Source organism: Kogia breviceps, chromosome 2 (assembly GCF_026419965.1).
Source record: "Kogia breviceps isolate mKogBre1 chromosome 2, mKogBre1 haplotype 1, whole genome shotgun sequence".
NCBI classification, from domain to species: Eukaryota; Metazoa; Chordata; class Mammalia; order Artiodactyla; family Physeteridae; genus Kogia; species Kogia breviceps.
In genome coordinates, this window is record NC_081311.1 from 168,640,938 (window position 1) to 168,761,495 (window position 120,558).

General features: G+C 43.4%; 1 protein-coding gene across 1 annotated transcript; it reads left to right on the forward strand.

The window, feature by feature from the left end:
- Positions 1-1,153: 1,153 nt before the first annotated feature.
- On the forward strand, positions 1,154-119,477 carry KIAA2012 (KIAA2012 ortholog). Its single transcript, XM_059053372.2, has 23 exons — positions 1,154-1,237; positions 2,438-2,722; positions 15,697-15,856; positions 17,922-18,077; positions 21,846-21,988; positions 23,434-23,617; positions 24,224-24,366; positions 27,160-27,328; positions 30,947-31,096; positions 34,988-35,155; positions 37,903-38,013; positions 49,457-49,525; positions 61,363-61,439; positions 74,777-74,914; positions 84,218-84,290; positions 102,723-102,813; positions 105,471-105,633; positions 110,892-111,006; positions 112,965-113,302; positions 115,210-115,403; positions 116,039-116,211; positions 117,017-117,236; positions 119,102-119,477. The coding sequence occupies exons 1-23, from the start codon at positions 1,154-1,156 to the stop codon at positions 119,238-119,240; spliced, it is 3,543 nt and encodes a 1,180-aa protein (XP_058909355.1). The 3' UTR covers positions 119,241-119,477.
- The last annotated feature ends 1,081 nt before the right edge of the window (positions 119,478-120,558 follow it).

A 120,558-nucleotide genomic window follows, 5' to 3' on the forward strand; every position in this document is an offset into this window, starting at 1 on the left:
GTCAGCAGGGGGCGCCCCCATGGGACTGCCCTGAAGGCTCTGATGACAGATGACAAGGCAGGTCGCTTTTCCAGACCAAAGCAGAGTCCTAGATAAGCAAAAAGGTCTCTGTTCCCTGACCCTCTTCCCCCAGTTCTGTCCTCACAGTGTCGGTATCAAGGAGAACCAAGCAGCCTAGGCCATAGCAGTGGTTCTCAAAGAGGATGCCATTGACATTCGGAGTGAGACTATTCTTCATTATGCAGGACAGCGGACAGTCATTGTGACAACAAAAATGTCCCCACCCGCATCTCCCAAGTACCCCCTCCCTCTAGAGATGGAAGGTGCTCAAGTGAGATCCAGGTATGCAAAGGAATCTGGAGATTCCCAGTGTCCTGCACTCACTCCTGCAAAGCAGCGACCACCAGAAAGAGGACTCCTGTCCAGCTGAGGAGACCCTGGAACTCAGCCAAGGAAAACGTCACAGGTCGCTTTAGGTGACCTAGACGACTCCTCTGAATCTGTTAATCATCACTTGACAGTGAAAGGCTCGCATATCAGGAGAAGGGGGAGACGCTCTCTAAAAGCGAGACAAATACTATAACAGAAAAAATATCCCACCCTCCCAATCCCGAAATCAGGACTTGAAATCTGAGCCTGGTCTCTTCGATGTCCATTTTACACCTCCCTCCCCGCAGGGTGTGAACCCTGTCCTCCACAATCCCTGCCTTGCCTAGTCCAGCTTAAGGGACTTCACGTCCCTGTGCTGCCATAGCAACAAGGACACAACCTCCGCTCACAACGAGAAGGATGGTGCTGTGGCCCAGAACTGCCGAGGCGCACGGCCGGTAACAGAGCAACAGGACCAGGGGACAACAAGGGTACAGGCAAAGGGGAGAGAGAGGTTGCCCAGAGAGTAGACAATCCAGGGCTTGAGGAGTCTGGGTTTGCAGTTTATTTTTTCTCCCGACAAAGACACACACTGTCTAAACTGTGTGACTGGTTGTTATTAAGAAGCTGCTTGCTGTATGAGGGGAAAATGTATTTGACAAAAGGCCCAGTGTTTGTGGTCTTCTTGGGCTCACTGCTGAGATCAGGAAATCTTGAGGTGTGACCAGTTTTCAGCCTTCAAAACCAAGATGAACTGCCCTTGAGAAGTGATCAGAGGGAAAATATGTTCAGCCTCTCTCTCCTGAGCCGGGGACATGGGAAGTTGGTCCAGAACAAACAGAAGTCAGAAGTCTATTTTGAACCAGAGGTGAGTCTTACAGCGAATAAAAGCTTATTTTGGGGGTAGAGGAGGAATGTTCTAGTTTTTCATTTGGGGCTGAGCCCCGTGTGTTTTGGTTTGTTTTGTTGGTCCAGTGGCGGAGGTCACTGGGAGATTGTCCCTCCTCCCTTTCTTAAATTCGAGAAAAATAAGATAGTTTGCTTGACACACAGAGATTGCCACTGGGGCCCTCTTCCTCCCCCTCACAAACTGACTTACAGCCTCATTTGCTTTAGACTGGAGGAGATTCCAGATTGTCTAGAATTTGGGCGGTTTGGTACAAGACCAGAATTTCCACCTGTGTTCTAGGCAAGCTGATGGCTGTTCGGTTTTTAGACATCATGCTCTGTGGTTGAAATGCTGAAATGTTCGTGCCAATTCAATGGCTTCCTTGAACCTTCTGGAATTCAACCCCCAGCACTCACATTTAATATAAGTAAACAATTTTTGCAGTTTAGAAGATTTTAAAGAGGTAGCAAAATTCCCTTGTTGTACTGGAATTTTATTTCACTGAATCCTGCCAGGAATAAGAAATCTACTGGGGGTACTTTGAAAATTTTTGGATCACACAGAGATTTCCTTTGTTGTTGTAGTTTGTCATGATATTTGACTTTCACTGTATTAAAAGACATATAAATTTTCAAAGGACCTCTGTGGCCAATGGCACTTACTTACTTACAAGATATGTAACTACTTTATAGGCTCTTAAACAGCCAAATTAGGTAATGTTACATAGCATCTAGAATGTATGGAAATTCTCCCTGTGTGCAGCTGAAGTGATGGGCTGGAATGGTTTTCTCCTATTTAAACTGCCAGCTGGTCCAGGTCTGATTTCAAAGTTATCTGCTGCCCTTGGTAATTCTGACTACTTACTTGCATACCAGGAAATTTTAACTGGCCTGGAAGCTACACTCTACCCTATTTAAGCCTCCAGGCATAAATGGCTCTCCTGAAAGTTATACAGGGTAAAATAGAATCGTGCCCTAGGTTCTACTAACTCTGAGAGGCAGAGAACAAAAACAGTTAAGAACAAAAACAGCTAAGAAGCATGAATGTATTCTGTGACACCATGTGAGCAATTCAGAGAAAACCAGTCACTAAAAACACGTCAAACACCTGCCTAAGCAGTATTTCCTATAATAGGGCCTTCCACTGTGGACCAGTCAAGGAGGTTTCTTTCCATTGCAGGATTACTTGAACTGGAAGTCCCCAGAAAAATATATCCTGGTCAGCAAACTGCAGGATGAGGGCAATGCCGACCAGCACATGTGGAGCCTCCTTCTTCCTAAAACATTCAGCACTAGAAAGGGCGCCCTGATCCTCTACTCGGAAGGCTTAGCCATATCAGCATGGACCCCCAAAGAGAGGAGTAAAGGCCCCTACTGCCCCAAAGTTCACGAGAAGAGACTGGATCTTGAACTGCGCACACTTCAGGACCTCAAAGAAGCCGTCCTGGCGTACGGAAGGAGACAGGTAGGCAGAGCACTGTCCAGGGTTCAGGGAAGGCCCTGGTCTGTGTCTCTAGAAATCCAGTTGCAGCTTTGGATATAACTTCTTTGCAGACCCTAGGAAGGTATGAAACCCTCAGACTTCCATTTCTTCATCTCTAAAATGGGATTGTACTCATGGTACACAATTGTCATGAGACTTAAATGAAATAATCTACGTGAAAGGGCTCTGAAAAGCATAAAGGGCTATATTATTATCATTTTGTGTTTTCCTTTCCATTAGAATGACACAAAGTCCTTTTCAGCACTCAGACAGATCTGGGCTAGCACATGTTTCATCAGAATCCTTGAAGTTCTGTCTCATAGCCACAAGCATCATCATCACACCTCTGATGTTCTTGGCTTTTTGGAAATGCGGAGAACATTTAAAATATTTACCTTGAGCCCTTCAGCCTCTGCAGGATAAGTTAATGACTTTTTCCACTCTGAAGGGAAACCCTTTTTTTCTCTGAAGGGGAAACCCCTGGGCTCATTTTTCTGATTCATACTCTCTAATGTCTTATGAGATGTGGACATGGCCCCTGCTTTATATAATGACATGCATCAGGCCTATGGTTGAGGACATGAGAGAAGCTGGGACAATGTGTCACTTCGTGAAATTCTAGCTTATAGATGGTGGGTGACTCCCTAGTTTAAAAGTCTCTGCTGGCTTCTCATTCCCCACAGGATAAAGTCGTTAACTTCTTGTACCAAGTGCTTCAAGCACTGGCTTTCTCTTCCACTTCTAGCCATATCTGCAACTTGTTCTAACCACCGCCATGACCATGGACCCCTCAAGTCCCCACCCATGTGAAGAGCTCACCGTTCCACTAACATCCCATGCCCTTTTGTGACTCTACACTTTTGCACATGCTTCTACATCTGGAACACTCCTATTCATCCTTCAAAACACAACTCCAATGTCATCGCCCACTGAAGCTTCTCCCACTTCCCTAGACAGAGCTACCCCATCCTTCCCTCCTCTGTGAGCATTCCCATACCATCACACATTGCAATTCATCTCTTTGTCCAACGGTTACCATCTCCTTGAGGGCAGGGACCACATCTAAATCTTAGTTTCCAGAAAAGAGTGAGTACCCATAAATGTTTGTGAAATGAATGAATCAATCATGCATGATACTGTCAATGTTTTTTAGTTCATCCCCCAGTATCATTATTGAGCAATTTATCACCTACCCCACCAAGGCAGAGTTTCCAAAAGGAAAGTTCCTCTGCTCCTTTTCCTTCTTTCAAAATACAAAGAAGCTTAATGACCTTGACCAATTGCCCAATTGCCCTTTGTATTAAAAATCATAAATTCTTGGATGAAAGGAAACCAATTGTTGTTGAATGCTTAGTATTCTATTACAGCTATTATTTCATTAAATCTTCACAATGACCTGTGAGATATGTTTTTTCTTGCCCCCTTTTATAGATGAGGAAAATGAGGCTCGGAGGAGTTAAGTGACTTGGCCAAGGTCTCAGAGCTAGTTAATGACAGAGCCAGGATTCAAACCCAAGACTGCCTACTCTCCAGGGCCAGCATACTTTGCACTTCACCCTGTTGTCCATGGACGTGGAAGGCCTCCAGGAGTCTCTGTGCCAGGCCTTGGCGTGTTAGCCCTCACATCCACTCCTCACCCTTACCTTACTCTACTCTGCCTCACAGTGGGGTTAACCACAGGCTGCATATAATTCCACAAACCTCTGTGTCAACTGGCTTCTAATTGAATTTGCCATTGGAAGACATTGGAAGGAGATTGGAGAGGGAGAAGAAAAAAGCCCGGGTATTTCTCCCCTCCCATTCTACCTGTAGTGGTGAGAAGCACCCACATCACCTCTGTGGCCCAGCTCCCAACAGACAAGCAGGGCCGTTGTAGCTCTAGGTTCCTCCAGGTGACCCTGCCAGCTCCTCCCTCTGTCCTTTCACCTAGGGGTCAGACTGGCCTCCTGATGTTACTAATCTCAGTGTTGCCTCAACATCTTTTTGGCTTCTGAACTCTCTATTCACTTGTGTAACCGACTACCTGAATTAAATTCCTTCTATGCTTAAATATTTAGAGTGGTTTCTGTTTTCCTGGCTGGACACTGATATATAGGCTGACTTACTGCCCAGAGGAAGAATACCCTCCACAGCTTTCAGATGCTTGTCTAGAGGGCTTACATATTCCAGGCAACAGTGATCTTATTACTTTATAAAGTAGATGAGTCTGTTTGGGGATGGCTTCAATTGTAGTTAGACTTGGGCTCCATGAAAAAAACAGTTTCTGTCTTCCTGAGGTATCCATCTACCAGATTTACAACATATAACTGTACAGACAGAACACTGTAGTCTCACTCCAAATGAATAGAAGGGAAATGGTGTGAGGAAATCAGAAAGGAAAGAAGTTTAAAATAGTAATAAGGCAGGAATTTAAGATTAGAGGACATGGTACATTAAAATAGGAGGAAATGGGCTTCCCTGGTGGCGCAGTGGTTGAGAATCCGCCTGCCGATGCAGGGGACACGGGTTCGTGCCCCGGTCTGGGAAGATCCCACATGCCGCGGAGCGGCTGGGCACATGAACCATGGCCACTGAGCCTGTGCGTCCAGAGCCTGTGCTCCGCAACGGGAGAGACCACAACAGTGAGAGGCCCGCATACCGCAAAAAAAAAAAAAAAAAAAAAAAATAGGAGGAAAAACACTCAAGAGGGATTTGGAATTAAATACAATGAACACGGGCTTCGCTGGTGGCACAGTGGTTAAGAATCTGCCTGCCAATGCAGGAGACACAGGTTCTAGCCCCGGTCTGGGAAGATCCCACATGCCACCGAGCAGCTAAGCCCATGAGCCACAACTACTGAGCCTGCGTGCCACAACTACTGAAGCCCACGCGCCTAGAGCTCATGCTCCACAAAAAGAGAAGCCACTGCAATGAGAAGCCTGCACACCACAACAGAGTAGCCGCCGCTCGCCACAACTAGAAAAAGCCCGTGCGCAGCAACAGAGACCCAACACAGCCAAAAATAATAAAAAAATAAATAAATTTATTTTTAAAAGATAATGAACACCTCAGAAGAGGAGAGCTTTGGAAACTACAGAGCACCATCTGATTATGGAAACTATAGCCTGGCAAGAAACTTTTAAAATCATAATATCCAGTGCTGGGACGGCTATGGGGAAATGAGATGTCTCATACCTCAGGAGTACAAATTCACATGACATTTCTGGAGGGCATTTTGGCAAAAACCTAAAAAGGGCTAATACTCTTTGATTTAGCATTCTACTTTTAGGAAGTTGCCTAAATAATCAGAGATGTGGCCAAAGATTTACACACAAGAATGTTTACTACAGGGTTATTTATTACCATACAAAACATTGAAAATAATAAATGTCCAACAATGGGACAGTGATTAAATAAAGTATAGTCATACAATGGATTTGGGGTCAGGCAATAAAATCATGTATTACTCATGAATAACATGAGAAAATACAGTGTATTTTTTAAAAGCAGGTTATAAAATAGTATTCATATTAAAAATAGCAAAGTTCATTAACATTTTTTGAGTATTTACTATGTTCCTGCCACTGTTCTAAGTGCTTTCCATTGCATAACTCAATATGCTTTCTGTCAATTGTAGGGATAGGTACTATTATTATTCCTTTTTTTTTTTTTTTTTTTTTTTTTTTTTTTTGCGGGCCTCTCACCGTTGCGGCCTCTCCCGCTGCAGAGCACAGGCTCCGGACGGACGCACAGGCTCAGCGGCCATGGCTCATGGGCCCAGCCGCTCCGCGGCATGTGGGATCTTCCCGGACCAGGGCACGAACCCGTGTCCCCTGCATTGGCAGGCGGACTCTCAACCACAGCGCCACCAGGGAAGCCCTATTATTCCATTTTAAACGTAAGGAAATTAAAGCACAGAGAGTTCAAGTAATTCACTCAAGATTTATACAGCCACATAGATAATTACATCAGCATTTGAAACTAGACAGTGTACAAAACATCTCCTCTCAAATATAATCCCAATTTTTAAAAATTAATTATACAAGAAGGAGGATACACATCAAAATTTAACCATGGGTGATGGGACTATAAGTCATATTTTTATTCATACATATCCTTTCACCAAACATTATTTTTTTTAAGTCATGGAATTTTTAAAATAAAAAGTTTGTCTAAGTGACATACCCACCAGCACCATGACAGTTCTGAGGCCGACAATCAAAGATCAAAAAGTGGGTGGTGGCCCCATTCCTAGAAATCTCCACCCCTTCCCCAAAATATTGATAGTTGAAGTAATCCTTCCCCTCATTAGCCTATGAAATTACCCAGCCCATGAAAACTAACCATGCCATATCTCCGTGCCTCTCGCTTTCTGAGATGGCCCACGCTCTGTCTATGGAGTGTTTCTCTCTAAGTAAATACACTTCTTACCTATCAAAAAAAACCCCAAAACAAAACAAAACTATGACTTTGAAGGAGGTAGACAATGAAAGGGAAGGCCAGGTTAACCCTAGAGAGCCAGGTGGGAAACAGAATAGAAACAGTGCTGTAAACTGAGCCCTGCAATAACCACACCATCTGTTCCTCGGGATCAGTATTTCTTTGTCCAAATAGTATAATCCAAGAGTTAAAAACACCACACTCAAAGTAAAAGAGCCAAAGTGGGGAGGGGAATAAAAGGGAGGTTGGGTAACCAATAGAGTAGCGCTGCTCACAGAAGGATCTCTCCTGGCTAAACCGTGAATCAGGAAACCTACACAACGCAGGCTCCACTCAGACCTGTGACAATCAAGGCTGTCCCAGGAAGGTGAATTAAATTTTTAAAACATCTCACACCATCTCCAGTTCTACATATGGACCTAATGACATGCATGTGGCAATCCATCTGGGTTTCATTTTATAGCTCAACACACACCTACTCTTTAACTTTCTTGATGGCCCAACTTCCTAATGAGGAAAGATAAATGCGCTAATCGAGAGATTAGATGTCAGAGTTCTTACACTTCTAGATACACACAGATGTGTTGCTTGTTTGGTTTTTTTTAAAACAGAAGGAAATATGGTACAAACATTCCCAAAATTAAAACCATTCTTCTTGAGTTCTCTAATTCGTCCAGCTTCCCATCACATATTTAAATATCAAATAGCTATGAAATCTAAATAACCATAATTTGGGGTAGTATCTAAATGATACTCATAATGATGCTTTTGAAGCATAGCAGAAATCTCAAGTACCTCTCAAATCATTGGAAATTTTAAACAATTCTCACATTGTTTTCGTATTTCTTATTCTTATATTTTTAAAATTTTGCAAATCCCGTGATATTTTTTACATGTCCAACATGGTACATTGATTAAATAATGTATTAGAAATAATATGTTTAAAAAGTTCAGTTCACAGAGCATCCCATTTCTTTATCCCATTGAAGCATGAACAGGATTCAGTTTACTGTATCTGGTTTCAACCGAGATTGTATTGCATCTGCCATCTCCCTTATAAGCATGATTACATTTAAGAGTATTGTCAACCTTGTTCCACTGATTCCATACTGCCTAATCTCTCCCCACATCTCAGTACTCAAGGTGCTTAGCTCTTTAGTTGGTGTTTTCAGTCAATATACAACCCATGAAGGCACTTTCAGACTACTATTTTATCAAGTAATACTGTGATAAGTTATGTTTTTTGAATAAAGTTTCTTTTTCCACTCTAATCATAACATCAGTTCATTATACAAAATAGAAAGATATAGAAAAATAGGAAGCATAATAAATTATCCTTTCAACCAAAGATCAGGAAGACAAAGTTCCCTTTGCAAGTCCTAATCGATTACCTGCTACTGGTTTGATGGTGTCCCTAAGAAGTGCTCTGATGGTTGTCAGCAAGGTTCTAGGAGGTACCAAAGCAGCAAGGGGAGAAAGAGTGGCTTGACTGCACTCATTCTGCCAAGTGTGCTCCATTTGAGCAGCTCCTGAGCAGAGTTGTACTTAGAGCCTTTAATAAACCTAGAAGTAGGAAAGATAGGAGAGAATCATGGGTCATCCATAATGATGAGGTCAAAGGTATTGTCAGTAATAGCTAACACTTGTTGAGTGCTTGGTGTAGGCCAGGCATTTAATCTCTATAACCACACCCAATCTGCACAAGCTAATGAGCTGGGTGCCACCATTACTTCCATTTTGTAGTAGGAAAAATGGGGGTTTGAAATTAATTAACTTCCCCCAAATTATACATCTAAGTGGTGGAGCTAGAATTGGAGCCTGGACAATTGAGTCCAAATCCCCACTTTTAGTCCCTAGAGGGCCTAATTTTGAAGATTCCACATGCACCAGGGAAAAGAAACATCTCTCCTGCTTTAACAGTATTTTTTTAAAGGGATCTTGGTCTTCCAACACATCCCTTAAAATCCTTTATTACACAAACCAGAACACAAATCAGATTTTCATTAAAACCAATCTGGGTTGTTAGGTAACATGCTCAAGTAAGCCATATATATGATCCAGTCGGCTTGGCTTTATGTATTTCATCCATTGGTTCCCTTGTATAACCACTAGATAGAGAATATTTATAATAACAGCTAACACTTAAGTAATAGGCTAACACTTAAGTAATACTATTGTACCCATCACCATTCTAAGCACTTTATACTTATTATCTCACTTAATCCTCACAACTTTATGTGTACTTTTTATTGTTGTAAAATATACATAAAATTTACCATTTTAATCAATTTTAACTATACAGTTAAGTGGCAGTAAGTACATTCACATTGTTATACACCCATTACCACCATCCATCTCCAAAACTTTTTTATCTAGCAAAACTGAAACTCTCTACAAATTAAACAGTAATTCCATATTTTCCATCATTCTACTTTTTGTGTCTATGAATTTGACCACTGTAAGTACCTCATATGAGTGAAATAATACATAGTTAACCTTTTAGTATTTTGTGATTGGTTTATTTCATTTAACATAATGTCTTCAAGTTTTGTTCATATTGTAGCATGTATCAGAATTTCCTTTCTTTTTAAAGCTGAATAATGATTCACTACGTGTATATACCACATTTTGTTTATTCATTCATCAGTTGATGTACACAAATTGCTTCCACGTTTTGACTATTGTGAATAATGCTGCTATAAACCTAGAGTACAAGTACCTGTCAATGTCCCTGCTTTTAATTCTTTTGAGTATATACCCAGAAGTAGAATCGCTGGATCATATGTAATTGTATTTTTTGTTTTTTGAGGAAGCGCCATACTGTTTTCCATAGTCGCTGCATCATTTTACATTCCCATTAGCAATGCCCAAGGGTTTCAATTTCTACAAATCTTCAACAACGCTTGTTATTTTCTGTGGTTTTTTAAAAATAATAGCTATCTTAATGGGTGTGAAACGGTATCTCATTGTGGTTTTGATTTGCATACCTTAGTAACGAGTAATATTTAGCATCTTTTCATGTGCTTATTGGCCATTTGTGTCTCTTCTTTGGAAAATTGTCTATCTGAGTCCTTTTCCCATTTTAAAATCAGGTTGTTTGTTTTTTTGGTTTTGAGTTGTAAGAGTTCTTTATACATTCTGCATATTAATCCCTTATCAGATATATATGATTTGCAAATAATTTCTCCCATTCTGTGGGTTGCCTTTTCACTCCTGCTAGTGTCCTTTGATGCACAAAAGTTTTACATTTTCTTTCTTTCTTTCTTTCTTTTTTTTTTTGGCCACCTGGCATGCAGGATCTTACTTCCCCCACCAGGGACTGAATCCAGGCCCCCTGCAGTGGAAGCACGGAGTCTTAACCACTGACTGCCAGGGAAGTCCCAAGCTTTACATTTTCATGAAGTCCAACTTATCTATTTTATCTTCTGTTGCCTATTGTTTTGATGTCATATCCAAGAATTCATCACCAAATTCAATGTTGTGAAGCTTTTCCCCTACGTTTTCTTCTAAGAGTTTTATAGTTTTAGATCTTAAGTCTATTCTACTTTGAGTTAATTTTTGTATATGATGCAGGGTAAGGATCCAACTTCATTTAGTTTTGCATTCAGGGTATGTACTTTTATCATCCTTATTTGACAGATAAAGAAACTGAGGCACAGATGGGTCAAGTAATTTCCCCAAAGCCACACAGCTAGTAAGTCATGGAGCCAGGATTCAGACTGAAGCAGACTGAGCTCTTAAAGAAACTGAAACTTAATTTTTTCTGTTTTCATTTCTAGCTGTTGTATCTTCTTTGCTTTTGTGACATATGGCTGGTCAAATCTTTGATGCTAAACGGTTTGGTTGAGAATCAAACCCTGTTACAGCATGGCAACTATGGGAAAATTCAGACCACTTTATGATTCTCTTCTTAATGGCTTGATACTCAGGAACATATGGCCACCAAAGATATGTGGGAGAGATAGTATCATTTGCACAGACTCTCAGAAATTAAACCTGCAGAGGAAAGAGCTAGCTGAAAGTGGCAGTGTTTACACGAGGCTGATTAAAGTCAGGCTGGGGCTAAGAAGACTTTTCATGCACAGCTGCAAGTGGACACACATCTCTCCCCTCCCACCTCACCCTCACCTCAACTCTGGTTGCACTCACCTGGCAGCCCCAAGTCCAGCTCCAGGCACACCTGCACAGGTGCAACAACAATGGTGGTTACCCTCTGTTCTAATAAGGCTTGGCCTTTGCCAGAGCACACTAACTCCGGCAAGCCTGACCAAGGGGCAGGAGACACAAGCTATGCTCCTCCGGAGAGAAGGACTTCTGACTGGAGTGGGCAGCTCGAGGTACAGGTGGTCAGCAGGAAAGTACAGACATTTCGGGGATTTCTATTCCATTGAGCTAACATCTTGAATAGTTATTAAATAGTCAGTGCCTTGAACATTGCCTGACACATGGCAAATTCTCAACAGATAGTTGTTAGATGAACATATTAGTTGCCAGGGTGTGGCGGTGGGAGATCATAACCTCTACCCAGCAGGGCTGGGTGTACAATGTGGTCAGGTAGACAGATTTGTGCCCCTGTGATACCTGATACAAGGCAGCCCATGAGAGGAGCTAGACTATAATTTATTAATATGCTGTCAAAGTATAAAGATGGTAGAGACTGAGATTGCTTCCTACTAGGAAAATCTAGAGTGGCGTCGTGGAGGAGGTAGAATCTGAGCTGAGTCTTGTGGTAAAAAATAAATGGAGAGCGACTCTCTAAGCATAGGTCAGTGAAAGCCCAGAGGGGAGAGTGGGCAAAGTCAGAGTAATTGGACAGGTGTGGCTCTTACCTGGAGAAGTGGGTGGGGTCAAACTACAGAGGGCTTTGCCTGCCAGCCCTGGGACAGCTGGATTTCTCTCTTTACCTCTCTGTTGACTCCTGCACACAAAGGGTGCCACCCTCTGTGGTACGATGACAGCTGGCGATCTGGGCATTTCTTGTCTTCCTGGGGACACTGGCACCCTGCCACCGCGTATCTGCTGGGCGGGAGCACTGCACACATGGGTTCCTTCCAGCTTCTGAAAACCCTTGCCTGCCAGGACCAAGGTGAGGTGGCCATGACAGCCAGTGTGGGGCTGCGGACAGATGCAAGGGCGCCCCTTTGCCCCTCTGCACATGGAAGCCGGGGGAGCACCAGGAAGTTGGCGGGCCAGAGCAAGTCCCTCGTTAGAGGAAGCACTCCTGGTGGAGTGAGGATAAGAGACCCCTCTGTGCACACTAATTACTCATTTCAGAAGAACCAAAAGCTGAGGTTGATTAGCAAAGCCAAGGCAGGCCTGAGAAGTCTGGAACCATCGGCAGCCAACCTCCTGCTATCGTTTATTTCCCTGTTCCAGAAACTCCCTTCCTGGCTCCCTTCTGCCTCCTTTTATGTTTTAGAGTAATTTTGGTAGTTAGAGGTTCAGGATAATGTTGGAGAAGGAATAGAAAAATATGGAGAATGTATGCAAGGGCGGTGGGTGCAATAAAATACATTAATTTTTAACATGTTTTCCATTTATAATATAATCTATTTTACTGAAATTTTGATTCCATAAAAAAAGAGAGAAGAAAAAACTATCTGTAATCTTATGCCCAACACCCTAATACTGTTGTTATTAGAATTTTAATGTATTTTCTTCCAGTCTTTCCACCATGATTATACATTTATAAAATAAACTTTAATGCGACTGTAGTTGCACTATACATTCTCTCTAATACCTTGCTTTTTCCCACTAAACTCCTTATTCTACAGGTTGGAAATGAGTGAATAGATCTAACCCTGAGTGAGCGTTTCGGTAACCTAAGCAGGCCTGTGGCCTCCCACAGTACTTCAGTTAATACAATGAGATGTGAAATTTATGAACCAACTTCACAGGCATAATTTGAGAAATTACGAACAGGAACCAGAAAACTAGAAAAAAAACTTAAAGAAGCTGTGGTAGGCAGAATAATGGCCCCCCAAAGATGTCTACAACCTAATTGCTGGAACTTATGAATATACTAGGTTATATGGCAAAGGGAAATTAAGGTTGCAGATGGAATTAAGATTATTAAGCAGATGGCCTTAAAACAAGGCGGTTATCCTGGATTATCAGGGCAGGCCCAGTATAATCACAGGGATCCTTAAAAGGGGAAGAAGAAACCAAGAGAACCAGAGAGATGGCAGCATGAGAAGGACTCAGCCCAATGTTGCTGGCTTTGAAGATGGAGGAAGGGGTCACAGGCCAAGGAATGCAGGAAGCCTCTAGAAACTGGAAAAAGTAAAGGAACAGATTCTTCCCTAGAGCCTCCAGAAAGCCCTGTAACACCTTGATTTTAGCCCCGTGAGACCCATTTCAAACTTCTGACCTCCAGCACTGTAAAATAACAAATTTGTATCATTTAAAGCCACTAAGGGCACTTCCCTGGTGGTGCAGTGGTTAAGAATCCACCTGCCAATGCAGGGGACATGGGTTCGAGCCCCAGTCTGGGAAGATCCCACATGCTGAGGAGCAACAAAACCCGTGCACCACAACTACTGAGCCTGCACTGTAGAGCCCAGAAGCCACAGCTACTGAAGCCCACGTGCCACAGCTACTGAAGCCCACGTGCCTGGAGTCTATACTCTGCAAAAAGAGAAGCCACCACAATGAGAAGCCCACACACTGCAACAAAGAGTAGCCCCTCCTGGCTGCAACTAGAGAAAGCCCGTGCACGGCAACGAAGACCCAACGCAGCCAAAAATAAATAAATAAATAAATAAATTTATTTTAAATAAAGAAAAATCCAATAAGGGGGGAATTCCCTGGTGGTCCAGTGGTGAGGACTCAGCGCTTTCACTCCAGGGGCCCAGGTTCAATCCCTGGTCGGGGAACTAATATCCTGCAAGCCACACAGTGTGGCCATAAAATAATAATAATAATAAAAAGCCACTAAGTGTATGGTAATCTGCTAAACAGCAATAAGAAACTAATACAGAGGCCAAGATCAGCTTTCAAACTCAAGGCAAAAATGTATCTAGATGTGCCAAATTCCAGTATAAGGGATTTCCTAATTTTTCTCGGCAACTCCCTGCCACGTTGAGCAAGTGGCCAAGTAAAGCTACAGAACCAAGTAGGTGCTTCAGAAATGCCCCCTACTGAAAAACAAGGGGCTCTTATTCAGATCAGACAGGGCATCATGCCATCTGCACCAGGGCCACAGCATCTCAGAGGAGGCTTGGTTTTATCACATTTAGAGGGAAGTCATTGGAAGCAAAGATTTACAGGAAGAGATGAAGTTCCATTTCATCCAGAAAAAGCCTTGGATCTAGTGGCTCCATAGACCAGGGCTTAACACAGTGCCTGGCACGTAGAAGGTGCTCAACAAATTTTTATTGCATGACCAAGTGAAAAAATGGAGTGAGTGAAATAACTTAAGTCATTTTGTGTCCACTGCCCTCCCTACAACTCCCTCTCTCATGTGCTCTGGAAAAACCTCAAGATTTATGTGGGGCTGAGTTTTTCAGGCTCTTTTTGTACTTGAAGTATTTGCCACATAAACTGTCCAGACATCAAGGACCAGGTGATGCTCTGTGCTTGGATTCCAAGCATTCATTTAATTAACAAATTCTGAGAGAGTAGAGCCAATTGAATAATAAGCCATGCTTTTTTTTTTTTTACCTTTAGTCAGTTTATATATTAGTTATCAATCTGCCTTATTTGTCGCTTTTTCTCCAGAGAAAAAGCAAAGACTCAGATCACAATCAGTTCTTCAGTCAAGAGTGCTGTGATTGATTGGTGATGTCTGCCATGGACAACAGGGATGAGGAGAGATGTCAACACAAGGACCACGTGTTTGCTATTCTTGTGCTTAACTAATTATCCTTAGAGAATTTCTGCCTCATTTAAGTGGTTATGATACTAACTTGTCCACCTTAAAGGATTATAATGAGGTGAAAATTATTTGTATAAGATAAAGCCCTAGCCAAGTGTAAGATGTTATTATTCACATTTCCCATGATGTCTTGCATAGTGACTTTGGCAGGTAGGTTCCCAGAAACTTCTCCCTGGCTGAAATGAAATGCAGCAGAGGCAGATGGTTTCAAAATGCCATGCTCTTCGTGAACACAGACAGAGTTTGTCTGTCCCATTATCCATATTGCAAACATTGAATGCTGATGCTGATTTGTCGACCTGGCTTTCTCATTGCCATATGGGGCCAGTTTTTAAGATACTAAAATGATTTCCACAGGCTGAACTAAATGATGTGTTTTCTTCTGAGGCTCTTTATCATTTTCTGGTGTTCTACCTCAAGATGGGATCTGGTATTTCTCATTTCTCCTTCTCCTTCCAACGGGAAATCCACTGGGGCCTTTCAGAGCTTTGCTTGGTGGGCTCTTGGTTTATGTCTGTTGGCCGAGGCATCTGTTTCTAGTGCCTTCCAGCAACTTCCGGGAGTCTCCCAGATTACCGATGAGGATTGTGCTAGCCAGCCTGTATCACTGGGAGGCTCCCAGCTCAGCAGCCATGCTGTTTCCTGACTGGTGTCCCCACAGACAGATCAGGACAGAGCCTGGCAGCCGTACCTCCACTTCCAAAGCCAACCAGAGAGCCAGGGCCCACGGCGGATCCAGCCTGGGTATTCAACCAAGAGATACTTCCGCGGCCTCCTGCGGACACGGCCCCCTGACACAATGTACAGGCTCCAATGTGCAGGTCAGTGGGGACGTGGGAGGAGGTGCACCTTGAGCTGCCCTGCCTCACATTCTGGTGTGAGAGTGTGTTTTCCATAAAGGTCTGAAACAGCAGAATTTCAGGCCCAATTCTGTGTTAATTGTGCCATTGCACCTTTCACCCGTCAGCTTCCCCCACGTGTGCGGAGGGAGTGCAGCCTCAAGTCTTGCCTTCCCTCTACTGCCTCTCAACGGTCTCACGCTCTGCATCCCAAGCAGAACGTGCTTCCCAAGCTTCCCCATGCAGAGACTTCAGATCCTCCAGTGCAATCCCAATCTTTTACAAGAGAAGGAAAAAGAGGCCCAGAGGGGCAAAGTAATTTGTCCAAGGTCATTCAGCCAAAAGCAAAGCTGAGACCAGGAGCCAGATCCTCTCCACACCCCAGGGGCCACCCTCTTCCCAACATCCCCTACCTCCCCTTCAGAGGGACCTCAGATCCCCCAGGATGTAGAAATGTTAGGCCTTCTCCTCAAAGAAGGCGGCTCTCCAGCACAACCCACCCAGGAGTGAGACGGACACCCTGCTGCTGAACAGAGACCCCAAACACACTCTGTAATGGCTTAAAAATAAAAACAGGCAATGGTTGGGAATTAGAGTTGCCAGATTTAGTGCCTGCACACGTGCACAGAGGAACGCACAAAAAAAGTTACACTTGTAATATTCGGTACATATTCCTACTAAAAAAGTATTCACTGTTTATCTGAAATTCAATTTTAACTGGACATCCCGTATTTTATTTGGCAACCCTATTGGGGAAGAGAGGGGTGAGCAGTAAGATTTGCCAATGCCTGCTCAGCTAGTTGCCATCTCTTCAGCACCAACAAACAGACGGGACCAGAGGAAAACTGACTTTCTTCTTGCTTTATAGGTTTGCTTCAGGAAAGGAGAGAAAACAACTCTCTCCCTAATAAGTGATGACTTGAAGGAAAATGAGAGATGTGGGTTTGTCCAGTAATTGGTTTACCCTTCACGGCGGACCCACAGTTCCAGGCATTTCCATTTATCTAACACTTGTGAGAAAGAGCCTCTTAACCAGAGATATGTTTATTGTTGGGTGGGGCAGAGGGCAGAGCAGGCCACTGCCCCACGGCCCAAGCCCAACATCTTCAAGGAGGAGAGCCCCTCTTAACATCAAAAAATGTCTCAGACCCTTCTATGAAAGTCATGTAGCTACAATGTGTGGTTTAGGGAAAGGTCCATGTGTACGTGCATTCTTGGGCCTCTTGCCATAATTCCTCACCAAAGGCCTTCTTGAGGGTGAGACTCTCAAGCTGGAGGAGCAAAGACAATACTGGGATATGAGATCATTGGCCCAATGGACTCTGCCACCCCCTTCCTTCACATCTCAGAGCTCACCACCTTTGTGATGCTGGTATGTTCTCTGGTCCCACCTTTCCACTCCTATGATAAATCCTCGCCACCCTTCAGGCACACATCTTCTACAAAGGCTTCTCTGACAAATCCAGCCAATGTTGAGCTCCTCATTTTCTGGCCTTATATAACACTGACACTTGGGACCACACACGTAGAGCACAGGAGAGCTTTGTCTCTCAAACAGACTATTAGTGCCTTTAAAAAGGACCCATGTCTGGTTTTACTGTATCCACCCTACTGCCCAGTAGAGAGGTGGGACCATTAATAAGCCCTCAATAAATACTTATAGAATAGATTGAAAATCATGGGCGTTGCAGAAGCAAGCAGGATATATCCAGGAGAAACCTTTAGATTTCGTCCTGAGGCAGGAGGTGCCTTTTACCCAACCCCAAAGAAGCAGCCATGTTTCTTCCACGAGGGGGACCCAATTCCTGGGAATAGTGGAGCAGAAGAAGTATATATGTGGCACAGGACCAGAGACACCCAAGACACTAAACAGAGAACCCGCTACAGCTTCTATCTGATTTTTTAATCTCTCGCATCTTCTAATTGTCTTCCTTAATGGGCAATGTCCAAAACTAGACTAATGCAAGTGGGGGACCTTGTAGTTATCACCAAGACCTCTAGACTGGCAACCATTATTTCTACCAATAACTCCTGACCTACTCTTCAGGATACATCAAGGATTCAGTGCTGCTCCAGGAAAGTCAACTTAATGTACCAAAGAATCTCAGGCCACAACCGGATCTTTCAAGTGTACCCCCCAAATACCATCTCCTGCCTGTCTTCCCTCCATTTTGGATTCAACCAGGAAAATCTTTTGAACAAGGTACATGTTGATTTTATCAAACCAGACCTCAAATACTTGCATTTTTAACAGCTTAAAATGAAGTTTTTCAAAATAAGGTCTAGGGATTCTGGGTTTCAGTGTCCTCATATGTAAAATGAGGGAGTTAGTTTAGACCAGCACCATCCAATAGTACTTTCTGCAATGATAGAATGTTTTATACATATATATATATTTTATGCATATATATGTGTATATATGTATGTATAAATACATGTATGTATATGTATATATACATGTATATATATATAATTTATATATATATGTTATCCAATTCCAATATAGTAGCCATCAGCTACATGTGGCTATTGAGCACTTGAAATGTAAGTAGAGTGATTGTGAAAATGACTTTTAAAATTTTATTTACTTTTAATTAATTTACATCTAAATAGCCACATGTGGCTAGTGGCTACTGTATTGGACAGCGCATATCTAGAGTCTAGTTTTTAGATGATTTCTTATGTCTTTTTCACTCTAACATTCTTTAACCTGTGGTTTTGTGGCAATATCATAAGAAAAAATACAGGCTTTGGAGCCAGAAATCTGGCTGTTCTGCAATGGCTATTCTTTCTCTTACTAGATGTAAGACCTTGAGCAAATCACTCAACCTCTTTGAGCTTGTTTGCTTATCTCTGTAATGGACATAATAAGGCCTACCTCGTTACTGCACAGAAAATTATTGTGAGCTGTCTGTAAGCTGTTCAGTACTATGGAGGTTCTACCTGTCAATGTTATTCTTGGGGACTCGAAGCATTAAAAGAGCCAGATTTGCTTTGCTAAGGGAGATGGGGAAAGATGACTGGATAAAGATGACTGGGCAAAGAATAGGGTCTTGACTAGTACCAGAGTTTTTGAGAAACGAGAAGGAAAGGACAAGAGCCTAACATAACATAAAGTTAGTTTTTCTGAAATGAAAAAGGAATTTTCCAGAAACAATAGTCGTGCCTAACCAAGCCCTGTACTTGCAAAAGGATCTAGTCAGGATAAGTAGAGAATTTGATCTATCAAATGGAGTGGAGAAGAACATGGCAGGTTCTCAGAGCCTGGTGCCATAAACATGCCTACCATATACCTCCCTTGAGTCTAGACTCCATTATCAAGGAATTTTGGTCGTAACCTTGTTCAATAGTTCATCTATGGGAAACATGCTGGTCAGGCAATTGTATTTCTCTTTGTAATTATACCCCGGTCTACACATCAGTCTCTATGCACTTTGCTAATGTGGGTCAACATCCCTGAGACCAGTTGATTCTGAGGCACTGATGAGATCAAGTTTCTGGGCCATCCATGTCCTAAGGGTAGTGAACTCACCCAGTAATCCTCCTGTGCTGGAACCTTCTGCCCTTCCCCAGGTGGCACCCCACCTTGCCATTGCCTAATGCCTTCTTGCTTCAAAAATTCTACTGTCTCCAGTTAATGTCCTTAGACTTTGATGCCCTAAGATCTAAATATACTGGACTGTGGACTACAGTACTTCCATTTGAGGGTAGATCAACACTGCACACCTAAGGAATCAAGTGACTTCCCTAACTGATGCCATATATGGAGGAGTTGTCACAATCAGGCAGAAACAGAGAGGCAATATTAAATAGTGATTAAACACGTGTCAATTAGCACCAGATTCTAATCCACGTGACCTCTCTGGGCCTCAGTTTCCTCATTTATAAAATGAAGATGACCATACCCACCTATACCTCACAAGATTGGATGTGGGACTTAAATGGGATAATGCAGTATCTGGCTCATAGCAAGTGCTCAATAAATGTTAGTAATAGACCTCCCTACCTTGTGTTTTTAAAGCATAATTGTAATGCGCAATTGCCCTTGATCACAGGGACCAAAAATCAACTTGTAAAGAAGGAAAAATAGCTCAGAGACTATAGCTTGAACCCTGACTGATGGTTTATTTGTTTTAACTTTACCTCCCCTTGGCCTCCCTCTCCTTGCCAGACACTGTATTGGAGAAAGTAGCAAAAGTCCTGGCTGCAAATCTCAGATCCCCCAACAATGTGATGTTGGCTAAGTCACTTATGCTTTGCGCATCCTTAGTTTGCTCATCTGTAAAATGGGAGTAGTGGTGTCTGCGTTCCACTCTCTCTGGGTTGTTGTAAAAAACCATAGGAGAAGACACAGGTTAAAAAGCTCTCTAAGAGCTCTAAATTACTACCCCTATGCACACTATTTGGGTAATCTGAACCCATATTTGAGATAGAGAGAGACCAAGTTGTGTGGTCTCCTTTCAACAACGGAAACTTCCAATACCTTGTTTGTAAACCTGTTTCTGTTAAGCATAGATAAATGAGCCAGAGATGATGTTTACTGAGAAGAATCTTAGTTTCCCTCACATAGATTGTGTCATACATTCAATATCACCTGGGATACAGCCAAAGGGAAGAATGCCTCTCTATATCCTCCCGCCCTAGAGCACCCTGCCCCAACTTAGCCAGTCTGCCATATAATACCGTTCAGCAGGTGAGTGGCCATTTGGCCAGAGTTTCACTTCCTCTACCCTCAGAAAGGCATTCGGCTCCCTGTTGAATCTGACCAGAAAGGATGGCCCTGAAGTCCAGCTTGACCCCAAAGGATCATTCTAGAACACACAGAAAGGTCTTTAGTGCTACATCCTATATGAAGTTGAGGCTTTCTTGGAAGCAGGCCTAACGTGGCCTTGGGCCACCCCAGATTCAGGGATTCCCTGGGTCACTAAAACCTAAGCAGTCCCCCTGAACCTACGCCTGAGTCTGCATCTGTCCCACCAACACTCTCAGCATCAGCGCAGACCCAAAGTAGCCTTCAGGAGCCAATGGGCAGAGGAAGGGGAGCTGCAGGGAGGGAGCAGTCCCACAGATAAGCACTTGGCTCTTGATCCAATGACACCAAGGATGAGAATGATGTAAGGAATGACAAGGGTTGGGGAATATGGGGGACAGTGAGGCTGGCTGGGAGCCTCCAGAAGCCCAGCGCTCCAACATACACAGAGCCCCTGTGGGCTTCCAGTGCCTCTGGTTGAAAGACAGCCCTGCATTGTTCCACAGAGCTGCAAGCAGAGAGTGGAGGTGTTGCTAAAGCGGCTCCAAACAAGGAAAGTTTGCCAAACTGTTTCAGCCATAAATCTACCTTGAGTAAGTGATGAAAATAGCTGCAGGACCCTTTAAACCATCGATGAAAGATTTGTTAACTATGCTGGAGTCATCTGTTGACTCAGATCCTTCCTGAGGGTTACACAGACAGGGTAAGTGCAGATTGCTAAGCAGTGCATTTGTCTGAGTTTTTCTACAAGTAAATGAATAGCAGACATCCCAGGAAATCAAGTGCTTCAGACTGAGCATCTCAGTGACAATAGAGCAGGTCTGCAGGTCACCCCACCATTATTACACCTCTTTTATCCCCTAGTCCCTCACAGTTTACAAAGGGCTGTCATATTCATGATCTTATTTGAGCCCCAGACAACTCTGCAAGAAAGCGAGAGCAAGAAATCAGTATCCCCATTTTACAGACGAGGAAACTGAGTCCATGAAACAAAGACTCAACCTTGAGCCTCCTGACTCTTAAAGCAGTTCTGTTCCACTGACCTGGCTGCCACTTCCATGGAGGCACTAGCAGAAATACAGTAATAAGGAGGGAGGAGGAACAAGGGCCTTGATCGACACTTTTGCTCAGAAAAGCAAGAAGGAAGGCAGTTTGGAAGCAGCTAACAGCATCATACCCATATCTGGGCTTGTGAAGTTGACTTACTGTTCACCTTTGCAGGTCACCAGGGCCTGGATGAAGGGGAAGCTGGGGCTGGTGGACACGTGAACCAGGGCTCTGTAGCCAAGAACCACGGCAGCCAGGGGACTCGCTTGCCACCACTCAGGAAGCAGCCCTGGCAGGAAGATGAAACCCAGGCAGAGGTACCATTTCTAATGGGGTCCCCTCTGTCACTGTTCTTCTTGACTTTAGAGGTAATGCTCCCTCCCTTCACCATTTCTTGGGGGCCTCCAGAGAAGAGAAGAGTACTTTGAGCCTACTGACCCCTGTTTCCCAAAGTGTCACCTGTGGAACCCTAGCACTGCCAGATGTTCTATGCAAAAAAAGGGTTTCTTGGCCAAATACATGTGGGAAATGCAGCACACTATGTCCTCCTCCCAGAGAGTCACAGTGCACATTTGACCATGGACCATAGGTAGTTCTATAGGTAAAGTGCCTGGTTTAGCTTTTTTTTTTTTTTTTTTTTTTTTTTTGGTGGTACGCGGGCCTCTCACTGTTGTGGCCTCTACCGTTGCGGAGCACAGGCTCCGGACACGCAGGCTCAGCGGCCATGGCTCACGGGCCCAGCCGCTCCGCGGCATGTGGGATCTTCCCGGACCGGGGCACGAACCAGTGTCCCCTGCATCAGCAGGCGGACTCTCAACCACTGCGCCACCAGGGAAGCCCTGGTTTAGCTTTAACTCAAGGTTTTCCAATCTTACTTACTTACCTCTCTACACTCTTCACCCCATCTAGGCAGCTCTAGTCTTCTCTAGAAAAAAGAGCTTTTTTGGCCTTAACGTTGGAAAAGCCTTATTTTGAGTCCTACATCTTGCTAGCTGTGGTGACTAACTTAACCAACTAACTTTGAACCTGAATTACCTCTTCTGTAAAATGGAGCTGTTATCATACACACCTCCCAAGGTTGCTATGAGGATTAAATAAGTTAAAATGTAAAAATGCTTTCTAAACTCTAAGGCCCATGCGTGTGTGTATGTGTGTGTGTGTGTGTGTGTGTGTGTGTGTGTGTGTACAAGGCGACAGTGGCTCAGAGAAACATAGACAACATGTGCTCCTATCTTGAATAAACATGTATGACTTACAAGCAGGTCATACGCCAATGAAACAGGAAAGGGGGAGAAGAGAAGTACCACCTAGTGGGAGAGAAGAGACATTTTATGATGGATAAAGACAATGATACTAGTGTGAATATACTTAATGCAGAACTATACACTTAAAAATGGTTAAAATGATAAATTTTATGTTATGTACATTTTACTACAATAAAAAAAGTTTGCCAAAGAGAAAAGACAGTGATACTAATGCTTGATTTTTAATTTTTTGATTTTGATTTTTAATTTTTTTGCAGGAAAGCACTATATGTCAGGCATAGTTAAATGTCATTCTCTCTATCACCAATAATAAAATGTTTTATTATAATAAACATCATGAAATATCTTGCCATTATAACCATGTTATTCTTCCCAGACTGCTAAGGAGATTTCATCCTTGGAACCACCAGTCTAGCCACAAGGTCTGACTGTTATAGGAACCTGCTCTGTTCCTTTACAAAACCTGTTTTCAGGAATGCGTATCTGTCGTTCCCTAGGACACGTCAAAAGGGAATCACCGTTGTATCCACGCTTCAAAGGAAAGCCACCATGAGAAAACACAGCAAACCTCCAGGAGGGCCCTTGGGCATGCGCGCATCGATCATTCTTGGCTCCTGTGTGACAAATCCCACACGACATTCTATGGAGGCGCCTTCCCCCACAGGAAGGCAGATCTCAGCGGTAAGAAGCTGAATGTCTTGCTTGTTGATCTCGGTAAACCTGATCCTGCAGAGAGCACTGAGGCAGGCTGAGTGTCACTTCCTCATGCCACTCACCTTAGAAAATAACTGCGAAAGTCCAGCTGGAGGTAGGAATGAGACCAGTCCTCAACCGCACACATTCCACAGTCAGACTGCCTGCGCTCAAATTACCCCCACTTACTAACTGTGACCTTGGGCAAGTTATTTAATCTTACCGAGGCTCCGTTTCCTCATCTGTAGTATGGGAATAATAATAATACCTCCATAAGGCTATTATGGGGATTCAGTTAATGCATATAAAATACTTTGAATGATTCTTGTCCCATAGTGAACACTTAAAACATAGTAACTATTAATATGATCGTTATTATTCTCCCTGTCACCTGACTCAACCAGCAAGAACCCAACCCAGATAATGAGATTAGGGCTCCCTGAAGCTGCCTCAGCCAAAGCCATGGCTGTCTGAGTACCTCAGCACTCCCTTTGCCTCTCTTCCCATTAACCCCAAAGTGATAAAAGTTGAAAGTCAACTGTCCATCCCCACACCGGCAACTAGTAAGTTCTTGTTCCTATCCTGTTTCTACAGACAAACAAGGGAATATGAAACTCCACCAGGGCAGAAGCAGTCACTTGTTCCGGGAGCCTCCTGCTGAAAGATGTCTTTTCCCTCCTGTAGCATCTGCCACTGGCTCAGAAAAAAACACATCTGGAGAAGTGAGGAGGAAAAAGGTTGTGTGTGTGTGCTTTTAAGCATGCGCGTGCTTGAAAGATTAATCTCAGTCTAGGAATGAGGTGACTCAAAGGGATGTCTCAGAGAACAGGCCTTACTTGCTTCTGAGCTCACCGGGTGGAGCTAGACTAAAGCTGTAGTAATTTACTAGATGTTGAAAATAGTGAAGCACAGGAAATTTCAGCTGCCCCCAATTAAAGCGTTATGGTGTTAACCAAACTTTCTGGTGCCAACAGAATCCTTTTTTCTGTTAAGGGGCTGAGGTTTATCTGTGAGCATGTAAGGACAGAATTTGAGTTTGTAAGCAGCTGACCCACTTCAAACTCAAAATGCTGGAACCCAGAAATGGTTTTGCTTAATTGAGGGTCTGTCACCTTTGAAAATGTAGGATAAATTTTGCAGGTTTATCAACCCCCTTCAGAAGTCAGGTACACCTTCCTTAAAGATGTCCTTCGCTGTCTCTGGCCTGGTCCTGCCTTGAAATTCTGTGTGGGTCTTCAGTTTGGTTGGGAGGCACCTGTGCTGAGTGGGAATGAGCAGGAACTCTGGAATGTTCTGCCCGTGGCAGCTGTGTTACTTGAGCCAGTGGCTCACCACTCTGAGCTATAGTGACCCCCTCTGTGCACACAGATAATAATGCCAGCCTCGGGCTTCCTTGGTGGCGCAGTGGTTAAGAATCCGCCTGCCAATGCAGGGGACACGGGTTCGAGCCCTGGTCCGGGAAGATCCCACATGCCAGAGAGCAACTGAGCCCGTGCGCCACAACTACTGAGCCTGTGCTCTAGAGCCCGCGTGCCACAACTACTGAGCCCACGTGCCACAACTACTGAAGCCCACGTGCCTAGAGCCTGTGCTCCACAACAAGAGAAACCACCGCAATGAGAAGCCCGTGCATCACAACAGAGAGTCGCTCCCGCTTGCCGCAACTAGAGAAAGCCCGCGCCCAGCAACGAAGACCCAACACAGCCAAAAATTTTAAATAAATAAATAAATAAATAAATAATACATCTAAAAAAAATAAATAAGTAAAAAAATAATGCCAGCCTCACAGGGCTGATGGAAGGATGAAAGGAGATGAAGCATTTATGTGAAAGTATCTTGTGTCCAACTGGAAACAACAGCAATGTTAGTTCACGGTGGGGATTTGTGCCATCTGAAGTGGCCCTGTGAGGAGCCATGGGCACACCAGGTGGTCCTGGTGCCAGTGAGGCAGGTCGTTTCCAGTCTGTTCAGGATTTTCTCAGATTTCCCATGTCTAAGCTGATCTAAACCTTTCCATTCATACCAGAATGGCGTCTGTCTTCCCAGGTTCCTCTGAGCCAGGAGTAAACAGCAGGCCTGACCTGCCAGGGTCACTCAGGCCTAAGGAAAGCCCTCAATTTCACACCCAGTTCAGCCCGGAACTGAGCCAGGCTCAGAGGACAGGAGTCCCTTCCCTCAACCCATGTATATGATTTAGCAGAGGGAAGCAATATTTTCTGCTATATTAAAACTCTGTAAATTTTTAATTACAATAGAGAAATTAAGGCTTGGCTTATCAGCCATACCTCACACAAACCATTTGAGTTTACACATAGATTTCCCAATGCAAACCTTATGCTATGTGCATGTGTTGGGTTAATCATTTTCTTAACGTCTCATAATTATACATATTACCCTGAATATACTTGGGTGAATTTCCTTCCTCATTCAACTCTAAACACGTTAGGATACTTGTGTGTGTTTCTGATCTTTTTTTCTTTTTGAACACTAAAAAAGTGAGAGACGGTTTTATTTTTCCTCCTGTGAAATTGAAGTCCCTGAAACCCAGCACACACATACATTTCATAGAGCCAAGTTCGTATGTTAAAAGCTGCAAACTAAAAGGAGAAATTTTCAGCAACTTCTGAATAATTGGAAACAGGAGACTCTAAGTACTACCCGTAGCTCCTCTCTCTCTCTCTCTCTCTCTCTCTCTCTCTCCATATACATATACACATACTCTACACACACACATATGTTTTGGGGTTTTCTGGACATAAAAAAACTGGGTTACAGTTGTGGCTGATTCTGACACACAGTTATTTTTTTCTAGCTATGCTCATATTACAGACGTGTGGAGACACCTAGGTGTTCTGCTAGTGGCAAGATTACGTATTAAACCCTAATGAAAGAAGAGTCTTCTCTCAAAGAAATATCATAGAAAAAAGACTAGTTCCAAACACTGTTGTAACTACATATAATTAGTTCATTTAATCCTAATGGCAACTTATGAGGTGGGCAGTATGATTACCCCATTTTACTGAGGAAGAAATTGAGGCTTAGAGAGATGACATGAGGAAAGCAAACACACATGTGTATTCCTATTTTCTACCTACAGGTTTGCACAGTCCCCAATCTGAGCCATACTTTTTTTCTCTTAACAACACAAGGCAAGATTTCTCCTTCTCCGGACATGGAAATCTCAGCTCTATCATTTTAATCTGGCTCAGTTTCCCGACTGCAAGAGAAAGACTGTATTTCCTCACAAAGGCTCTTGAATTTACCACGTTTATACTTCTCAGAGCAATCAGAGGCTGGGTTAACGGGTGCATAACCAAGTTCCCATGAAGCAAAGCAGCCCTACTCTAGTGAGTTGACTGGTTTCCAGGTCTGTCAGCTTTATCTCCCAGCCCTGGGTACAGAAGCGACATTACACTCAGAAGCTTCTGATGCTGGAGATTCAATATGATACAATGTCATTTATCCCTTGCAGGCAGCAGGATTTAGATACCTGCCAGATGGGGTTGTGTTTGTTTTTACATTTTCTCCAGGCACCAAAGGCTGTGAAATCACCTCCTATCTCAGAGGAATCACCCAGAGTCCTGGACCCCCTGAGGAGTCAACTTGAAGCCAATAAGCCCCCAGCAGAGCTCTTCATCTTCCCCGTGGAGATTCATTTCCATACCCAACACCCACCAAAAGGAAAGGCACGAAGAAGAGGTAGGTCCCTGTGACTGGGTCTCCTGAGGGAACCCGGCAGGCCAGGAAGGATTGGGGTGTGGGTCCCACTAACGCAGCTCTCTCCTAAATCATGGCTGACACTCTTCAGGGTCACCCCCTTGAGAGAATTTTTTTTTAAAGAAAGAAAAAGGATAAGTCTACAAGTAGTTCTCTTCTGGTCATACTCAACTCAATTTTTAAAATATTTATTGAGTCCTCATCAAGCAGAGCATTTTGCTAAACTGTGGAAGAAAATGGAAGTCAGCCATACACATAAATTAAGTCCAATGCACCGTAGATGTTATAAAGGTGCAAGAATTTTCAGGCAGCTTACAACAAATAAATGCAATATATTAAAAAGGACAACTAAAATTGAAATTGATGGGAATAAAACACAGACTTACTCGAGCATGGACTTGAGGATATGGGGAGGGGGAAGGGTGGGCTGTGACGAAGTGAGAGAGTGGCAGGGACATATATACACTATCAAATGTAAATTAGATAGCTAGTGGGAAGCTGCTGCATAGCACAGGGAGATCACCTCTGTGCTTTGTGACCACCTAGAGGGGTGGGATAGGGAGGGTGGGAGAGAGGGTGATGCAAGAGGGAAGAGATATGGGAACATATGTATATGTATAACTGATTCAGTTTGTTGTAAAGGAAAAACTAACACACTATTGTAAAACAATTATACTCCAATAAAGATGTTAAAAAAAATAAAAATAAAATTGAAATTGAAAAAATAAAACACCTGGTTAAAAAGAGTAGAGAAATAGATGTTATCAGACATCTGGGATGAATTCATTGCTTTTGGTAAGCACTGGATTTAGATGAGTTACCTGGCAGCCAAGATAAAGAGGATATTTGGATCTTTGGAACTTTGCTTTATAAAAGAAAGATAAAAGTTTGTCTGAAGAGCCATCTTCCTTATTTTTTGTAATTTATTTTATTGAGGTATAGTTGATTTACATTGTTGTGTTAATTTCTACTGTACAGCAAAGTGATTCAGTTATACATATATATATACATTCTTTTTCATATTCTTTTCCATTATGGTTTATCACAGGATATTGATTATAGTTCCCTGTGCTGTATAGTAGGATCTTGTTGTTTATCCATCCTATATATCATAGTTTACACCTGCTAATTCCAAACTCCCAGTCCTTCCTTTCCCCACTGCCCTCCCCCTTGGCAACCGCAAGTCTGTTCTCTATGTCTGTGAGTCTGTTCCATTTTACTGATTTTGAATTAGGTACCATTATTAAGTAACATTAGATGATTTTTACAATCCTTGTCAGGGAAGCAATTTTGAGCTTCTAAGCAAAGTGCTAAGAGAGTACAGGTAAGTGAGAGAGCAATTCCAACTGGGACTTAGAAAGGCTTTTTGAAAGAGGCTTCTGAGTGACCGCTCAGCTCACCCTGCACCCTGCACAAGGAGAAATTCTTTCTTACCTTCCCAAGCCATTCCACATTCTTGCCCCTGGGACTTTTTGGGCAAGCTGAGGCAAAAGGCAACTCTCTAAACAGCTGACTCCAATTTTGAAGAAGTCCTAGTTCTGAGCTTTCTAGAAACTTCAGCAAAAACGGCCACTGATTTCTCAGTTTTTGCTCTACGGCTGTTTGGAATTCTCACTATGAAGAAGAATGTCTGTTAATCTTAAAAGACCAGTCAATGGAAGGGGTCATAAGGGAACTTTCTGAAGTGATCAAAATGTTCTAAATCTTGGTTGGTTGCATGAATATATACATTTGTCAAAACTCATTGAACTGTACACTTAAGATCTGCACATTTCACTCCGTAGATTTTAACTTTCAAAAAAAATTACTTAGCTCCTTAAAAAAAACACATAGTATTACAGTATTTTTAAATGTAGGTTTTTCTTATTATTCAGGTATGATGAGGCCAATAGAGATCAGGAGATAACTGCCAGTGAAAAGATAGTCTGTTACTCACAGTTCGCAAGAGGAGAGGGTATGCCATGCCCCTCGAGGGTTCATGAAGAACCAGGGTCAGCTAGGAAGCAGAAGGGCTGGTGGGGCGTCGGGGGGGGGGGGCATGGGGGATGGGCAAGAGTCTTTATTGCATTTTTGGCAGGAAGGAATGGGCGAGGCAGGGCAAGCAGGCTAAGCCGGTTTGGGATTGGCTAGTTTGAAAAGTTTGGGCAGGCTCTGTGCATCAGGGCTGTCCCTGGTTGTCTGGTACCTGGCCCTGGGGTCATTAAGGCAGTGGGATAGTGGCCTGGAAGTGTAAAGGAGGTCATGGCTGGGGAGAGGGGGGAGGGGTCTAGATTGGTTGGTTTCCATAGGAAATGTGCACTTGCAGGTGGTCCTTTACGGTCTCTAGGAACTGGCTAGCCCTGGGGGGGACAGCCTCCCCAGGGTGAGTAAGGTCCAAGATGTCAAAACACTAGAATAAAAAGATATGCTTACTGATTCACTTTGCTGTACACCTGAAACTAACACAACATTGTAAATCAACTATACTCCAATTTAAAAAAAAAAAGACATGTTTAATATACACAAAGACAGGACTATTTGCAGGATTTGGTTAAATCCTGATTATCTCCCATGATGACCCTGGAAGGACGGTCACCAGGCCATAATGGACCAGATTCTTAAACCTATTAGGTCCATTGAGCTTGCCAACACACTGACAAATGAAAAATAGGAATAAAATATACAGAAAGTGAATCCATTGAGTTCTTCCTTCTTTTGTATGTCAGTGAGGACTCCTTCAGTAACAAGTGTTAGAAGACTAACTCAAACTCTCGTAAGCAAAAAAAAAAAAAAATGTATTCACTCATGTAATTGGATAGTGCAAGGACCAGCCAACTCCAGGCTCAGCTGGATCCAGGCCTCAGAAAATGTCCTCTGGGCACTATTTGTCTGAGTCTCTCAGCTCTGTTAGCCTTTCCTCTCAAGCACGTTGTCCCCATGTGGTGGTAAAGATGGCCTCCTGCAATTCCATGACAACTTGTTAACCCCGGTAGAAAGGATATTCCTCTTGGACTTCCCTGGTGGCGCAGTGGTTAAGAATCCACCTGCCAGTGCAGGGGACACAGGTTTGAGTCCTGGTCCGGGAAGATCCCACATGCTATGGAGCAACCAAGCCTGTGTGCCACAACTACTGAGCCTGCGCTCTAGAGCCCGCTAGCCACAACTACTGAGCCCACACCCCACAACTACTGAAGCCCCCGTACCTAGAGCCCGTGCTCCACAACAAGAGAAGCCACGGCAATAAGAAGCCCACACACCGCAAGGAAAGTAGCCCCCACTTGCTGCAACTAGAGAAAGCCTGTGCTCAGCGACAAAGACCCAATGCAGCCAAAACTAAATAAATACATTTATTTTAAAAAAGAAAGCATATGCCTCTTAAAAGCTCTTGCAAAAAGTACCAAAATTGCCTGTGATTGGCCAGGCTTGGGCTATGTGCCCACCCCAGACCCAGTCACCGTGGCTAAAGCAATGAAGTGCTCTCGTTAGCCAGGCTTCAGTCACTTGCCCATCCCTGGAGTCAGGGAACGGACCACCCAAACCACATGGTCTGAGTGAGAGAAAGATGGGTCCCCAAAAAGAAGAGACAGCTGGCTACAACTTGGCTTTCTCTTTGTCTCCTAGGTGCTCCACACCCTGAGTCAGCACCAGAAACAGAAGAAGAGTCCAGACCTTTATGGAGGCCTCCCCTGAAGCAGGTGCCCCTGAAAAGGCCAAGAGAATTAACAGTACATCTCCCAGTAGACACAGGGAGGGACACAGTCTCGCCTCAAGGTAGCTATTCCTTCCCTCCAGCATCCCACAGGGATCTCACTCCAAAGGAGAGCAAGGCAAGACACATCAGGGTCCTCAGCCATAAAAAGGAGGCTAGAAGGACTTCCCTGGTGAAGCAGTGGTTAAGAATCCGCCTGCCAATGCAGGGGACACGAGTTCGAGCCCTGATCTAGGAAGATCTCGCATGCCGTGGAGCAACTACGCCCGTGCACCACAACTACTGAGCCTGTGCTGTACAGCCCGCGAGCCACAACTGTGGAGCCTGCGCTCCTAGAGCCTGTGCTCCACAACAAGAGAAGCCCCTGCAATGAGAAGACCACACACCACAACTCACCACAACTAGAGAAAGCCTGCGCTCAGCAACGAAGACCCAACGCAGCCAAAAATAAATGAATAAATAAATAATTTTTTTTTTTTAAAAAGAGTCTAGGGCTTCCCTGGTGGCGCAGTGGTTGAGAATCCGCCTGCCGATGCAGGGGACACGGGTTCGTGTCCCGGTCTGGGAAGATCCCACATACTGCGGAGCGGCTGGGCCCGTAAGCCATGGCCACTGAGCCTGTGCATCCAGAGCCTGCGCTCTGCAAAGGGAGAGGCCACAACAGTGAGAGGCCCGTGTACCACAAAAAAAAAAAAAAAAAAAGAGTCTAGAAGGGAGGCCACTCTTCCCCGGCCACTTGAACATGGCTTCTGCTCAGGCAGCAGCTGCCTTAACCAAAGTGCTGCAGTGAAACCAACTTCCTGTCTAGCTCACAAGTTACGAACTCACTAAATCAAACCCCCTACTAATATTTCCTGGTTGCAGATGTAAAACAGCACCAAACTTACTACGTATTTGCTGCACGCTCTATAGTTTCTCCCATGTTTTTAACCAATGGAATTTCACCTCTAATTTATTTGGGACTATTCATGAGAAGTTCATAATATCAACAAAAGGCATCACTCCAATTTTTCAAAACATCATGTGGACATCTGAAATTATACATATGAGTGCATCAAAGTGTATATTTTTATGTGTTGATAGGTTGGAAACAGTGGGTCATATTTAGAAAGCTCTACATGTTCACAAAACTGAAGCTCCTTCCCCAAGGGCAAGATGACAGTATCACAAATGCTAGGTGATCTCTGAGCGGTGGTAATCGGAAGAAGTAGACGGATGAACATTCATATTTAAGGAGTTCTTCCTCAGTGACAGGCACTGGCCTCAGGTTTTAACACATCTTATCTCATTTACTTCTCACAACGGTCCTACCCTCATTTCACAGATCAGAAGATCTGGGAGATGAGTGATTTGTTTGAGGTCACACAATTATAAGTGGCCTCACTGGGCTTGGAGCTGAGGCCTTCCAGTGCCAGAATCTGTGCTCTTATGCATTATACTGCACTGCCTCTCAGAATAAAAAAAAAAAAAAAAAAAAATGAACCCAGGTCAGGATGTTCTTGAGACATTTCCATTTTGAGAAGATCCTTTGATTATTGAGGCAGGGGCTTGTTTACCATATCTCTTAAGTGAGAGTTAATCATCCTAAAGACTTCAAAGTTGTTTTAAAAAATCCACATATGAGGACTTCCCTGGTGGTCCATTGGTTAAGAGTCCGCCTTCCAATGTAGGGGATGCGGGTTAGATCCCTGGTCAGGGGACTAACATCCCACATGTCGCGGGGCAACTAAGCCTGCACGCTCTAAAGCCCGCGTGCCACAACTAGAGAGAAGCCCGTGCCGCAATGAAGATCCTGCGTGCTGCAACTAAGACCCAATGCAACCAAATAAATAATAAATAAATAGTTTTTGGTTTTTGTTTTTAAATCCTCATATGGCAAGGGTCACTCTGTGTGCAGACAGATAAGAAAGCAGCTTTGCCCCTGTGCACCACAACGTCAGGGGCACAGCCTGAGCCACCAGAAGGGATGGGTAACACCAGGGAATTTCATCTTTGGTGCTGCTCACCTCACACTGCCCTCCACTTGTTTTGAGCTGCCATGTCCACTGGGGACCCAGTATCTAGAGCTTGTCCATCCTCTGCTACCCTGCCAGGAGGAAGCTGGGCTAAGAAGTCCCTGGTACCTTGGTTAGTTCAGTATGTTAGTTCAGTGTGTGACTCAACTGGGTAGTAGATGCATTAAAAAAAAAAAAAAGTCTAAAGAGGCAAGATTTTCATGGCAATCTTTCTCACACAGGGGTCCCTGGAGCAAGGGTGTTTAGAACTAGTAAGTGGGACTCTCATTGCCCCAGAGGTTGCACAGTCCCATTTACGTGCTTAGCCCTGGATTGTTTCACTTCTCATATCATAAAAATGAAGCCAGATTTTTTATACGCACATACACACATACATATTTTATTTTATTGCTGAACCATCCGAGACTAAACTGCAGACTTTGTACATTTCATCCCTTATCAGCACGTATCTCCCAAGAGCAAGGATATTCTCCTTGTAAGCACAGTACAATTATCACATTCAAGAAAATTAACATTGATGTAATACTATTTTCTAATATATAGTCCACATTCAAATTTCTCTAATTACACTAGGAATATTCCTAACAGTTGTTTTTTTTCCCCAATCAATCCAGGATTCCACTCAGAATCATACATTGTATTTAATTGTCACATCTCTTTAGAATCTTCATCTAGAACACTTCCCCAGTCTCATTTTTCATGACACTGATATTTTTGAAGAGTTTAGGCTAGTTGCTTTACAGAATTATCCTCAATTTAGGTTTGTTTCCTCAAGATTGGATTCAGATCAAACATTTTTGGCAAGAATGGCATGTTGGTGATGTGTGCTTCTTGGTGCGTTACATCAAGGGACACAAAATATCCCTGTATATTAATTCCATTTGTTATAAGTTGTTCCATTATAAGTGATGTTAAATTTCATTATTTGGTTAAAGAGATGTCTTTCTCCATTGTAAAGACACCTCTTCCCTTTGTAAATAAGTAGCTTGTGATACTTGGAGACTGTGTGTGAAGCCAGCCTTTAAACACAAACACCAAGAGTGTGTTGAACATGAAATAAAGACCACTCTCTCTGAGATTAAGACAAGGTCCCAGTCACTTTTAGATTACTGGGTTTTGCCCTCCCCAGAGCAGAGCCAGTTCTGGGAAAGAGTGAGAGAAAGAACAGAGATGGAGGCCTAGACGTGCTTTGTGGAGTTTATCATCTATCCTGTTATCCTCTAACTACCATCTAGAAGGGGATACTTTGTACTTTATAACCTGGAGGAGCCATGAGATCACTGGCTCTGCTTAGAAAAATTGCTTTGCGGTTGGAACTCTGTAGCCAATAGTCCCATGAGCTTTAACGCTGGGGTCTCCCCAGTTAGGGAAGGGCCTTGCAGCCTCCCTAGTCTTTCTCCTATCTCAGGAGCCCATCAATAGGATGAGGATAATAACAACCACTGCTCAGTTCCTCCCAGTTCTTGGAGGCTCCCCAACAGGAGGGCTGCTATTCTAGCCAAGAGTAATCGCACCTTGGCTGTGGGAGACACCTGGCCTCTGCTCCTTAGCAGGGCTGGAAAAGAGAGACAAACTTGAGAATGAGGGGAATAAGTGATCCTAGACACTAGGAGCCAACAACAGAATTAGAAAAGAGGTTCCTGGGCTTCCCTGGGGGCGCAGTGGCTGAGAGTCCGCCTGTCGATGCAGGGGACACGGGTTCGTGCCCCGGTCCGGGAAGATCCCACGTGCCGCGGAGCGGCTGGGCCCGTGAGCCACGGCCTCTGAGCCTGCGCGTCCAGAGCCTGTGCTCCGCAACGGGAGAGGCTACAACAGAGAGAGGCCACAACAGAGAGAGGCCCGCGTACCGCAAAAAAAAAAAAGAAAAGAAAAGAGGTTCCTTCTCCTTCTTGCTGATCCAAATTCTCATTCATACTTTTTCTCCTTTTGATTTTGAAGAGGATGATGCTCCACCCCAGGATGGCACCCCACCACTGTCCCTGACGGAAGGAAAAAAAAGTCCGGAGAGCCAGAGGGGCCTGGACAGCCCCAGGACATCAGGCCACAGCAGCCCCATGGGCCTCCTACATGTGAGACGGGCCGGCGGGGCACTCCCAGCAGGACAAGGTAATCACTCCAGGGGTGCATGGATGCACCCTCTTGGCTTGTCTGTGGCTCTGGGCTCATTTTAATCATCTTCCAGGGCCACACATAAGCTGTCTGAAAGCCACCCCATTGAAAAAGGGAAATCAGCAGTGTTTCCAATGCTGTCAGTGGAATTAACAGTCACCATGCATACTCCTCAAGAGCCAGTACCTGTTTTAAGAGTTTTCTGCACCAACACGCACTGCCAAGCCATTCTGTGCTTTCCTCGCTCCTGGCAGCAGCGTGTGATGACACAGCTCCCTGCACTCATCAGGGGGACTCGCTACTGGGTCTACCAGGCATCCTCAACACCGAGCCATAACCCTGCACGGGGCAAGGGAGCCTGGGGACCCTGCCAACAGGAAGAGTCCCCAGGGAGGAATCACCCTCCGGCCCAGGGCAGAGCCTGAGGCCTGTGTACAGAGAGAAAAGGACTCTGGATTTTCTATTGAAGGATGAGGGAGGCAGGGCCACATCCTCTATGACTGAGCCCCACTTGGAGTTCTTATCCTTAAGAGCCAACAGTCCAGGAGGGAAACTAAGACAGTGCAATAACAGCTTCCATGGGGGCTTTGATCTAAATGCAGCACATAAAGCAAAAGTTGCTTAGGGTCCAAATTACTCCTGAAAATCCCTTAGGGAGGGGCCATGCTGGAGATCAACAAACCATTTTCTAGAAAGTGCAGCCCAGGGGCTTCCCTGCTGGCGCAGTTGTTAAGAATCTGCCTGCCAATGCAGGGGACGCAGGTTCGAGCCCTGGTCCGGGAAGATTCCCACATGCCACGGAGCAACTAAGCCCGTGTGTCACAGCTACTGAGCCTGTGCTCTAGAGCCCCCAAGCCACAACTACTGAAGCCCGCGTGCCTAGAGCCCCTGCTCCGCAACAAGAGAAGCCACCGCAATGAGAAGCCCGCACACCGCAATGAAGAGTAGCCCCAGCTCTCTGCAACTAGAGAAAGACCGCGCACAGCAAGGGAGACCCAACGCAGCCAAAAATAAATAAATAAAAAATAATTAAAAGAAAGTGCAGCCTATTCAGCTGTTCCTCCCTCATCGGAGGATGGGCAGCTTTCTCTGATTGAGCACCAGATGAAGGAGATGGTGTGTGTTTGGGTGCCAGACAATGTGAACAAAGTATCTCTGTTAACAGCAGAATCACACTCAGGGCCTAGAGAAGCTCACACTCGAGAGGAATGTGGCAACTGAGAGCTACCAAGAAGACAACAGATTCCACAGCTTTGGTCCCATCCCAGGCTCGCTCAGAGACAGATGCCTCACTATTTAAATCCTGCTCACTCGCACTCCCCCTGCCTCGACCCAAGCATTTATTTATATTTGAAGCCTTGTAAGCATAAATTCAGTACATGGATCAATAATTCCATTATGTGCTTGCAGTTCCTCTGTTTAAGGCTGGAATGGTCAAAGTCAAATTCTCTCTCTCTCTCTCTCTCACCAAAGAAACTTACAAACTATTTCCAAATGCAACCTTTCTCTTACAACCTCCTCCCTTTTATATTTGCATGGCAATGACGCTCTCTTAATTTTGAGCTAATGAACTGAACTTTAGGTACAGTAGCGTCACCACCAAGGGTATTCCTAGGAGGTTGCATTGCCCAGAACAAATCACACCAAACACACACACACACACACACACACACACACACACCGAATTAGACACCCTTACAAAAGGAGAACCTGATTAGAATGAATGCCAGGGCTGTGACTATGACGAGTGCAGCCTGAAGCCTCAAGTGTGTAGGCTGAGTGTGTGTAAATGAATGTGTGTATGGGGGCACATGTGTGTCTTAGGGTTTGTGTGTGCTTATATAGCTATGGGAGTACTTGTGTATACTTGTGTGCTCGTGTATGTATGTGATTATGCAGGCATGCACGCCTGCCTGCAAACAAGTACGCATGTGTTGCTGTGTGTCCTTGTTCATGTGTGATACATGTGTGTCCTTGCAGGCACACCTGCATATGTGTGTGTGCCTCATGAGTGTGTATATATGTACTGTGCGTGCACACCTTGGTGTAAGTATGTGTGTGTTTCCATGTGTGTGTGTGATGCCTCTGTGTATATGTGTGTTTACACACTTGTAAGCGTCCACTGTGGTTGATTGCCAGCTCTACTCCTGACCCTTTTGCCTTGGAAATGGGGAAGGTAAAGTTATAGAAACACCCTCAATCTTTCTAAGCAACTGAGAGAAATAGAGCTTCCTTCTCCTCCTTGACCTGAGCCCCTTGGAGTCACTAAGCAGTCCCAGCATTTGATCCACAGGGCACAGCTGTGCCGCTGAGTACTGCACAAAGGCATGTGACAGAGCAGGAAGCAGAGGCTGGAACCACTGAGCCCTGTGCCCAGGAGCTGGGCTGCACACACTTGGAGGATAGGGCTCCCTTTCCTTCACACAAGGTGCCCCCCTCCAGGCTCACCTTGCCCCTGGAGGGCTGCCTGAAACCAGAGGATTCCCCCTTTTCTAGACCTTCACAGAAGGCACGATGTAGTCTATGGCAGCCCCGCCCTGTTCATCCCACCCTGACTCCAGATGATGGGGTGTGAACGCTGGCCCTGCTCTGCCAAATCCCAGGAGTGGGGCTGGCCCTGCACCCTGGCAAGCACCTGAGCACACCAGCATCTGCCCACTGGGGATTCAGGGAGCACGGTCCAGGTTTAGCCTCCCTCCCCTGCACTGGTGCTAACACTGCCCATGCTTGTGCTTATTTTCAAGAAAAATCCAGAGACCCCACACTGGGATGCTTCTTGCTTGGTCCAAATGGAGGAAACATCTTCCTGTCTCTCCCAAGGCCTACCCAAACCGAGGAGCTTCTGTCGGGTGAAGGTAAGATGATATATCCCAGGTCAGCCTCGCTTTCTTGGGGGAAGATTTTACCTGCAGCTTCCAAAACTCCCCAGCAGCAGAGACATCATTAAAAACAGACGCAAGTCAGCCAGTTTCTCCCCTCTCGCTGAACACAGGGATGCTTCTGTAGCTCAGACACAATAACCCAATGTCTGCATAACAAGTTTGCTCTTGCTGGAGCATCTGGAGAGAGATGTTCCCATGGAATGGCTTGGAGGAGGCCTCATGTGCCGTGCTGATACCTTGATGAGGATGATAAAGCCCTCTTGGTATTTGCCCAAACTAAACACTGCCTTTTCTCTTCTTTCCAACCACCCTCCAGAGGTGGAGGTGGCTAATTGGTAATCCAATCAGGTATCCTTGTTATGTGCATTGGTTCATCGCTGCGACTCATCTGGCTCCTGACAGATATCAAGGCAGTTTCCAAAAACCCTTCTGGCATGTTCACTTTTTGGAAAAGGGATGCTGGCTCTGGGCAATAACCATCTTGCAAAGGAAAAAAAAAAAAAAATGAAGTCAGAGGATGATGAGTGTCAACCACCCAGGAACCATCATGATGTGTATGCATGAGTCGTACAGCCAGCAGGCCTCTTAATGAGAGAGATTAAAATCTGTACTCATTTGGTGGGTGATGTCATGACTGCAGAGCCAGGAGATCTGAGTAGCCCTGGCTTGTCCTCTATGTTGTCAGATGACTTTACGTCAACCCTTCCTTGTGTCCAAGGTTCCTCCTCTCATTCGAAATAAGGGGATCGACTCCACCACCAGCAGCTATTGACTATTGCTGCGTTTTATGTGTTGTGTCTGTTGCTGTGAAAGTAGCCACTTAGTACATGGATTTCCAGAAACCAGAATGCATTCGGTTCCAAATCCAGCATTAAAGAACTTCCATCACCACTTGGGCTGTCCCATGATATGAGTATAAAAATAACTTGGTTCTGAACTGGAGGAAGCAGAAGTGAGACAGGTGGAGGCCACTGTCACTGTGACACAGCTGGTACAACAGCTGGAACGCAAACACGATTCTGTTCACCTGCTGCACATTTGTCCACTCTCTTCCAAGAGAAATAGCTCCCCTTTGGGCAAAGCAAAAGCCAGAAGCAGAAAAGGAAATATTCAAGTTACATGTTTAAGTTTGTTGTCATCTCGTCAGTATCATGTTTCGGTCATCTTGGCATCCTCAGCACTTAGCACAGTCCCTGACGCAAACATAGCAGGATCACAATAAATGTTCATTGAAAATCTTTCAATAATTTCCACACAAAAGAAAGAGAGAAATGAAATTTTTGCCGAATAAATCGAGACTTGCCTGCCATCTTGTCTTAGTCCCATGAACAATGTATTTAATCCTACTTGCCTCTCAAACCTAAAGGCATTCACTGTGAGCTCGTTGAATAAATGAACAAATGAATCATCTGTCAATCAGTCAGTCAGTCAACGGCCTCTCTCTAGCCTGTCCTCCATATACAGCTGGTGGAGCTCCAGCCTCGACAGTGATTGCATAGGGCCCTGGGAGGCGGGCAGAACCTTAACCCACATCTCCCTACAAGCACCCATAGAACAGGCCCAGCTTTCTAAGAGTCTCTGTTAATGGGAAAGCCCTGTTTTGTTTTGCTTTGGGAAGCAGGATACTGAAAAACATTTTCAACTCCTGCAAAGGATTTGCTCAACCCACACCGAATTCTTTGCAGCTGTTTGTTCAAATGCATCTTGATCACCATCCCCACCTACTCTTCCAGTCTCATCTCCCACTATATTCAGGCCCACCCTTTTCTCATCTGTCTGATGGCCCAAACATTCAGTCTTCCTTCTCTTATCTCCCAGCCTTTGCCCAAGTTGCCCTCAAATATTTAGAATCATTTTAAGTTCCAAGGGAAGGTTCATCTTTTCTGGGATATTTTCCTCAATAAATCTGCTTCATCTCACTGAACTGCTACGATGTAGCTTTCACCCATTTCTCTCTCTCAATCCCACTTTTGTGATTACTGTATTTATATGCATCCGTTTGTTGTTTAGCTCCCAAATATATTAGAAGAGTCCTAGAGAACCTCTTATCTTTATCATATGTCCAAGAAATGCGTGGACAGAATACCCCAGGTGCCATAAAGGAAAGTTGGGGGGGGATCATAGTTGTTTTTTAATTTAAAAAAATCTTGGGTTAAAGCGGAAATATGATCTGTCTGATCATTCTGAGACTTTCAGACTCTGCCAACATCTACTTGAAAATAAATTCTTAAGCAATTAGATCATGATATCTTGCTTTCAGATAGCATAGAAGAATGAGTATAAACCTTCAGAAGAAAAAAAAAAAGATGTGAAGACGTGAGCTGGAATTTCACCCTCTTGGTCATGTTGGGATATTGCAACACTTAGAAAATTCAAAGGCTTAAAAAAGGAAAAATTAACTTGGAAAGATACAAGTCAAAACATTGGAGTTGCTTATCCTTGATTCAAATCCTTCATCTATTCTCCTAGTCACAGTGGCAGCAATAGAAGTTTTCCTTCAGAAGTTCTTTATTGCAAGAAGCTCAAGAATGTCTGTGCCAGTGGTTCAGTTTGGGACTCCAGGTCCCATGCAAATTTAAATTCTTCATCTCTTTCAGAGTTTCCAGTTGACACCTGCTCTTGTCCTAAAAGGATTTTCACCCCCAAAACTTGCCTTGTTTTTTGGTCATTTAATTAGCATCCTTCTCTCTTGCAACTCTTTCTTGGTATGGTGGTTTTAAAATATGTCTACAGGGCTTCCCTGGTGGCGCAGTGGTTGAGAATCCGCCTGCCGATGCAGGGGACACGGGTTCGTGCCCCGGTCCGGGAAGATCCCACATGCCGCAGAGCGGCTGGGCCCGTGAGCCATGGCCGCTGAGCCTGTGCGTCCGGAGCCTGCGCTCCGCAAAAATGTCTACAAATTCTTGACACTTGTTCTTTCAAAAGGGGGAGCCCAATTCTCCTCCCCTTGATTGTGCTCTGGACATAGTGGCTCACTTCTGATAAATATAGAATATGACAGAAGTGATAGTGTGTGACTTCTGAGATGGTCCAGCCCTAGGGAAATCTCCAGATGACTGCATCCCTGATTGGCATTGTGACTGCAGCCTCACAAGAGACTGCACCGGAATCACAGGCCTAAGCCCCTCCCAGATTCCCATAGAAACTATGTGAGATATAGTAAAGGTTTATTGCTTTAAGTCACTAGATTGGGGCGTAATTTGTTTTCATAATAGATAATATACTGGTGTCATTTCCTGATGGTCTACAATTTGGCAAACAGAAAAATGAAGGGTCCAAGAATATCCCAGCTGGTCTCAAAACACTGATTATTTGGGGGCAAACATATGCTAAGTGGTTGAATTTCCTCTGTGTTCTCCCCATTTGTCATTTGTGATAATGTTGGTTGTGGGGACTCATGGGTAAAAGGATCCTTCCATGTTGGTGGGATATTTGACAAAGTATGATTTTCCTTGAGTAGCCTTTCTCTTAGCAGCTGTTGCTTTAGTGAAGATGCCTGGAGATTTAAAAGTGAAGAAGTCCGGGGCTTCCCTGGTGGCACAGTGATTAAGAATCCGCCTGCCAATGCAGGGGACAGGGGTTCGAGCCCTGGTCCAGGAAGATCCCACATGCCGTGGAGCAACTAAGCCTGTGAGCCACAACTACTGAGCCTGCACTCTAGAGCCTGCGAGCCACAACTACTGAGCCCGTGTGCCACAACTACTGAAGCCCATGCACCTAGAGCCCATGCTCCCAACAAGAGAAGCCACCGCAATGAGAAGCATGTGCACCGCAACGAAGAGTAGCCCCTGCTCACCACAACTAGAGAAAGCCCGCATGCAGCAACGAAGACCCAACGCAGCCAAAACTAAAATAAATAAAATAAAACAAATTAATTTTTTTTTTAAAGTGAAGAAGTCCATTAGATGAGACAGTGTAAGGAAGAAGAAAGAACTCTGGACTAAATATCCAGTCTTAGGATTTATTCTCAGCTCTACCACCCTGATTTCTGTGATCATTGGCAAATAAGGGTACTGCTTTGGAGCTCAGCTTCTCCATAAGGAGAAAGAGGAACTGGGATTAGATCCAATCCTCCCAGTGTATATCCCACAGCACTCCAAGTCCTCAGAAGGTTACCAGGCATTCTGTTTAAAAAAAAAAAAAAAAACAGTTCTGAGGCCAAATAAGTTGGAAACCAATAGGCTAAAGCAAAGCAGATTCCTTACTGCAGGAGCCTCTACTGTGTTAATATGGATTATGGTTCCTCAAGATGAGGATATGCAAGGTTTCCCAAACTTATTTGACCACTGAATTCTTTCTTGTTTTTAGTAAAGCATCATGTGCATCTAACTAGTCTTTGGAACACACTTTGGAAAATACTAAACATTATTTCTAAGGTTCTTTCCAGCTGTAATGCTGTATGTTACTAAATAACCCCCTTTCCCAAGGAGACTCTCTCCATAGAGCAGTTCTGTTGTCTTAAGTCCTTAAGTCCTGAAGTCCTGAAGCAGTCCTGTCTTAAGTCCTCAGTCATTCAATAATTCATGACTGTTCTTGCTTTCATTTTCCAAACATCAGTTCTGAATCACTGAGTCCACAATCCCTCCATCTCCAGGTAAAAAGAAGTAGAGGGAGGTAGGAGGAAGCCTGGCTGGCAATAAGTCCCTTTTGCCTAATCAGTATTCGTTAATAATCCATAAACAGGGCTTCCCTGGTGGCGCAGTGGTTGAGAGTCCGCCTGCCGATGCAGGGGACACGGGTTCGTGCCCCGATCGAGGAAGATCCCACATGCCGCGGAGCGGCTGGGCCCGTGAGCCATGGCCGCTGAGCCTGCGCGTCCGGAGCCTGTGCTCCGCAACGGCAGAGGCCACAACAGTGAGAGGCTCGCGTACCGAAAAAAAAAAAAAAAAAAAAAAAAAAAAAAAAAAAAAAATCCATAAGCAATCATGGTGGTGGATTTACCAGTTCTCAGATGTTGAAATAAAGAAAAACATGGCTGGATATGGTCGCTTGGTACCCAGCATTTCCTTCCAGTGCCCTCCTGTACTGCAAAGGCTGAAAGGCTTAAAACCACATTTCCCAGATAACCTTTGCAGTTCGGGGGCGGGTCGCAGATGCGGTTCTGCCAAATAGATGCACTTGCATGAGATTTGAAGGGCAGAAGTGAGGCAGAGGCACTTTGGCTACTTACACTGGCAAGCGAGCTGATGAAGACTGTCAAGAGGCAGTTGCTGCAGCAACTTTGTAAGCACCAAGTTCTCTATAGTAGCTCCATTTCTTCTTAAAATACCTTGGTGGTTTCTGTTCTCCACTGAATCCTGACCCATATACTCTCCTCCCCTTGCAGAAGTTATAGGGGAGTCCCATGAGGCTCGGCATGGGGCTAATTTGGGTCTGTCACATGGACCACAGGGCAGTGATAGCTGTGTTTGTCAGGACTTCAGAGGGAAGCGGGTTTCTTTCCCTCACCGCAGTGAACCCAGCTCCGCATCAGCAGCCCACACTGGAAGGTGTTCTGATGGCCACCTGCAGAGAGCCACTAAAAACCACTGGGGAGTCTTCTTTCCTTTGACAGAAACCTCTCATGATTCCTATAAGTACAAAGACTCCCCTCCCTCGTATTTGGCTGAAAATGTGATATTATCGCCACTTTATGCCTTCCAAAGAAGAAAAATGTCAAAAATAATAGTTCTCTTTGAATCTGCTGAAAATTCTTTTTTTTTTAAGAAAAAAGTCAACATGAAGTGTTGAATAATATTTAATTCCTCTTTGTTTTTTGCATCTGTACTTATATTGTTCCTTACAGAGCCTGTAAAGCTTTAAATTCTACCTCCCTCGAATTCTTTCTGTTTCACAGAACCTTCGAGTTGAGATGGAATGTAAGCATCACCTTCATCCGCACTTAAGCAGGGGAAGCATTTTATCAAACAGACTTTCTGAGGGCACCTATAGATAAAATGGATAAAAGCAGAGCTGCCTGGTTAAAGTAGGGATGGTCTGACTGTGTCCCCCAACAACTTCTTCAGAGCCCAGCTAATTCTTTCCCTCCTGAAATGATTCCTGGCTGTGGGGTCTATGAAGAGTCACTAGAACTATGAGACCACAGTTTGAAAACTCTCATTTTATGGATAAGGAAACTGAGGCCCAGAGAGGTACGGTGACTTGCTCAAAGTCACACAGCTTCTATGCGGCAAATCTAAGGCTCAAACCCAGATCTTCCTGCACCTACTTAGGCCAAAGCTCTTCTCACTAAAACTTACTGCCTCTAGGCCCTCTTGTCCAGGTTTCTAGGCTTCAAGGACTAGCTGCAGTCCCACCTTCATTGTACCACCTCACCTGACCACCTCAGCTCGCATTGATTGCTACCATCTTAGGTCAGCAGTAATTCTTACTACCTGGGTCTCTCAACAGGCACTCCCTTACTTCCTCTATATTTTTTACTCTTTTTCTTCATCCTCCTCCAAGATCTCCTATGGATAGGTCCCCCACCTCTACTTCTCAATATTCCAGAGAACATCATAGGTACTCCCAGAACATTGCCCATAAAAATTGATTGAAATTGTCAGTAGCAAAGACTTACCTGTTCCCCAATATCCATTTTTCCATTACTCCTGTTATTAACAGAATCCCCTACCCTGAAGTTTAGTTGAACACATGGCTACTTGGCTAGAAATTATATTTCCCAGCCTTCCTTGCAGCCAGGTATAGTAATATAACTGATGTAGCTGATGAAATGTGAACAGAAGTAACTTGTGCGACTTCCAGGTCATTTCCTTAAAAGGAAATCACTGGGGACTTCCTTGGTGGTGCAGTGGATAAGAATCCGCCTGCCAATGCAGGGGACACAGGTTCGATCCCTGGTCTGGGAAGACCCCACATGCCGAGGAGCAAGTAAGCCAGGGAAGATCCCACATGCCACAGCTACTGAGCCTGCGTGCCAGGCTCCGCAACAAGAGAAGCCACTGCAAGGAGAAGCCCACGCACCACACCAAAGAGTAGCCCCCGCTCGCCGCAGCTAGAGAAAGCCCGCGTGCAGCAACGAAGACCCAACACAGCCAAAAAAAAAAAAATGTTTTTTTAATTTTAAAAAAAGGAAACCATTGCCTTCCTCCTCCCTCTTCCCCTTGGACTTGGTTGTAGTGGTGAAGTAGGTTCAACCACGTGGAAGAGGGCAATACTGTAGGGGATGATGAAGCCATAAGAAAGAAGGAAGCACAGTGCCCAGTTAACTTCAGAGAGCAGAGCTACCCTGGGCTACCCGCCTCCCTCTAGACTCTTACCTGAAACAGAAATACATGTTTATCTTTCTGAGTCTCTTCGTTACAGCATATAATGCAACTATATATTCTTTTTTAATCTGGACAAAGCAAACCTAACAGATTTTTCTGATGAGCATTGTTTTTGAATCCTCCATTGTGCTCCATTCTATCACACGTGCATTTTTCATGTTAAACTGCAATTACTTAAACTCTTCCCCTATCCTTCTAAATTAATTTTCCAAAGTTGGAGTGTAGTCTTTTCCCCCTTAGGCTATGCATTAATTGAGGCTTTCTTTTCACCATACTTTGTAATGTCTAGTGTACAGCAGTTCTTCTTCCCACATCTTTGCTCTGCAGTCACCTTGCCCTTCCTCCTACCACCTAAGAAGAAAAGATAGTCAGACTAACAGGTGAAGTCTACAAGGTGTCTGTGTGTTCTGTGTAGCTTCAGAGTTAGACTGAAATTGCCAGGCACAGATTTAGTCTTGTCATTTTGTTTACACATTGGGGAAAAAGAATTCAGTTTATTAAACGTTTCATGTAACTGCACCCAAGTTTTGCCAAGCTGGGAACTTGGACCTTTTCTGTGTAGTGACATTTTAATTCTAGTTTTCATAACCTGGAGATCAGACTGTTGCTTTTGCATGATGTACATAGTGTCTCGTGACTAGAGTTTGCTTTGTTTTATAGTATCTGTACTCGTATTTTGCAAGAGCTATTTTGTAAACAGATGATGTATTTCGCCCTTGAAAACACAATAAAAAGAAAAAAAGCACCCCCAAAAAATGCATCTATAATAATACCTGCCATCCTAGATTGCATTGCTTTGTGACAACCAAACCAGCTCATACTTGCAGTATATCATAAAGTATTAAGTAAAATTCCAATATAAAATATCATTGGACCTAAAAGAGAGGAGACCCATAATATTGTGTCTGACTCTTTTGATCAAATGGACAGAACACCTACTATGTTCAAGGGAAAGAGAAGGATGTTGATATCAAGAGCAAACATGCTCAGGCACATATGTCATCTCATTCTATCATCCAATAATCCTTTGAAGGGAGTATTTTCATTCACATACCACAGGTGAGGAAACTGAAACACAAGGAGGTTAACCCCCTTGTGCACACTGATCACACCTGGTGAGCAGCTGAGCTTATTCATTCCCAGGCCGTCTATCCCAGAGACTGTGCTTTTTTCTTCCCACTTCCCAGGGCTCAGCCCCGGGCCCTGTGGCTGCTGCCCCCAAGAACCTCACAGGCCCTGTGAGAAAAAATTCACAAGCAACTGACTCTTCTGCAAGGCAGAATGAGATGAGTGCTGTAACAGAGGTCTCAACAACGCGATTGAGGCAGGGGCCTCCAAGGAAGGAGCGATGAATTCTAAACTGGGGGACGAGGAAGGATTTTTGTAGAGGAATCTCTATTTGTACTGACTTTAAAGAAATTGGTAGAGAATTCCCTGGTGGTCCAGTGGTTAGGACTTGGTGCTTTCACTGCTGGGGCCTGGGTTCGATCCCTGGTTGGGGAACTAAGATCCCAGAAGCCTTGAGGCACAGCCAAAAAAATTTTTTTAAATAAACAAAATTCTATTAAAAAAAAAAGAGGGACTTCCCTGGTGGTCCAGTGGGTAAGACTCCGTGTTCCCAATGCAGGGGGCCTGGGTTCGATCCCTGGTCAGGGAACTAGATCCCGCATGCATGGTGCAACTAAGAAATCGCATGCTGCAACTAAAAGATCCCACATGCCGCAACTAAGACCCGGTGCAGCCAAAAGTAAAAAATAAATTTAAAAAAGAAAGAAACTGGTAGAAGTGGATAAACAGAGAAGAGAGAAGGACATGACCAACTGAGGGACCAGCATGAACAAAGGCAAAGAGATAAGAAAGCAGAGTCCATGTGGGAAATGATGAGTAGCCTGTAAGAATGCTCTGTGGAGGGGCTTCATGGGGGGAGATGGGGCTGAAAGGCAGGCCAGGACCAGGCCAGGGAAGGCCTTGTGTGCCAGGATAGAGCTGAAATGCCGCTTTTTAGGCAACAAGAAATCACAGGTGCTTGAGGAAGGATGTCATGCAATCCACCCTGTGTGCCAGGAACAGGCAAGAGAAAAGGCCGAGTGCCCAGGCTACTGTAGAATCATCCAGACAGCAGCTGACCAGGGCCTGGATGGAAGGCAGTGGGCAGACGCAGGAGACGTGGCAAAGCGATAATCCCCAGGGCCACCGACTGGATGTGGGGAGCCCACCCAGCACTCTGAGCAGCCAGTGACAAACATGTTTGTAGTGTCTCTTTACAAAACTGGCTACAATTCTTATCTCCAATTTTCTACTCAAACTACCATTTTTCTGTTTTCACTTTCAGCTAAGAGGATGACTTTCGGGGTGTCTTGTGTACAAAAATTAAGATAAAACAACAATCAAGGCCTTGGAGCCCGAGTCACCCCACGGCGGCACACACAGGACCACAGCCCTCTCCCATGTGGCACTCAGTTCCAGTACCTCCTTTTATTTAAAGTCAAACTCCCACCGACACACATAAAAAATGAATTCCAGTGCTGAGCGCCTCTCAGCTTGTCATGCACTGTGGTTGTTTTCAGGCTTATGTGCTCTTGGGGAAGTGTCTGAGCTTCCCAGCAGTGTTTACCCACAACTGTGGTAAATAATATGAGTTCTAAGGAAAACCCTGATAGCAAATTCCTTGGGAGCTGTGAGTAAGGAAGAGGCAAAGCAGTAAGCAGTGATGAAGAGTGTTTGTATAACCCTCCTGCACCCTCTCACCCTGACACACATTGAGCTTTCTCTTTCATGATTGTTTTAGCCTCTTTTTCCCTTCCAACCACCGACCACTCAATTCTTTGAGGGAAAATTAAAATTCATTATGCAATTTATCTCTCTCTTTTTAATCCAGAGTGTCTGTCTCCAAGGTCTCTACTCAATAATTAATGTTTGTTCTCGTTTCCCATTCTCCAGAGCATCTATTCTTTAACTGTAAGGTCAACAATTAACACTAATTATGGCTTTTTCTCTCTCCAGTGTTGGTTCTCAGAATCCCAAGTTGCCCTGCTCAGCCTAAGTTACGTGTGTGCACGTGGCTGTGTGTGTGCACATGAAGGTGGGAAAGCACCAAGGAGCAGGCTTCTCCAAGCCCCCCACTTTAGCAAATCAGTAAAACCAAACATTCTTTTTTGGCAGTGTCTCTAGTATATGTATTATCAGTAATGAGACGATGAAGCATAAATATATACACATACATACATACATGTATTTGGAAATGAGCTGGGGGGGTAGTTAGACAGATCTCAAAATCTTTTTCAGATATATTTTATTCCTTTTGACCTTTTTCCTCCCTATTTCTATCTCCTTGATCTCTGTCTCTCTGACATACACACACAAACACACACACACACACACACACACACACACACACACGCACACACACCAAATTTCTCAGTAAAAGCCATTCCTCCATTTCAGATTCACTCAGGTGATCTCCTTGCTATCTGTTACCTCTCCCCTAACTACCTTTCTCTGGTCTGTCATCCTAATTCTCCTCAGCCATTCATACAGCATTATTTTAACTAGTGTTCCTTTTGACGGACAAGGACAGCTAGGAGAATGATTCTCATCCAAAGTGACTCTAAGAGATTGCAAAAAAAATTCATCAGGGCTGTGCAAAAGCCTATCTTTCTGGCTAGAATCAGATGGTCTAGAATCCCTCCTGTCTCCCTGGTCCAACCCTTGAATTTGCGCTACAGCTGGAAGCAGGGGCTCCTCACGCTTGTCTGTCATCCCCCCCATCGCTGCACGCACTGGGGTCCCGCAGCACATCTGCTGTTCAAATCTGGACGTCTCCTCACAGTGGGTGTCAGGCATTAACTCCTTCATGCTCTTGTTCTGTCAAAAGTTCTCCTCTCAGAGCTGAAGCATCACAGTACCTGCAGGGTTTCACCCTTAAACATCTTATAATAAATAAAAATATTATTTTCTTCAATGTTTTTTAAATCCTAGATCAACCTTCCCTCCATGATAGCATCTAAGGGTTTTCAAAACTATCTAATTCATTATGAGGCTTAGGCATCAAGCCATCCACTTTGTTTTCCCCTGTCTTGGGGAAAGGAAAATAGCTCTTTTTTTAAGACTTTTCCACACTCTCAGGTAAAACCCTTGTTGTTTTTCAGCTTGTGAATCTGTCAATTCAAATACCAGCCGTGGAGAGGAGGAGTCTAGTATTCAACGTCTTCTGAAAGGTAAGATTCTCCCCAACAGGCTCACCTCTACTTCTCCTCTATGTTATTTGACTCACATACATATATTTCATACCCAGACCTCCAGAAACACACAATTTCTCCCCAAATATACTAATACGTAGGAAAGAAGATTCATTTCTTGGAGAGCCTGAGAAATGGAGTATCCTCAAGAGTTACTCATGGGCAGCCCTGTGTGCTGTGGTCTGAGAGAGAAGAAAAGTCGACCCAAATGCCTGTGCTGAGCTGGCCCCGGAAGGAGAACTTGCAGAGATGTCCTGTGGGTTTCACAGATTATATGGTGCATAACTCACATTGTAATGAAGTGGGCATTGCCTCCCGGAGTTGTGTACAGTTCAAACTGCACATCCACAAACTAGAAAGCTATCTGGAAAAGACTCTCAGGCTTGTATTCTAAATGGAGGACTGAGGCCAGTTCTGTCTCGTCCAAGCTTCCTCTGCTATTTCACTTCCCCCGTGGAGAAATAAGCAAAAGCTGAGAGTGTAGCTCATCCTCCGCCCACTGCCACTGCTGCTTCTGCTTCAAACCAGGGGTAAAGGACGAATTATGTAAAGACTTTCTCTTACTCCTAAAAATAGTCTTTGATTAATAGAGAAATGTGTGTGGTCTTCCTCGCTGCTTATTTTGGGGCAGGCAATGATGAATCCTACATGAGAGACCTGCTTTAGCAACAGGAAACAAGGTCACAGATCGAGGGCTGGAGCCAGAGCTGGGAGGAGGGCACTGGTTTTGCTAGAGACTGCAAAACTAGAAGGAGAAAGGGCACCGTCAAATGCTTGCCAATCTCAAAATCTGTAAGCAGAGAAATACTTGGGAGCCCAGCATTCTGCGTTACCCCTCTCATCATTCTCCTTGGGTGGACATCCTGACCGTGGTGTGAAGAGTTTCAGGGTCAGTTCTGTTCATTCTCACGCGTTGGGTGGAACTGGGCCAGAGCAGCTCTTAATAGGAGCCCACCAGCGAAGGATATGACGATGATGATGATGATAACTATCATTGCTATGTATCTATACGCCGAACATTGTGCTGAGTGTTTTACATTCATTAATTCACTCCATCCTCATTGCAATGATATGAGGTAAATTCTATTATTATCCTCACTTTTCATCTAGGACAGTGTGGCTCAGAGAGGTTAAGGAACTAGCCCAAGGTCACACAACTAAGTGGTGAAGCTGGGCTTTGAACCGTAGAAACCTATATTTTTACCACTATGCATGGTGACATCAATCTAAACAGGGACGTTTCCCAGACTCACAGATACAGAGAACAGACCTGTGGTTGCCAAGGGACGGTGGGGTTGGGGGTGGAGGATTGGGAGTTTGGGATTAGCAGATGCAAACTATTATATATAGGATGGATAAACAAGGTCCAACTGTATAGCACAGAGAGCTATATTCGATATCCTGTGATAAACCATCATGGAAAAGAATATGAAAAAATATATATATATATATATAACTGAATCACTTTCTTATACAGCAGAAATTAACACAACATTGTAAATCAACTATACTTCAATAAAATTAAAAAATAATAAAATAAACCAGCACATTTCCATCTGACAATACGTGAGAGTTTAGGAAGTTCCTGATTTCATAATGACTCATACTCATAAATGACTTCTGTTGCACATTCTTTGTTCCCTCCAATTCCCCTTACTTAGCATCAGACACCCTTTTGTGGGTAACACTGAAAATGATTTGCAACTTTTAGAGATATGGGGAGAAGCCGAAACACAGTAGGAACAGTTTGGAAGAACCAAGCTCCTAAAACAGATTATCAAGCCAGATAGGCCTGTTTACAGGGTAGCTCTCCAGACCAAAAATATCCTTCCTAATATGGCTGAAAATGTTACAATTTCACTTCATTCTCCTATTAAAGTCTCACTAATAATAGATTCACTTTGAATTCTGAAGTAGTCTCTTAAAAAGCTGATACTTCTGAGAAGCTAACAATCATTCACACTTCAGTAAAAATGGATTTAATCAGATGGCTGTCCTCTTGCAACCTAGCTGAGAACAGCTGCTCTGAGGGACTAAAAATTCTGATGGGATGGGAACAGACGTGGATAATTTGGGAGTAAGTAGAGTCTTAAGGGTTGAAACATACCTGCCTGTTGGGGTACCCTGGAGGGCTTGTATGAACAGAAGAATATTAGCTATATGGAAAAAGAGGCACACAGAGAAAAGAACATAAAGGGAAATTGTAAAGTGACAAAGACAAACTTGAGCTATTTCAGAATTGCCCCATGGCAAGCTTTATATCCAGGAAAGGGAAAGAAAACTTTTATTCCTTGTCTTCTCTACTCCTAGTAACTAAACGACCTTAGGCTAATGCAAATCTCTTTCTCATTTCCAAGCTTATGAACACACAGTTCCCTTTGCCTGGAGCATAATTCCTCATCTCCTCCTATCCCCTAACATTTTTTTAAAAATTGTGGTAAAATACACATAACATAAAATTTGCCATCTTAACAATTTTTAAGTGTACGGTTCAGTAGTGTTCAGTAGATTCATGTTGTTGTGTAACCAGTCTCCAGAACTCTTTCATCTTGCAAAACTGAAAATCTATATCCGTTAAATAACTCCCCATTGCAATGGGACTACCCATATAAGCAAAGAATACCTGCTTCAGAGGTTAGAATAGAGGAAACTTATCTGTTCCCTTGATTTGCTCAAAGACCTTAACAAAAAATTCTTACATCTCTTTGAGCTTAACACTCCCCATTTGTTTGTAAGAAAATGGATATAACACTACTCTGAAAATACCAGATACCCCCTGGAATTGAGTTCAAAGAGCAATTTATTTTTTATTTTTTTTTTTTAATTTAGATATTTAGAAGACCCTCAAACAAGCGCATGCACACACACACACACACACACACACACACACACACACACACACACACACACACACAACAGAGAGAATAGGAGAGAGAGATTCTTCCAACAGTCTTCCAGGGGATCACAACTCAACACCTCTCTACACTTCACTTTGCCCTTGGATTTTTTTTTTTAATTTTTGAATTTTATTTTATTTGTTTTTTTATACAGCAGGTTCTTATTAGTCATCAGTTTTATATACATCAGTGTATACATGTCAATCCCAATCGCCCAATTCATCAAACCACCACCACCACCACCACCACCCTGACACTTTCCCCCCTTGGTGTCCATACGTTTGTTCTCTACATCTGTGTCTCAATTTCTGCCCTGCAAACTGGTTCATCTGTACCATTTTTCTAGGTTCCACATATATGCATTAATATATGATATTTGTTTTTCTCTTTCTGACTTACTTCACTCGGTATGACAGTCTCTAGATCCATCCACGTCTCAACAAATGACCCAATTTAGTTCCTTTTTATGGCTGAGTAATATTCCATTGTATATATGTACCACTTCTTCTATATCCATTCGTCTGTCAATGGGCATTTAGGTTGCTTCCATGACCTGGCTATTGTAAATGGTGCTGCAGTGAACATTGGGGTGCATGTCTTTTAGAATTATGGTTTTCTCTGGGTATATGCCCAGTAGTGGGATTGCTGGGTCATATGGTAATTCTATTTTTAGTTTTTTAAGGAACCTCCATACTGTTCTCCATAGTGGCTGTATCAATTTGCATTCCCACCAACAGTGCAAGAGGGTTCCCTTTTCTCCACACCCTCTCCAGCATTTGTTGTTTGTTGTTTGTAGATTTTTTGATGATGCCCATTCTAACTGGTGTGAGGTGATACCTCATTGTAGTTTTGATTTGCATTTGTCTAATAATTAGTGATGTTGAACAGCTTTTCATGTGCTTCTTGGCCATCTGTATGTCTTCTTTAGAGAAATGTCTATTTAGGTCTTCTGCCCATTTTTGGATTGGGTTGTTTGTTTTTTTAATATTGAGCTGCATGAGCTGTTTATATATTTTGGAGATTAATCCTTTGTCTGTTGATTCATTTGCAAATATTTTCTCCCATTCTGAGGGTTGTCTTTTCATCTTGTTTACGGTTGCCTTTACTGTGCGAAAGCTTTTAAGTTTCATTAGGTCCTCCTTGTCTCGTTCCTGATCTTAGAGGAAATGCTTTCAGTTTTTCAGCACTCAGAATGATGTTTGCTGTGGGTTTGTCCTATATGGCCTTTATTATGTTGAGGTAGGTTCCCTCTATGCCCACTTTCTGTAAAGTTTTTATCATAAATGGGTGTTGAATTTTGTCAAAAGCTTTTTCTGCATCTATTGAGATGATTATATGGTTTTTCTTCTTCAATTTGTTAATATGGTGTATCACATTGATTGATTTGCATATATTGAAGAATCCTTGCATCCCTGGGATAAATCCCACTTGATCATGGTGTAAGATCCTTTTAATGTGTTGTTGGATTCTGTTTGCTAGTATTTTGTTGAGGATTTTTAGATCTATATTCATCAGTGATATTGGTCTGTAATTTTCTTTTTTTGTAGTATCTTTGTCTGTTTTTGGTATCAGGGTGATGGTGGCCTCATAGAATGAGTTTGGGAGTGTTCCTTCCTCTGCAATTTTTTGGAACAGTTTGAGAAGGATGGGTGTTAGCTCTTCTCTAAATGTTTGATAGAATTCACCTGTGAAGCCATCTGCTCCTGGACTTCTGTTTGTTGGAAGATTTTTAATCACAGTTTCAATTTCATTACTTGTGATTGGTCTGTTCATAGTTTCTATTTCTTCCTGGTTCAGTCTTGGAAGGTTATACCTTTCTAAGAATTTTTCCATTTCTTCCAGGTTGTCCATTTTATTGGCATAGAGTTGCTTGTAGTAGTCTCTTAGGATGCTTTGTATTTCTGCGGCATCTGTTGTAACTTCTCCTTTTTCATTTCTAATTTTATTGATTTGATTCCTCTCCCTCTTTCTCTTGATGAGTCTGGCTAATGGTTTATCAATTTTGCTTATCTTCTCAAAGAACCAGCTTTTAGTTTTATTGATCTTTGCTATTGTTTTCTTTGTTTCTATTTAATTTATTTCTGCTCTGATCTTTATGATTTCTTTCCTTCTGCTAACTTTGGGTTTTGTTTGTTCTTCTTTCTCTAGTTCCTTTAGGTGTAAGGTTATATTGTTTATTTGAGATTCTTCTTGTTTCTTGAGGTTGGCTTGTATAGCTATAAACTTCCCTCTTAGAACTGCTTTTGCTGCATCCCCAAGGTTTTGGATCGTCGTGTTGTCACTGTCATTTGTCTCTAGGTATTTTTTGATTTCCTCTTTGATTTCTTCAGTGATCTATTGGTTATTTACCAACGTATTGTTTAGCCTCCATGTGTTTGTGTTTTTTTCATTTTTTTCCCTGTAATTGATTTCTAATCTCATAGCGTTATGGTCAGAAAAGATGCTTGATATGATTTCAATTTTCTTAAATTTACTGAAGCTTGATTTGTGACCCAAGATGTGATCTATCCAGGAGAATGTTCCATGCACACTTGAGAAGAAAGTGTAATCTGCTGTTTTTAGATGGAATGTCCTATAATTGTCAATTAAATCAATCTGGTCTATTGTGTCATTTAAAGCTTCTGTTTCCTTATTTATTTTCATTTTGGATGATCTGTCCATTGGTGTAAGTGAGGTGTTAAAGTCCCCCACTATTGTTTTGTTACTGTCGATTTCCTCTTTTATAGCTGTTAGCAGTTGCCTTATGTACTGAGGTGCTTGTACGTTGGGTGCATATATATTTATAATTGTTATATCTTCTTCTTGGATGGATCCCTTGATCATTATGTAGTGTCCTTCCTTGTCTCTTGTAACATTCTTTATTTTAAAGTCTATTTTATCTGACATGATATTTTATCTGATATATGATATGAGTATTGCTACTCCAGCTTTCTTTTGATTTCCATTTGCATGGAATATCTTTTTCCATCCCCTCACTTTCAGTCTGTATGTGTCCCTAGGTCTGAAGTGGGTCTCTTGGAGACAGCATATATATGGGTCTTGTTTTTGTATCCATTCAGCAAGCCTGTGTCTTTTGGTTAGAGCATTTAATCCATTCACATTTAAGGTAATTATCCATATGTGTGTTCCTATGACCATTTTCTTAATTGTTTTGGGTTTGCTTTTGTACGTCCTTTTCTTCTCTTGTGTTTCCCACTTAGAGAAGTTCCTTTAGCATTTGCTGTAGAGCTGGTTTGGTGGTGCTGAATTCTCTTAGCTTTTGCTTGTCTGTAAAGCTTTTGATTTCTCCATCAAATCTGAATGAGATCCTTGCCAGGTAGAGTAATCTTGGCTTTAGGTTCTTCCCTTTCATCATTTTCAGTATATCATGCCACTCCCTTCTGCCTTGTAGAATTTCTGCTGAGAAATCAGCTGTTAACCTTATGAGAGGTTAGACAGAAGACCATCACTAAGCTCGTGAATACACCCAGCCAACCTCAGCATTGTGGTCTGTATTCACTGTAACATGTGCAAGAGCTCTTGTGAAGTTATTTTTTTTAAAGAAGAACATTGATTTTTTAAAAAATTTTTATTGGAGTAGAGTTGATTTACAATGTTGTGTTAGTTTCAGGTATACAGCAAAGTGAATCAGTTATACATATACATATATCCATTCTTTTTTTAGATTCTTTTCCCATGTAGGCCATTACAAAGTATTGAGTAGAGTTCCTTGTGCTATACAGTAGGTTCTTATTAGTTATCTATTTTACATATAGTAGTGTGTATATGTCAATCCCAATCTCCCAATTTATCTCTTCCCCTACCATGTTCTGGTAACCATTATGTTTATTTCCACATCTATGACTCTATTTCTGTTTTTGTTTTTTGGTTTTTTTAAGATTCTTTTCCCATGTAGGCCATTATAGAGTACTGAGTAGAGTTCCCTGTGCTATAGAGCAGGTTATTGTTAGTTACCTATTTTATATATAGTAGTATGTATATGTCAGCGCCAATCTCACAATTTATCCCTCCTCCCCACCCCCAACCCCTGATTCTTTTTTTAATGGCCCTATAAAGTAGGCCAATTGCTGGGACTGGTGGTGGAATTAAGAGAAAATGAAGTGGTCTAACAATTTGATGATTCTCAGCCAAAAAATAGTTTTATAAATCACTCTAATCCCTTATCTATCAACTCATTAAGAGTCTGAAGAACTCCCTCTCCTTTTTCATTTCTACTTTAGTTTTACTGGTCATATGAATACACACTAGGGGTATTCACAAATCTAAGGACCCTTGAAACTCTCAGGATGTGTCCCTCCTAAAGCCAGGATCCACTGTCCATTTAGTGTATGATATGCATGAGGGATCAGGACCTTGCTCAAGCAGTGAAGTCGTGCTTAGCACAATGCATTTTAAAGCTGGTATGGATTTCAAGATGTCTGTGTGTGTATATATCAGCTATATTTCTCAACTATAATAAAGTTGAGAGTATTAAGTTTTGTTCTGTCAGAGTGATCAGAAAATAACTCTTATTAACTAGTAATCCATAAATACTGTCTTCTGTTTCATCACTCTTCAGACATTTGTGTTATCTTCTCATCAAAAAGACCATAAAGAAGCATGAGGCTTTTCTTAAGGATATTTTTCCTCCTGCTTCCTCTCTTGCTTCTTTCACACATCTCCCTGTGGCCTAAGGATTTACATTTGCTGTTGTCTTCATTCCTAGCAATTACTCTTTTGAAAATTAATGAAGACACCAGCATCAGAACATGTCCAATAGAAAGAATTAGTGAGTCTGTTTTACAGAGCACATAAAGATTGCTCATTCATTCATTCAGCAAACACTAGTTGACCATCTACTAATGCCAAATAATGTGCTGGACATAAGGATACAGTTGAGAGACAAAGTCCATGCCTTAAAGTCATCCACAGTAGTGGAGTGTGCTGAGAGCTATGGATGAGCACAGGCTAACTCAGCCTGGAGTTTAGGAAGGCTTTTGGAAGGAGAGGACACCTAAGATGAGTTTCTAAGGATATATGTAGGAACTAGCCAAGTAGAAAAGAGGAAAGAATGCTCCAGGGAAAAGGACCGTATGAAGGTTAGAGAATATGGTGGCATGGGAGAAATGTAAGCAGCCTGTAATGCCTGGACCCCAAGGTACATGTAGGGGAGGAAGTCGTGAGAAATACAGCTGGTGGGGTAGGCAGTAGCCAGATCATAAAGGCCCATAAGCAGCAACTAAGGAATTTATCCTAAAGATTGTGAGATCCTGTTTACACAGAAATTGACATAACCAGATTTTTATTTTAGAGAAATGACTCTCCTGGCTATGTAGAGAATGGATTGAAGTGGGTAAGATCAGAGGCTGGGAGACCAGATATCTACACTTGTTTGAGAGCAAGTGATCAAGAACAATATTTTCTGCAGACTATTGCATTGAATTGATTGGCTGCTTTGTATGTAGCTCTACCTTCAGCCTCTTTTTTGAATTCCCTTCATCCATACCATCTTCCACAACAGGTATCCTTATTAATCCTATGATGTATATCAATTGGAGGGTTTCTCGTGTAGTTGATATTTTATTGCTACACAACTCGAATTTCAATTCCATCATCTAGCTTTCCTTCCATTTGGGGCTTGGTAAACTGCCATGTACCTTTGGACCTCTCCATAAAAAATAATTTACGAACTTTTGAGAGAAGTTGGTGTTCCCAAAGCTAGACTCTTGAGACTGAGAAAGCCTTGGTCTAACAAGATATAAGTAAGTAAAAGAAGTTATTCCAAATTGGAAGAAAAATATTGTCCTTGCATTTACTAGGCATTTCCATATTTAAATTCAGACTGACTCATATCTTCTAGATCTACTTGGCTCCTTTAATAGAGCTCCCTGGGGTATGTCTTTAGGCTAGAGACTTTCTCAGGTCTTAAGCAACTGTTTGATATGCCCATCTCACCCTCCTCCTCAACCAGGAAGATTTAAAGTGAAAATGTGTAGCATAAACAAGGTCTTAAATCTTGTTCCAAGAATTTGATGATGACAATACCAAAAGGCCATCTTGGGTCTTGATCTCCTGCATTAAACAAACAGGCTCAAGATTTATTATAACACGATGAAAGCTCTACAGGTCATAGGCATCTTGAGTCTTATTATATAAAGTAAAGAAGGAAAGATCAGCAGGGCTATGTAAAGGGACCAGAATTATCCTTCCTTTTATGGTTATTTTCTACAGGGAAGAATTTTTTTTTAACAACCTGGAATTTGCATTTTCCATTTTTGACCAAAAATACAAAACCATGAAGGTACAGAGGCTGACTTTTAGGCTTCTGCTGCAAGTCCACATGCAAAGCTGTGAGAAGGCAAAGGTACTTTCTGAGATCTGTTTGGCAATGGATACATCCCCTCCTCAATGATGAACTACTGCAAGTTATGGGGGGGAGTTCCATGAGTACACAGTAGTGGTCAAAAGGTACTCATGGCTCAGAAATGGTATGTGTGGAAAAAGACCCTACACATAATTTAGAGGCTCCTGCCAGCACTCTCGATAGCTCCTGCCCTTGTACCTACCAAATGTTTGGCCACTTTGGAGCCTGCAGGTCTGATGTTCTCTCACAAGCCCTGACACACATCTAGGAAGGAATCAGGTGGTCCACTGTGCCTGATAAGGTGACTTTCTGGAGTTCAGTCTCTATTTTGATATCAGATGAGCATCCTATACCAAGGGAAATAAATATTCTGAAACAATGGGAATAAATATGACTATGTTTCATTTTTATTTAAAACAATAAACAACTTGGGAATTAAACATGGCCAACATAGGCTGAAATAGAAGGAAATTTTAAGGCACCCATATTCCATGCTAGTATCAGATGCTCTTTCCTGCTTTTCAAGTTTTGAGTGTTTGCTGAAGGATCCCATGATTTGAAGAAGGCAGAAGAGGTTTGGGATGAGACCCCATCTAGTAAGGGTCATCTCTGAAACTGCCTGATTATCTGGTGGGAATGCTATCTCCTTGCTAAAAGCCTGTGGCTAGATTAATGCTAGCATTTGAAAATCTACTCAGGCCTGATGGTGGGCGGCCAGGGAAAGAATGTGTTTTCTGTTTATCTGTTTCGTGGCAGAAATGTTCATCACAGAAAGACTCTGAGCTCCCAGTTTCAGGCAGGCCTGGAAGTTGTGTTGTCTGTAGTCTGTGAATGTACACACCAGCTCCAGAATAATCGGAAAGAACTAGGCCTGTGTTCACAGCCAGTTGCCTGCGTTGGTTGATGGGTCAGTTTCTTCAACTTGATAAGAGGGGTAGATTCTGCCACATGGTTCAGGGAGAAAGTATTACCACCCCCATTGCTTTATCTCTCAGGAATGCAGTTTGAGTTGTGTCTCCTCCTTGACAGCTCGGACCTCAGTAAATTACCAGGGTCTTGACCCAAGAAATGGAGAAGTCTTAAGCAATTTTTCAGTCTCCTATCTAAAAATGTGTTTACATTTCTTGAACTCTGGCTGACTGATTCATTCTCCTGGTGTTGCAAGAACTTTCCTTATGCATTAGAATTTATAAGTTTCATTTCTAAGAGACCTATGGTTCCTTCCAAGCCACAGTGAAGTGAATCTCATCGCAACACAATTCTGTTGGGCTGGATTTGTGCAGAGGATGGATCCGGGCCAAGCAGCTGTGATGTGGCAAGACCAAGTGAGGTTAACAGGAGGCAGTGTGAGGTGGAGGGGAGAGTAGGAGAGGCTAAGTCAGGAGGTCTGGGTTCAGGTTCTGGGCTTGCGCTCTTTCAAGGTATGGCCTTGAGTCAGTTACATGAAGTCACTCTCTGGGCCTCAGTTTCCCCAACTGTCTTAAATAAGAAATGTTTTAAATCTGTGCAGAAGCCATTTTCAAACAAGATAGATGAGAACAGCTGAGAAACAACAGAAAAGGGAAGGTCAGCCCACAAGGAATGAGTAGAGGCTTTAGGTCAAAGAGGCAAAGATGCCAAATCACATATGGCCAGACTCTTAACAGAGCTACTTAGGAGTAGCAAGTATGTAAAGAACTTTTTGTTGGACACTGGTCCCACACAAGACACTAAAATCCTTGTCAGGGGAGCCATGCACTTAGCTAAATCTGTCCCTCAAATAAACATTCCTTTATAAACATTAAATTTACTTTCTTAGGGGAAAAAAAGGAAAACAAAATCAATCCTATCTCTTTGCAGCATGAGGTTTGAGTGAGGCAGTCTTGGACTCAAATCCTTACTCAAAACCTCACTAGTTGTACATCCTTGGGTGGGTTACTTTACCTTTCGAGCCTCAGCTTCCACACCTATAGAGAGTATGATAACACAACCATGGAGGAGAGTCATGCAGATTACACACCAACCACATATCCGTGTCTGTGTAGTGCCTACTTCAGGGTGAGTGCCATGATTTCCATTAGTCCCCTCCCATCAGCCCCTTTTTGGCTTCTGCCTTTGTTTGCTTCATGTTTCACTTCTCCTGTTGCCCTTCCACAACATGAGGGAAAAGGGAAGTCTCTGATCTCTCTATCTGGAAGGTTGCAGAAGCATTTTCCTACCTCAGTGAAGTAGGATCATACAAAATTTATATTCAACAGGATCAGCAGATTTTTTTTCCATCAATATTTCCTTCTTAATTTCAGCTTTATCTGAATTTTAGTAGCACAAATAATGTACTTTTGTTCTTTTAAAGAGCAACCAAAACAAGAGAAAAGAAATTTGAATATAAAGTCTCAACACTATATTTAACATGGCATTTAGACTGTGCCTGTAGAGGTTACATGTGTTATTTGGTGAGTAAATATGAATGCCATAGGCATGTGTGTGTTTCCAATCTCACACATATGAGCTAGGTGTGTATGGGTATGGTATATATAAAAATTCATGAGACCTAGGTCTGACAACCTTGACCCTTTTCTCTCTGATTTTCATCATAGCAAACACTGAATCCAGGACTGAACTTCACATGAATCTTAATGAAACCTCACCTTTGACCCAAAAGCCAGAGAAGCAGGTACAGTACTGACTCTGCATGAGCATGATACTGGACTTTGGGGTTGTTGTCCCTACTTGCTGTGTGACCTTGGGTGAGATTCTTCACCTCTCCGGGCCTCATCAATTAAATGAGACAAGTAGACTATAAAATCACAAATGTTCCTTAACTCATAGACTTGGAATGTCTTAACTCAACTTGGACTGTTTTGTCTGGCTCTTTGTGTGCGCAAATAAGCTGAATAGGCCTTTCCCGGACTTCTGCAAAGTCAAAAAGGGAACAAGGAAACACAGAAAGGCAACTTCCAATCGAGGCAGTAGGCACTAAGACTTTGTGCCAATGGGCCCATTTTTCTACTCCAATTCTCATTCCTAAGAGGGAGGAAAAAATAGCAATCAAGAAAAAAATGCAAGGATACTGTGAAGAAAGGGGAAAAATGCTTTATCTGAATAAAGAATATCTATTAGTGGTTCAAGGACGTATGTTCGCAAATATTTATAAATTTGTTTCTTCAGTTGAAGCTTTGACGCTGGCACTGTCTTCAGATTCACTCTAGAGAGACAACTCAGGGGAACTCCTAGAGCTTCGCGGGTCTCAGAGAAGCTGGGGCAGAAGCCCCACAGCCCAGGGCTCTCTCAGGTCTCCCCCTGCTGGGCGACAGCGGGGTGGCGGGACTGGGGGTGGCACCAGCACGGTCTCTGTTTCTCCCTTATCTCCAACTTCCTGACTTTCTCCTCTTCCCTCACACTCATTAAAAAACAGTAATAATAAAGGTAGCTTGTTTTCCTGTGTGTGCCTAGCCGGTTCTGAGGAAGAACCTGAGCTCTCCCTGTTAGGACCCTGGGCCCGGGTCAGGCCTCCCCTGCGCTGAAACACAGCCCAGTCGACCCTTACTGCTACTGAGGAACCACAGAACCAACATTTGCATGGTTTTGTTTTTGTTTTACGTGCCTGCTTTGAAGACACCCTTTATAAGGGATCTAGAAGGTTTTCTTTTTCAAGAGAGTCTGTGACTGAGGAAAATGTGCTGTCGTTCGATAATTCCACAACTCCAAAGGCCTCGCAAATACCTCATATACCCTAAACTCTCCAAATTCACCACAGCCCCGTGGTTGTATTCCAGGAGACCTCATATCACCTGCAATAAAAGAGTGGCTCAGTCATGTCAATCTAATCCTGGCTTTCCCCTGCGCGGCCATGGCAAACCAGCTCCCTCGGGGCATTGCCTGTGGCTCCCTCGTGAAAGGAGGGGGGCTGTTCCCACCAGCTGGTTTATTCAAGTCGCAGTAGTCTTATTTGCTTTAGAAGTAGCCCCCAAAGCAAAGCCATCTGAGGAAAAGTCTAGGAAGCCCCACCAGCCCCCAAACACAGAGACAGGGGGGTGGGGTCGGGGAGGGGCCGGTGTCGCCCCTGCCTCCCCCTCCCCCTTACGTCTTGAGGCTAACGGCTCTTCATTAGATTACTCACTGACTTCAGTTTTCCCTACTTCCTCAATCTATTCCGTAAATGACTAATTTCATGTTTACTGTAAATCATCTGGAAGGATTTAGAAGCAAATTTCTGCCCAGCAGATTTCAGTTACGTACCCTGATAGGCCACTGGCACACTCAGAGGATTCCTTCCACTGTCGCCCTCCCACTCGGAAGCAGGCTAGGATATCACACAAAATTGATCTTTATCAGCCTCAGCAGTTTCTGCTCTTCTTTCCTTTTCATTAATGCCCCACCCCCACCCCCGACTCACCCCCCTCCCTCCCTTCACTGGGATCTGACCATATTAGGAGTTCGGTCACACAAAATACCTTTACTTTTTTATCAGTGTGCTAGCTGCGAGGAAAAAAAAAAAAAAAACAACCAAAGGTGGCATATGTTGGTATCACCATGCTTTATCGAGAAGTCACATACCTCGATTTGGAAACCCATTTCTGACGGGCGGGTGAGAGAGAGAGCCAAGACAGCGCTTTGCAGACGTGACTGGCTTCCTGGATTTACCGCGTTCTGGACGCCGCCTCTGGTGCCCCCTACTGGTTGGATTTTAAAACCTCCGCTGTGCTTTTCCGAAGCGGAGGTCGGCGCTGCGGGCTTGAGCAGGGAGGAGGAGGAGGGCTCCCGCCCCGGCCCCTGACGCAGGATGGCAACCGTGGGACTCGCTCCTGAGGCACCTCTTCTGCACCTGGCCGAGAATCAGGGCCTCGGCGGTAAATCCATAAATAGAAATGCGTAGCCGCTGACATCAACAACTTCCTAGGAGTTGGAGGAGGGGGAAGAAACCTACAAGGGGAAATGTGGAGATGAAAAGAGAAATAAAAAAAGAAAAAGGAGACAAGCAGACATGTCTCAACTCCAAGCTCCCATTTCCTCTTTCAAATGAACTGCCTCCCCACTGTGAACAGAATCAAGTATTTATGAAGGCATTTTTTGCATATTAATAGCAGCATGTGGAGCATTGCCAGTTCTGAACTCCTAAAGGTATGGTGCCCTTTTTTTAATGCAGGTCCTTCAAACTCCTCACAGAATTTGGTATTCTCCTTCAAATATATTTTCTTTTCTGCCTTGTGGCTCCTCTTAAGGAGTTTCATTTGATTAAGGGAAATTAGTTCCGGGGATACAGCCAGAGACCGAGCACTGCTCTTAACCTCGGTGGCTGACATCAATCACTAGAGAAGCCTTTCCTTTTCCCCAGGGCCTCTCTATGTGGATAGAGGTGAAAGGTTGGGTGAAGTGACCAGCACCTAAAAAGAGTATTAAAATTGTAAATGGGGCTTCCCTGGTGGCGCAGTGGTTGAGAATCCGCCTGCCGATGCAGGAGACACGGTTTCGTGCCCTGGTCCGGGAAGATCCCACATGCCGCGGAGCAACTAAGCCCGTGAGCCATGGCCGCCAGGCCTGCGCGTCCGGAGCCTGTGCTCCGCAACGGGAGAGGCCACAACAGTGAGAGGGCCGCATACCGCAAAAAAAAAAAAAAAAAAAAAAAAAAAAAAAATTGTAAATGAAAATTCTAGCAGGAAGTATTAACATATCTATCCTGAGCGGGGGTGGGGGGGTGGGGGGGTAGGGGTGTAGGTAAAACTTAAAAAAAAAAAAAGTAAGAAAAATAATTATAATTGCATTAACTACAGCAGCATTACTATCTATACTTGGTAAAGATCCCATTCAATTTTAAAAGAAAAACATTGAAACCAGTTAGAAAAATAAGCAAAAGACATAAACAATTCATATCAAAAATAATAGTTATAGAAAACAAATGTGGAAACAGTATTCATCCTGAGTAGCAATTTAAATTCAAACTGAGGCGAACTGGAGGTACCATTTTATATTTGAGATGTGTGCCTCCTCTCACCTTTTTTTCATGGTAACACCCAGAACTGATGAGTTTTTGGTAAAACTGGTACACTTATACACTTCTGGTGGGTTGTAATTTGGTTCAATACACTTGTAAAGCAAAATGGCAATATGACTTGCAAAACATGAAAACATATTCATACCCATTGATTCCGTATTTCTGACTTCTGGGAATTTATCCTAAGGAAATAATTCAGCAGAAAAAAAGTGAGTGAAGATGTCCATTGCAGCAGTATCTATAATAGAGAAAAATTGGAAACAGCCAGAGAAATGACTAAATTGTGAGGGGTTTAATTCAGGCATTAAAAAATGATGCTTGTTCATCCTAGATACTGTGATTTAATACAAAAGGTTTAACACATGGTTTCTCACCTTCAGCACCATTGCCGTCTTGAGCCAGATAGTCTTTGTTGTGGGGAGCTTTCCTGTGCATTGTATCAATAGGATGTTGAGCAGCATCCCTAGCCTCTACCCACTAAATGCCAGTAGCACAACCCCCCGACTGGTGACAGTCAAAAATGTCTCCAATCCTTGCCAAACGTCCCCTAGAAGGCGAAAATCACACACACCCCGGCCCCAACCCCACACTGCAAACTACCGATTTCATTTTAGAAGTAGAAATCAAAGTGATGTCAATTATGACTGCAACTATGTACAAAAAATACTGTATCTATAAAGACTTGCAAATAGTGCTTGCAAAAAAGTGCAGTCATGCTCGTTTGAAATTATGACTATGTTGGGTTGAGTCTTTTGTTTTTATTTTGTCTTCCTGGTTTGTCATTGTTTTTGTTTTTGTTTTTTTCAAAATTCTCCCTGTAAGGAGGAAAAATGAATCATGAGGAGAGCTGGTTTTATTCAAGTCTAGCTTAAAATGATGAGGAGTCACAGTAAACAGCAAGTATACAGCAAGCGAAACAAGGGTCAACACCATAGTGCCATTATTTTTTAACTGTTAGTTGAAATTATTTAACATTAATTAGGTTTTTATTAGATTATTGGGTAAGACCATCAGAATGCTCCTCCTAAAGATCTCAACCCCTTTTCAGCATTTTATCCCTCTGATCCTAGACTTTGGTGGGGGTGGGAGGCAACAAATTCACCTGTTTTTCTGAAAAGTCTGGATCTCAAAGTATGAAACTCTCTAATCCATTCAGTTCCATCTATGTAAGCTTGGGACAAGACGGGCCCTGAGCCCACTGGTTTATGGAATTGTCAGGGCAGAGAGAGGTTGTCAGTAAAGAGTATCAAAGTAGAAGCTCACACTTCAATTAGATTCCCCAAGAATCATTGCATCTCTGTTTAAAATAAGAAACCGTCTCACGAGTTTTGACATTGTTGGTTTTCTCCCTTTGTTAGGGAAAGCAAACATCCTTTCTCACTTGCTTTATCTTGGGTTTTGTTTTTTTGCTTTGTGGGGATTAGAACTTTGGTAGTGTCCTAAAAATCCTGTTAAACAAAACTTATGTCCCCTTTTCCCGTTTCACAAAGCCACTTCTCTTTCGACCTATACTGTCTCTTGAGTTCAGGTTTCATGAGTTTACGATAGTATAAATACATATTTGATCTTATGTGTCCTAAATTTACCCCTTTTGGATTTCAAAGAGTAGCCTGTAATTCTAGCGCACCAAGGATTTAGGTTGAATAAACCTGTGTTTACCCCATCTGTTTCTTTGGTGGTTTCACAGATGGTGTTCGTCTCCCCTTTCAGCCTTCTTCTTTCAGGAGAAAAACAGAACACCTGTAGACACACTAAGTTTTTGTGCAAGGTACAAAGGTAGCCTTTTGTTTCAGTGTCCGTCTGAACCGTACCCTGCCTTTTGTTGAACTTTTTAGCTGTTATCTAAGAGAGCAAGCTACTACTCTTTAAAGACAGACTTTTTTTTCTTATTCTGCTTTATTCACCCTAGCATCTCACATGTTTAGGACAGTTCTTGGCACATGGTAGCTCCTCAAAAAAAGAAAAATTGACAAATAAATCTCTTATTGACATTAAGGTCCATGACCTGGATGGAAAAAAGCCTCTAAGTGGGATTTGGAGATTGCACTTCTTTTCTTTCCAGTGAAATGATACAGAAGTTCAGCTGCCGTTTCTCTAACACCTCACACCATCTCAGAATACTTCCTGCTGTTGGTTGCCATGGTTTGGTGTTTCAGTCTCTGAGAAGCTTTGGGTCTTGTGCAGATTGGATGTGTCGTCACTAGGCATGCTGCTTGGAGATCTTTTTGGAGGCTGATAAGTGAGACTGGGCCTAGCAGGGATGCCTGGGAGAATTAACCATCTGCATCTCCTCACCTGGAGAAGTTCCCTTTCCTCCCCACCTTCTATCCTCCTGTTTCTCATTTCTAAAGGCATGGCACAGCATTTCCCCAGCTCCATGCTCTTCCCCCCTCAGCCTGCCCCCTCCATCACCCCGTCGTCGTCGGCGCTCTTCCTGGTTTTGTAAATAGCTTTGGTTGGGGAATTTGATTCAAAGGTTTTTTTGAAGATCTAAGCAAACTTCATCTTCTGGCTCAATCTTACCCACGGGATTACTTTGTCAAACCAAAAACTCCATTGACAATTTAAGGATAATTTACTGAGAGGGACTTGTTTTTAATTACAAAATCGAGACTTTTATTTGTTGAATTTTCACTGAAACTATTATTTATTCCAGTAAGTCTGTATTTATTGATCTGTTGGCTACTAGATCCAACCAGACACATGATGTGTGCCTGATTTTCTTTTTTATTTTTATTATGGAAAATTTCAAATACATGCAAAAGTAGAGAGAATAGTATAGTGAACCTCCATGTACCTATCATAAGCTTCAACAATTATCCCTCCATTATCAAGAGGGTCTTTTTAAATGGTCACAACAGCCAATGTTTTTGAGGTTTCCTATGTGCAGGATTTAGAATTATCTCCCTTACAGCCCTATGAGGTAGGTACAGTTATTGTCATTTACAGATGAAGAAACAGATGTCATGACAGACAGGGCCCCATTTAACATGCTACCTGCACTTGCCAAAAGGCCTACTGGTTTGGGAATCTCATAAAGTTGCTTTTAGAGGCCAGCTTCTTCCATACTGACTGTGTGGTTTCAGGCAGGTTATTTAACCTCTCTGAGGCTCAATTTCCTCACCTACAAAGGACAATGATATTTTCCTCATGGGGTCATGACAATGATTAGATGAAACAACATATGGAAAAGGATTAGCAGAATGTTGTCACTAGGCGATCTTGATAAATTACAATAGGAATTATTATTCTGTTCCCTCGCCCTCTGCTTGAAAGCTATTATAAAACAGAACTCTGGAGCTTATATACAATCTAAGGGTGCAGATGTAGAGGAGGAGACGCTTGAATGGCAGGAATAACTTAAAGGGCTACAAGTTAATCTACCTACCGTTTCCCCCCTCCTCCACTCCACCCAACCTCAACCCCCAAGACCAGACACCTCAAATATCCTCCATGCTGTCTGGAATTTTGTTTCACTACTTTATGTAATTCTACCTATTGCAGATTCCTTTGGGTTTCTCATATCTCATTGTGGATTGTTTTTTAATTGTTCTCCTCCCTAACCCGAAGGGAGCACAGCTGAAGGCCGAGGGGAGGGGGAGGGGCGGGGGGGTGAAGCAGAGAATTTTGTAGTGGGGACCCCGTATCCAGCAGCGCCCCAACTCCCCCCAGCACATGGCTGCCCAGGAACAGTGAGAGGTCAGAGGGCAGGCGGGCAATGGAAGGGAAGCGGGCAGAAAAGAAAAGGATATCTTTCTTTCTCTTCTTCCAGCCCTCTGCTATTCCAGCATTACCAGGACTAGTTCAGCTCCTCAGCCCAGCTAAATTATGGGTTAGATAAGTTTTTATGGGCCCGTGTGGGAATCAAAGCACCACAGGTAACATTTCTTTTTCTAGTGAAAATTTCATTTTTTTACAATGATATCAGTTTGCAAATTGAGATTCTCTGTCTCTCGGTTGTCAGATTGGAAAAGTCACACCAGAGCCAACAACATAACAAGGAAGTCACACAGTTTGGGGTTAAAGTTTGGGGTTAGAAGGAGCTGGGGACTTGTTCAGATTTCCCACCCTGCACCCCACCACCTCCCATCTCCCCATCTAAGTCTAAAACAGGATGTGTCATCTCTCAAATACAGGCAGAGTTCCGGCCTGAATGTAGCCAGACACCCCCTCACAGAGAAAGCTCATTTCTATCTCCCCTGGGGCAGAAGAGGTCACTATTTTGGCTTAAATTTTTTCTCCTCCAGCTCCTGCTAAGCCAGATAAACAATGATTCTGTTGTGTCAACAAAGCACTTAGTTAAACTGAGGACAATGTCATTTAGAACAATGTCAATTAGATAAGATTTACTTCCAGATAGTTGAAGCCTTGGAATTAAAGTGTCCTGGGTTTCATTATTCAAAAGTTCCTTGAGGAAAACACTGAGGTAGAGAAACTGAGGCACAGAAAGCTTAACGAGTTGACAAAAGTCACCACATGAGTCTCTCTTAGAACTTAAGACTAGAGATTGCTGTGTTCTCTTCCTGGTCCACTGTTGGCTAGCTCTTGGGCTAATTTGTAAATGCTTAGGACGATGTAAAAATCTCCTTCCATAGAGTTGAGGATGAAATGGATGAAGACTAAAATTCGTGACAGGAGGAGAACAAGAAAGCTTTTCTCTGGTTTCCAACAAAACTGTACCTCCACCTCACCTCCTTGTGGAGCCCTCCTAAAACTGTCCGCTTGGCCCATTTCACTAGCACCAAATTGCCTTGAGAACATAAAAAGTGGGCCAGGATGTGAGGTGGCCAAGAGGAGCAGGATGAATGCAGGAGACAGGCACCTGAACCACTGGGCAGACTTGCGGTGGATGGAACCACGCTGTGGTTTGGGGTCCCGTCTGCTCCTCAGAAAGAGGCCATGCAGGTAGACCAGGTTGTTGAATTGAGATCCTGATGTTCCATCTGGCCTTCTGAAGACTAAAGTTCTCCTGCTTCTCCAGGCCAGGGAAACCTAAACAGAGAGAAGGTCTCAGAGCGGGACTGGGGGTGGCCAGGTGGCCGGCCTTGCACAGGCTGGGTCCCCTCCATGTCAACCTGAGCTGAGAGTGTATACAGAGCCCCTGGCCCACTCAGATCCCTCCCCAGGAAGCCCAGTCGTAGGGAGTCCAGCAGAGTTCCACACCCCACTCAGCCCCACCTACGTCCCCATTCCTACCGCACACTTTTAGTTCCACAGGCTGCCAAGAGCAAGAAATAACAGGGCCTGGGAAGGCCAAGCGCAGGGGAACTTGCCAGACCCCTGAGCTCCTAGCGCCAGGCAGGAGTGACCTTCTCCAGGATTTGGTCCCCACTCTCAGTGACTTCTCCATCGCCACCGGGATTCAGTGCCACCCGGACCCTCACCTTCCGGGAAAGTGGAAGGACAGACTCTCAGCCAAGGAGGGGGGCCCCGTGGTCCAAAGAAGTGTCTGACTCTTTTCCTTTTGTTTGCTCACAGGAGGGGACAAACGCCCTGTGTGCACAGAGGTTTGATGTGACAACTTGATGGACCACATGAGGGTTCAGTAAAGGCCTCCCGACCCACCTCTCCATGCATTAAGATAATGGTGGGGTGTGTAGCATATTTCAGGTCTTGGCTACAGAGGCCCTCCTTCCTTCTGTTTTCCTCCTCCAGCTCAGCTTGCCCACAGGTTCCCAGAGACTCTTGGCAGCTTGCTCTCAGGCAGAATGAAGCTGTGAGCTGTGTGGGAGACAGACAGCGAGAGTGTTGCAGCCTCCTTAATGAGGGACCATAGCTCTTCTTGGAACCACGAAGCCGCAGCTACCGGGATGGGGAACCCCAATTAGAAAGGAGTGGGAGAAGTAAAGAGCTGCCTGCGACAGATCCGTGTCTGTGGTGGCTCTGTGGGACCCGTAGGTGGAGATCTAGCTGGTTGGGTTTAGAATCTCCTTTCCTTCTTAAGGTAAGACGTTCCAGTGACTGCAGAGCCAACCCATGCTGGTGACCCTTCAAAATACACAACTTGAAAGGCAGAGGAAAAATTATTGGAGAGAGGGTTTCTCCTTGAGTTTGTAGCTCAGATAGTATAATCCAAGAATAAGAAAGGAAATGATATGTATTTTGTTTAATGGACGTCCTCTGTTAGTTTTACTATGTTATATATGTGTGCAAATGGATATTAGTAAACAGCCGATACTTTGGTTCTGGCTCTCAAGTGAATCACATTATGTTTACAGCAAGATAGTAAACCTGGATTTTCCATGGCTCAGTCTGTCGGAACATAAGATTAGCTCTGGAATTCATTAACAGTCATCTCCTTTTAAATGTCAGATAACTTTTTAAATGCCAAGCACTTACACAACGCTTCTGTGCAATTCAAATCAGATTTACCAAATTAACTCATTAATCTTTATTGTTTCATTTCCTGAAGAGAAAGGCTTCCAGGTGTTTTTAGCAGAACATAATCATATTAAAGTATTTACAATACAATATAGGTGAAGGAATGGGGTTTGATTTTCTGCTAAGCATTTCACCCTTCCATCAGTTTTGTAATCATTCCCACTGAAGCCTACACAGAAAAGAATGAAAAAGCTTCCGGCATCTCCACTTTCTTCTACTTGCCCTGTTTTCCTTCCCTTTCTCTGTGTTTTCTTCTCCCCTCTACTCCCTGAGGACTTAACTCCCTTTTACTATTTATTCTGCCATCTTTAAGAGCTACAAGCGTCGATTATGATGGCTTTACCACCCAGAAAACAGAGGGGTGCCTCACAGGGTCTGGGATGGAGTCAGAAGGCTGGGGCAGAACAGGTCTAGATATCAGGAATTCTACTTTCCTTTTCAAAGAACCCCTCTGAATAATCAGATACAGGCTACACTGACTGCTAAAGATAGATCCTTCCAGGACTGGCTCCTTGTCACCCAGCTCTCTGCTCAAATGTCACTTCCCTAGTGAGGTCTTCCCTGATCACCCAAAGGCAAACCCCATCCCCTCCCCCACCAAACTCCATCCTATCACAATTTCATTGTCTTCATAGATTTATCACCATCTAAAATCATTCTGCTTATTCATGTGTTTGTTTGTATGACACACACAGTAGCACTCAATAAATATCAGTTAAATGAATGAAGTGAAATGAAAAACCACCCCCATGCATAGCTTTCTTTCCTGCTTTCAACTTTCTTTCTCTCCTCTTACCACTACCTCCCAGAAACCTCTTTAAGTATTTAATCTTCTTTCCTCCCATCTCCCAAACCCCTTTTCACTATCATTTGCTTGTTAGAATACTTGATCATAATAAGCAAAAACAGTACTGCACATTCCAGTGACTATAAAGCCTTCACTGGAAACATTCCATCAAGCCAGAATTGATGGCCCCTAAACGTTAGGGAGATGAGCCATATAGTCAAGAGAATTGTTTTATCAAACGATTTATAGGTCAAGTGATTTAGAGAGACTTTTCTCAAAGCCTCTCAACTCCCCACTCTTTAATCTGAACCCCACATAAGGAGTTAAAGTAATTCCAGCCATTGGAACTAGTCTTGGCTGTGCCTTTTGTCCTCCGACCTAACACAAAATCTTCTCTTAGAGATAATAGAGAAATTTCCCTCAAATCAGTATTGTCTGATTTCTATTATTCCACCCAGTGATTCATGCGTGGTTTCAGAAGCTAGAAAGCTCGAAATACTTTGTCTGATTCTTGTTTGGACCAAATGCTTTCATTTGATCTAGAAACAGGGAGGGGAAGTCTCACTCCTAGAAGCGAATCAGATATATAGCTGAGATGACAAAAAATTGGATATGTATTTGTCCAGAAGAATCTTTATCTCTAGCCACATTTCAAAACAAAGGAAAAGGGTGTGGGTGTTCATCGGAATGATGGCTGCTTGAACTGTTAATTCATCATTAACACTTAAAAGTAATATAAATGTGATGGGAAGGAGAGTTATGCCCAGAGAGACAGCCATCCATGAGTTAGTCTCCTAGAAAATATGGAAATGATCAAATCCACACCCAGGGTGATCTCATGGCACACTAATGTATGTGACCCCAGGAAATCAGCCCTGAAAAATAACAAGTAACTTTCCTCTTTGGGAATAAGGAGCCAGTGCTACGCAGAGGACAGGCCTCTGGGGCTTAGTTGCTCCGCAGCATGTGGGATCTTCCCGGACCGGGGCACGAACCCGCGTCTCCTGCATCGGCAGGCGGACTCTCAACCACTGCGCCACCAGGGAAGCCCAAAGCTCCTTATTTAAAAAAAAATTTTCTTTCTTTCTTTCTCTTTCTTTCTTTTTCTTTCTTTCTTTCTTTCCTTCCTTCCTTCTTTCCCTTCTTTCCCTTCTTTCTTTCTCTGTGCCGGGTCTTAGTTGTGGCACACGGGATCTTCCTTGCCTCGTGCAGAATCTTGCCCTCCCTATTTTAACTAAGTTGGACCATCACATGTAGCTTGTCAGCAATGTTATCATTCCTCTTATTCTGAAAGTAGGTATCAAGTGTGTATTCATTTCCAGACTCTGTGCTGGGCACTGCAACTACTTGGAAACAGGATAGTTGTGGTTCCTGCCCTCATGGAGCTTACAGTCTAGTGTGGAGGAGAGGTGGCTGTACAGGCGTGAGTGTCACTCTGGGCAATGGCGGGAAGGGCTCAGTTCTCTGGCTTGTCATGGGACGCACAGATGAGCCAGACCTGAAGGATGCAGAGGAGTTAGAAGAGAGGGGTGTGTTTCCCGGGGAGGGAAGGGCACATGGGCAGCCTTGCTCCAGGAACCGAAGCAAGGGTCAGTGTTGATGGCAGCCCTTTGAACTTGCTATTCCCACAGTGAGGTCACAACTTCCTGCAGAGAGCCCCACAGAAACGTCCCTCGCCTTCCTGCGGGCTTTGCGCTAACACTGCTCTCTTGCCAGGGCAGGTGGGAAGAGGGGCCCTTGACTGCTTAAAATTGCCACCTCCACCCACCCTCGCCAGCTACTCCTCACTCCCCTCTCTGCTTTATTTTTCTCTGCATCACGAATCACCTTCAGACATTACTTATGTTCCACCCATTCGCTTATTATCTCTTCCCCCTCAGTGGGATGTATGTGCAGTTTTCCTGAGAGTGAAGACTTCTGTCTGCTTCTTACACTGCCATATCCTCTCTCCTGGGCATAGAACAAGCATTCAATAAATATTTGTTGAATGATGGAATGAGATAGGAAAGATAGTCCAGGGCCAGGCAGGAAGGGTCTTATAAGCCCTTTAAGCAGGTTGGCCTTCATCCTGAGGGTAAGGACCTTTGAAGAATGATGTGGTCCAGTTTGCATCCAGAAAGATCACCTAGGTGGCAGTATGGGGCATGGGCGGGAAAGCAAGTTCAGATTATACTTTGTCAGTGCTCTGAGGCATGACACCATTTGCATGTTGTGACAACAGGAGATGGGAGAGCCCCCAGGGCCTCCCAGACTCCTCCAACGGCCGGGCCCGTTCTTCCTTCCCTCTCTGCTAGATTTGTTCAAATCACTCTTTCTAACACATCAAATACATTTTAAATTTGGAAATAAACTGGAATCTTGATATAACTTTATTTGCTGCAAGGCAGGTTTGATAACTGTTCATGGAAGCTGTAGATGTATCAAAAAAGACCTCATTAAAAAAGGAGATTTAGGCAGTCCATGATTTTGGCTCTACCGTTTAACAGCTGTATGGCTTTGGGCACGTGACTTAACCTCCCAGAGCCTCCAGTTCCTCATCTGCAAAATGGGAATAACAATACGTGCCTCACAGGGTTGAGAGGATTAAATAAAATGAGTACTACCCTCGAACATAATAAGGTCCCTTTTCCTACTTTCCTATTATGTCGACCCCAGGTATGAATTATTAACCAGACTCTGGTTATTCTCTATACATATGGATCCCCTGTGTCTTCCGTGGTAAAAATAGGTGTTACAATTAGTGTTCCAACGATGAAGAATTGCTTTCTATAAATATTTGGGGATTCGGACTAGCCCTTGTCACACTGTGTATCATTCCTACGAAAGCTGGGCTTTCTGCTTCTCTTCACAGGGAGCCCAGCAGTCCTTGGAGGCAGCAGCTCAGAAGACAGGAGAGCCTCAAAGTTGTATAAATAAAGGGCTGGTATGTTCAAACAGAAAAGAATTTTACACGCATAAGCCGCACATCGACATGACGCCGTTCCTGAAGGTGATCTCACACTGAGAAGACTAGGGGTTTTATAGACACACACACAGAATTCCAGTTAATGCACTTCTGCATGGTACAAAAAACAGCTTCAGAAGTCCCTCAGAGATCTTGCTTTATCAGAAGGGACAGAAAATAGGCAGTTTGTAGCAGATGAAGAGAGAACAAATTAGGACAGTAATCGCAGGCAGCCATCGGGGACAAATCAGTTGGGTGTCTGGTTCGGTTGGGGGAGGACAGCAAACAGAGAGGAGAAAGGATAACCTTGAACCACTCATAAAACAGGCAAATATAATTCATTTTATCTTGACAGTAGCTAAAATAATTGTTACTGTTTTACCACCGTCACTTGGTAGAGCTGATCTTCCTACTACAGGGAAGACTAATTCTTGAGTTAACCATTTAGAAAGCAACTGCCAATCCTCTTCTGGATGTCTGACCCTGTTTTCTGCTCTCTAGGGGTTCATTACTCTCCCAAGCTCAGCTTTGTATCCAGCTTAGGGTACTGAGGGTTCCTGTGGTGGGGATGGCATGTGTCCGTCTTTGCAATATGCCTTCCTGCCCCAGCATCTAACAGCACCTGGCACATGGAAGACGCTTCCTAAATGATCCATAAATTGACCCCCTTTTCATCCCACAGCCCTCTGGCTTAAAACCTTCTTCCTCCCCATTCTTTGCCCCCTCGGAGGTGAATGAACAGGAAATAAATGACCTTGCAATATATGAAACTGATCAGGAACAAAGTGAGTCTTGGCATGGAAGGATCTCAGATCCTTCATCCTACCCTCGAGGACGACATCCCAGGCCCTTGATAAGAAGTGACTAAGAAAGATGGAAACAGAGGAGAAGAAACCAAATACTCATGGGGTTCTTGATGGTGGCACTACCCAGTGCTATAGACTGGCAGGGACTTCCAAGGTCGTGAGGGTCACCCTCCTAAACTCACTGATCCAAAGTTCTTAGGTTACATCTTCTTTGGATGACCCCAATCCCAGCTCTGCAGGGTGGGGCTTTGTTTAAGAGTCATGTATTTGCCCCAGAACTGTCTCTCTCCATGGCTGGGCTCTGCTTTCCTGTTTCCTCTTAGATAGGCTTTTTCCCCATGGTTGCAAGATAGCCATGAGCTTCTGTTTTCTAAATCGTTGGCCCAACTTGGGTCACATGCCCATATGCAAATGAGTCACCATGGCCAGGGGAATGGAATACTCTGATTTTCCCAGCCTGGAGCCACAGGAACTCACAGGAGGGAGGGGAGGAGTGGCTCAAAAAGGAAAAAAAGAAAACCTAAAAGTTGAATAAGAAAATTATTCTGAGGGGCAAAACAAAATATTTTTGCTACAAGTATTCAAAATAATTATCTTGATTCATTACTCATTGTATTAGTTTGCTAGGGTCACCACAACAATGTACCACAGACTGGATGACTTAAACAACAGGAATTTATTTTCTCGCAATTCTGGAGGCTAGAAGTCCAAGCTGAAGGTGTCAGCAGAGTTGAATTCTTCCGAGGCCTTTCTCATTGCTTGTGTCAATAGATAGCCATCTTCTCTATGTGTCTTCATATGGTCCTCCCTCTACATGTAGTCTGTTTCCTAATCTACTCTCCTTATAAGGACACCAGTCATATTGGATTACAGCCCACCCTAACGACCTCATTTTACCTCTTTAAAGATCCTGTCTCTAAAGACAGTCACATTCTGGAGTACTGAGGGTAGACTTCAACATATGAATTTTGGAGGAACACAGTTCATCCCAAAACACTTATTTTAATGAAACTATCCTTTACATTTACTTAGCAACAGTTTAGTTCTTCCCTCAGGGCTTGAAGAATTATGGTTGGTACTTCCAGGGATGACGTATCATCATTACCACTATTCATTCATTCAACCCATAATGAGCATCTACTACCTAGTATGTGTCTGGCACTTTCTGGGCATTTGAGATACAAGAGCAAACGAAACAGATAAATCCTTGTCCTGCTTCAGGCAACATATATAGTAAATTGATAATTGCTATGGAAATAAGATAAGAAAATATTTATGAAGCCTCTAGAAGCTGCAGGTGAGGAATTTTACAATAATTTTTTGTGTATTTAGTGTCCACAATGCTTTTGTATTACACTTTTTCATCCAGCAATTTTGGCATCCTTTTCCTTATAGAAGGAAAGGCATCATTATCCCTAAGGCCCACTTTCCAGTCCACCCTTTTCAAGACTCACAGAAATTGTAACTTAGCCTGCTTCTACATGAGACTCACAGGGACACGCTAGACTTTCTGACTCCCAGACCAGTCCTTGCCCCAAATATATCTTTTCTTGCAAATGTTCAGTGTTAACAGCTCCCCCTAGATAGAACTTCTCCTTGTTGACATGGTAGCTCCCAGATTCTTAGGGAGTGCCTTGTAGAAAGACACAAATCTCAGGATTGTACAGCAAAGGATGGAGAGTTCAAATCAAGAAAGGCATACAGGCTGTCCAATTCAGTCTACACATTTCATTTGTGCATTTCCTGCCTAGTCACAGGACATTTCATTCATTTTTGCCTGCTGCATGTTGGAAGCAGTACACATTTCAGGGGATGAGGGTAAGAAATAAAAATATTGGGGCAGAAAAGGAAAATGGAAAGAGATGTAAACAATCACAATTGCTAACATAAATGAACACTTACTCCGTGCCAGGCTTTATTCTAAGTTTTACATGCAAGAACTCATTTAACTCAAAAAACTAATGTAAGAAGTAGGTAGCGTTATCCCATTTTACAGATGAGAAAATTAAGGTCTTCAGAGCTGAAGTAACTTCTCAAATGACCTACAGTTGGAATATGGCAGAAACAAGATTCAAAGTCAGGCAGCCCTGCTCCGGATCCCATGTTTTCAACCCTGCAGACCCCAACAGAGTCCTATCCAATCAAAAGCACTGCCTACCACATTAGCTAAGCATCCAGCACAGTTCCTTCTAGAAAATTCCATCCCTGTGCACTCATCCAGTCTGTTGCAAGAATATTTTCTGACTCTCCAGGACTCTGCCCTTCCCCTCACTCCCACCTGCATTCTGTGGACCCAACATAAAGCTTTCTCTCCCAATGACCATCCACTTTCCTTCAGACAACATATATTGAGCATCCATCGTATATGAGACACTGTGCTAGGCACTGAGAATACAGAGATGAATCATCTCCATCCCTGGCCTTCCAAGGAGCCTATAATCTAAGAGGAAGATAAACAAAGAAGCAGATAATATCAGCACAGTGTTGTGGCAGAGGCAGGCGCAGGTTGCTGTAGGAGAGACTCATTCATTTCTCAGTTATTACACATGGAATCCTCCTCAAATTTAAAAAATCTCTTGATAACACTGAAGGCAATGCTATTAGCCCATTTTATAGGATAATCCGTATCACGCTTAGACTTGGGGAAACACAATTGATCCAGAGTACATCTGGGTTCACATAAAAGTTGAACCATGTTTTTTAAAAATCTATTTTTGAAAAAGAAATGGTAATTGATGAATAAATTAAGGTAGAGATTTTTTTTCCCCAGGAATTTTAATAAATTATCAGGGTTAGGTCGTGGTAGTGGGGAAGAAAATAGCAATAATGCCAATTAATGCTAGATACAGAATTGAATATGCTTATACTCAACATTGACATCAAAGAGTATGTATGTTATGCCCAGAAGATGTGAAGGATGAGAAATAAGTTCCACCTCATAGCATTCACACAGTTATCACTTGGTACCCTCAAATCAAGGCAGAGGAACCTGCCTGAAATCAGGTACTTTGAGCAGTCCCCTGCCCCTGGTTTGGGGCCAGCCCTGCGTTTTACTTGTGCAGGCAGGTGTGGGCACATCCCACCAAGCAGAGGATGGCTGTCACTGCCACTGAATCCTGTGGTCATGTGAGGAAAGGACAGCATGGACTTCAGTGAGAAGAAGTAACAGCAAAACAATGTTGGGCTCAAGATGTTGTCCTAAGGTGGAGCAGGCCACTCAGGAGGCAAGTTCTAGTGCCTAGAGTCCTTGAAACCAGCTTTGTTGACCACCAGCAGGAGAGCTGCAAAGGGATTACAAGCTGGTTTCGAGATGCAATGCTTCAAGGACACTTGAATAATAATTTCGCCAGGAAAAATTTTCAGGGCATTGAGTCTGTTACAGTTCCCAAAGAAAGAAGCCCAGGATTAAGTAGACTATTATCAGTATTAAGGTATCTGACCAGCAGTTGGGAAGCCCTGGGTTTTCTCTGACTCTTGAGTAACCTTGTAATGCATCTGGGATTCCGGTGCCTCTTTAGTAAAATGGAGATAATAACGCTGGGACCTCCACACCTGCTTCTCAGCAGTGAGGTGAGAATTACATGAAATAATAATTTTCAAAGAATGTTCACATCTCTAAAAGGTTCAGTTCACAAAGAGAAAGAAAGAAACATTCACTGGTCCCTGCCAAGAGCCAGGCCTCTCACATATTAAACCTTATTTAATTTCCCCAACCCCCTGCCTGTTAAGCGTGCAGTTCACCACCATGCAAATGAGGAAAATGAGGATTGACGAGATGAGAGTACCAAGGGTGACGTGGCTGGCAGCAGAGGGGACTAGGATTCAAAGCCACCAAACCCACAATTCCTGATATTGACGAGGCCTATCTATTCTGTTCCTGAGAATTTAATTGTACTTCTTTGTTCTGGCTTCAGAACCTGGGAGAGGAGAAGAGACAATATTTTAATAACACAAGATACTTTATGACTTTCATAAATCCATTTTCTTTATTAAAGAATAGGTGTGGGATCTTTTTAGTACACAAGAAAAGTTGTACGACCTTAAAGTTGACACTCACAAATGAGATACTGATTTCCTTCCAGCCTTAAGAAGGCATTGAAATTAGTCATTTAAATGCATGTGTTACATATGTTACATAGAATGTCCAAATGTATTTTCCTAATTTAGCTTTTCAAGAACTTGGACAAAATTTATCATTACCCCCATTTCACAGATGGAGAGGCTGAGGTTCAATGATAGGTCATACAGCACATACAGCCCCCTGGAGCCCCACCTCTGGCTCCTGCATTCCCTCCTCCCCCATCCTCCCAGCAGTTCCTTCCGGAAGGCTGCTGTGAACCTAGAAGTACCATGCTCAGATAGGGCACTGTGTGTGAGGGGAGAGGGCAGGACCAATGGAAGGTTCTCCAAGGACAGATGAGAACTTCAGGCCACCTGGCCCGGCCCCTGTCAGTTGAAGAAACTGAGGTTCAGGGGTTAAGAAGTACCTCGTGTGACCTTTAAGGCGTGAAGTACAGGATCAGGGCTTCAGGGCAGGCAGTCTGACTCCAGGATCTGCACCACAACCATTCAGGCAGCTGTCTCTCTTGTCTGGTTTCAGTGCTACAGTTTGTGTTTACAAAGTGTTTGTTACTATCCCCACGCACTCCACCCTGCCCCAGACCTATAACACCACCCTGTTGCCAGCACTCTTTCTAAATACAGCTCAGTCATACCACTGGTTTGCTTGAAATTCCCTACCACGTCCCCGTTGGCCTTCCGGTTAATTCTGGCATCAAAAATGTATTTCTTTTATGAATAGAAAAATAGAACAAATGAATATCTTTTTAAAACTCCAGACTGTGACTTGCAAGATCTGGCCCATGTCTGATTCCCACTGTCCGGGCCCTGCAGCCACACCAGAATGCGCCCCCCCAGCCAGTACATGCTCCTTCCTCTGTGGGAACTGCCCTAACCTCCCCTTCTCTGCAAGACTTAGCACCCACGTCCACTGGTAAACCAACCTTCCCAGCCTAACTTAGCTTCACCTCCCGTGAGGTCCTGCAGAAACCTGTCATAATCTGTCACAGCATTTATCACACTGCATGGCGACAGTGAGATTTCTTGTTTCTCTACAAGTCACTGAGCTTCTTATAAATAGATCTTTCAGCTTTGTGCCCCTGGTGCCCAGCACAGTACCTGGCACACAACAGACACCCAATAAATATTCATGAGCCAAATGCAGAGATGAAGAGCAAATGACCTTGGCCAGAATAACAGAGCTGGGATTTGAATTTTCAGTCCTTCAGCTTGTTTTGCTCACTCACCAAGTATTATTGCCTGTGTTTCAGTCATTACCTCTGTAACTCATTAAAAGTGACAGACTGCTGTCACTTTTATTTAGTTTTAGTTTTTCCAATTCAAATCTTGAATCCGAAATATACTCAGGAAGTTTAAACAATTTAAGTGTAAAAGGGTATGTCTGGGCTTCCCTGGTGGCGCAGTGGTTGAGAGTCCGCCTGCCGATGCAGGGGACACGGGTTCGTGCCCCGGTCTGGGAAGATCCCACATGCTGCGGAGCGGTTGGGCCTGTGAACCATGGCCACTGGGCCTGCGCATCCGGAGCCTGTGCTCGGCAACGGGAGAGGCCACAACAGTGAGAGGCCCGCGTACCACACACACACACACACACAAAAAGGGTATGTCTCCCAGCTGGGTTCCCTCCGCCTTGGACACCACTGTTGCTAGATTTCCTGTGTACCCTTCCTGAGTTGCAGTATGCATATACAAGCCAATACAGGTAGAAAAATAGACAGAAACATTTTATACATGTTTTTATATATTATACACATTGCTCACAGTCTTACTTTTTTTTTAACTTATTATATCTTGGAGTTCTGTTAATTCATTAAGAGATGCTTCTTAATGGTTGCATTGTATTCCATTGTGTAAATTACCATAATTTATTTAACACATCCCCCATTGATGGGGTATGTAAGTTGTTTCCAATCTGTTGCAACGAATGACCTTAGGTATAAGTCTTTTCACATGTGTGCTTGTATATGTAAAAAATGATAGCTTTTTGACACTTTTCTAAGCAACGGGCAGGATGTTTTTTTTTTTAAGACCTTGCAGCATGGTTTGTGGGATCTTAGTTCCCTGACCAGGGATTGAACCCAGGTCCCCGGCAGTGGAAGCGCAGAGCCCTAACCACTGGACCACCAGGGAATTCCCCAGACTTTCAAATTAAGACTACTGTATTTCTTTTTCTAACAGGGACTCATCAAAAGATTCTTTCCAAATCCCCAACTCTCTCTGCCTCCGTCTCCCCATCTGTGAAATGAGAAGAATATTTCTTGTCCCTGAAGGCTCATAGCTGCATGTTGTTAAGACTCAAGTTTTATTCTTCTGAGCTTTGAAATTCTTCCAAAAGAGGAAGCTTGTTTCTCCCTTTTAATCCAATTTCCTGTTAGACTAAAAGGATTTATAAACAGAATTTTAAAAAATTTATCTCTTTTCTAGTCTTCTAACTTTGCAGTTTACTGGACTGAGGCAGGCTTTTCCTGCAATCTTTTTTTAAAAACCTTTCCATTTATTCAGAGATGATTTTTTTTTTTTTACAGCATCAGGCCAAATGTGCTTTGTCTCCAAAGAGATAAATGCAAAAGAAAGAAAATTATTTAGCTGCTTTAGGTTTTTTTACGTCAGAATATCTCATCAGCTGCAAACACTAAGCTAACAAGTGAGAAACACACGGGGTAAAAAGCCATCAAGCAAGAAGAGAATGTCAAACAAATTAGCAGATTAACTGTGTCTTTCCAAAGCAGCTGGGGTATTTGATAATAAAGAGGAAAACTGTCAACTAAAGGGTGAGGAATTTTAGTCCCAGGAAAGGCTTCTAGGGCCCTCAGATTCCTTCTCCCCAGCTGAAATGAAGCTGTGGATTAAGCAGAGATCCAGGTGACAAAGGCCAAGAGCTGGCCTCATCAAACACTGAGGGCTTTACTTGAGTCACTGACTCTACCTGCCACGTTTCCTTGGCAACTGAAGAGCTGTTCTTCCAACCCTCTAGAGAAGACCCATGGTTCTCAATCCTGGCTGCATGACGGAATCACCCAAGAAGCCTTAAAAATGCCCCAGCTCCAGAAAGTCTGATTTTAACATTTGGGGTTAGGTCCTAGGAATCTTTTTTTTTTTTTTTTTGAGCTTCACAAATAATTCTAAGATGCTGCCAGGGTTGAAGACCATCATTATAGAGATTTCTGGGTGGTGGGATTGCAAGCAGCTTGTGTGACTCAGAGAAAGAAAGAAGAGGGGATTCCATGTGATAAGAAACCTAATCCGGGGACTTCCCTGGTGGCGCAGTGGTTTAGAATCCGCCTGCCAATGCAGGGGACACGGGTTTGACCCCTGCTCTGGGAAGATCCCACATGACACAGAGCAACTAAGCCCCTGTGCCACAACTACTGACCCCATGTGCCACAACTACTGAAGCCTGCACACAGCAACGAAGACCCACTGCAGCCAAAATTAAATAAATATATTTATTTTTTAAAAAAGAAGAAAAAAAAGGAATCTTATCCATGGTAATCCCAGAAAACCTACAAAAGGTCAGTCTGGGGCTTCCCTGGTGGCACTGTGGTTGAGAGTCCGCCTGCCGATGCAGGGGACACGGGTTCGTGCCCCAGTCCGGGAAGATCCCACATGCCGCGGAGTGGCTGGGCCCGTGAGCCATGGCCGCAGAGCCTGCATGTCCGGAGCCTGTGCTCCGCAACGGGAGAGGCCGCAGCAGTGAGAGGCCCGCATACTGCAAAAAAAACACAAACAGGGCTTCCCTGGTGGCGCAGTGGTTGAGAGTCCGCCTGCCGATGCAGGAGACACGGGTTCGTGCCCCGGTCTGGGAGGATCCCACATGCCGCGGAGCGGCTGGGCCCGTGAGCCATGGCCGCTGAGCCTGAGCGTCCGGAGCCTGTGCTCCGCAACGGGAGAGGCCGCAACAGTGAGGCCCGCATACCACAAAAAAAAAAAAAAAAACACAAACAAACAAACAAACAAAAAGGCCAGTCTGATCCTTTTGCTGCCCTGCTTTAAACCCTCAGTGCCTTCCATTTGTTTTCAAGGTAAAGGCCCAAATCCTTAAACTACCTCCAAGGCCCTGAGAGTCTGAGTCCTCCCCACCCTTCCCACTTCACCCCCATCTCTGCTCTGGTCACACTGGACCTCCCTCAAGTCCCTAGAGGTACCCTGTTGCCTTCTGGCAGTTGGCCTTTGCCTGTGACATTCTTTTTCCCACAAACGCCAGGCATGCAGCACTGCTCTGTTGGATGGGACAAGCCTCCCACAGAGGACAGATAAGGACAGTGCTCAAGGCCACTGCTAAGCCCACCTGGCTCTTCAGGGCCCTTCACACTGGCAGCAGACTTTTTGGACCCTTAAGTTAAAACTGATAGACAAAGAAGAGACAGCTAAGAAAACTGGATCCCCTTTTACCACAGGGCATGGACCCTAGGAGTGTTGGCACTTATTTTGTCTTATGTATTTTTTGTTGTTGTTAACCTAACAGGAAAGTGGAGATGAACTGGACTATCATGAAGAACCTGGAGGACCCCTCAGAGAACATCATCCAGACCCTCAAGGTAGAAACAGCTGGGTTGGGTTTTATAGTCTGATTGAAATACTTGTGGGATGAACTTTGTACTGTTCCAAGATGTTAATGAGGAATGACCCTTCCATTTCCTCTCAGGTCATGGGTTGGAAGTCAGAATACAGACTCTGATGTGCTCTTAATGTATCACAAGCCAGCTGATAATAACATGCTTTTATGTCCTTGGACTTACTGAAAGATTTATTTCCTGCCAGCAGCCGCAGATTGATAGAAGAGAGTGGAGACTTTGGGGCATTACAAAAAGATCCCACAGGCACCTCTACCTCTGGCTTCTCCTGCTTTCATAGGCTCTTGGATATGCAAGTGAGGGAGCTGAGGTTCTCTGCCTAGAGGGTTAACATTCCACAGAGGGGGGACCAGCAGCTTTAGAGACCCAGCCCGTGTCACCCACAGCTCTGGGTGGCCAGAGCTGCTTGAGTGTGACTTCCTCCAAAAACGATGCTGCATTTGATAATGATGATGATTCTTGGAAAGACTGGGCCCACAACTGGGCTTTTTGGCACAGTTCGTATTTTGATACCCTGAACTAGACTCTAAGTTCTTCCCTGGGGGCACCTGGGCATGCTACATGATGCTGCAGTTAGCTAGTCCCAGGTAGCAGAGCTGGTCTTTATCCTCATTGCTTCTTGCAGAAGTGGAAACAGATGTGTGAGAGATGTATTCTCAAGGAGCGGATGCAAGGCCTGCCAGCCAGAGTTGCTGTTGTCGTTCGCTGTACAAAGGCGTCCAGCAGAGGAAGCGAGAGGGGCTGAAATCCAGCCTGTGCTGTGCACCCTGAGCCACGCACTCCAGCACTGGGTGCATCCACCCAAAGGAGGCTCCTTTTGCTACTGGGCCGTTCTACTGGAATGCCTTTCTCTAAGTCATATAAGGTGCTCTGTATAGGCTAGCAGCAGTAGATCTGGGCAGCTGAATAGAGAGCATGGGCTCTGGAATAGGACTACCTCTGCCTTCACAGCCCAGCCTCAGTGTCCTCAACTGAGGTTGAAAACAGTACTGCTCTCATAACGTTGCATGAGGAATAAATGAAGTAATTCATGCACCACAGCCCTTTAGTGCATGTTAATCTCAGCTTGGCTATCACAATGAATAAGTATCTACCCTCTCATGGTCACAGTTTACCAGTCTATGAAATGACACTATGATTCTTCCTATCTCATCTGGACCCCCATGGGGTGAGAGAGACCATAGAGCTCATTGGAGATAAATGTGCAAAGTCATGGATTGGGGATTTCACCCTAACTTGATCTTTTTCTGTTTATATCTTTTACTATTTCTTTCAGTTGACACTCCAAAAAAATTAATTTTTATACTCATTACCATTAATTTTTACACTCATTTTCAAAGATTTCACTGTTTCTGGATATCAGACAATAAAATATTATGGTAGCCTGATCCCTGGGTTCGGTCAAACTTTTAAGGAAGGTTTCTGCTGACATAGGTCTCTCGCCACCTCCATTTTCAAAGCTGAGTGACAATAGCCGGGGAAATGTGTTCCAGTCTTCAGATCTTCCATATCATAAATCACATATCTAGATTGTGAACACCGAAGAGGCCCCAAGGTCTTGGCCAAGTGCAGTGGACGTTTTAGGCAGCATAGAACACGGCCAAATCTAAGCAATGACCAAGTCAGTCAAAACAGATTTCCTGTCTCCTGACAGAGAGAGAGAGGCCCAGCTGAGTTCCATAAAGGTTATTCAGACAGTCTTTAACGCAGTGAAATATCACCACAGAAAATTAACGAAGGCATTTGCCTGTCCCGAATGATAAATGCTAATGTTTAAAAATAATTTCAAATCTTTGAAGGGAAAAAAAGGCAGGAGTGCCAAGGAATTTTTTTTTAACTATTTAAGAATCAATTTTCCCTTCATAGATCTTACGACTAATTGTCAGGATTTTTCTCCTACTCTAAATTAAGTAGTGATCTATAAGATTAATTATAAGCAGTGAGCCGGGGCCACATCCAATGAGAAAAGCATGAGTCCTGGACTTGGTGAGAATGCAGCATGCAAGTTTTCACAAGATAGGTCAAATCAGCAACCTCCAAATCAGAGAGGGTTTGGGAAATTGTTCTTGTTTTAAATTCAAAACTTTTCTTTCTGCCTCTCTTGCCCACCCCCAAAGTCCAAGGAAAGAACATAATTTCCATTCTTGTTTCAGTTCTTGTTTATTTACTAGGCCAATGGTTCTCAAACTTCGGTGTGCCTCACAACCACCTGGAAGGCTTATAAAAATAAAGATGTCTGGGCCCTGCCTCCAGAGTTTCTGATTCACTAGATCTGAGCTGAGGTCATAGAATTTGCAATTTTATTAAGTTCCTCAGTGATCCTGAGGCTAGTGGTCCAAGGAGCACACTTCGAGAACCACTGCCCTGGGCCTTGCTTCCAGAATTTAGTTCTCTGAATTTGGCAGTGACTCAATTTAATCTGTTCTTTTAAACATAATGGGAGTAGGAGGATTGGAGGACACTGTTTAGACAGCATCACAGTGATCAAGAGCATCTATTATTAAGTCTGAGTCCCTGGGTTCAAATCCTGATTCTACCACTTACTAACTGTGTGGCCTTGAGTAAGTTACCAAACTTCTCTGTGCATCTTTTTGCTACATCTGTAAAATGAGGATACTAATAGTATTTATCTTGTGGGTGGTTGTGACATAAAGGAGTTAATACATGTAATATGCTTATAAGAATGCCTGGCACACAGTAAGTGCTCACTAAAGGTTAGGTATTAGTCTGTTTCTTAAAAACCTTAATTTTAGTAGCCTTATCAGGAGGGTCTTGTTCTAAGTTGATAACATGATGTAACATGATGCTTTATTTACTTTCCAAATCAGTCTCAATCGCAGGGAGTGGAGGTGGGATTGCTTGCTCTTGGGGAACTGACTGAGTCCTCTGCGTAAGTCCTCCTCTTCCTTAAGTCCAGGGGTCGGCAACAGACCCAATCTGAACGAGGTTATGTTGCAGTAGTGACATAACCCCTCGGAATGTGGCAGAACTTAAGATATTATCAATAGCTTTGAGAGATTTGGGGAGCCCTGCATGAGCGCAGAGGATCCCTAGTGAGTAGCCTGAAACAATGGGGGGTGGGGGACAAAAGGCAAGTCTCACAGAAAACCTTAGAAACCAATGAGCCATTTCTAGTCTACCAGGGAAAAAAAGGCTCAGAGCGTCATTGCTTTATTCAAGAGACAGATATGTAGTAGTTAGGGCGCTGGTTCTAACAAAGACCAAAATAAAGTGACTTCAAACAAGTTGGAAGTTTTACTTCTGTCTCATGGAAGAGTCCAAGCTGGCAGGCAGGCGGTAGGACAGCTCCGCTCCACGGGGCTATCCAGGGACCCAGGCTCTTTCTCTCTTATCATCTCTCTGCCACCCCCTTTGCTATCACCCTTGTCTGCATGGTCAAAGCTGGCTCAGCTTTTCCCTCACCCCGCAGGGCAGGAGAGGAAAAGGCACAGCTGCCTTTTAAGGGCCTAATTCTGGACTTACACCTCTTCCACCTCTGCTCATATCCACTGGCCTCCTACAGGTGAGGCTGGGGAATAAAGTCTCTTGCTGGGTGTTCACGTGCCAAAAGCTAAAACTGGAGGGGAATGGACATTAGGTGGCAGTTAGCATCTCTGCCACGTGTGGGTAGATGGCTCTGTCTTGCAGATGCTACCACTTTCCTACCTCGTGGACTCAGAGTCACCACGGTGGGTCATTTCTCTGTTTGCTGCAGACACCGTGCGTGTTTTAGGCGCCCCCTCTGTGACTCGCCTGAGAAGAGGAGCTAGAGCATTCCTGTTTCCTCCATCAGTCTTTACAGCATCAAAGGGAGAGCTAAAGATTATAATGCATTTGTGAATTTGCCTGATAACTTTTAAAAGTGCAGAGACTTCTGTGAGGCTTCGATGCTGTCATTTCCACTGACCCCAATGGGAACTGCCTAAGGAACCAGACACCCTTCTTTGAAAACAAGCCCCTTATTAGGACGTGGCCAATACCAGCTGCTCTCCATTGCCCTATCACTTGACGACACTGCCACTTCCCCCAGAGCACCGAAGCGTAATTCAATTTCACGCATGCTTATTGGGCAACCACTAAGCACCACTTTATAGCCCATGTGTTATGTATGCTTCTTGAGGACAAGGACTGCGCCTTAGTTAGCCAGGCCTAGCAATGTTCCATAGACGAATGAATCCAATGAATGGAGGAATGAATGAGTATTCAAGATATTCAGAGATGACAAAACCAAGGTTCCTGCCCTCAAGAGCTTGCAGTGAAGACTCAACTTTGGATCTGGCACACACCCTGTGAAGAAAAAGTGCCTGCAAGTGTTAGTAAGGTCCAAGTCCTCCAAAAGGGGTGCACTCACAGACCCAGAGCCACCAGCCAGGACCTGCATCTCCACCAAAGACACAGAAGCAGCCAACAGGGGTCGTGAATGAATAACGCTGATGGGAAAGGAGGAGGGTGCTGGCCCCATTGGCTTCTAGGTGAAGGGCCCACTAGCTGCCATGCCTTCATTAACCCGACAAGACTGGTCTAATCAGTGGCTAGTGCACTAAGTAGTTACATCATAGTAGAGCTAGAAGGTGAGACTCACTGGTCTAGACCCTTTCTAGCTAGAACCTGGGGGCTTGTTAGAAATGTAGAATCTGGGGTCTCACCCAGACCTACCTGTAGTTTAACAAGACCTTCAAGTGACTCGTGTGTCCATTATTATTTGGGAAACCCTGGAATAGACTCACTGAGGACCCTGGGTTTCACATTTGACAGATATCAGTTCAGTTACCAGCTCTGCCTTTGATTAGGCCTATAGTCTAGGACACATAACTTCTCTGGGCTGTGGATTCCTTTTCCATAAACCATGGCAGGTGGGTTGGATAATCTCTCAGTCCCCATCCCACCCTCATACTCTTTGCATCTGTGACTCACCAGGGTTGCACAGTGATAAGCAATAAGCAGCAGAGCGAGGACTGGGGCTGGGCCTCCTCCCTGAGCTCTTTCCACCTACACCCGCTCCCAGGGAAAGCCAGCCACCATTTCAGTGTGTTGCACATAAAGCTCTGCCACCCCAGTCACCCCTGGGTGGGCCCTGACCAAGAAAGTCTGGAAAGAGACCAGCAGTCCCCATGCTGCACGGGGGCCCAGGCTCAGCCACAGTGGCCAGTGAGTGAGAGCCCAGCGGGTCAAGAATGAGAACACACGGTCCTCCTGTACGGGCATGAGGCCGCAAGAGACCTGCTGGCCTCTCTAGGCTTCCACTTCCTCATCAGAAAATAACAAAACTGATCTTCCAATCTCTTCATCTCATTTCCTATGACTCAGTGACCTTGGGATTGTTTCTGTTAAAAGGAAGAGTGGACGTCTCAGTGTTCACGCTGAGACAGCTCCAGGGTTCAGACCCCAGGTTCAGGCCTTCTTAGGTCTTTAACCACTCGCTGCATGAATGGAAATTGCCTTCATTTACTTAGGGACCATTTGCTGACCCCCTACTGAGTGCCAGGCCCTCTGTGGTTGGATGAGACACACTCCTTATGAAGCTCCCACTCTAATAGAGGAGCCAGACCTGGGCAGGCATGGTTAGAACCATCTCTGTGTTCAATGTGTTTAGTGCTCCCAGAGAACACAGGAAGGACAACTGATCCAGACCAGCATGGGAGAGACAGGGAAAAGTCAGGGAGGGCTCCCTGGAGGAGGTGGTGCTGGACATGATGGAAGGAGTATAGTGAACCCAGAGTGCATTTGCAATGAAGCCATTAAGACAGGGGTAACAGTTCACACTCACTGTGTGCCAGGCATCAGGCTAAGCATTTTCTGTAAATTGTTTCATTTAACTTTTATAACAGTCCTGTAAAGAAGGAACTCTTATTATCTCCATTTGCCAGATGAGAACACTGAGGCACAGTGAGGTTAAGGAACATGTCCTTGGTCACAGAGCTGGGCAGAGGCGAGGCTCCAGATCTGACCGACCTCCCAGACTCCATCTGTAGAGATCAAGTCTGGTTGTTAACAGTTACCAAAAGGAGCGTTTGCGGATCCTGGAGTGCTGGTAGGTAAAGGGCGAGAAAGCAAAAAGGTCAAGGGGAAATAGACAAGAAATGCTTCACACACATATAAAGTGGAGAAATCGGAATGAAGAGAATCTTCAGGCAGGTTTTTCCAAAAGAAAAAAAAAGTGTGGCAAATCGGGGGAGCGAGGAGAGGACGAAAGGTCCCAGCAAGCGGCGGCGGGGCGCGCCTTCCATCGTCTCCCGCCCCCCACCGGCGGCTCCAGGGGCCGGCGGCGCCCGCTCTCCCGCCGGTACCCGCCCGGCGCCGCCGCTCCGCCAGCGCGAGGCCGGCTCCACCTGTCGCCTCTGACCTCCTTGCAAACGGAGCTCCTTGCAGCGAGCTTGGGACTCCAGGCTCGGCTTGCCCCAAAGGGTCGGCTCTCCGGGCCGCATCTGTTAGTCTTTTCTTCTCCTCTCTGCGGTAGCTTCTGATGTCGCTACCCGCTGGCACCTCCTGCGGATCCCAGGCCTGGGTGGAGACTCACTGAGCTAGACAGTCTCAAAATCTGCCAAACAGGCCGACTTAGACTCTAGGGAGAAGGTGGGAGGCAGGCAAACGGGAAACACCCTGAAGTGCCAGACAAACAATTTAAACTTTTAAATTTATAAAGCTTATCCTTTGGCTAATTTTCCACACATCGTCACTTGGGTGGAGAAAAGGGAAGGAATTTTTGGTACTTACTCTGCAGAAAGACACTTTGCTAGGTACTTTCTTTTTTGTACTTTTATCTTATTTTATCCTCACCACAACCTTATGAGATAAAGTACATTATCCATATTTCATTGATGAGGCAAATGAGGCTCAGAGAGGTTAGGTAAATAGCCCAAGGTCACACAGCCAGTAAGTGAAGGAGCTGAGATATGAACCCAGGTTCCTATGACTCCAAGCCCCTGGCTCTTTAAGAGTTGTAAAGCCATCCATGTGTTTCTGATTAGGAAATAGTTACAAGGTTGAAGAAATACCACAAAATAATGGCAGCATTTTTTGAAAGCCAGCATGAAACTTGGAGATTATGTAGAATCTCTAGAAGTTCTTTTATATTGTAGATAAAGGAAACTGAGGTCTGGAAGCCAGGAGAATTATGCAAAATCGTGGCTAATTATTAAAACCAAGGTAACCCAAGTCTCTCTCAACTCAGTGTCTGTAGGTGTTTAGTTTAGTTCAGTTTAGTTTGGTTTTGAAAGCGGTTCCTCAGGGGCAGTTCCTGACTCCAGGGATAAACAGCTCCAAACGGAGCAAGTGGGGACTTCCCTGGTAGTCCAGTGGTTAACAATCAGCCCTCCAGGGGACACAGGTTCTATCCCTGGTCGGGGAACTAAGAACCCACATGCTGATGAGCAACTAAGCCCACTCACCACAACTACTGAGCACGCGAGCCACAACTAGAGAGTCCGAGTGCCGCAACTACTGAGCCTGCATGCCACAACTAGGGAGAAGCCTGCACACCACAATGAAGAGCCCGCGGGCCACAACGAAAGATCCCGCATGCAACAGCAAAGATCCCACAGGCTGCAACAAAGACCCAGCGTAGTCAAAAATAAAATAAATAAATATTTTTTAAAAGGAGCAAGTATAATGACTGCCCAATCTGTGCCAAGAAGTGAAGCAGCCAATGATGCAAAAATTTCTCTTAACGCTGGGGAGAAAATAGGGAGACAAGAAATATGTGCCCAGGAGTTGAGGCACTGCCATTACATCAGAATCCACAGCCTGGAAGATGGCACTACTGCAAAGGGCCACCTCACAATATGGTTTGGGGCTCCTCACTTCCTCTCTGCGTGAGGCCTGCACAGTCACCCTACACTGCCAGGCTCTGCTATCTGGAGCCCTGGTACTGGCTTCAGCATAGTCTGCTAGTTCTTATCAGCCTAGATCAGGGGTCCCCAACCCCAGGGCCATGGACCAGTAGTGGTCCGTGGCCTGTTAGGAACCGAGTGGCACAGCAGGAGGTGAGAGGCAGGTGAGCGAGCGAAGCTTCATCTGTATTTACAGCCACTTCCCATCACTCGCATTACCGCCTGAGCTCCTCCTACTGTCAGATCAGCGGTGGCATTAGATTCTCACAGGAACGCGAACCCTACAGTGAACTGCACGTGTGAGGGATCTAGGTTGCGCACTCCTTATGAGAATCTAATGCCTGATGATCTGAGGTGGGGCTGAGGCAGTGAAGCTAGCGCTGGAGAGCAGCTGCAAATACAGATTATCATTAGCAGAGAGGCTTTGACTGCACAGAGACCATAATAAATCAACTGCTTGCAGACTCATATCAAAACCCTATCAGTGAGGGGCAAGTGAAAACAAGCTCAGGGCGCCCACTGATTCTGCATTATGGTGAGTTGTATAATTATTTCATTATATATTACAGTGTAATAATAATAGAAATAAAGTGCACAATAAATGTAATGCGCTTGAATCATCCTGAAACCATCCCTGCCCACCATCCGTGGAAAAATTGTCTTCCACGAAACCGATCCCTGGTGCCAAAAAGGTTGGGGACCGCTGGCCTAGATGACCTACATCCTCTAGTATTACTCCTTTATTTCTCCTTCTGGAAAGTATTTTCAAAGTTCTCCTCTATAGTGGGAAGTGACACATCCTTAAGACTGTTTCTGGCTCACTCCACTCAGCCCAGGATGGATACCCCAGGGAAGACCCCAGAATCCCAGAATACAGCTGTTGTCCCTTGATCCTGAAAATTCTCTTCACCTTCCAGGAAGTAAAGCTCATTTCTAACTTGAGACCTAGATTCATCAAAACCAAAAAGCAGTTGAAACTAGAGACAAGAACAGCATAAGAAGAACATTTATAGACCAATCTCACTTATGATCAAAGACGCAAAACTCCTAAATGAAATATTAGCCAATCAAATCCTTATACACACACACACACACACACACACACACACACACACACACACACACATATCTATATACCATGACTGAATTCAGTTTACCTCAGAATTAAAAATGGTCTAACATTCGAAAATCTGTTTCTGTACTTAGGGTCATCTCAATACATGCAAAAGGAAAAATCAATTTATAAAATTCACCCATTCGTGATTTAAAATTATCAAACTAGGAATAGAAGAGGACTTCCTGATTTTGATAAAGAGTACCTACCAAGGGACTTCCCTGGTGGCGCAGTGGTTAAGAATCCGCCTGCCAATGCAGGGGACACGGGTTTGAGCCCTGGTCCGGGAAGATCCCACACGCCGCGGAGCAATGAAGCCCATGCACCACAACTACTGAGCTTGCGCTCTAGAGCCCACGCCACAACTACTGAAGCCCCCGTGCCTAAAGCCTGTGCTGCACAACGAGAAGCCACCGCAGTGAGAAGCCTGTGCACCGCAACAAAGAGTATCCCCCGCTCGCCGCAACTAGAGAAAGCCCGTGCACAGCAATGAAGACCTAACACAGCCAAAAATAAATAAATTAATTAATTTTTTAAAAAAAGAGTACCTATCAAAACCTGAAGTAAACATCACACTTTAATGGTAAAACTTCAGAAGCAGTCTCTTTAGAGACAGGACTAGGATAAGGATGCCCTCTATCATTGCTTCGTATTCAACATTGTACCAGTACAGTAGGGAAGGCAAAATAAAAGAAAAGGAAGAGGATAGAAAGGAGGAAATGACAGTCATTATTCTATGTGAAAAATCTGAGGCCCCCTATAGACAAGCTATGAAAAGACAAGCCATTAAAAGACAAACAAAAAAATTCAGCAAGATTACTAAATATACATCAATAACAAAAATCAATTGTGGAAAAAAATAGTATTTGCAAACATAAAGTACAATTTATAATGCAATTTAAAAATAATTCTTATTATGGAAAACCCCAAACATACACAAGGGTGGACAGAACAGCACCAATGAGTTTCATGTACCCATCTCCTGGCCAATATTGTTCACCTATAAACCCAATTCCTTCCTGCCTTCTATAGTATTTTGAAACAAATTCCAGGCTCATATCATTTTACCCATATACACTTGAGTATATATCTTTAAAAGACAAGAAAAAACTCTTTTGACATAACCGTAATACCACTATTGTACCTAAAAATTAGAACTATTCTTTAATATAATTGAATATCCAATCGGTTTTTTCCACATTCTAATTGTCTCAAAATCATTATAATTGTTTTAGAGTTTGTTTGCAATCAGTTGATACGGCTTTTTTTTTTTTTAATTTATTTTTGGCTGCGTTGGGTATTCGTTGCTCCGCCCGGGCTTTCTCTAGTTGCCGAGAGCAGGGGCTACTCTTCATTGCGGTGTGTGGACTTCTCATTGCGACGGGCTCTAAGAGCGCAGGCTCAGTCGTTGTGACGCACGGACTTAAGTTGTTCCGCGGCATGTGTGATCTTCCCAGACCAGGGCTCGAACCAGTGTCCCCTGCGTTGGCAGGCGGATTCTTAACCACTGCGCCACCAGGGAAGTCCCAACACATGGCTTTTAAGGGTCCTTTAATTTATCGAGTCTTCTCATTTCTATTTTCTTTCCCCTCGCTTAGTTTATTTTTAGGAAACTGGGTGACTTTTACTGTAGAGTTTCCCACAATCTAGATTTCGCTGATTGAATCCTCAAGGTATAGTTTAACATGTTTCTCTGTCTTCTGTATTTTCTGTAAGTTAGTACTCGGATATAGAAACTTGATCAGTTTCAGGATTGGCTTTCACAAGACCACTTCATCGAGGGCATCGTGTTCTTCCATCAGGAGATGTAATGTTTGCCGGTCTCTTCACGATGCCACCAGCTATAGATCCATTCATTCATTAAAGGTTATGAATTACTTGGGAAACTCCTACCAAAAATTCTTTTTTCTTTTCTACTATTTAGTTATCTAGTGGTACATATTATATAGGAAGGCAGAATAAAAGTAATTTTAAAACATATATCAATAAATTTAAAAAGCAATACATCAATAAATCTAAAAAAAGATGTGCTAGACGTTCATGAAGAAATTATAAAATCTTATTAAATTAACTAAAAGTAGGCCTGAATAAATATAACATTCTATATAGTGGTATATATAATGTTCAAAGATCTGAAGGTGACAGTTCTCCCTAAATTAATCTATAAATTCAATGCAACTCTATTTTTTAAAATCCCCAGTAGGGTCTTTGGTGGAATGTGATAAGTTGATCACAAAATGCATAAAGAAGTGTCAAAAATAGCCAATACAATTTTTTTTTAAAGTGTGGGGTCCCCACCAATGAATGGGTCTCCCTGGAGTAGTTAGTTAGTTAGTTAGTTAGTTAGTTGTTTATTTATTTATTTATTTTGGCTGCGCCAGGTCTTAGTTGCAGCATGTGGACTTCTCAGTTGAGGCATGCGAACTCCTAGTTTCAGCCTGTGTGTGGGATCTAGTTCCCCAACCAGGGATGGAACCCAAGACCCCTGCATTGGCGGGGGACCACCCACTGGACCACCAGGGAAGTCCTGCCAATGCAATTTTGAGGAAAAACAAAGAGGAAGAGTTTACCCAGCCACATATCAAAAATTACTTTAAGGCTATGATATTGACTTAGGGACAGACAGAAGGGAGAATCCAGAAATAAATGCACCCATATACAGAAATGAAATGTGACAAAAGTGGTATGAGAAAACAGTGGGGAGAGAATGAGCTATTATTCCCTATATAATTTTCAGATAACTGGTTATCCAATTTTTAAATCCTTACCTCACAAAATAACAGATGTATTCAGGATCTAAATGTGAAAAAGCAAAATTCTTAATCTTTTAGAAGAAAATATACAAGAATATCTTGTAGGACAGGAATAAAACACAGACCTACTAGAGCATGGACTTGAGGATATGGGGAGGGGGAAGGGTAAGCTGGGACGAAGTGAGAGAGTGGCATGGACATATATACACTACCAAATGTAAAATAGATAGCTAGTGGGAAGCAGCTGCATAGCACAGGGAGATCAGCTCCGTGCTTTGTGACCACCTAGAGGGGTGGGATAGGGAGGGTGGGAGGGAGGGAGACGCAAGAGGGAAGAGATATGGGAACATATGTATATGTATAACTGATTCACTTCGTTGTAAAGCAGAAACTAACACACCATTGTAAAACAGTTATACTCCAATAAAGATGTTTAAAAAAAAAAGAATATCTTTATGAATTTGAGAAAGGGAAAATTTTCTTACCCGTGATTCAAAACACAAACCATAATGAAAATTATTGACAAACCCAACTATATTAGAATTAAAGTTTTTGTTATGTTAAACAGAGTTAAAAGACAAATACAGATTAGAAGACAATATCTGTAGTGCGATTAAACCAACAAAGTATTAGTACCCCAAATGCACCAAAAACTGCTACAAATAGAGAAGGCAAAAGACAATCAACCATGGGCTTCCCTGGTGGCGCAGTGGTTGGGAGTCCGCCTGCCCATTCAGGGGACATGGGTTCTAGCCCTAGTCGGGGAAGATTCCACATGACACGAAGCAACTAAACTCATGTGCCACAACTACTGAGCCTGTGCTCAGGGGCCCGTGAGCCACAACTACTGAGCCCGCATGCCACAACTACTGAAGCCCACACATCTAGAGCCTGTGCTCCACAACAAGAGAAGCCACTGCAATGAGAAGCCCATGCACCACAACGAAGAGTAGCCCCCACTCGCCGCAACTAGAGAAAGCCCACGTGCAGCAACGAAGACCCAACACAGCCAAAAATTAATTAATTAATTAATTTTAAAAAGACAACCCAAATGAAAAATGGGTGAAAGATATTAATAGGTAATTAACAGAAGAGGAAACCTAAATAAATGACCATTTATTTCTTAGTCAAACTTGCTAATTAGGAAAATTCAAATTAAAAGAAAAAGATATTTCATATATACCAGATTAGCAAAAAATTTTGTCTGTAAATACTCATTATTAATGAGGATATGTGTAGTTTTAGAAACTCAGAGCAATTTGGAAATACCCAATAAATTGAAGATGCATATACCCTGCAACCCAACAAGTCCATTCCCAGGTATACCTTAGAGAAACTCTTTCATGTATGAACAGTGACTCACTCAGGAAGGTTCATTGCAGCATTGTTTGCAATCACAAAAAACTGGAAATAAAAAAGCCATCAATAGCAAAATGGATAAATAAATTGTGGTAAGTTTATACAATGGAATAAGGTACAAGAGCTTAAAATAAGTGAATGGAAACTGTATGTATTAACAGGGGTTCATCTCAAAAACAAGATATTAAGCAAAATAAAGCAAGTTGCAAAAGTGACATAAATGATATTACTGGTACAAAGTTTTAATATGTAAAATAATATATGTTGTTTAGAAGTGCTTTATATGTGGTAAAGATATAAAAATATACATGAGGACAGTGTAGGAGAGAAAAAACTTTTCTTCTACTCTCTTAGAGGCCCTGCCTGGGCCGGAAAATTAAACTGACAAACTAACAGGAGAAAAGCACATAAATGTATTTAATGTAAGCTTTATGTGATGCAGGACGATTCATAAGGAAGTAGTTAAGCCTGAGCATCTTTATACTTGGTTTGATGAAGAGTGGACAGTGTGATAGTACAAAACGTAAGCGCAAAGGGTAATAAACTGGGGGAAACAGAGCGAGGCCTGTTTGTTTGGGTTCCTCTCAGAGTCTCTCTGTCTTCAGGGATAAGGGCGCCCCTTTCCTCCAAGTAGAACCTACCTCTCACATGAGTAGCCGTCTCATAACCTACATTGCCCTTTCTCAAATTCCTTCAGCTTAAAATACTCAGTATGCCAAGGTGCCATGTTTGGGGGTAGCATATTCTGAACCCAGTCAATTGATAAATACCAAATTTAAGGGAATTGTTACCTCTGGGGAGTGAGGGAAATAGGATTATATGTGATACAATAAAGTCTTAGACTATATCTTAAATGTTTTATTTCTTTAGAAAAAAAAAATGTGAATCAAATATGGCAAAATGTTAAGATTTCACAAAGGTAGGTGGTAAGTTCATGGGTAATCATTGTATGGTTGTTCTTCTATACTCTGCATTCCTAAAATATTTTACAGATTTTTTTAAGGCAGTTAAAAGTTGTAAGTTATTATTCAAAGTACTGACTTAGTTTATTCCAATACTTCCTAAATATAAGGTTATTTTACTAGAGAAACAAAACAAAACACCCTGCTGTGGTCCACGTACCAGCGACAGGATTTCAATTCTAATCAAAGTGGTGAAATCACACCAATTGTAGAACCCCATCTTTTGGTCAATACAAACGCGCCCTCTGCTGGTCATAAGGCGCCCTGTCCCAAAGTTCAAAATAGTGGGGAAGAGCAGTGAAACTCGTTCAATGAGACAGCTTTTACCAAGCCAGCCAAGTTAGGGAAAGAAACTCACAAAATTCCTCTCAATCACAGAAATACTTAAATCAGCTCGCACTCTCTATTACTATTACATATGATTCAAGACAAAATAAATTCCAGGGTACCACTGCAATCAACCTTTCCACTTTCCTCAACCACCATGTACATTAACAATTCTGTCCCTACTCCAAAGTCTGGAGGTTGATGTATGAGATAGTAGATGACACCCTTAACATCTGGGAATGGCAGAAGAGAACCCAAGTTCCTCTGGGTGGTGATGCGGACACCACTGAACACTGAAAAATGGATAAACTAGTATTAAGGGAATAATGCTGGTGGGATGACAGGTAAATTTTTTCTTTTCAAATCTTTCTTTAAAGTTATAATACCTTTAGGGCTTCCCTGGTGGTGCAGTGGTTGAGAGTCCGCCTGCCGATGCAGGGGATACGGGTTCGTGCCCCGGTCCGGGAAGATCCCACATGCCGCGGAGCGGCTGGGCCCGTGAGCCATGGCCGCTGAGCCTGCGCGTCCAGAGCCTGTGCTCCGCAAGGGGAGAGGCCACAACAGTGAGAGGCCCACGTATCGCAAAAAAAAAAAAAAAAGTTATAATACCTTTAAACAAAATTGAGGCAAAATCAATTCATGCAAGAATCTACTGCTCAAAGAGAGCGAGAAGTGAGGATTGAATATTAAGAGTCTTCCTTTCAAAAAACATTTTTAAAATTATTTTGTTTTGCTTTGTGCTAATATCCATCTTCCCCACTAAAATTTAAGCTTCCTGAGACCAATGTGTGAATCTGTCCTACTCACCACTATATTCCCAGCACCTAACACAACGACATCAGGTAGTAGGTATCTAATAAACATGTGATAAATAAAGGAATGAATTACCATTTCCTTGGAGTGTAAATTGGTACAAATTTTCTGGGGAGCAATTCAGCAGCCATTGTGCCTTTAAGACTGTACATTGGGCTTCCCTGGTGGCGCAGTGGTTGAGAGTCCGCCTGCCGATACAGGGGACGCGGGTTCGTGCCCCGGTCCGGGAAGATCCCACGTGCCGCGGAGCGGCTGGGCCCGTGAGCCGTGGCCGCTGAGCGTGCGCGTCCGGAGCCTGTGCTCCGCAACGGGAGAGGCCGCAACAGTGAGAGGCCCGCGTAACGCAAAAAAAAAAAAAAAAAAAGACTGTACATTCTTCAGTAATCATAGATGTGGACAACGACTAAGTCCTTTAATAATCAGAAACATTCCTTTCAGGGATATGCTATGCAAAGTTCATTTTAGTTATTAAAAAAATTCAGGGCTTCCCTGGTGGCGCAGTGGTTGGGAGTCCGCCTGCCGATGCAGGGGACACGGGTTCGTGCCCCGGTCCAGGAAGATCCCACGTGCCGCGGAGCGGCTGGGCCCGTGAGCCATGGCCGCTGGGCCTGCGCGTCCGGAGCCTGTGTTCCGCAACAAGAGAGGCCACAGCAGTGAGAGGTCCGGGTACGGCAAAAAAAAAAAAAAAAATCAAAACAACCTGAATTTTTAAAGTTACATGTTTGGTTAAGTCTATTATGGTATATCCATATGATGAAATGCTATGCTGTTATTAAAATTATTTTTAAGAATATTTAATGATATGGGAAATTCTAATAACATAAAAATAGATTAAAATTATATATACATTATTTTATTAACTCTATTAAAATATGAGTATATATTTATTATATATGCATGAAAGTATACACACACCAAAGTATTTTACTGTAGTTGTATGTGAGTAGAGGGATCATGAATCAGGAGTTTTTTGTTTTTTTGTTTGTTTTTGGTTCTTGTTTTTAACAGGTGCCAGCACTGTTTTAGACACTTTATTTGTATTAATATATCTTTAAGTTTTTTAAGCTTTATCAAGAGATAATTGCCTTATAATAAATTACACCTATTTAAATTGTACAATTAGATAAGTTTTCTTTAAGTGTTAAATATTACTTTTTCTATAAAGATTTTAATGCAATCAACTTCACTTTTCCTTAGATTTTAATTAGGTATAATTATTTTGGTAGAATATAAAATTATTCAACCAACAATTTTCTTCTATTGAAACATTAAATATTGTTATGATTTGTAGGGGGAGGTTCTAGTTTTCTTGAGATTAATTGATATATAACATTGTATTAGTTTAAGGTGTACAACATGATGACTTTATATTGCAAAATGGTTACCACAATAAGGTTAGTTAACGTCAATCAGCACACAGTTACAATTTTTTTTCTTGTGATGAGAACTTTTAAAATCTACTAGGTAAGTTCTGATACTGTATATGTCGACACCCATGAAACTATCACCACAATCAAGATAAAACATTTCAGGGGACTTCCCTGTTGGTCCAGTGTCTAAGAAACAGCGCTCCCAATGCAGGGGGCCTGGGTTCGATCCCTGGTCAGGCAACTAGATCCCACATGCCACAGCTAAGACTTCCACGCCACAACTAAGAGTTCACATTGCTGCAACTAAAGATCCTGCATGCCACAACTAAAAGATCCCACATGCCGCAACAAAGGTCAAAGATCCCTTGTACTGCAACTAAGATCTGGTGCAGCCAAATAAATTAAAAATTTTTTTTAATTTCATCTTTCCCAAACGTTTCCTCATGCCTCCCCCAACTCCAGTGTCTATCATTTCCAGACAAACACCGATCTGCTTTCTGTCACTATAGACTGGTTTGCAGTTTCTAGAATTTTATATAAATGGAAGCATACCATGTATACTGTTTCTTTGTCTGATTGCTTTTACTCCCCATAATTCTTTTGAGATTCATCCATGTTGTTGAGTGTATCAATACTTCATTTCTACTTACTACTGAATAGTATTGCATCGTATGTATATACTAGCCTGTTTATCCATTCACCTGTGGATGGACATTTCGGCTGTTTCAAGTTTTTGACTATTGCAAATAAAGCTGCTATGACCATTTGCGTATAAGTCCTTTTATGGACATATGCTTTCATTCCTCTTGTGTAAAACACCTAGGAGAATAATGGTTGGATGCTATGGTACATCCAATATTTAATTTTTTAAGAAATTGTCAAGCTATTTTCCTAAGTGGTTGTACCATTTTATATTCTAACCAGCAGGGAATGAGAGTCCCAGTTCCCCTGTGTCTATGTCAACTCTTGATATAGTCAGTCTTTTTAGTCATTCTAATAATTATATGTTGATTGGCAGGGACAGTTCTTCTTTATGCTTGTGTTTTCCAAATTTTTGGCAATGAAATATATGTTTCATAATTTTAAATTGCTTACAGTATCTAAAATAAAAAGTAGCCTTGTCTAATATGAAGTCAGTCTGGAGACTTCTCATTCTGAAAACTACCCAATAGGGTCTTCAGAGCACCCAGCAATAGCTGTGTAGCCTGCATAAGCCTTCCTCAGAAGGCTTTTTTTTTTTTTAATCAGTTTTCTTTTCAATGATATAACCACACTGGGGTTTTAAGAAAAAATTTAAACACATAAACCTCTTTATCTAGCAGGTTATTTCCTTTTTCTGTTTTCTCTTCCAGCTTTTACAGTTTCAATACACAGTTCTATAGTTTATTATTTTTACTTGTCATTATATCATATTTTTCCATAACATATTTTCCATGCTGATTTATCTTTTCAACCATAATTCTAAATGTCAAATTAATGCATCATAAATTTCCCATTGTTTGGCTGTTTCTAATTTTTTATTATTAATGATAATGTAATAAATAACTTTGTACAAAAAGCTTGTTTCTTCTTTTAAATTATTTCCTTATGAAAATACACAGGAGTGAGATTCCTGATCAAAGACAAGAACGTTTTTCTAGGTCTTGATATGTACTGTCACATCGCTTTCCCGAAGGGGCTTACTGATTTTAATGTCACTTGCCATGTGTCAGCACTAGTTTCTGCAGCATTTGCCAGTTTCCTAGGTATAGCATACCTTGTTGTGCTAATTTGCGTGCAGCCGACTGCTCACCAGATTAGACGTTTTCTCATGTGTGGGATCACTGTCTGTTGTCCTTTGCTAATTAAGGATGCTCTTTGTCTTCACAGACCCAGAGCGGAGGAGTATGACCCTTGACCCTCTTAGTGCTTCCGTGGCTGAGCACATCCAGACCCCTGAGGCAGATACTGTCCAAAAGGCGTAAGTATTCAAAGTCATAATGACACGGACTTCTCTACTTTTGTTTTTGTTTCTTTTTAATTAATTTCATTTCCGTTCTTTTCTAAGAGGCATGTAGATTCTCAGCTAACCAGCCCCATGCTCTGCCAGCCAGAATTCAATGATTGTCTAAGAAACAAAGATTCTTGGGGAGGATTATACTGTGATGTGTTTCCTACTTAAACATATTCTTTGGCTGGGTGGGTGAAGAGCAAAGTTGAACTCTACGTGGAAGCAGCTTTCTCCATTTTTCCACATATCTGAGCTCTGCAGACATGCCTCGAAAGCAGAGGTCTCTCAGCTCAACCTTGGTTTCTCCTCTCAGCATTCACTCAGCTCTGGGTAAAATCAATAGTACCAATAATACTAATACAAATTGCTAACGTGTATTAAGTGACTCCTGTGTGCTCACCATGTGCTTACTATGAGCTCATCAGCCAGCAGCTCGGCCGGTCAGGCCCAGTCACTTTACCCAAGCCCCGGCTGGCAGTGGCAAGCTGGACCCATAGCGTCTGTGACCTCCCGTGAGCCTTGGTGACTTTAGAACCTGCCCTCACCTGCCTCATGGTATAAGGATTCCCTCCTGGGTCAGAAAGGCTGGGTGCTTTCTAGGAACAAAAAAGGCAACGGGTACTTGGGTATTGAGGCAGCTATCTGAAGAACTCCACGTTTTAACTTTTGTTATCTCATCTTCTCCAAAATGGATTTAAACTGCTTACAATAACAACCCCCTATCCACCAAAAAAGAAAGACGAGATAATCAAAAAGAATGTATTTTTAATCTGGAGGAAAAGAAAAAAGAACACCAACACTCCCCCAAAGTCATTACAGTCATTGTGACTAAAGTTCAGACTTTCAGACTGCATGTGAAAGCAAAAAAAAAGGGTGGGGGGGAGCAACTCGATCAGGTTTTGTGGTTCTCATTTGCAGCATGCTGGTTCCTCAGGGGAAATAAAGGTTCTCCTAGCACTAAATTCTAAAGTATACTTCTGTAGGTTTTATAGAGTGATATTGAATGATTTAAAGATTCATATATTTACAGGAAATTCCATTTACCTCATTTGATAAATATTTCTCAAATTTCTATAGTAAGGCCCTGTGCTAACCCAACTCAGTAAATATAATACTGATTTAGCTAAAAAATAAAATATCTAAGACCAGGCCTGGCACACAGTAGCTGCTGCTGCAGCTGTTACTCAATCCATATGGCTCTTTCTTAGTGACCTTTTTACCCAGAGAACATAAGTCAGTTATCCTCCAGACACACTGCTGTCAGTGACAGCAGTTCTACAAGGGATCACACTAACACAGTACATGACATTTTGGTATCTGAATTTGATCAAGAATAGAATTCAGAGGGCATAAAGAAATGGATATATAGGCGCATGTTTCTGTGACAATCTTTCTTAAAGGTCACTTTTTTTTCAGGTAAGCCTTCGATAGAAGAAATTTCAGTTAGGTAATCCTATTTCATTTTGTTAAAGTCATAAATATGCAACCCCAGAGAGGCAAACTATTCCTTCTTCGAGGGTGTGGAGAAAAAGGAATCCTCTTGCACTGTTGGTTGGAATGTAAACTGATACAGCCACTATGGAGAACAGTATGGAGGTTCCTAAAAAACTAAGAATAGAGTTACCATATGATCCAGCAATCCCACTACTGGGCATATACCCAGAGAAAACCATAATTCAAAAATACACAGGTACCCCAGTGTTCATTGCAGCACTATTTACAATAGCTAGGTCATGGAAGCAACCTAAATGCCCATTGACAGACAAATGGATAAAGAAGATGTGGTACATATATACAATGGAATATTACTCAGCCATATAAAGGAACAAAATTGGGTCATTTGTAGAGACGAGGATGGACCTAGAGACTGTCATACAGAGTGCAGTAAGTCAGAAAGAGAAAAACAAATATCGTATATTAGCGCATATATGTGGAATCTAGAAAAATGGTGCAGATGAACCAGTTTGCAAGGCAGAAGTAGAGACACAGATGTAGAGAACAAACGTATGGACACCAAGGGGGGAAAGAGGGTGAGGAGGGTGGGGGGATGAACTGGGAGATTGGGATTTACATGTATACACTAATATGTATAAAATAGATAACTAAAAAGAACCTGCTGTATAAAAAATAAATAAAATTAAATTAAAAAAAAACAAACTATTTCTCCTTCTCCCTAAGGTTTAGAACTTAGCCTAAGAGAACCCCAAAAGTGAAGACTAACTTTCTAATTTCCTTTATTCAGGGATGTGTTGAGAAAAAGAGGGCTCACCAAGTGTGTAAAATGCCCACCTCAGTGCACTTCCTGGCAGAAAACAGATGCTCAATTAATGTTTGTTCATTTTCTCTCTTCTGTGTCCATGAGTTTTTCTTTTTTCTTTTCTTTTTTCTTTTTATTTGAAGTATAGTTGATTTACAATATTGTGTTTCAGGTGTACTGCAAAGTGATTCACTTATACAATACATATCTTTTTTTTTCCAGTTCTTTTCCATTATAGGCCATTACAAGATACTGAATATAGTTCCCTGTGCTATACAGCAAATCCTTCTTGTTTATCTGTTTTACATATAGTGGTGTATACATCAGAGTTCTTCTTTAGTTTGGTCCTGTTGTTTTGCTTTTTTCAAAGGGGCAGAGATTATAATGTGCACCATCAACACAGAGGACTCCCAGGACAACCCTTCCTTCCAGAGGGGTTGGATCCTATAGACACATCTCTTCTTCCAAGAAGAAAAGAAGAGAAGACTGAACCAAGACTGTTCAACCAGCAGACACCAACCAACATCAGTCATGTGAGTATAAACACCTAGGTAGGAGCTTGGTCCAGAACCCTACCTGGAAGGTGCTCCCGTCAGGGCTGCCATGTACAGTTGTATAGATTGCTTACTATACAAGGGCACCTGCAAAGGGGGAAAGTCAGAGCTGAAATCCACTGTGTGGTCCACTCACCATGCCCTGCACCCCAGTATTGGCTTGCATTCTTCTGAAGGATGGGTTACCCATTTCTAATTTCTACTAAGGTACTAAAAGGAAACTCAGTTTTCCTATACTCACATCACTTCTGACACCACATGTGTGAAGGTTTTTCCCACATCAACCAATTCTCCAGCTCTCTAGACACCAACCGGGTGTCCTACAATTCAACTCTGACACTAGCTACCCAGAGTTAGCACAGACCCCACAGATTAAGGGCTCAGTCCCACATGCCTGCCCCACTTAAGACACCAATCACAAGTCCCAGGTTGTCACCTGTACTTCTGACCAACAATCTATAAAATAAGGGGTTCCTAAGACCCATCCTCATGTTCAGTAATTTGCTAGAACAGCTCACAAAACTCAGGAAACAGTTACTTACTAGTTTAGATTTATTACGAAGGATATTTTAAAGGATACATATGAACAGCCAGTTGAAGAGATACACAGGGCAAGGCCCGGAAGGGTCTCAAGCACAGGAGTTCCTGTCCCCATTGAGTTTGGGGGGTGTGCCACCCTCCTGCTACATAGATGTGTTCACCAACCCTGAAGCAATCTGTACTCCTTGGTTAGGGCTTTTATGGAGGCTTCATTACATAAGCATGATTGATTAAATCACTGGCAGATGGTGATTAATGCAACTTCTAGCCCTTCTCCCCTCCTCTGAGGTGGCAGGGAAGGGCAGGGGGCTGAAAGGTCCAATCCTCTAACCCCCTGGTTGGTTCCCCCTCCTTAGGGGCTTTCCAAAATAACCCCGTTAACATAAGCTCAGGTGTGGTTGAAAGGGGCTTGTTAATGAATAACAAAAGACACTCCTTTCCTGTTTATGCTCCAGAAATTAGAGGCATACCTCTCATTTTATTATGTTTCACTTTATTGCACTTCATAGATAAATGTGTTTTTACAAATTGAAGGTCTGTGGCAACCTGCTTCAAGCAAGTCTATCAGCACCACTTTTCCAACAGCATTGGCTCACTTTGTGCCCCTGTGTCACATTTTGGTAATTCTCGCAACATTTCAAGTTTTTCATTATTATTATATTTGTTATGGTGATCAGTGACCTTTGATGTTACTATTTTAACTGTTTTGGAGCACCATGAACCATGCCCATATGAGATGGTAAACCTAATCAATAAATATGCTGACTGCTCCACAGATCAGCCATTCCCTCTCTTCCTTTCCTCAAGCCTCCCTATTCCCTGAGACACAGTATTGAAATCAGGCCAGTTAGTAACCCTACAATGGCCTCTAAGTGTTCAAGTAAAAGGAAATGTTTCACGTCTCTCACTTTAAATCAAAAACTAGAAATGATTAAGCTTAGTGAGGAAGGCACGTGGAAAGCTGAGAGAGGCCGAAAAGCTAGGCCTTTTTCACCAAACAGTTAGCCAAGTTGTGAATGCAAAGGAAAGGTTTTTGAAGGAAATTAAAACTGCTACTTAAGTGAACACATGAATGGTAAGAAAACAAAACAGCCTTATTGCTGATATGGAGAAAGTTTGAGTAGTCTTGATGGAAGATCAAACCAGCTACAACATTCCCTTAAACCAAAACCTAATCCAGAGCAAGGCCCTAACTCTCTTCAATTCTATGAAGGCTGAGAGTTGAGGAAGCTGCAGAAGAATTTTTTTTTTTTTTTTTTTTTGCGTTACACGGGCCTCTCACTGTTGTGGCCTCTCCCTCTGCGGAGCAACAGGCTCTGGATGCGCAGGATCAGCGGCCATGGCTCACAGGCCCAGCCGCTCCGCGGCATGTGGGATCTTCCCAGACTGGGGCACAAACCCACGTCCCCTGCATTGGCAGGCGGACTCTCAACCACTGCGCCACCAGGGAAGCCCCTACTGCAGAAGAATTTGAAGCGAGCAAAGGTTAGTTCATGAGGTTTAAGGCATGAAGCCGTCTCCATAACAAAAGTGCAAGGTGAAGCAGCAGGTGCTGAGGCAGAAGCCTGCAGCAAGTTATCCAGGAGATCTAGCTAAGTTAATTAACCAAGGTGGCCACACTAAACAACAGATTTTCAAGGTAGATGAAATAGCCTTATGCTGAAAGAAGATGCCATCGAGGACTTTCAGAGCTAGAGAGAAGTCAATGCCTGGCTTCAAAGCTTCAAAGGACAGGCTGAATGTTAGGGGCTAATGCAGCTGGTGACTTGAAGTTGGGGCCGTTGCTCATTTACCATTCCAAAAATCCTAGGGCCCTTAAGAATTATGCTAAATCTGTTCTGCCTGTGCTCTGTATATGGAACAACAAAGCCTGGATGACAGCATATCTGTTAACAACATGGTTTACTGAGTATTTTAAGCCCACTGTTGAGATCTACTGCTCAGAAAAGAAGATTCCTTTCAAAATATTACTGCTCATTGACAACGCACCTGGTCACCCAAGAGCTCTGATGGAGATGTACAAGATTAATGTTGTTTTCATGTCTGCTAACACAACATTCTGCAGCCCACATGTCAAGGAGTCATTTCAACTTTCAAGTGTTATTTTAAGAAATACATCTTGTAAGACTCTAGCTGCCATACCTAGTGATTCCTCGGATGGATCTGGGCAAAATCGAGAACCATCTGGAAAGGACTCACCATTCTAGATGCCATTAAGAACAATTTGTGGGGAATTCTCTGATGGCAGTGGTTAGGACTCAGCGCTTTCACTGCAGTGGTCTGGGTTCAATCCCTGGTTGGGGAACTAAGATCCTGCAAGCTGCGAGGCACAGCCAAAAAGAAAAAGGAACATTTGTGAGTCATGGAAAGAAGTCGAAACATCAATATTAAAAGGAGCTTGGAAGAAGCCAATTGCAACCCTCACAGGTGACTTTAAGGGGTTCAAGACTTCTGTGGAGGAAGTAACTGCAGATGTGGTCAAAATAGCAAGAGAACTAGAATTAGAAGTAGAGCCTGAAGATGTGACTGAATTGCTGCAATCTCATGATAGAACTTGAATGGATGAGGAGTTGCTTCATATGGAGGAGTGAAAAAAACTGGTTTGAGTTGAAATCTACTCCTGGTGAAGATGCTGTGAAGATTGTTGACATGACAAAGGATTTAGAATATTACATAAACTTAGTTGATAAAGCAGCAGCAGGGTTTGAGAGGACTGACTCCAATTTTGAAAGTTCTACTGTGGGTAAAATGCTATCAAACCGCATTGCACGCTACAGAGAAATCGTTCATGAAAGGAAATGTCAATCAATGCGGCAAACATCATTGTTGTCTTATTTTAAGAAATTTCTACAGCCACTGCAACCTTCAGCAACCGACATCGTGATCAGTCAGCGGCCATCAAGACAAGAACCTCCACCATAAAAAGATTACGATCCATTGAAGGCTCAGATGATTTCTTTTAACAGTAAAGTATTTTTTAATTCAGTTATGTACATTGTTTTTTTAGACATAACACTATTGCACACTTAACAGACTACATAAGTAAACAAAACTTTCATAGGCCCTGGGAAACAAAAATATTCATGTGACATACTATATTCCAGTATTCACGTTATTGGAGTTGTCTGCAACCAAACCCACAATATCTCTGAGGTATGCCTGTACAAGAATTTTAGGAGTTTTGTGTCAGAGGCCAGCAATGAAGACCAAATTTATATTTCTTATGGTGTCACAACATCACAGGTACTGAGTGGGTAGTCGTGGCCACCCTCTCTTAGGAAGAAACTCTATATTGTTCCAGCCCACGGGGAAAGGTGAAGACTGACACGGCTGTGGTCATATGCTTGAAGTTTCCCAAAAGTTAGGAAATGATGCAGCAGTGAATAGAGCTGGCTTTCATTTGATTTAAACTAGTTAACCATTAATTGTGGCAACAGCAATCTATCAAAGGTGAAAACTGCTTCGCTTTGATCCAGCTCTGTAGATGATGGTTTAGCATCAAAAAAGGGAGCAGGGAATTCTCTGGTGGTCCAGTGGTTAAGACTCAGGCTTTCACTGCCGTGGACCCAGGTTCAATCCCTGGTCAGCGAACTAAGATCCCACAAGCTGTGCGGTGCAGCCAAAAAAGAAAAAAGGGAGCAGATCATAAATTATATTCTATTTCTCTTTCTTTTTATGAAATTATAACTGAAATTATATCAAAGGCTGAACCTTAGGATCTCCCTACAAGCTCCACATTCTCTAAATATCACTCTTGGGACTTCCCTGGTGGCACAGTGGTTAAGAATCCGCCTGCCAATGCAGGGGACACGGGTTTGAGCCCTGGTCCTGGAAGATCTCACATTCCGTGGAGCAACTAAGCCCGTGCGCCACAACTACTGAGCCGGTGTACCTAGAGCCCATGCTCCGCAACAGGAGAAACCACCACAATGAGAAGCCCACTCCCACTCACCGCAACTAGAGAAAGCCCGCATGCAGCAAAGAAGACCCAACACAGACAAAAATACATAAAAAATAAATTAATTAATTAAATTAAAAATAAATTAATATCACTCTTCTGCTTCATATGGAACCCACGTGAATTCCATTCTAAGCCATTCTGTCTTGTTCAACATAATCTCCCTTTTCTTTTGTTTTTTGTTTCTTTTATAAATTTATTTATTTATTTATTTTTGGCTGCATGGGTCTTCATTGCTGTGCGCGGGCTTTCTCTAGTTGCGGCAAGCGGGGGCTCCTCTTTGTTGCAGTATGTGGGCTTCTCATTGCTGTGCCTTCTCTTGTTGTGGAGCACGGGCTCTAGGCACACGGGCCTCAGTAGTTGTGGCACATGGGCTCAGTAGTTGTGGCTTGTGGGCTCTAGAGCGCAGGTTCAGTAGTTGTGGTGCACGGGCTTAGTTGCTCCGTGGCATGTGGGATCTTCCCAGATCGGGGATTGAACCCATGTCCCCTGCATTGGCAGGCAGATTCTTAACCACTGAGCCACCAGGGAAGTCCTGTTTGTTTTTTGGCCATGCCACAGGGCTTGAGGGATCTTAGTTCCCCGACCAGGGATTGAACCCAGGCCCCGGCAGTGAAGACACCAAGCCCTAACCACTAGACTGCCAGGGAATTCCCAATATAATCTCCCTTTGATGGTTTTTTTTTTCCCTTGCTTTCTACATATATCATGTTCCCTTTCCTTAATTTTTCGCCTTTAGGAGATGGTGTTGATTGACAAATCCAAGAGAAAGAGAAGAACCAAGACAGGTAAGTCCAAGGCAACCGAGAGAGAGAGAGAAGGAAAGCTCCCTGGGGAAGCAGAGGCTGCTGTTGGTAAGGGACCATCCAGGAGAACACACCTAATGGTAGCCAGGAGGTGCCATGGAGAATCAGCATGGATCCTATGGGACAAACTATCTCCTTGACTACCACAGCTAAGATGGTGTTGCAGCCTTACTTCATGTCAATATCTTGGGAGATAAGGATAGAGGAAACCAGGGGACCCTAGAGACCTGTAATCAGCAAGAGAGAAAATTACAATAATAACACTAACACCGATTAAATGAATACCCACTGAATTAGGAGCTCTGCATTTATGATGTCATGAAATCCCCACCACAGCTCCATAAAGTAAGCACTATTATTATATCATGTGGAGAAGTTGGGTGACTTGCATAACATCAAACAGATCAAACGGTAAAGCGGGGCTTCCCTGGTGGCGCAGTGGTTGGGAGTCCGCCTGCCGATGCAGGGGACACGAGTTCGTGCCCCGGCCCAGGAAGATCCCACATGACGCGGAGCGGCTGGGCCCGTGAGCCATGGCCGCTGAGCCTGCGCGTCCGGAGCCTGTGCTCTGCAACGGGAGAGGCCACAACAGTGAGAGGCCCGCGAACCGCAAAAAAAAAAAAAAAAAAAAAAAAAAAAAACGGTAAAGCGGTGGACCCAGGGTCTGGACCTGTCATTTGATTCCAAACTCATCACTCTCAAACACCACCTCTGTGAAAAATAAATATGTCATAATCTGAGAATTGGTCCATGAGAGCATTTGGGAAGGGGAAGGTTGCAACATGCTCTGAATGGTTACTCCAGCTGTCATTTTTCTTCTTGGTTCCTTGGGTTGCACCTCACAAGGAATTCAGGTTCCTATGCTTCTGGGGACTTTCTTTTCTTTTTTTCTTTTTAATTAATTTTTATTGGAGTAGAGTTGATTTACAATGTTGTGTTCTGAGCAGCTTCTTTAACCTAAAACCTACACTCACTCTTTCCCGGCCATATGAAGACCTTCGAAACAAATCAAAGGCTGTCAAAAAGGATGACATTGGATAGTTTCCTGGGTCAGATCTTTTCTTTTTTTTTAAATCGAAGTGTAGTTGATTTACAATGCTGTGCCAATCTCTGCTGTATAGCAAAGTGACTCAGTTCTACACATATGTCCTTTTTTTATATTCTTTTCCATTATGGTTTATCCCAGGATGTTGAATATAGTTCCCTATGCTCTACAGGACCTTGTTGTTCATCCAGATCTATTTTTGAGGTTTACTTTTTAAAGGCTTGCTGGGCTTCCCTGGTGGCGCAGTGGTTGAGAATCCGCCTGCCGATGCAGGAGACACGGGTTCGTGCCCTGGTCCGGGAAGATCCCACATGCCGCAGAGCAACTAAGCCCGTGAGCCATGGCCGCTGAGCCTGCGCGTCCGGAGCCTGTGCTCCACAACGGGAGAGGCCACAACAGTGAGAGGCCCGCATACTGCAAAAAAAAAAATAAATAAATAAAAAAGTAAATAAAGGCTTGCTGAATTTACATCGTTGTAGCCCGTAACTTGGGTAGCATTGGCAGGACTGGGAAAGGAAATACTTGTGGCCCCAGAGGAGAATTGAGGAAGAGGCCTTAGAGTATGGAAGGTTTAAACTTTACCAGGTTACAAAGCTGCAACTTCAAGCTAGACTCCTGAAGCATGACTTTCTGGCTGTACCTATAGGTCTTCCCTCCAGAGAGTCTTACCCCCACCATAGGTCAGGGTGTATCAGAAGTTCTTTAGGAGCAAGACTGCTGAATTACAGTTGATCCAAGTAGGATAAGGCAGTTTCTCAAAGGGTAGTCTATGGACTACCCTTCTCAAAATGCTTGGAGTGGTTGTTAAAATGCAGATTCCTACAGAATCAGACTCTAGGGGTGTGGCTCAGGAATCTGCACCCAGGTGATTCCATTGCACATGGAAGTTTTTAAGTTACTGAAAAGGATGCAGAGATCACGTTTATTAGCAATGTCTCTATCCCCCATTGTTCTCTCCCAGGAAAGTCAAAGGAATCAAAGGCTGAAAAGAAATCAGTGCTAATTCCCAAAGACAAAAAACCTGGAGTCAAAAGGAAAAAGACCCAGAAGGAAAGGAATCTGGAAATAGTAGCAGAGCTGAGTGGGCCTGATGTCATTAACTCTAAGAAAACTAAAGACACCTCAGATGGAGGTTTCTTTCCTTCAGGCTCTGTTGTAGAGGACCCTTGGCTTTCTTCAAAATTTGACGCCCCTGAGGGCCAAGTTTCTATAGATGGAAGGTCATCGCCCACCCAGACTGCAACTGTCCCTGGAAACATGGAATCTGAAGAAGAGGAAAGCCATAAGGACCCTTCCAAGGTAGAGTCCAATATTCTCACCTTGGCCAGAGGGATTTCAGTCCTCACTGGTGCAACTGCAGAGGTGGGAAAAACTGCCCTGAATTCCACTGCAGTTACTGAAACAGCTCTACTACATAGTGGCTTTATTTGTTCTACTTTGGTACCTTCTGACCCTTTAAGAAGCCAGATCTGATCAAAGACACAGGACACAGGGTGGCAAAGCCCCTCTGAAATGATGTATTCTGTGAGGTTCTCAAACTACTAGGGCAGGTACCCACCCTTAAACAGCAGAAAGTTGGCACAGCACCCGTTTGTGAGAGGTACAGGCCTCACAGTTACAAGGAAAGGTGAATTCAGGCCTCAGAGCCAAGCACGTATTCTTGACTTGGCCTGGAGTTCATGTATTGCTTGCCTCTCAAAAGCTGCAGAAATTCCTCCATTTCCTAACCTGCTTTTCTGCGGCACACATCTGGGCCATGGGTAACTTATACACACACATCTATCTCCCTTTTCTTTAAACACTGCAAACATACCCACAGCTAAACCACTATGGTTAAACTCACATAAGTTACATGCAAATATGGTACAACTCTGCTGAATTTCATTTAATCTTTACAGCCACACTTGTGACCCAGGTATGATTCATCCCATGTTACAGACCTAGAAGCTGAGGCTTAAAAGAGTGAGATGTTTGTTGCCAGAAGTTACACAACCATCAAGTGGTAGAGCCAAGACTTATATCTTTCTACTCCAAAATCAGAGCTCTTGTCACTATTTTAAATTATTATGTATTTATTTATTTTACAGCCTGTGGTCTTCCAAAAAGGATTTCAGTAAGATTTTTCCTTTCTAGTTCTCAATCTTCCCAGTTGCCTAGACTATAGGATTCTGCTTTATACAGCAGATGAAAATTTTAAGCTGTGGGCAGAACTTTTCTGAGCCTGCTATAGACTCAGAATTTCTAGATTTATTGTCAATCCACAGTACCATGCTGCCTCAGCAAAGGCTAAAAAGCAAGGAAGTATCCACCCCAAGTTGGATACACAGAATGCCCATGGAAGAGTTGCCATTCAAGGTTCCCCTCATGAGGATATTTCTGACTGAGGAGGAGGCATCAGGAAGAAAAAGAAAGCTAAGACACTCTTCACAGAAACTAAGAGAACGTTTCATTGAAAAAGTGGATTTGCATAGAATTAAATATGAGTCTGACACATCTACACCTAACTCTGCCCCTAAAACAGCCTTTATCTAGAACCTGTGGTTCTGAGCCATGGCTTCACGTTAGAATCACCAGAATATGCTTTTTTAAACCACCAATAGAAAAGTATATTAAAAAATAAATAAATAAAGGGAGTTCCCTGACGGTCCAGTGGTTAGGACTCCGAGCTTCTACTGCCGGGTCTGGGTTCCATCCCTAGTGGGTGAACTAAAATCCCACAAGCCCTGTGGCGTGGTCAAAACAATTAAATTAAATTTTTGAAAACCCCCCAAGGCCTCCCACCTAGGTATTCTCATTTAATTGGTCTGGGTGGGGCTTTTGGCCTCAAGTACTTTTTAAAAGCTCCTTGGGTGATTATAACGTGCATCTAGACAATCGATGTACCAGACATTATGTCGTCTCTTTCACTATTTCAGTTAATTCTGGTAACAGCCAGCTAAAAGGAAGACAATATCCAAGAAACTAAGTTGTTATCCCCAAATTCTGAAGCAAGTAAGAGAAAGACTTAGATCCAGGTCGATCAGATCCCAGAGCCCAGGCCAGTGGTGGTGGCAGAATTTATACGGCTGTGGTCAGAGTGTGGAAACCACCTAATCTCTAATTAGAGGCAACATCCCTCTAATGGGTGGGGAGGGCGGCTCACTGCCGAGACAAGGTCCCCGTGATTCCCGTACATCCCTTGCACTAAGAACACTCTGGTTCCTTAGGCCCTCCTCACTAAGAGGGAGCCAGAGAAAGCTTCCTGGGCCAGGCTGCGAGCAGAGAGGGCCGAGATGAGACTGCTGGAGGTGGAGAGGAAGAGAAGGCAGCAGAGGCGGCTTCAACAGGAGCAGCTGAAGAGGGCAGAGAAGATGAAGGAGGAGCTGGAGCTGGAGCCGCAGAACCACGCGCAGGAGATCCGGTGGGTAGGGCGGCCACGGCGGCCACGGCCACGATAGGAAGCAGAAGATAAGGCAAGGGTTGACTTCCACCGGGGGTAAAGCTGGTTCTGAGGCTCATGCCCTGAAGTAAAACAGCACGTCTTGTTTTTCACTATCCTGGTTATCCCAGGGACAATCTGGACCAAAGATAAGATGTGGTGTCTTAAACCATTAGGGTTACTCCAGATAGATGTTCACGGGATCTTCCCAGGAGGGCTTTGAGATCCGGTCCAGCAAACATTTGTTGCGCCTCTTGCCACACGTGTCTGCATTGTGTTAGGCTCTTCCATAGGCCTCTGGGCTCGTTTAATCTTCACAACAACGCCGTGAGACAGGAATTTCAAAATCCATTTGATAAGAATGGAAAATGAGGCTCTGGGAACTTAGGCCCCCGTGCCAGAGCACAGAGCTGTGTTGAAACTCCCAGGCTTCTATTTCCAGGCCTGTTGTGTTCTTGCTTCCGCTTTCCAGTTAGGCTTCCCTTAGAAAACGAGTCTCCTCTGAATGGGACGCTCCGTGTGGCCTGCAGCCTGAAAAGCCTCCATCAGAGGCACGGCTTGTCCTACAAGGACAGTGTTTTCTGCCATTTCCCTGACCAATCTGTGGGTTTTCTCAGCTTGAGGAAACAGAAACTCGAGGAAGAACAGCAGGGGCAGGAGAAGGAGGTGAAAGAGCAGTGGCTCCAGTTGCAAATGGTCCAGGGGAGAGGTCGGCAGCAACAGGAGGCGCTCCGGAGGAAGCCGCAGGAACTGCAGAGAAAGGAGCAGCAAGAGGAAGCCCAGAAGGCTGGTGAGGGGGTCTCGGCTCTCTGCGACGCCCGTCTATCTGGGGCAGAAGTATATTTATCCCACTGTGGATGTTCATTTGACTCCCCCCAGAGTTATTCCTATCCTAGGTCTCAGTGTGAAGCACTCTAAACGGATAAGCTGATTTTTTTCAAAGTGATTTAATATGTGTGACTCTAGGGAGTTATTAGATCAAAATAAGAAAGACTCGTTTGTGGAAATGACTTTTGGGTCCCACTCCCAATTCAGTAATCTCCTGAAGTGGGACCCTGCCCCTCTCATTGCCCTTCCAGCATTGCTCAGAAGCTGCCTAATTTGGAGACATAGCCCTGCTCCTTGCTTCCTTCCCTAGCAGATGGAAACAGTCAAACATCTGGATAGCTTCAGGGCAGCCTTTCAGGAGATGTGTGGAATCTCTACAGCCTCACGTTTGAGGAATAGGAAAGCACTTTAGCAGATGACACTGTAGACTGGGCAGTCCAGCTGAGTAAGCACCAAGTTTCTCCAGACCCTGCTGTGACACCTGTCCCCAACCCATCTGCATACCACCCATGAACGTACCAGGCTCTGGAAACTTCTTCCCCAAGGTTTTGTATTCATTGCACACAGTGCACTACACATAGTAGGTGCTTGATAAAGGACTCTTAAGTTAGTAAGTTCACCCAAGGTATCCCGGCAACCTGCTGTCAGGTAAGCTACAGAACATCTCATTGGGAGTCCCTGGGAATCACAGACTTGAGAGTCAGATCAGAGTTGTTTTCCCCAATAATGAGACCCCTGCTGAGCCTACCTGCCTTTCTATTCTACAGAGGCAGAGACGCAAAGGCAGAAGGAATTGGAAATGCAGTTAGCAGAAGAACAAAAGCGCCTGATGGAAATGGCTGAAGAAGAACGGCTGGAGTATCAGCAGTGGAAACAGGAAGCAGAAGAGAAGGCTCAGCTGGAAGCAGAGGACAGACGGCGAAAGGAAGAGGAAGCAGCAAGGCTGGCTCTGGAGGAAGCCATGAAACAAGTCCAGGAACAAGGCAGGTATTTGCTATTTGGGCAACAGTTGCAGTAGTGGGATTGTTCAAAGGCTTGACTGCCTGCTACTAGTACTAGCTTTGCACTGCCTTTGGGCACGTGAAGTTTTCCCACTTCCCATAGCACGGTTTGGAAGAACTAAAAAATAGAGATTCTCCTGCTGCAAACGTCACAGAATTTCTTGATGGCTTAAAGAACTCGTATTGAAGCTAGAAGGGAGTTTACAGATCATCTATCTCAGCCCTCTGGTTCACAGATGAGAAAACCAAGTCCCAGAGAGAAGGATCTTGATTAGGGCTAACAGTGACTTAGGGGCAGTACCAGGACCAGATCTAAGACCCCCTGGTCCTGAACCAGTACCTTTCTCAGTAAGTATTTATTGGGTACCTATTATGTGCCAAACCCTATTCTGGACACTGGGAATTCAGGAGTAAACAAGACAGATGTCTCTTCTCCCACAGCATTTATATTCTAGGGGTGGGGGTGGGGAGACAGACTCTAAACAAAGATTTTTTTAAGCTGGCAATAAGTGCTATTCAGAAATTCTTTAAAGATGTGATAGGATTGCAGGAGGTTTAGTTCAGATGGATTGGCCAGGGTAACACCTTAGAAGAGGTGATACATAAGGTGAAACCTGAATGACAAGTTAGCCACATAAATATCTGGAAGAAAAATATTCCAGTAGGTAAACAGCAAGTACAAAAGTTCAAAGAAAGGAATGAGGTTGGCATGGTGGAAGAATAAAGGAAAGCATGGCTGGAATGAAGTCAACAAGGCACAAAGAATACTTCCAGATGAGGTCAGAGAGGTAGGCCTTGTTAGGAGAAATAGCCCAGAATCAGCCATCAGGGTCCAACAGCATTTCCCACTTTGTTCTCTTGCAATAGTTATGATCACTGCATCTTTCTGCTAATAGATCCTCTTGAGTAAAGTGGTTTCAATTGACTCTTTAAAAACCAGGTCCTCCATAGTGCCTATATCATAAATTTCCCCTCTTAGGGAAGGCAACAAACAGTCATCCCCCTTTAGAACCATTAAAAGTGAAGGGTAAAGAAGCCCAACAAAGGAAACCACAATTCCAATCTTAACTGTAAACAATTTACCCCTTGAAATTTATTTTCTACAACTTAAGCTTAATCTAAGCTAATACTCTTTAGGGGACCAGAAAAAGGAAGCCAGAACAACTCTATTTCAAGGTTTTCCACCTAACCTTGAGTTGTTCCTCTCCTGAAACATTCCTCAGCTGTTACGTGAATTACAAAAGATCATTAGGGAAGTGTTGATTCCATTTCAAAATTATGTGTTCCATGTATCATAGCAGTAGGGTTGGGTTCATAAGTATTGAAACCAAAAGCAAGCTACCGGAGTTGCAGTTTTCCACAAAAAGAAAACTGGCAAGTAGTACGAGGGGAAGTTGAGCTATTTCGCAACACTAATCCAAGTAGCTGAAAGCAAAAAACCAAGTAATTAAAGGGGTATGTGAGGGGTGTGAAAGAGCCTCATTCCAGCAAGGGGTAGGAGAACTTGATGCCAACTAGCTTGATTTCGTCTTGTGTGACAATGGCCCAGGTACACTTAACTTCTCTGGCCTGTTTCTTCATCTCCAAAACAAGGGAGTCCCTTCCAGCAATACAAATTTAAGAACTGTTACACCTTTCCTTTTACTTTCCTAGTAGGAGGATCATGATACTCTAAACCTCACATGTAAAGTCACTAAATGAACAGAGTATGATCTTCCACTAAAATGCAAGATCAGTAGCCCCAAGTCTAACTGATGATGACTGAAATCCAAAATTCTTCCACCAGCTTATAAGGACAATTTCTAGGATGCTTTATCAGTACTGTGATTGTGGGTGGGGTTGTTTCCTCAGGCAAAAAGCTGCCTTGAAGAAACATCTTCATTTCCACCAAGAACTCCATAAGGAAGCCAATGGCCTACAGTGGACACAGAACATTTCCAGCCCATGGGTCTACTCTCACTTCCAGTTCCTACAAATACCAAGACCTTAAGACTAGAAGAAAACTAACAAGTTAGGCGGTGGTGACAGAAAACGAGTAACTTCCTTCTGTAATGAAGTTCCATCCTGAGCTCAGTTAGCTCCGTTTCATCTGGTTTACCTCACCTCACCTCACCCCACACTTCACTTCACTCTAGCCCCTCCCTTCCCCACCACCCAAACCTTACTCAACCCAGTCAAACTTGTCACACACCTAAATCCTTTATGTTCTCTGGAACCATGTAAATCCAGAAGCTTTGGTGCCTAAAATTAGCCAATAATAATTTGTTTGAATTTCAGCTTAATTTCAGTAAGACATTAACATAATCTTAGGGTAGCTGAAGTATTTCATTTCAGTATCTCTGAAAGAGCTGTAGGTAAATGGAAATTCTATAATGCAATAATTCTGAATTAGCAAAAAGGAGCTAATTCATGTATTTACATATTAAGGATTTTATAATTTATAAAGCAAAACCACATCCATTTCCTCCTAAGAATCTAAAGTTTAATTTCTATTTAAAACAAGGTAATCACTTGATAAATGTTCATTTGAGCACAATGAGCTGTTCTGTGAGGGCATTCTCACACCCTCAAAGTACAGATTAAGAGCTGCACTATCCAAATAAGTAGCCACAGGTAGCTATTTAAATGTAAGTTAAAACATTCAGTTCTCCAGTCACACTAGCCACATTTCAGGTGCTCAACAAGAAGATGTGGCTACTGGCTACTGTAATAGAACATTTTCATCCTCACAGAAAGTTCTATTGGACAACATTGTATTCTAGAGCCCGGAAAATTAACCGATCTTGAAGTTTTGATCCCGTATCTTGAAAAACCAGCCACTCACATAATTTCCCCATTTTTAAAATCACACTGATCCTATAAGCGTCTTGATTAGATAATCTGTCTTTAACATCTCCTTAATATCAGTAAGTATCTATCATAGATTGATCATTAAAGGGGATGAAGGACCTTTAGCAAATAAGATATGTAAAAAGATGTTAAAGCAAGCAGTATCTGAACCTGAATTTTCCCACGAATTTCCTTTGGCCCTATTCTATACTTCACTGTCTACAGCTAAAAAAACTTAGTATTTGCAGATGATTCTCTCAAATCTCCCACTAATGCTTGTAAGGTGCTTTCTACAGGAACTGCGCTTCCACAATCCAGAAGTCAAGCTTAATTTTGAGTCTGTACTGTTACTGGACTTGCTTAGATTTGATGCTTATTTTCAAACACTAGCTTTCTATAAAATAGAAATAAAATGGGGCTTCCCTGGTGGCGCAGTGGTTGAGAATCCGCCTGCCGATGCAGGAGACACGGGTTCGTGC

What these genes read in the sequence shown, in the direction of transcription:
- KIAA2012 (XM_059053372.2), top strand. Translation starts at nt 1,154, where the DNA reads ATGTTCAGCCTCTCTCTCCTGAGCCGGGGACATGGGAAGTTGGTCCAG. An exon ending in GGACACAGTCTCGCCTCAAG is followed by an intron (nt 31,097 to 34,987) that starts GTAGCTATTCCT and finishes TTGATTTTGAAG; the next exon opens with AGGATGATGCTCCACCCCAG. An exon ending in AACCACGCGCAGGAGATCCG is followed by an intron (nt 115,404 to 116,038) that starts GTGGGTAGGGCG and finishes GGGTTTTCTCAG; the next exon opens with CTTGAGGAAACAGAAACTCG.